Here is a 142,252-nt window from a genome sequence, read left to right as displayed (position 1 = left end):
GTCCTGTGCCCCCTGCCACACCCTGCACCCCAACCCCCTGCTGCACCTCTCACCTCTCCTGCACCCCAACTCCCTGCCTTGAGCCCCCTGCCGCACCCTGCACCCTGACCCCCTGCCGCACCCCACACCCCTCCTGCACCCCACACCCCAATTCCCTGCCCTGAGCCCCCTGCTGCACACCTCCTGCACCTCAACTCCCTGCCCTGAGCCCCCATCACACCCCGCACCCCTCCTGCACCGCCTGGGGGCAGAGAGGGGGCAGAGTTGGGGTGAGGACTTCAGGGAAGGGGTTGGAATGGGGGCAGGGAAGAGGTGGGGCCTCATGGAAGGGGTGGAGTGGGGGCGGGGCCGGGGGCAGCAAGGAGTGGGTGTCAGTGATGCAGCCCTCAGGCCAATGCACTAGTCCTCATGCAGCTCTCGTGGTCATTTGAGTTTGAGACCCCTGGTCTACATAATACTTAGTCCTGCCATGAGTGCAGGGGACTGGACTAGATGACCTCTCGAGGTCCCTTCCAGTCCTACGTTTCTATGAAATGACAGAGGGAGGAAGAAGGAAATTCTGGGAAGGTTGGGAGAAGTATCAGGTGAGCATCTAAACTCTCTTTTTTGGAGGGAGAGTTCTTCAGCTTGATGTGTGTGTGTCGATTCCCTGCCCGGCCATATTGGGGGTAACCTACAGCGAAGAGATACAAGGTCCCCAGCGAGTGCAGGCAGCACATGGAATAATGGGCAAATACAGAGAGGGACGGATCGAAGAGCCTTGAACCAACTTCACTTTCAAACATAATTTCTCCTTCTTGGCCATCGCTGCCGGATGCAAGACAATCTGTTGTAGTGTTTCATGAACAATCTATATGCAAACACCAAGGAAAATTCTGCTCTCAGTTAGCCAGGCAACTCCCCATTAGCTTCACTGGGGCTACACAGGTAGAAGCGAGAGCAGAATTCAGAGCGATGTTCGCGATATCAAGTAATGCTAAGGGATTTCTGGTCTCATTTACATGGACTCAATAGGGCTGCTCTGGATTTATATCTGTTTAAATGAGATCAGGTTCCAGCCCAAGAAATTCTCTTCCCCACACCAAGGAAAGGAGAACAGGCTGCCTAGACATAACAGTGAGTCAGAAACAGATGCTGTTCTAATCACTTAGCCCTGTGAAAGACCACTTTTCCTTTCAGCAAGTCTGGTTAATCTGTGTAGAAAATCCCATCTGTTGTTTACTTCCCTGACCTTTGTCTATCTGGCCAGCCTTAGCCTGTGAGCTCCTTGGGGCAGGGACCATCCCTTCTCTTGTGGCTGGAAAGCACCTTGCTCACTGCTGCAAACAAAGGAGGAATAACCAGAGCGATGAATAGAAGTGTGACTGATACACTCCCAGCCAAACTCTGCCCCCTGTCCCAACTCTGCAGTCTCAGGGAGTTGACCCTTGTTTAAAATATATGGGGGTCAAATCTTTCAGCCCTTACTCTGACGAGACTCTCAATGACTCCAGCTGACATCGGCAGGCATTTCCCCAGAGGGCTGCAAGTTTTAGACCCAATATTCAGCAAGGCCAATATCCTCAAAGGTATTTAGGCAGTTAACTCCCACTGAAGTCTATGGGAGTTAGGCACCTAAATAGCTCTGAGGATCCAGGCCCAAGGGCCTTCAGCTTGTAAGTCCTCACTTGAAGAGTGTAATTAGTCCCACAGGAGTCAATGGGAGTGCGAATGGACTTAATCAGGCCTGTGCAAGTGTACAAAGCAGAAAAAAAATTGCAACAAGGAAGTGTAAAAGATTAAAGTGTGGGGTTTTCTCCACACCAAATGGAAACCCTGAACGGTCTGAGGCTGTTATTCAGGGGCATGTAAGGGGGGTGCTCATCTCTTTATCGCCTCCTGCTGTTGTGTGGGACCAAAGTGTTTTCCCCACTCTTGGTGCCCCCTCTAGGTTGTCAACCTCAGTTGGCAGGTCTTCAGTGGCTCAACCCTCCGGGCAGGTCGCTCAGTCAAAATGGCAGAGTCCACCAAGAACTGTCTATCTGCCCTCATCAGGGTCTTCACCTCTGGGCCCTTTAAACTCAGCCCTTCTCTCAGGCTTCCAGATGAGCCTTGTCCATTTCTCAGGGCTTACACCACGTTGTCGGTGGCCGTGGGGGAACATGTTATCATGTCCCCTCTCAGTCTTCTCTTGTCCAGACTAAATAAACCCAATTTTTTAAATCTTCCCTCATAGGTCATGTTTTCTAGACCTTTAATCATTTTTGTTGCTTTTCTCTGGACTTTCTCCAAATCTTTCCTGAAATGTGGTGCCCAGAACTGGACGCAATACTCCAGTTGAGGCCTAATCAGCTCGGAGTAGAGCAGAATTACTTCTTGTGTCTTGCTTACAACACTCCTGCTAATACATCCCACTACTCTGGGTTCAAACCCAGGGAGCCTATCCGCAGCTGCCCCATACCTCTCACTTCAATTCATTGCTGCTAATTCCCTGGGCCTCTTCCCATCTGGCCCCTTTTTCGCCACCCCCGACTTTAGGGGTCACATTCTCAGGGTCTTTCTCTCCCAGCTTAAGAAATGCAGCTAGAGCCAAGCTCTGGTTGTCCCTTGAGCTCCTTTGGCCAGAGAGATGCTCCCTTCCTTATAACCTCTGGTCCCAGCCAGGAACTGACCTGCTAAGGTCCTGCCATGCCTTTTATCGGAGCCTGCTGGGCTCTGATTGGCTGCTTCCGTAAGGCCTCTCTAGGCAGGCCTGGAGAACTCACCTTCGCTGCTCCTTCCTGGGGGTAGGGGGGTATAGTAGGGCCCCGGGGCCTCCTGTAGGAAGCCACAAAGGCCTGGTAGACCTTGTCACAGGGCACATGTTAACAGGGTGTTTGTTCCTAGAGAACACTCCAGCATGGAAGGAAGACGGGGATAAACTCCTGTAGCATCTCACTGGGAAAAGGGACATTGGCCCAGAAGCTCCAAGGTGTTCAGGCTCCTAACTGCCATTGCAATCAATGGGATCGAAGGGCTGCCTAAGCTAGCCAATGGGAGATGATGACCAGTGGGGTGTGTGCTAAGTCCCACCCCTCTCATGGAGATCAGCACCTAAATCCAGCCTGCAGGGAGGCACCTGTGCTAGTGATTCCCCGCTGTGAACCCCCTCCTAGCGCACGGTTTGTGAATTGCAGTGATCTTCTAAGCACCTAAAAGGTAGGTGCTGGGACAGTCAGCGTCACAACGCCTAACTCGTCTTGTGGATCCGGGCCCTAGCCCATTATTATCTAAAGAACAAAGGTTTTTCACAAGCTCCCATACGTTTATTTTGTTGTCAGGAGTGTGACTGCTTGTTTCCCTGTGTTGGTTTCTGTTGACTGATTACTGAGCTGCAGGGGAAACGCTGTGAAACCGCAGTGCATAGGATGTGATTCCGCAGCGTTGCCAACTCTTGCGATTTGATTGCCAATCTCGTGATATTTTCCGAAAGGCCACTTCTATGATTTCGTAAAAGGTCATGATTTGCAAGCCACGCTCATGGTTTTTGAACTCATGGGGGTTGACAACCCCTGTTTTAAATAAGGGTCAATAAGATCTTTCTGAAAATACATGACAACACTTTGAGAGCCACAAACTACAGCAGCAGCAGCTGGGGACCCAGGTGAGTGCCCAGTGAGAAAGAAGACAGAGGGACAGACAGACAAAAGGAGGTGGACAGAGGGTGAAATTCAGAATGCAGAATGCCAGCATGAGGCCTAGGTACCATTTAATTCCCCAGGAGGCTGGGCAAATCACTTCATCGCTCTGTGCCTCAGTTTCCCCACGTATACATTGGGATTAGGAGACTGACCTCCTTTGTAAAGCACTGTGAGATCTACTAGGTATTATTATTACTTGAGCCAGGTCCTGGCTCTCAGTGGGGTTTAAACGCCTCGTAGGCAGGGGTGAATTAAACTCAGAGTCATTCCTGAGAGAAGGGGAAAGCAGGAGTAAAACCCAGGTAGAAGGGAGTTGAATGGTTAAGGCTCTGTCCCCTGCATATTTTGGGCTGGGCTCTTTCTGACCCTGTGCTGACCTGGCAGGTATCCTCCTAAGGAAGTGTCTACAGATCTGTATCTGTTCCCTGCTTTGTTTCAATCAGGACAGGGGATGAAACAATGGTGCTGTGTGCACATTCTCCCTGGCCCCTTCCTTTCCACACTGCATTTAAGGGTCAAGCAGCTCTCACCAAGGCAGAACACGTTTCCCTTGAATTCCTCCTTCCCTGTTTGCAGAATTAGGATGTTTCTTTTTTTCCCCCTGGTGCATGTGCACCGCAGAATTCTCCAGAGGTCCGTTCAGATGAAAAGGAAACCTCAGCTAGTGCAGGGACTTTCTCAAGCTTCTAGAGGTTAAAGGGTGCAAATAAACTCTCAGCTCCTGCCCCACCCCCCCAGTGAAGCATCTGTACGTTCTTGTGCAACCCAGGGAGAACAACGCTTATCCAGAGCTGCCAAGTTGCCTAGGGAGGTGGTGGAATCTCCATAATTGGTGGAGGAAGAGCTGCTAAAATCAAAAAGAGATTGTGCTCGTAGGCAGAAGGAGGCATTTCAAAGGCAGCATGCAGGTGACCACTGCTCTAGGACGTGTCCCCACAAACCCTACAATCAGCTCACCGTCGAGGAGTTCCTCTGCACCCCTCACCGAGGCGGAGTGCTTAGAGGGTCCAGTTCTATAACAAAGTGTCGCACCATCTCTGGGTGGCTAGGGGAGTGCATCCCATCCTGGCGAGAAGACCTGGCCTTCATCCCTTCCTCACTTCCTGTAGAATTGAGGGCCAAGTGTAGGGTCTCTGGCCCAGAGCTTCCAAGTTTTTTGGATTCCTAACAATACCTTTGAGGATCTGGGCTTCTGTCCTATTTCCAAAGCTCTGATTGGCTTGGGCCCAAGACCCCTGCAGGAACTCCTGATGCTGAGACCCTGATCACCCCCACAACTCCTCTCCTGAGGCTCAGTGGAGCTGCCCACAATAAGAGTGGTGGTCAGGTGTGCAGGAGACAGAGCTTTCTCAGGGGCCGGCCTGCAACTGTGGACCTCTCTCCTGTTGGAACGAAGACCCACCACAAACCTCCCCGCATCGCAGTGCAAATGCAAAGCGCACATCGGCAGCCTGGCCTTCCCGCATACCCTCACACAGGAAATCAGCTAAATCAACATTGATAACTCATTAAAAACATGTCTTTTGCCTTGTGGCAGGATGGTGCAGAGAGGCTCCCTCTTGAGAAGATATTATATATATATAGAGAGAGAGAGATATACCTATCTCATAGAGCTGGAAGGGACTCTGAAAGGTCATCAAGTCCAGCCCTCTGCCTTCACTAGCAGGACCAAGTACTGATTTTGCCGCAGATCCCTAAGTGGCCCCTTCAAGGATTGAACTCACAACCCTGGGTTTAGCAGGCCAATGCTCAAACCACTGAGCTATCCCTCCCCCCTCACTATGGTTGTGTGTTCAGATACCACGGTGATGGGCGCAGTGTAAGAACCTGAACAGTAATGCAGCAACTCTGGTTCCCCTTATTCAGGGGGCACTTGAGGATCCTAGTCTCTGAGTGTGTCCACTGCAGCACAGGAAAGGAGTGAGAACCCCTCGGCCCCACCCCCACCACATGAATTTTGTTATGTGCACCGATATAAAGGGGATGTGTCACACGTCACCTCCATGTTGGTGCACATAGAATCATAGAACTGGACGGGACCTCGAGAGGTCATCTAGTCCAGTCCCCTGCCTCATGGCAGGACTAAGTATTATCTAGACCATCCCTGACAGGTGTTTGTCTAACCTGCTCTTAAAAATCCCCAATGATGGAGATTCCACACCCTCCCTGGGCAATTTATTCCAGTGCTTAACCACCCTGACAATTGGGAAGTTTTTCCTAATGTCCAACCTAAACCGCCCTTGCTGCAATTTAAGCCCATTGCTTCTTGTCCTATCCTCACAGGTGAAGAAGAACAATTGTTCTCCCTCCTCCTTGTAACAACCTTTTATGTACTTGAAAACCAACTGTTATTGTGTCCCCTCTCAGTCTTCTCTTCTCCAGACTAAACAAACCCAATTTTTTTCAATCTTCCCTCAGAGGTCATGTTTTCTAGACGTTTAATCATTTTTGTTGCTCTTCTCTGGACTTTCTCCAATCTTTCCTGAAATGTGGCGCCCACAACTGGACAAAATTCTCCAGTTGAGGCCTAATCGGCGCGGAGTAGAGCAGAATTACTTCTCGTGACTTGCTTACAATATTCCTGCTAATACATCCCAGAAGGATGTTTGCTTTTTTTGCAACAGCATTACACTGTTGACTCATATTTAGCTTGTGATCCACTATGACCCCCAAATCCCTTTCCGCAGTACTCCTTCCTAGGCAGTCATTTCCCATTTGTATGTGTGCAACTGATGGCACACATAACAAAATTCAATCCGCACATGGTTGGGAAAAATTAGAGGGAACACTGCTCACAAGGCAGATTTTTACAATGATGTGTAGGGTGTGAATACAGGGGTGCATTTGGTCACACCTGGGATGCAGTGTTTCCTACAGGAGAGGGATCTGAACATCACCCTGAGCTGGCAAGGCATTCACAGAACTGGGCATAGTCTGTCACAGAGTAATGTAGTTAGTGTATGGAAGGATGGATTGGAAATCTCCCTGACAACCTGCACCAGGTTTCAGCCGGTGACTGACTGTAGCAGCGATTGCAGGTTGGGCAGCTGATATCCATCTTGAGCGCAAGTCCTAGAATAGACAGTCCCTAGAACAGCCTAGACTACACAGGCTCTTTCTCCTATGTTGACGTGGTCTTAGATGCAACCTTCATCCTCATATCCACCTCCTCTCTTATCTCCTGATAAATTTCACGGGCCACCTGCGATCTAACCCACACAGCCGGTCACACTCTGGCCCTTTGTCTTTGGACTAGATGTGGACATCACCACCCAGTCACAGTCTTGGACAAGCCATTATCTCATTCAGGCAGTGCTCAGAGCTCTCTGCATCTCCAGGTAATACGAAGGTCAGAATCCTGGCTTAAACCTACTAAATTCCAAACCATGCCCAAGGACAGCTGTAGCCACCGACATGACAAGGAGTTGTGAATCATTGTCATCAGACACTGGCCATTATCTTTGACACAAGGGTCTTGAATTAGCTTTTGCTCCTCATTGCCTGCACAGACCTTCCTTGTTTTCCAGGAAGAGAGGGGGATGGAAAACTGAGCATCGGTGTTGGACAGCTAGTCTGAAACAGTCAGACAGATACATAAATGATTTCTCCAAACTTATGCGGAGGCTATATTGCAGACTAAGAGATCACTCATCTCCACCTTGGTAGGCCCTACCAAAACATGCCTTAAAGAGCTGCTCAAGAAGGTGAACTTATTGTGTATAATATAATTATAGTAGGTGAACGTGCTTGACTTGAAAATATTAATTTAGGAATCAAATCCTCCTTTTTCATTTTATTTGATCTGATCAGTCGGGGTAGCAGTCTGATTCTTCCTGGGAGCAATGGTTGTGCTTATCCTGAATGAAATGAATATATCAGAGGGGTAACCGTGTTCGTCTGTATCCACAAAAACAACAAGAAGCCCGGTGGCACCTTAAAGACTGACAGGAACAGTATCCCTGATGAGGTCACGGCACACCTGGTGGCTGAGCTTTGTGACTTTGTCCTCACCCACAACTATTTCAGATTTGGGGACAACTTATACCTTCAAGTCAGCAGCACTGCTATGGGTACCCACGTGGCCCCACAGGATGCCAACATTTTCATGGCTGACTTGGAACAACGCTTCCTCAGCTCTCGTCCGCTAGCGCCCCTCCTCTACTTGCGCTACATTGATGACAACTTCACCATATGGAGCCACGGGAAGGAGGCCCTTGAAGAATTCCACTTGGATTTCAAGAATTTCCACCCCACCATCAACCTTAGCCTGGACCAGTCCACACAAGAGATCCACTTCCTGGACACTACAGTGCAAATAAGTGATGGTCACATACACACCACCCTATACCGGAAACTTACTGACCACTATTCTTACCTACATGCCTCCAGCTTCCATCCAGGACACATCACATGATCCCTTGTCTATAGCCAAGCCCTAAGATACAACTGTAGGGTTACCATATTTCAACAATCAAAAAAGAGGACGGTGGGAGCCCCGCCTTAGCCGCTCCCACTTCCCGCCCCCTGACTGCCCCCCTCAGAACCCCCAACCCCCTCCCCCCGCTCCTTGTCCCCTGACTGCCCCCTACTGGGACCCCTGCCCCTAACTGCCCCCCTAGGACGCTACCCCCTACCTGTCCCCTGACTGCCCAAAACCTTCTCCACACCCCCACCCCCTGACAGACCCCCGGGACTCCCACACCCCATCCAACCACTCCCCGCCCCCTGACAGACCCCCTCCCCAGAACTCCCAACCCATCTAAATCCCCCTGCTCCCTGACCCCGACTGATCCGATCCCTCTCCCCACCCCTGCCCTCTGACAGCCCCCCCCAGAACTCCCAACCGCCCTGCTCCTTGTCCCCTGACTGCCCCCTCCTGAGACCCCCCCCCATCCTAACTGCCCCCCTAGGACCCTACCCCCTACCTGTCCCCTGACTGCCCAAAACCTTATTCACACCCCAGCCCCCTGACAGCCCCCCCAGAACTCCTGACCCATCCAACCCTCCCCCTGCTCCCTGTCTCTTGACTGCCCCCTCCAGAACCCCCTGCCCCTTCTCCGACCCCCTGGCCCCCTTACCGTGCCGCTCAGAACAGCGTGTCGGGCTCCATGCGGTCCCCGACACGCTGCCGCGCTCCCCCACGGAGCGCATAGCCCGGTTCCCGCCCTCGCAGAGTGCCGCTGAGTGGCGTGCTGGGCAGCAGGGGAGGGGGAGCAGGGGGAGGAGCTCCAGACTGCCGGAGGCCCGATGCGAATGGTCGGCGATCTGTGAATGCAGGGAGGGGGGGGAGAGCGAGGAGGGGAGTGATCTGAAGCTGCAGGGGAGAGGAGGGGGGAAGCGGAGGAGGGGCTCTGGCTGCCGGAGCCTCGTGCGAGTGGCTCGATCCGGCTGGCTGCCCTGTCAGCCGTGCCGCGCTCTGCATGGGGGGGGGGGGGGGAAGAATCCGGACATTTACAAATTCCCCCCGAATGCTATTTTTAAACTCAAAAAGCTGGACATGTCCGGGAGAATCCGGACGAATGGTAACCCTATACAACTGTATTTGCTCAAATCCCTCAGACAGAGACAAACACCTACAAGATCTGTATTAAGGTTTCTTAAAACTACAATACCCACCTGGGGAAGTGAGGAAACAGATTGACAGAGCGAGACGGGTACCCAGAAGTCACCTACTACAGGACAGGCCCAACAAGAAAATAACAGAACACCATTGCCCATCATGTACAGCCCCCAGCTAAAACCTCTCCAGCAAATCATCAACCATCTCAACCTATCTGAAAAACGATCCCTCATTCTCACAGACCTTGGGAGGCAGGCCAATCCTCGCTTACAGACAGCCCCCCAACCTAAAGCAAATGCTCACCAGCAACTACACACCACACCACAGAAACACTAACCCAGGAACCAATCCCTGTAACAAACCCTGTTGCCTACTCTGTCCCCATATCTACTCTAGCGACACCATCATAGGACCCAGCCACACCATCAGGGGCTCATTCACCTGCATATCTACTAATGTGATATATGCCATCATGTGCCAGCAATGCCACTCTGCCATGTATATTGGCCAAACCGGACAGTCTCTACGTAAAAGAATAAATGGACACAAATCAGACATCAGGAATGGTAGCATACAAAAGCCAGTAGGAGACCACTTCAGTCTCCCTAGACATTCAATAACAGATTTAAAAGTAGCCATCCTTCAACAAAAAAACTTCAAAAACAGACTTCAAAGAGAAACTGCAGAGCTACAATTCATTTGCTAACTTAACACCATTCATTTGGGCTTGAATAGGGACTAGGAGTGGCTGGCTCACTACAAAAGCAATTTTCCCTCTCTTGGTATTGACACCTCCTCATCAGTTATTGGGAGTGGACCACATCCACCCTGACTGCACTGGCCTTGTCATCACTGGTTCTCCACTTGTAAGGTAACTCCCTTCACTTCGTGTGCCAGTATATTTATGCCTGTACCTGTAATTTTCACTCCATGCATCTGAAGGAGTGTTTTTTTTACCCATGAAATCTTATGCCCACATAAATCTTTGAGGTGACACCGGACTCCTCGAAATGAATATATATATATATATATATATGTGCTTTCTATTTGGTATGAATACTCATTACATTCTTATTATTCACATCAACTGTGAGTGCCTGCAATCCGCAGCAGAACCTAGGCCCAAGCTATCATCCTTCTTCTCTGGGAAGGTCACCTGCATTTGGGAAGGGTTCCCAGGACACATGGATCAGGTTCCCCTACAGAGGTCAACAACCAGGTCACCATCATCCACAACTTCATCTGCAGGACGCTTTAGAGACATGACTCACTGCCTGCAATTCAGACCCCGGCCCTTCCTGGATCATTAGGGAAAGCCAGGAGCAACAGGGTTCCTGTCTGGCAGAAACTGGGCTTCTTTGCCTTGGAAACCTTCCAAAAAGCATGCACAGCTCTGGCCAATGATGAAGTAACTGTATTTGGCTGCAATGTACCACCCGATATCAAATCTTCCATTCCTGAGCAAGCTCGCTGCAAAGTTAACAAAGAAACCTCTTCCAGCTCATCTCTCCACAGCTCCAGTACAGGAAGACAAACCTTTGCATGCTATTCGCTGGTTTAATTCAGGATTTGCTCCTGATTTCTATTTTGTCTTCAAGGTCCCCTGGCTCACACGACTTCACGGCTAGAAGAACTAGGAAGAAGCGGAGGCAGAGGAGAGGAAAGGCTGTGGTGCAGCAACGTCTGTAATCACAGGACTTGTGTTTGTATGGCCGGCTTAGGCAGAGCTAAGCACCACGGTTTTATTACACACACTAAGGGCTTATCTTCACATACAGCGCTTCTCCCGTCCGCGTAGTTAATCCACCTCCCCGAGAGGTGTCTGCCCCGGGCATTAGGTCGGGATAACTATGTTGCTCAGGAGGGTGGATTTTTCACCCCCCTGAGCGACGTACTGATACCGATATAGGTCTGTAGTGCAGACCTGGCCTAACTCTTAAACTCTTGTCCCAGCCACCACTGGGCTCCTCATAAAATCTGGGATGGATTCTCAGGACTGTCCTTTGATGGTTCCTAAATCCTGGTCCGGTATCTGGAGGGGATAACCCCTGGGCATTGCAAGGGTCCTTCCATAAGAGAGATCATCTCCCAGCCCACTCCCAGCCTCTTGCTTCCCTGGCCTTCCCCACTGCAGTTTATGTCCTGTTCTAATGACCTGATGACCTACCACAAAGTGTTTTTTGGATCACGGTGATATCCAGAGTTTGAAAAGCACTTGGATCAGACTGTTGAGCCGCTAAGCCTAGCATCTGCGGTGACACAAGAGAGGACCCAAATTATACTTGCTATCAGTCCTCATCCTCCAGGATATAAACTGATCATCAGCTGAGGTCAGAAAGACCCTTCTACCCATTGTATAGGTTTGCACAGTGAACGGAGATGCGAAATGTGATCAGCCCTGTTGCTGGTAGCAGGAGGTACAGATTTCATCTTGAACCAAGTCTAATTTAAGCTTTAGCACTAGAAAGCTTTTTATCTGTATTTCTCTTGTAACCATTTCTGGCTTCAATGCCTTGTACTTGCACTCACTTAAAATCTCTCTCTTTGGAGTTAAATAAACTGGTTTTATTCTTTAATCAAAACCAAACCAGCTATATGGTTAAACTGTGCTGGGTGGTAACTCCAGTTAAAGTAGCAGACTGCTCAATATGGTTTCCTTAAGGGGCGATGGAGCTAAAATAGCTGATCTGTCCAAAAAAGGGCTGGGCAGTGCAGAATACACTTTTCTGTGCGGGAAATCCAGGACTGGGAGTGTGTGGAGGTCACCCTCCAGGTGGTGGCCAAAGCTGTCAGAAGCCAGGCTGTCAGACCACTGGCTGTTTTACTCAGAATGCAGAAGTGATGTGTTCTGGTTTCCAGGGCTGTTCTCAGGGTTTCCTTTCTCAGGAGTTAAAATCAAACACAGTTTGTGGAAACTGGCCACACTTTCCGGGTTGGTTTTTCTCCTGAACTCTGCTGACACGTGGCTTGTGAAGGCAGCAAAGACAGAATAAATTGCCTGCCTTTGCCTCCAAGCTCTAACTTCACCGCTTCCTGGGGAAGAAAGGAACAGTTCTACACCAGAAGGAAACCCACTTCAAAGTCACCATGATCAGCCTGAGGACAGCTCTCCTGGCCGCCTTCCTCCTGGGGGCTTCTTATCAATATGCAACAGGTAAGTAGGAACCTTGGTACAGGAGCAGAAGCCAGATCCTGAGCTGGTGTAGACAGGAGTAGTTCCATTGAAATCGGTGGAGCTATATCGATTTACACCAGCCAAGGTTCTAGCCCCAAGTGTCTGGAATGAGGGAGCTGGTGGCCTGCAGCAGAGGTTTTTGGGAGGGTTCTAGAAACCACCTGAGAGAATAATAGTAGAGAAAAATAGACCAGACGTAATGCAACCCTGAACTGAGCAGGTCCAGCTCTCAATGGAGTCAATGGAAATTGCACCCACTTAAGGCATTAAGATTTTATTCCTTCCTCTTTTATTAATTAGATTTGCATGTAAATAGGATCTGTGTTTAAGGGTTCATCTCCTCTTGCTGCTAGTCCCCCATTTGATTGCCATAATCCTCTTGTGACCTTATGATCATTCCCAGGGCAAGTAATTGTGACACGACAGACACAGGATTCTGACTTCAGGTGGGGGTTACGTAGCAGCAGAGAGCAAGCTTTTAGGAAACAAAAATCTGTTTTCATGGAAGTGTCCTTAAATACTAGAGAATAAAGGGAGGGAAAGCCAGAATAATACATTTCAGCAAATTTGTTTCTAATTACTCTAATGTACTGGCTACTGTGTATTTGTACCATTGCCCCCTACAGGATGGAATTAGTGTTATTCAACTGTGTGTCATGTGTCCTATAGGGCTAACAGTTAATGGAGATTTCCCTTTAGTTTAAGTGGTAAAAGGCTGGGCTGTTTCGAATCAGGAGAATCTGACCCACATTTTCCAAAGTGACCAGTCAGTTTGGGTACCTGAAGTTCTGGGTACACAAAGGGAGACATTTTCAAGGGGCCTAGTTTTCAGATGGTGGATGCTCAGCGCTTTCTGAAAAGCAGCCTCGTGAAGGCATCTTGAGTTGTGCACCCAAAACTGGAGACACCTGAAATCATTAGCCCCTTTGGAGAACCATGGCCAGAGCTGAGCTCAAACCCAGTGTAGCTGTGAAATTCATTGTAACCATCGTGCGTCTCAGAATGATGCCAGTGAACTACCAGGTGGCCCAGGTGTGTTCCCATACGCAGCTTTGCCATCAACTTTAACATGTTCTTTCAGATTCAGGTCTCCAATACAGTAGCCAAAATGGACAGAGATTCTTAAACTTTAACTGCATCTTAGCTTGGGAATTCCCACTCCTGTGGAGACAATGTCAGACACACTTTTCACAGTTTTAATGGAGTTTTTCTGAGGTGACTAAAAGGGAGAACAGAGCCCCTGAGAAATCCCAATACCAGTCAGTTCTAATGCAATGGCTTTGGGATTAACGAACTCTCTCTTTCACAGCCATATCACCTACTCCCGTGGAATGTTGCTTTAATTACGTGACTGGAGCCATTCAGCTTGCTAAACTGGTGGATTTCTACTGGACCCCCCGCGAGTGTCACTTAGCAGCTGTTGTGTAAGTAGAGACTATTCCCTCCAGGGCTGATTGTCCTCCTACCCTGTTACAGTGCACCTCACTGGCAAGCCAGAGAAGGTGTCAGCCTGAGATACCAGCTGTCACATCAGGTTACAGAGACCACAGGGTCCCGTTAAACTCTTGTATATGGGCGGTTTTCTTTATAAAGAGAGTAACACTGGGTAATCTCCAGAAGTGAGAAGTATCGTTAATCTTGCTGCAGGGTATTATTGAAACAAATAGCCTAGCGACACTCACGAGCATGAGCTATCTATATGGATGGTATAGCACTTATTAATTATAATTTGTATTATAATTGCATGTAAAGTCCCCAGTCTTGATCAGGGCCCCGATGCGCCAGGTGCTGTAGATACGTATATAAAGTAAAGTCCCTGCTCCAAAGAGATTACAATCTAAATTGACAAGACAGACAAGGGCGTGGGAAACTGATGCAAGGAAAGGGAAGGGCAAGATGTTTGCAAATAAAAATACAAAGGTGGCCCTTTTTAATGAGCTCTCTTGCTTTTCCATTTGCAGGTTGGAGACGGTTGCTGGCCGCGAGGTCTGTGCTGACCCCTCAAAGCCTTGGGTGAAGAGGGCAATCAGGGTCTTGGAGGCAAAGAGGAAACAAACCTCACTTTCTGAGAACCACAGATAAACACTCCACTCCAGAGCCATGCCAGACCCTACTGCCTCCGGTTGTCTCTGCACATTTCCTGTCTTCATTCCACATACCTCACTGGACTGTTCTTGTTTCAGCACTGACAGACAGACAGCTCAGTCCTGAGAGAGTGAGCGAGCTCTGTGCACTTACAGAAGGACACACTGTGCACTACAGCCAAAGACATTGTGTTTCAGACTGTAAGTTTCCTTGCAAGAACACCCACAAGCTGTAACAGATGCACATATAATAAAGCTTCATTGCTACACTGCAAGCGTTTGTGATTGTTCCTGCTCCTCGCGGGTTGGCATTAACGGCTCGTCGGGCTACACTTTGCTGATTCATTGAAAGAGCCACAATCAGGAAGCCTCATTGTGAGTGGGCGAGGGGGCTCCTTTCTGTCGACCTCCCAGCTCCAGCTGTAGGGGGCAGTGCTGCACCGCATTGCACTCGTGTAGAACCAATGAGGCCAGTAGGGGGCAGTCCACCACCCAATCAAGGGCAATTCCTCATGGCACGACATGCATGTGCCCTGGGCAACTGGCTCCCCTACCAAAGAGGTGTTTGATGAATGGAAGCTACAGCTCAGTGAAATGCTGCCCGGCCTCCAACTTCTCATCTCTGGCATCTACCTTCAAACAGGGTGACGCAGAATGTAGCCCAGTGGTTCTCAAACGTTTGTACCGGTGACCCCTTCACACAGCAAGCCTCTGAGTGGCCCCCCCCCTTATAAATTAAAAACACTTTTTATATAGTTAACACCATTATAAATGCTGGCGGCAAAGTGGGGTTTGGGGTGGAGGCTGACAGCTCGTGACCCCCCCCCCACGTAATAACCTCGCGATCCCCTGAGGGGTCCTGACCCCCAGTTTGAGAACCCCGATTTAGTCCAATCCTTCAACAGAGCCAGGGATAAGTATTCCCCATCTGTGACTACTTCACTGCCATTGCCGCTCCATTTATTCCTTACGGGTCCATCCTGCGTGTAGTCACAGATTACCCCCACCCCCCATGGGAGTCACTCCTCTGCACTCATTTTGCACCCCACAATATCTCTCCACTGTTTTCTTCCACACACAAGGAGGGGCTGCCATTTCTCCACAGGAGCTGCCCACGGGATTAGGGGGCCGGCAAAGCAGGTGGAACCGCCAACAGTTTAAAGCAGAATGCCAGGTAGGGGTGCTTCACCGCTTCCTGGGGAAGAAAGGAACAGTTCTACACCAGAAGGAAACCCACTTCAAAGTCACCATGATCAGCCTGAGGACAGCTCTCCTGGCCGCCTTCCTCCTGGGGGTTTCTTATCAATATGCAACAGGTAAGTAGGAACCTTGGTACAGGAGCAGAGGCCAAATCCTCAGCTGGTGGAGGCAGGAGTAGTTCCATTGAAATCTGTGGAGCTATATCGATTTACATCAGCCAAGGGTCTAGCCCCAAGTGTCTGGAATGAGGGAGCTGGTGGCCTGCAGCAGCCTGGCCTCCCCACATACCCTCACACAGCACTCCAGCGAAATCAACATCAATAACTCATTAAAAACGTGTCTTTCCCCTTGTGGCAGGATGGTGCAGAGAGGCGCCCCCTTGGAAAGATATTAGTCACTATGTGTGTGTGTTCAGATACCACGGTGATGGGCGCAGTGTAAGAACCTGAACAGCAATGCAGCAACTTTGGTTCCCCTTATTCACCCCAGGATCCTCAAGTGCCCCTTATTCAGGGGGCACTTGAGGATCCTAATCTCTGAGTGTGTCCACTGCAGAAGGGAAGGGAGTGAGAGCGTTGAAACACAGCTCCCTTACAAAACTCAGCACACTGACTGGTAGTCAGCAAGTCCCACTCTCTGCACCTGTGGGTCACATGGGAAATTAGGAATTCCCCCAGCAGAACAAACCAGGGATCTCACTGCTCTGGTACCTCATCTTTATTACTGGCTGGTCAAGATCTCTTCCCAAAGTCAAATGGATGCTTCCTTCATCATCTTAGGTGAAAAAGAAAGAGAGATCGATAGGGAGCAATACCTTGGGGGGGGTTTGGCCCTCTTCTTCACCAAATAGTGGCCACTTGACAGGTGATTGGCCATCGTCTTTGATGACACCCGGCTAGAGGCGTCAGCTTGTCCTTTGTCTTTGAGACACAGGCTTGTTCACTCCCCACACTTGTCTAGTAACCACATTTCAGTCCTGATTTCAGCTTCTGTTCCTAACTTTACACACAATGGTGTTACACACATTTCACCATGATATCACTGAGCAGCGAGTTCTTCGTTTTCAAACGACACCTCACAAGCCAAGTTCCCTCTAAGCTGCACGGCCGCGCAGCCGCCTATTTAGCGCCGCAGTCCTGGAGCTGCCACAGCCGGGATAGAGGCACCTATCCCCCCCAGCCCAGGTGCTGCTGCAGGGAGAGAGAGCTGGGGGGCATCCTCTCTCCCTGATGTAGCCCCGGAGCACCCTCCTGCACCCTCATCCCCGGCCCCACCCCAGAGCCTGCACCCCCAGCCGGAGCCCTCACACCCCTGCACCCCAACCCTCTGCCCCAGCCCTGAGCCCCCTCCCCCACTCCAAACCCCTCAGCCCCACCCCCACCACATGAATTTTGTTATGTGCACCGATATAAAACTGATGTGTCACACATCACCTCCATGTTGGTGCACATAGAATCACAGAATCATAGAACTGGAAAGGACCTCAAGAGGTCATCTAGTCCAGTCCCCTGCCTCATGGCAGGACTAAGTATTATGTAGACCAGGGGTCTCAAACTCAAATGACCACGAGGGCCACATGAGGACTAGTTCATTGGTCCGAGGGCCGCATCACTGACACACATCCCCCTCCCCCGCTGCCCCCGGCCCTGCCCCCACTCCACCCCTTCCATGAGGTCCCGCCCCTGCCCCGTCTCTTCCCACCCCTTCCCTGCCCCCATTCCAACCCCTTCCCCAAAGTCCTCCTGAAGGAGCTGTGCTGCTGCTTCTGCCGCAGTGGGGAATTTCCCAGACACCCCAGCGTAGCTGCAGTCCTAGGCTCGCTCCTGCGATGGTAGCTCTACCTGAGACCACATACACCCAGGCTTAGCCTGGGTTACACGATTAGTACTGAAGAACTGTGTATAGGTGCAGTTTGCCAGCTGGCCACTAGGAGACGCCATTATGCAGCAAGGCAGCCTGGCTTCCAGCAAATTGGAAAGCCATTTCCAGTCACTAAAGCAATTAGCATGACAATTCAATAAGTGCCTAAACTGCAGTTAATTGACCATCCCTTGGTTCACAGTACGCACTTGTGTGTCCCGGTACACGGACAAGGAACAGGGCTAAGACAGCCCTGGCATCACTACGGCCTCCCGCCCGGCAACGGAGACCCCCCCGGAGGATGTGAATGGCGTCCAAAGCGGACAGCGATGACCTGAGGGAGGATCCGGGAGACCCTGGAGACCCAGGAGAGTTTGCTGGCCCTGATGTAGCAAGAGGGTCACAAAAGACTTGCTGCCCCTGGGTAGGGATCTCTGCTGGAGGCTTTCACGCAGGACCAATAGTAGTGTTCGGTCACGTCCACCTGAGGATTTAAACCTCCTGTCAGCCCAGTCCTTTCTCGGGGACTCTGGAGCTAGTGGGTGGCCTGGAAGATTCCCCAAGAGAGGAAGCGTGACCCTGGGGCCAGCGCTGGAGCAGGGCAAGTAGGGGCGGCGATGCACACTAGAGACTGCCGGGGGTAGAGGAGGAGGACAGGCGACAATGAGAGCGTTGTTCTGTTTTCGGGAGCTGCTTGGCTAATGAATGGAGCTACTGACCACTGCTGACGTGTGGTGTACTGTGTGTGTGTCACTGCTGTGAAGCGACGAGCCTATCTAAGCTCCTCACGATCGCGTGAGGGAGCACATCCTCCTCTCTTATATTCCACTGACGGCCTATGGTACAGTAAGGTCACAGGAACTTCCCCTGCAGATCAGACCAGGGAATCCCTCTAGCCCAGTAACCTGCCTTCAGCAGTGACCAGTACGCGCTGCTTCAGATTAAGGTGTAACACCCACAATGCACCTGGCCAGTGGTGCCATGCTGTGGGATTCTTTCCCAGACCCACAGAGTGAATCCAGAGGCCCAAACCTGAGAAGTAGTCGGGGCCTGCACCCCTACCGCCACCAATGAGAGCCCAGCATGCTCGGCAGTGCTCCGGCTTAGCATTACCCCCGAACAACCCAGCCATCGCTGGTTCACGCCTCTGTCCTGCCTTCAGCACCTAGCGTGACTGGGCCCCTATTGAGTTCTCTCTTGATCAGCTTTCTGCCTCTCCCCACCCACCTAGAATCTCCTATATTCCCACTCTCCCTTTGGCTGGACTCAGCTTGCATTCCTTAGCCCCCGGGGTCCCTCCTGAAGCCCTCTTGCTCCAGTTCCACTCATCATACAGCTGCTCTTTCTATCAAATGTACGGAGCTCTGGGAATTTCTTGGGCCTGCGGGACCTTAGTGAGTTTCCCTGCTTCCCCATCTCTCCCCTGCGATCAGCTTCCCAGCTCAAAGCTGTGCTGTAGCCTGGCAGGGCTGGCTGTGGCGTTCCTCTGCTGTGATATCTCCCCTCAGATCCTTCGCAGTGCTTTACTCCCCTGCTACACTAAAGGAATTCCCCGGCTTGCTTATCTTCCCCCACAGGTTTACCTTCACAGTCCTCCCAGCGCTGCCCTGCTTTCTCCTCGGCAGGTGGTGGGTGGGAAAAGCACACAAAGCTTCCAGCTCCAGCATCAAGGAAAGTAGATGGTGCTTTAATGTATAAATCAAAAGCCATGTTGGAAACCATGACAGAGCTCTGGCAGAGCCCAGTCAGGATATTACATAACTGGAAAGGCTTTGAGGAGCAAGAACAAAGGACCCAGACAACTTCCGGTGGCACACAAAGCCGTGGTCCCAGAAACCAGACCTCAACAGCTGAGCAATTTGTAAACACGTGTATGGTCAGCTCCAACTGCGCATTATGCAACGGCTCTGCATGTGTCCTCTCTCTCAGGCTCCCACTCAGCCAAGAGGTCCATTGGGACAGAGAGCACACCAGCACGGTCGGTTCTGGGACACTAGCAGAACAGGGGTGCAAGGACCTGACACTAGCTTTCAACACGTGTTCCTTCTGGGGCTCATCACAAGGTCGGCTTCCTCCTCGCGCTCCTTTCCTTTCCTTTCACAAACCAGAAAAACAAGGCCTCTCCGTCCCAATAAAAACCCTTCCCCACACAACAACCAAATCCTGAGTCCCAAACAGGACATCAGCTCCCCATGGGCAGAATCTGGTCTCGTTCCCTCCCGGAGTAGCTGTTACTTTCTTCTGGCCTTTCATGCTGAATCCAGTAGAGTTTAAGGTCCCAGCTGCATCTCCTGTCCAGCCACTTACCCCCTCCCTGTCCGATTGCAAACCCTCAGAGACTGGGTGAGAATACCAAGGTTTGGGGCTTTTTACTCAGACAGCCCCATCCCAACAGCCCAAGGGTTTTGTAGGACACAGATGGGAAGTCTAGCCCGTCACAGGGCTGTCTCAGTGGACCTGAGGTTCTCTCTGGCCTTGCCACGTGACAGGGCTAGGTTCTGTCTTTGGCTCCCTGAGCTGGTGGGGACAGGAAGTGCCGTGGAAGAAGAATGCTCGGCCCCTCGGGGGAGCAGCATTTCTCATGGCTCCAAAGCAGCTGTGCGCTCATCACCCTTTCCCCAAGGAAGGTCACGGCAAGGTGGGACCATGTGGGAGGAGGAGATCATTCTTCTCTGGAGGACAAAATCGGCATGAAAAAAGGAATGATTCTAGGCTGTTTAGTGAAGCCAGAGAACAAAAGGTCAAGGCACTGGGGATAACCCATAGAAAGGGGAAGTATCCCCCATGTCCTCCACTGCCGCCGGAAGAGAATGCACAGACATCCGTCCAGCTCGCAGGGGCAGTGTGAGTGTCACACGAGACGCCAAGGGAAGGACAGTAGGTTGGGTAGGAGCTTGGGAAGTTCTGCCAGGGGACCCCTGCAATCTATAGCGTATGGGCAGATCCCCTCTGTGTTCCCGGAACAAGCCGAATAAACCCAACTGCCACGAAGCTGGCCCAGGTTTCGCACAAGAGCGAGTGCAGGCCAGGGTAGGACGCTGGTCGGTTCTACGGGGGCAGCCAGCCCAATGTGAAGTGCTCGGTAAAAATGCTGGTTCCTTATTGCCACAGCCTTGTGGCTTAACAATAGAGTCCTCGTCGGGGGGAAACATTCACCCCACCCTTCACACCGAAGTGCAGACCGTGCCTGGCAAGCGGAGTTGCTGTTGGACACACTGGCGATACTGAAACACTCATTGAAACCCGATCCGCGGGGCATTTATTCTGAATGCCTTGAAAATGCTGTTCGGGGAAGTGGGCAGAGCCTGGCTAGACAAGAGAGACAGAGGGGCTAGTGGATTTCCAGGTTGGAACATGTGAAAGAAGAAAACGCCCCTCTGGGGCAGCATGAAGAAGAAGAAAGCAAGCAAAGGAAGCTTTTGTAACTAAGCAGGAAGGAGCTCTCCTGAGATACATAGACACAAATGTTCACAGTGAGCCTTCTGGCCCCAGTGAGGATGAGAGTGGTGAGGAAATGCCTGATCTTCCAGTTAGTCAGAGTGCAGGTGATCTGGCAGCTACTGCAGCATCCATATCTCCATCTCAAATGGATGTAACCATGTGCATTCCTGAAGAAAAGTGTCGATCAGAGAAGAGTGTGGTGGAGGTGCAAGAAACAGCTGCTGCTGAGTTTGGTTCCTTAAGTCTAGATGATCCAGGACTGTGGACAGTTTCCTGTAACAGTTGACAGTGGAGAACGCAGCTTCTCCAAGCTGAAGTCAATAAAAACACATCTACGCTCCACAATGACACAGGAGAGGCTGGTCGGCCTTGCAACCACCTCAATAGAGCATGAGCTGGCCCAGACTCTGGACCTTCAGCAGGAAGCAGTTCAAATCTTTGCAACCGAGAAGGCACGGAAAGCACCACTTTGATTACTCAAACAGATAAAAATGCCAGTGTTTACTATGCAGACAAGAAAAGTTACATTTGCTGTTCAGGCGTATGAAAGTTAAGTGTTACTAAAAGTTTTGGAACAAGGCATTTTAAGTTGTTAGATCTCCTTTATTGGGGTAGGTAGCAGAGCAGTACCATGAGAGGAGTAGAACAGGAAGAAGGCAGAATTGAGACCTTTCAAAGTTTTGGCCCACGCGAGGGGGCATGGCGGGGTCATTTGAGCTCCCCGCCTCAGGTGCCAAAAATGTTGGGGGCCGGCCCTGGCTTGGACACATGCAGGAGTTAGCTGCTGGGCCCACGTCTTTCAGTGCCCTGACCCCGGTGCAGTCCTGTTAACTCCAAAAGGTCATTTCAGACAGGCCGAGCTTTGTCCTGGATGAATGAGACATTGTAAAGGACAGACGTAAAGTGTGTGTGAGCACACACAGTGTGCGTGCGTCCCCCGGCCATCTGCACTGAGCTGCATGCGAAGTAGCTGCCCCTCTCTGGAAACAGCAGAGTCCTTAGAGATTTAAAGGGGCAGCACACCGCAAACAAAGCCATTGCAGTCACTTAGGCCTGGTCTACACTACGACTTTAATTCGGATTTAGCTGCTTCAATTCGAATTAACGCTTGACCCGTCCACACAACGAAGCCATTTAATTCGAATTAAAGAGCCCTTTAATTCGATTTCTGTACTCCTCCTCGACGAGAGGAGTAGCGTCAAAATCGGTATTGTTAATCCGAATTAAGGTTAGTGTGGCCGCAATTCGATGTTATTGGCAATTAGATGTTATTGGCTACCCACAATGCAACGCTCTGGAAATCGATGCTACTACGGTAGCTTGGACGCACACCACCGAATTAATGGTGCCTAGTGTGGCCGAATACATTCGAATTTATAAAATCGGTTTCCTAAATTCGAATGATATAAATTCGGATTAATCCTGTAGTGTAGACATACCCTAAGCAAAATACATTGACGTTCCCAATGTAGAGCACTATATAAGTGCTAACTGTTATGAGTTGGATTATTTTATTTTTATGGAGTGTTCCCCTCCCTCCTCTGCCCCTTCCCTAATAGCATGTGCAGGTACAGTATGCAAGTGACTTCCTCTTCCAAGTCTGACTCTTCTCCACAGACTAACCTGGCTTGTCTGCTGAGGGATACCAGGAGAGCTTGCTTAGGCCTCCCATTCTTCCCATCTTCCCAGGCCACCATTCCAGAGGACATGACTCCATGCTGATGACGCTTGTTAAAAAAATGTGTTAATTAAATTTGTGACTCACCTCCTTGGGGGACAATTGTATGTCTCCTGCTCTGATTTACCTGCATTCTGCCATATATTTCATGTTATGGCAGTCTCAGATAACGACCCAGGACATGTTGTTTGATTTAAGAGCACTTTCACTGCAGATTTGACAAAACGCAAAGAAGGTACCAATGTGAGATTCCTAAAGACAGCTACAGCACTCGACCCAAGGTTTAAGAATCTGAAGTGCCTTCCAAAATCTGAGATGGACGAGGTGCGGCGCATGCTTTCAGAAGAGCAACACTCCAATGTGGAAACTACAGACCCCAAACCACCAAAAAAGAAAATCAACCTTCTGCTGGTGGCATCTGACTCAGATGATGAAAATGAACATGCGTCGGTCCGCTCTGCTTTGGATTGTTATCGAGCAGAACCCGTCATCAGCATGGACGCATGTCCCCTGGAATGGTGGTTGAAGAATGAAGGGACATACGAATCTTTAGCGCATCTAGCACGTAAATATCTTGCGACGCCAGCTTAGGGTGACAAGACGTCCCAATGTTATCGGGACAGACCCGATTTTAACACGTTTGTCCTGCGTCCCGACCACACATCGGTCGGGATGCCCTTTGTTCCGATATCGGGGACCGCTCACCATCACTGCCAAAGTCCTGGGGCTGGCGTGGTGGCGCTTCCTTGGACAGCTCCCGGGGCCCGCCTACCGGCAGAAGCCTGCAGTGCTGGCGACCCCTAGGCACAGAGGCGGAGGGGGTCTCCGCGTGCTGCACCGGCTCCCTCCTGCCCAATCAGAACTGTGGGGGCAGGGCTTGCAGGCGCCGGCAGTGGGCAGAGAGCCCTCCACCCCCCCAACCCACCCACCCGACCCGACCCTAGGAGCCAGAGGGACCTGCTGGATGCTTCCCGGGAGCCACCCCAGATAAGCACCGCCAGGACTCCCCACCTTGCCCCCCGGCAGGTCCCTCTGGCTCTTAGGGTTGGGGCCCCATGCACGGCACAGAGCGGCGGAGACCGCCGCCCCGGGGTCTTGCCATCCCAGGAAGTGCAGCGAGCCAGTGCGGCTGCGAGCTGGGGGAGAAGCCCACCCCAAAGTGGCGGCGCAGTGCTACTGGGGGAGCGGCTGCCGCCTGGCTCCAGGCAGCTGGAGAGGGCCTCGGCACCGCCCTGCCCCGCAGACCGCGTAGCTCCGCTCCCCATTCACTGTGCAGACAGCTCCCTGAGGCACGCGGGTTCTGTTCAGTGTTGGGCGCCACATGCGCCAACAGGGTAAATAGCTCCCCAGCCCCCGCCACACTGCCCGCACGCGGTTGCCCCACCCGACGCAGCCGTGACCCAACGAGGGCATTTGGCCGGTGATTGCAACCTGCAGCGGCCGGAGGCGGGGAGGGCACCGAGGGGTCCGCGGCCGAGAGCAGGGGCGGGTGGTGCCTCGATGTGGGGCAGTTTCCCATGTGCCTCCCCCAACTATCTCCCATGGTGGGGGTGGTTATAAAGCCAGGCGGGAGAGTCAGTGGCCACTTTGGGTGAGTCTGCGCCGCAGTTTAAGCGCAGGGTTAGTGGGACTTGAGTCAGCTGAGCTGTGTTAGGGAGCCCTGGGCTTAGGGTGACCAAAGGTCCCAATATTAGAGGCTTTGTCTTATATAGACAATTATTCCCCCCCCACACACCCCCGCCGCCCCAAAAAAAAAGGTGTCCCGATTTTTTTACACTTGCTATCTGGTCACCCTACACCAGCCATGCGAACGCCTGTTCTCACTTTCAGGTGAGATTGTAAACAAGAAGCGGGCAGCATTATCGCCTGCAAATATAAACAAACTTCTTTGTCCTAGCAATCGGCTGAACAAGAAGTAGGACTGAGTGGCCTTGTAGGCTCTAAAGTTTTACATTGTTTTATTTTTGAATGCAGTTATTTTTTGCACATAATTCTACATTTGTAAGTTCAACTTCCATGATAAAGAGATTGCACTACAGTACTTGTATTAAGTGAATTGAAAAGTACCATTTCTTTTTTCTTTTTTACAGTGCAAATATTTGTAATCAAAAATAAATATAAAGTGAGCACTGTACACTTTGTAATCTGTGTTGTATTTGAAATCAATATATTTGAAAATGTAGAAAATATCCAAAAATATTTAAATAAATGGTATTCTATTATTGTTTAATAGAATGATTAATCACGATTAATTTTTTAATCACTTGACAGCCCTAATGCTTATACATTTGCAGTACTGTGGAAACAGTGCTTCCAAGGTACTGAAAATGGGTCCAAGATCTCTTTCTTGATGAGTAACAGCTAATTTAGGCACCATCATTTTGTATGTATAGTTGGGATTATATTTTGCCACGTGCAGTACTTTGCATGTAACATTGAATGTCATCTGCCATTTCCTTGCCAAGTCACCCAGTTTTGTGGGATCCTTTTGTAACCCTTTGCTCTCTGGTTTTGACTTAGCTAACTATCTTGAGTAATCTTATATCATCTGCAAACTTTGCCACCTCACTGTTTACCCCTTTTTGCAGATCATTTATGAATACGTTGAACAGCATTGATCCCAGACCAGTACAGACTCCTGGGGACACGGCTATTTACTTCTCTCCATTCTCAAAATGGGCCATTTATTCCTACCCTTTGTTTTCTGTCTTTTAACTGGAGTGCCTGGGAATGCTAATGATCCTTAATTTAATGACAAGCCTTTTGTTATCTTAATCACCCTATCTCTGTTCATAAAAAAACTTCCTGCACCGAGGGGCAGAGTCATTAGCAGCGCCCTTGCCCCCCCCCCCCCCGCCCCAGGCGATTGGGGAGGGGCATGTGACCCGTCCCCACACACGCGCATTTCCCCTGCAGGCAGCCGTGCAGCCCTTCCCTTGAGCTCAAAGGTGCCGGCCATGTTTGTAGTCCTTGCCCAGGAATTACAATCACTGGTGAGGCAGGGGAATGCTTGTCTACACTCTCCTAGCACCACATTCTTCTGAAGGAGAAGTGAACCTCGAAAGGTTCAGATGAGCGCCCACCCTTCTGGAAGCCAAAGCTTTGCGGCATAATCCACCTTCAGGCGAGTGCAAACTCATGCTAAATGAGTCCTTGGTGATATTAATGTGACACCGAAGTAGAGGTCCAGGGCCTGCCTGGCTGTAGAATAGGGACTGGGCAACCAGTCTGGGTAAATGAAAATTTCCTTGGACTGTTACCCGTTTCTGGAACTGAATGGGGCCAGAACCTTTTTCTGAGGGAAGAAATGGTTCGTCGACCTTCAGTTCTGCCTTGCCAGAAGCAGAAATGCTGGTGTCTCACAAGAAAGCACGTTCTGTGCAAAGATCTTGGGCAGCATGTGGTCCATAAAGTGCAAACACATGGGGTGCAACCATAGCCCCATTGAAATCAATGGGTGCTTTGCCATTAACAGCAATGGGACACCATTTCACCCATGTTATCTAAGTCCAACTCACTTCTCCTTAGTTCTGGCATTTGCTTCGAGACCTTGATATGAATTATTCATCTGACTACAGCCTTTGATGAAGACATTGACTTTTGTCATAGAATTTTATTGTTTTTTTTTATGAAAATACAAAACAGAATACCATACATTTACCAGGTATACTACTACATCTTAGCACGCGCCAATCCTTTTCGCCTTGTGCTTTAAATTAAATAACACTTTAAAGAGCAAGCAATTGAAATCCACTGTTTCCAGCCACATCACCCCAATATAACAAAGGTCCACCCTGGACAGTCAGTCCTCCTGCACTCTGCCAACATGACCATAGTGTAGGATTTTTTAAAGAAATAATAAGCCCAAACCTGCACCAGTAAAAATCAATGGCAAAATTCGCCTCTGATTTCAGTGGCGGCGGATTGGGCCCAACGTGAGCTTGCATTTGCTAAGAAACTGCAACTGTTTAAAAAAATTACTGGCCCCTGATTAGCTGAAAGTAATTCCAAAGTTCCACCAACACACTGGCCAGTCAGCTGTCCCAAGAACTCCCTAGCTGCCTTATCCTACATAATATGGATGCTTGCAGCCCTGAGCGTAAAAATGACACTGATTACAGCCAGGGGCAATCAACTCTGTTTGGGTGAGTGTGGACTGGATAAGGGGGCAGGGCCAAGTGGCTGGAGCACGGTGCTGGAGGGCATCCATGCCCCACCTGCTCCACAAGTACCCTACTGCTTGAGGCATTAGGGTTGCTCCTGCCCTGTGCAGACCACATCTAAGGGTCACTGCACCCACGCCAGCTTTTCGCCACCCACCGCAAGGCACCATAACAGTTTCAATCAAGCAAGGAGGAATAGCCATTCGAGCAGAAGAATGCCGTCTATAAACAACCGCAGGAGGAATGTAGGGGGCAGACTCTAACTATCTGAGATGGCATTGGGCCAGGACACTGGAACTAAAGCCCCTTCTCTCACAAAAAGTGTCATGGGATCTTTCAGTGGCCCAGACTTCAGTTTTAGGTCTGCAGGTCTAACATCAAAGTGCCCCTTAACGGCCTCCTGGGTCATTAGTCCAGAACTGGCTTAGTGGGAAGAGGGAAGACAATAGCTGCTCAGTCACCAGTCCTCCTTCCTGCAGCATTGAACTCCAGCTATTCTGTGATGAAGTCCATGATCATTGCTAGAACCCTCCTTGCTAGAACACCAAGAGGACACAGTTTTGTACTGAAGACATCAATCAGTCCCAGGCATTGCTAACGTTCACTAACAAGGGACGGGTTAGGAGATCAGTCGCCTGCACTCTGCATTTGCATTACATTTCTAAAGATATGTACTATAAAAATAATAGGCTAAATTTTGTATTTAAAGGACTATCCTTTGTACATCATTCTGACAAGCTATGGGTTACTATTCCCATAGGGCTAAATTCACCCCCGTGCATGAAGGCCTATGTACTTCCAAATAGGCTAACATAATGCATTAGTCATTGGGTGCCGGCCCTCTGCACAGGGCTGAATTTCACACAGAAAACTCAAGTATACACCATATCTGATCACACTCTGAATCCCTCGTACCAAGTTACCTCCAGCCCCCTCTACAAAACCAACACCCAAGGGGAAGGGAACTGGATCTCAATCAAAAACAAATATTGTTGGGATGAAACCCATCAGCCCAGCTTCTGGATCAGAGTTCCCATACAGGTTTCAGAGTAGTAGTTCCCATACAGTGTATCTGCTGGTTCCTAATTGGGGTAACCTCAGCACCTATGCCTTGTCTATCTTTTCTTTCCCAGAAGTTGAGTCCAGAATCAGCAGTGGTTAGCTTGTTCTACGGTTTGTATGTACTTAGTGTATTAGTCAGATAAAGCAACTGCATTTTATGTGTCTTAGGTTTTGTTATACATGTTTTCCTTTTTTTTTTCCATGCACACCTTTATATTTTGGAGGTCCAATCCTGTTCACATTGAAGCCAATAAGCGCAGCACTGGATTAGTGATATATATGTGTGTGTTGCTACAGTGGCCCATATCCTGACGATTTCTTACCCAGGCAAAAGTCCTACTGGGGTCAATGGAAATTTGTCCTGAGTGAGGACAATAAAAATTTAGTAAGGGACCTTCAGGATTTGGCCCACAGGACTTAGATTCTGTAATGTCTAGCTGTATAAAATCAATAACCATTTGCATAAAAATCTGTTGCCTAGTAGCTTTACAGTGCATTAATACCATGGTGATAGATGCTATATATAAGCCTGCGAGGGAGGGATAGCTCAGTGGTTTGAGCATTGGCCTGCTAAACCCAGGGTTGTGAGTTCAATCCTTGAGGGGGCCACTTAGGGATCTGGGGCAAAAATCTGTCTGGGGATTGGTCCTGCTTTGAGCAGGGGGTTGGACTAGATGACCTCCTGAGGTCCCTTCCAACCATGACATTCTATGATTGTATGGACAGATAGATACAGAGGTGCATTAGTGTAGGAGTGTTACACCTTCCTCTGAATCAGCCAGTGTTGGCCACTGCCAGAGACAAAATACTAGACTAGATGGACCGTTGGTCTGTTCCAGCAGAGTAGTTTCTATCCTCCTAAGTCCAAATGTATTACTGGTAGTTACTCAGTGCTCTAAAAGTAAACTACCCATTCATTGTCTTTTGTAACTGTCAAACAGAACGGCTCACCAATCAGACTCCACGTTGGTCCCACATGAAAAGAAAAATCACTAGATGTTTGGTGTCTGGTGGCTTCTTCCGTTTCCAGGTATCACAATGGCTCTTTTTTATATATACAACAGTATGTCTTTGTTCTGTAACATCACATCTGTGCTAGGAACTGGTTAGGTCCAGGGACCACAGCTGGAGGAGAGATTTGATTAGCAATGAGTCCAGTTTTTCAATGTGGGTGATTAAAGTTAGTCCCCTGAATCCATAGTTAGACACCTTAATTCTTGTTTTAGCCAACCATTGTCTGATTTTTCACAGGTGTCAAGTTGCAGGTGCTCAACATTCTGTGAAAATTAGGTCACTAAGTGCTAGAGTGACCAGACAGCAAGTGTGAAAAATCGGGACGGGGGTGGGGGATAATAGGCACCTATATAAGATAAAGTCCCAAATATTGGGACTGTCCCTGTAAAATCGGGACATCTGGTCACCCTACTAAGTGCTGATTCTTAGTTGCCTAAGGTGGGGGTTTAGCTGCCTAAATCTGGATCCAGAGGCCTAACTTTAGGCAGCCACATTGGAAAACTGGACTCCAAGTGGTTAGGTCTGGTAACAGTTAGTGGCATGGTTGGCCCTTGAAGCCTGGAACAACCAGCAACCAGTTGAGTGACAACTCAGGTATCACTCAAACAGAATCGGAACAGAATGGCACCACATGGGGACCCAAAGTGCAGGGAGTGAAGCAGCAGAGGGGTAAACAAATGCAAAGTTTGGGACCACACTCTTCAGGCAGGGAGAGGATCGAGGGGGCGTCACATTCAGCTTGAGAGCAGCTTGGTTGGGTTTTTAGCTGGATCGTGCCCGAATGGAACTATTCCAATACCCGTTCAAAAACATGCCTTTGGCACCGAATGGCAACCAGCAGCTGAGCTGCTCTGTAACGGCTGTTACCTTTGCATATAATGATGCAAGATAAAAGACAAGGAACTCGTTCCTAAAACGTCACCCTTGGCTCCCTGGGTGTTTTTTGGCATTCCACTCAGAAGCTGTGAGTTTCCTTAGTGTCCTTGGCCCATTTGCCTTGCACTGTTTTTTGGCTTAGTCCAGTATAAATCTGATTAGTGCCAGGTTTAGCCTCCCTGCTCCCAGTTAGAGTAATGTCCTAGAGTCCACCTACTAGCGGTAGGAACCCAAGTCCGTGCCATGAAGGATTCAGATGACTTCCATAGCGTATTCATTAGTTCGAGAGCCCTGCTGATTAAAGAGCAAGCCTTGTACCATTTCTTTAGCTGAGTCTCCAGGGCAGCCTTTGGCCTTTACATACATATACATCCATACGGCGGCACTGCAAATACCCAGAATGCTCGCCAGCAAAGCAAGTCTGAGGATGTGGGTTCGGGATGCAGGCAAAATGCTGGACACCAAGGGACCATCTGAAGGCCCCTGTGCTCTGTTCTGAAGTGGGAAGCTTTTGAAGGAAAGGACTGACGTTTCTGTAGGTGAAACGTATTCAGGAAAAGAGCGAGGAGGATCTTTCTTTCCTAAAGGAGATAAGTAGCTACCTGTGCGAGCATCAGCCGTAGAGTCACTAACAGCATCTCTTTCATCATCACTGTTGGGACTGACAGAACTACTTTTTCCTCCAGGAGATGTGGGGTGTGGAGTGGATCCCTGGGTGGCATCACTTCCTTTTAGAACAGCTGTGGGTTTCATGAAGCTTTTGAAGGAAAGGACTGACATTTCTGTAGGTGAAACGGATTCAGGAAAAGAGCGAGGAGGATCTTTCTTTCCTAAAGGAGATAAGTAGCTACCTGTGCGAGCATCAGCCGTAGAGTCACTAACAGCATCTCTTTCATCACCGCCGTTGGGACTGACAGAACTACTTTTTCCTCCAGGAGATGTGGGGTGTGGAGTGGATCCCTGGGTGGCATCACTTCCTTTTAGAACAGCTGTGGGTTTCATGGTAGAGTTCTCAATCACTTGCCCCATAGATGCAAGGCCTATAACAGGCTTGCTGGGAACAGATTCTAGAAGAGAAGGTGTTGTCAGGAACGTAGGTGATAACTTGGCAATCACAGGGCCATTTACAATGGATGGAGCATCTGAAATAAGTCTACTGGGAGCACTGGCAAGTCCATCAGCTGTTTGATTTCTAGTAGAGCCTACAGAATTGTATGTAGGTCGTATGGGACTCTCAAACCCTTTGATGACAGGGGTGGGATCTGAATTAAATCTGCTGGGAGCTGTGCCAGGTATATCATTTGTTGGACTGATAGATCCTGTGGACTTGTTTCTAGATTCTACGAAACTCTCAGAGCTTTTCATGACAGGGGTGGGAACTGAATGAAATCTGCTGGAAGTGCTGTCTGGTACGTCAGCTGCTGGCTTTGTAATAGATCTTATGGAAACTTCGCTGCCATTGGCAACAGGCTCAGGGTGGATAGTAGATGGAGTAACAGTCTCTTGTAATGCAGAGGAGGATTTTGTAGAAGACCTCTTGGCCTCTTGCACAGTCAATATGGATACGTTGGGCTCCTCCGTCCTCACAACAGAAACATGTACTGCTTGTGAACCTGGTGTGCCAGCCCCGTGAATGGGATTGGCCGGAACACTGGGCTGTGTTGGTGTAGAGACAGCATCGCCAACGAATCTGTGAAAAACGCCTGCCCCTTCTTCCACAACTGCAGAAGTGACGGTGCTTGAAAGTGGCGGATTCAGAGGGGCACTTGCTTGGTTTAGCTGTCGGACTGCTTCCTTCACCCAGCTCGCCTCTCGATCTGCACAGAACTCTTTATTCTTCTGAGTGACAAATCTGAGGAGAGACCAGAAACAGCAACAATCACAAGAAACAGAAAGGAAGAGATATGCAAAGCCTGGATAAAAGCAGCCGTGAGGAAGCTCATGCTAGTTTGGCAGAAGCTAGAGACATTCTATTTTCCCAATGACTTCTGGAAGTTAAATATAGCTATGTTCTGGTGTGCAGGAGATAGAAATCTAATCAGTTGATGTTTGAGACATGATTTGATGTGATGAATAATTTCCTGAGGATAGACTTTCTTTTTCCTGTTCATTGTTAAAGTAACTATTTTGAAATGGGGCAGTTGACCCGATTTTCACCTGAGGATGCTGTAATGAAGTTAAGAGGGGCTGACTGTGTAATCACATATAGGGTCGGATCCCGTTCCCATAGAAACCGAAGGGAATTTTGCCACCCACTGCAATGGGAGCAGGGCCAGACTAACACTGAAAGTACAATTCTGCTCTGTAAAGTGGCTGCAAATATGGCATCATGGGGCTCCATGTTTGTGCCTCACTGACGCCAGATTGTTATTTATTATTTAGCACCTACAGGCCACTACTGAGCTCAGGCCTCTGTTGTGCTACGTGTACATAACTAGAGACAGCCCCTGGCGCAGAACGTTTACAGTCTAACAGACAGAGCAGATAAACAGTGAGAGGGGAAAGAGGCAGGTCACTGGCCAGACAGGGAACAGAACTCAGCTTTCCTGACTAGAGCTGGTAGGTTTTTGACTCAATGCACTTTTTAAGAAAAAGTGTCCGCTTTCCTGGGAAATGTTTGACTTTTCGTCCAGAAAAAAAAAAAAAAAAAAAACGAATGCCCAAATTTTTCAGCTGGAAACCAAAATGGAAAAGCTGTGATTTGGAAATTCTGCCATGGTGCCTCATGGGAGTTGTATCCTGACTGCTTCATTCCCCTTCCCTCCACCTCCTGGGGCTGGGTTCCCCAGCTAGACTACATCTCCCATGAGGCACTACAACCAGGGACTTCTATGACGTGTTGCATCAAGAGGGGGAGACCATAGTGCAACATGGGAGATGTAGTCCATCCAGGGAGCCCAGGTCATTGAGGAAAATGGGACCTTGACAGGGCCGCCCAGAGGGGGGGGGCAATTGGGGCAATTTGCCCCAGGCCCCGGGCCCCACAGGGCCCCCACGAGAATATAGTATTCTATAGTATTGCACCTTTTTTTTATTGAAGGGGCCCCCGAAATTGCTTTGCCCCAGGCCCCCTGAATCCTCTGGGTGGCTCTGGAGCTTGAAGCACCCAAACTACAGTTACCATGAGGCACCAAGGTATCATTTTTAAATCAAGAATTTCATATTTTCAGCTGAAAGGCTTTTGCCAAAAATTTCTGATTTCCAATTTTTCATCCAAAAAATCCACATTTTCCCTGGGGGGCGGGGAAGAGAGCCAAAATACTTTCTGAGCAGCTCTACTCATAACTCCCAGCCTAGTTCCCGATCCACTCGATCATGCTCTAGTCTCGCTCATGTCAGTAGAGCTATGCCAGTTTACATCAGCTGAGGATCTGGCCCCAAATCTGTAACAAATTTGGAGAGTTGCACCTACTTAAAACCAGGGCTGAATTTGGCCCAGGCTAAGTAAACTATTCAAAAGGTGTGAAATATTTCCCCAGCCTTTTCTCCAGGGCTGAATTTCTGGTAACTGTGTAAAGTGCTTATAAATTAAAACTACATGTAGCAATTGTCAGGTTTGTTTAAAATGAATTAATGAGTTCCCCGGGGGCTCCCAGAGTGGAAGGCTGGACTTGTGCTTAAGGCAGAGGTCTACTCTTCAGGTCCTGATTCTGCCACAGGCTTCCTGTAGAACCTGGGCCAAAACCCTTAGGCTTGGTCTACACACTACCCATTCATGTCAGTGTAACTACATTGCCCAGGGAAAATCCACACCCCTGAGCGACGCAGTGATACCAACATAACTGCTGGTGTAGACAGCACTGTCGACGGGAGGGCTTCTCGTTTCAACATAGCTACCACCTCTCCGGGAAGGGGAGGAGCTCTCCTGTCGACGTAGGCAGCGTCTTCACTAAGCGCTCCAGTGGTGCTGCAACAGCACTGTAAGTGTGGACAAGGCCTTAATGTCCCTTGGTCCCCATCTGTAAAACAGTCCTCACAATCTTTCCTTTCTTCTGCCCTTTGTCTGTCTTGTGTATTTAGCCTGTGAACTGTTTCAGGGAAGGGCCTGCCTCACTATGTGTGTGTACAGCACCTAGCACAACGGGGCCCTGAGTCCAGCTGGGGCCTGTGGGCAGTTTCCAGAATGCGTTTTGCACCAAAATGAGGCCCTTTGCAGGATTTTGGCCCATTTATTTTCAGGGTTGCACATTAAATTAATCGATTCTGAAGAGGACCACATGGTAGAAAAGTACTTACATGATAGCGGCTTTAGGACATGATGGTTCTGTCTCCCTATAGGTCTTCAATAGCTTCTGGGGTATTCTTTTTTGTGAAAATTCAGTGCATAATTTTTTGCACTTCACAGATGCTTTGGGTTGTCCTAAGGCAAAAAAAAAAAAAAAGAAATTCAACATAAGTATCAGCTTGTGCTCTGGATGCAACAAAAGGAGCTCTCCTGCATGGAGAAAGGAAAAGCCTGCTTTCAAATTTGGCAACCTTAAAAGGAAGTGCCCTGCATCAGTGAAAACAATTCCAAGCATGTTCTCATCAGGGCTAAGTGAGTGCTGTAAGAATGTAGGGGCAGACCCTAGCAGCAAAAGCATGTGAAAACAAACGATTCTTGAGACATCCTTAAAGAAAAGCCCCCAGTGGGCTCGGGATGGATGGCAAATGCACAGAGACTCTTGCTTGTGGAGCCGCAGTTCAAATCTGAACAGCATCGTCGCTAAATGCCCCAATAGCAACTATGTGGGTAAAACCAGACAATCACCACGCTCCCAAATGAACTCACACAGGAAAATGATAAAGGACAAAAACACCCCATCACCTGTGTGTGAACACTTCTCACAATGAGGTCAGACATAGCGTGTCCTCAGCCTAAAAGGAAACCTGCACAGCACTTTCAAAAGATTAGCCTGGGAGCTTAAATTCAGAACTAAATGAGACACTAAAACTCTTGGCCTAAATAGAGCAGGGGTGGGCGAACTTTTTGGCCTGAGGGCCACATCTGGGTATGGAAATTTTATGGCGGGCCATGAATGCTCACGAAATTAACACGCCATGTTCCAACAGGGACAACACAAGTTTGTTTCAAAATCAAATTGCTGTTTTACAAGATTGCATGCACTGTGAAAAAACTGGGCCCTCTCTCTAGCCTGGATTTGTCGGGCATCAGCTTCCAGTCATAAGAACTCACTGAGATTCACCAGCCCCCTGGTCTCAGAAATCTCCTCCCAGGTAGGTCCCGACAGCCCACAATCGAGTCGCCTATGGGTGGCAGGAAAGTCACCTAAGCCAATAAGTAGCTGGCACCTGGGCTTGCACCTTCCAGGCACTGATGGTGCATGAGGCCTGTTTGGGTTGGACAGCTGGAGTAACGCAAGTGTCCTCACGCGCATCATGCAGGAGAGCTGGGCGGACGGAGCGGGACAAGCCCCTGACCCCACTCCCTGGCTGGAGCGCCGAAGCGGGGCAAGCCCCCGCTCCCGCTCCCAGACAGGAGTGCCAGAGCGGGATAGTGAAGCTTGAGGGGTTGGATTAAAAGGTCCGACGGGCCAGACGCAGCCCCCGGGCCATAGTTTTCCCACCCCTGGCATAGAGACACTGGATTTATGGATTATTACAACAATCTATAGCTCACTAACAAGCCTCTCCCCCTCCCCCTTTTCCTCCCTCTGACTGGAGTAGTGTTAACGGGCCACTTCACCTTGAATGATCCCCTGAGATATGCGGTAACTACTTACGCTAAACACTCTGTTCCGCCTTGTATTTAGCTGTGACACTTTCCCAGCCCTGCAGAAGAGCTCTGTGTAAGCTCCAAAGCTTGTCTCTCGCACCAACAGAAGCTGGTCCAATAAAAGCTATCACCGCCCCCACTGCGTCTGTTTGGTGGCATTTGTGAAACAAATCAGTGGGTCTCAGTCCAGTTCCTAGTGGCTCGAGTCTTTGTCACAAAAGCAACTGCTGCCGCGGTCGTTCATTGGCCCCTTTGTTGGCACTCTCAGCACAAAGGTCGCGGAGGACGAGCGGCTCTACAGGTCAGGGCTGAGGCACTATCATTGATGGGGCAGGATGAGGTAAGCTTGCTCTATTGCGGCCCATCCTGTACATAGCCTTTTCCCCAGCAATGGCTCCCATACAAATAAAGTCCACCCACTTGTCTCTTAACGTAGGGTTTTTACATAGGTGCCTGTCGCCATAGAGCGTATGTCTGCGGTGCTTCCCCGAGGGGGTAGCTGTCCAGGCGCTGGCTCCGCTCCAGGTAGCGTGCTAAAAATAGCCGTGTGGCTGCGGCGGCCGAGTACATATCCCCGGGGTTGGGCAGACTTGTACTCGGGTGGCTCGCCTGAGAAGGTGTTCGTGCCACTCTGACTACACGCCTACCCGAGCGAGCACCTCCTGGAAGCTGGGGAAAGGTGCAAAGGAAACACCTTTGGAGACCTTCTATGAGTTTTCTCATAACTATTGCCCGTGCTTAGATAGTAACATGATAGCCATAGACACCTCACGGGTAGCCTTTCTAAAACATGGTTACTGAAAACATCATTCTGCAAAAATAGCATCTTGCTCGATACGGTGGTGCAGTCCTTCCGCACATTGGGTAGACTTTATTCCTGCAAGCGAGCCCATTGACATCACGGAGGCTACTTGCCGTCCAACATAAACAGGGGTTGCACAATCAAACATTACATTCTTTCCTGTGTGCCTTGGAGTTGGAGCTTGTTTGGACTGGCACGGCTTCCGTGCTCCTTTTAGATCAATTTAAATCATTGCTTCCACCCCATAACTTCCTTATGGTATTTTTTTCCTGAGTTCTCTGTTCGTTCCTGTGAATTAGTTAATGAATTACAGACTAGGCCAAATAGTCTTCCTTCATGAGCAGCACTAAGCGGACTAGGCTGGGGTGTCTGGTTTTTTTCCATTTCAAGGAAGTTATACAAATATTTGCTGTAGTAAGTGCAATAGAGTCATCAGACCTTCAACATCAAGGACCACATTCTGCGACCTCAGCGAGTGACCTTTGGCAAGCGAGAGGATTACTCACTGAGCAAGGTGGGCGGAGGGCAGAGTCTGACCCGTAGCCAATGAGGTATGTCTGCAGTGGAATGAAAGACCCTGTGGCTGGCCTGGATCAGCCGACTGAGGCTCGGGCTGCAGGGCTAAAAATTGGCTTGGACTGGAGCTGAGGCCCTTGGACCCTTCCCCTGGTGGGGTCCCAGAGCTCGGACTCCATCCTGAGCCTGGACATCTACACAGCAATTTTACAGCCCCACAGCCTGAGCCAGCTGTTTAATTGCTCTGCATACATACCCTGAGTGCATGCCCAGAGAGTAAAGTATGCATTGCGAGAGGCGAGGGGATTCGAATTGGGACATGACTCTAAGGGGTTGGGCTGTTTACTCTCAACAGAGTATACCTGGTTGGTTGAGCTTTGCTCCGTAAGCACTCTGCAGCCTATATACCCCAGCGTTTAGCTCTAGGGGTGATGGTGTACGAGCAAAGATGACCATTTGTATCATTATTGCTACTACGGTTATACAGTTGTGACAAATCTTGTGCAAAATATGTCATGTAAGGTGTCAATGGAAATGTTATGATTTGCTAAGTATGAGGATCCTGTTTAAATCCATGTATCAGCTTTATAGCTAAAGTTCTGAATGTATTTGTATCTCAGATGTGTTTGGTCCTGGGTGACACCTCTCAAATAGATATACATCAAGGCTAGACAGCTCCATGTTGATGGCCCATCAAGGACACTCAGCTCTCACAACGGGCTATAAAAGAAACTCATCCTGTCCAGACAGCTCTCCTGAGGATGCCTCAGACACCAAGGGGGCCAATGGCCAAGCCCTGAGTCAGCCAGCCATGTAAGGACATGTGATATGCTCATGTGACCCTGGACTCCATCTTGGGCCAGTACCTTTCCACAAACAGGGGCTTTGTTTGGGACAGTAATTTTCCATGCACATGGCAGAGGATATGAAAAGACACCCGAGACATCTCTATTTTGTTTTCATTTCCCGCTTCATTTCTCTGGACTGGATGTCTAACAAGGACTGATGACCCCCAATCTGTGTGAATGATTCCAGAGAGACTTTTGCAAACTAGCAGTTTATTCCATCATGGCTACAAACCTGAAATAAGGCCTTTGCAATCACATGCATGTATATGTTTCCTTTAACCATTCAATAAGTCTCTGTTTTTCTTTCTTTCTTTATATTATGAACGCTTTAGTTTTTGGTTACTAAAGGATTGGCATCCGCGTGATTATTGGGTAAGATCTGTTATACATTGACCTGGCTAGGTCCTGATCCCTTGGGATTGGAAGGACCCGATATCTGATTAAATTGGTTTTCAGTAACCACTCATCATAAAGTCCAGTGGCTGGGTGGCGAGCTGGGGACTGGAATGCCAAAAGAGACTGCATGGTTGATGTTTTGATGTACTGGGGTGTGAGAGAGACGTTCCCTTTGGCTACTGGCTTGGTGTAATTTAATGCTAGAATAACCAACGGTCTGGGGTGAGTCTGTCCTATTGCTCAGCAGTCTGTCCTGAATCTGGTATTCTCAGCTGGGTCCCACTGAGGCACGGGGACACTAGAGTATAGATTAATCTGTCCCCCCTCTTCCCAGCCAGCAGGTCATTACCGGGGCTGTTCTGAAACTTGTGTTGATACTCAGTTACTCCCACTGAGCTGGGGTCTGTGCAGGGCCTCGCAGGAGCTGCTGTGCCGACAGAAGCGAAAGAAAGGTGGCTTTAAGCTAAACTGCCTGGATAATGCCTGCTCCAGGGGTTAGTACCCAGTGGGCTGCTCCAGGACCCCCACAATTCCAAGTGCTACAACCCCACCCCTTCCCAACCCCTCCTGGGCCGGCTCCTGGCAGGTCCCTCCGCTGGGGTCTGTAAGTGGCCAGCAGCAGGTCCGGCTCCTAGGCGGGGAGGCCACTGGGAGCTGGGGGACAGAGCACGCGGGTGAGACCCACGGAGAGCCACTTGCGCACCTCCGCCTAGGAGCTGGACCTGCTGCTGGCCGCTTCCGGGGCGCAGCGCAGTCAGCGGTGCCAGAACTGGCAGGAAGCCTGCCTCTGCACCCCGGCTGCACCGCTGACCGGGAGCCACCCGAGGAAAGTCTGCGCCCTGACCCCCTGCCCCAGCCCTGGAGCCCCTTCCTGCATCCCTACCCCCCTCATCCCCAGCTCCACCCCAGAGCTTGCACCCCCAGCCCAGAACCCTGACCCTCTCCAGCACCCCAACCCCTACCCCAGTCCTGAGCCCCCCAACCCAGAGCCCCCTCCTGCACCCCAAGCCCCTCATCCCCAGCCCCACCCCTGACCCCCTCCCATACCCCAACCCCCTACCCCAGCCCTGAGCCCCCTCCTGCACCCCAAACCCCTCATCCGCAGCCCCACTCCAGAGCCTGCACCTCCAGCCCAGAGCCCTGACCCCCTCCCGTATCCCCTGTGCCAATGGAATCCTCTCTGGGGCCACTGTAGCCTTTCACGGCCCTTATACACCCCCTGAGCAATGGGGGACCAGAATCTGAGCCATTCTTTTATCATAAGTAGAAACAGGCCTGACCCACCCCCCAGATCTGAACCTTCCCCTTCTGTGAACTTTGGGGAAAGTGCGGATCTGATTCTATACTGGCCCGTCTCTGCAACGGGCCAAGCAAAAACCCTGGCTCTGACATCTCCCAGCTTTGGACAAGTTCTTACCCTGGCCCACATCCCTACTTGGCAGCTTGCTCCTCTCTCTGATTATAAACATCTTGACTGGAGACTTCACAAGGGAAGTCAGACACAGTACAGTCTTCTACCACTGCCAGCTGGCCCTGGGCAGCACAATTATGGCCAAGAAGGAAGCAAGAAGGACAGAAGTTGCATCGTGAGAAAAGAGGGAGATCAAGACGATGGAAGGTTTAAAAATAATTAAAGCAAGACAAAACTCAAAGCACATCCACCTGAACTGGATAAAGCCTTATGGAACAGTTCTGCAGAATTCAATAGAACATGAGAACCTTTCTATAGGATTTTTGAACTGTCTTATTGATTGAGTAGAGAAATCTACCCCTGCTATAGAACGCCGTAGAGTGGTTCAGACTATAGGTTCCCAACCTGGAGGTCATGACCACCTTGCCTTGGGCAGGCCCTATTGCTAGCTGGGGTCCCAATTAGTTGGGTCGGGGGGTCTTGGGATGGAAAAGAGAATAGCTCAGAATCACTGGTTTAGATAAACCTCCCTGTTAAATCCTAGCTAGAGCCCATAAAATTACCCTTTATTGAAATGCCTCTATGAGGAGTATCACAGAGATCCCTGCTACTTCTAGCAGGACACAGATTTTGCCATCCTAAGAAGAACAGCGAAAGTAATAGTCTAGTATGTATCATTATATGCAGCCAAGGATTCTGAGGGTCCTGTTATTTCTCAGTCTCTATACCAGCTCTTCTGTGGGGGCCACCGGTAAAAGCTTAGGCTCCATTCCTGTTGAGTTAGGACTGTCTCTGATGACCCTTGTTGTGTGATACGTAGCAACGCACTTCTTCAAGAAGGTTCCTCAAGGAAACCAGCCTTGAACCCAGCGGAGAACTCTGCCTCTTCAAACCTATTACATTTCTATAGATCGCTATTGGCTTCAGCCTGATTCATTTCTAACGGAGTTTCCCACCATGGAGAGAGGCAGGCAGTTATAGGACTGTGTGTGCACATTCAATCCATGTTAATGTTTGTATGTTAGATAGATTCGACTCATACCCACATTCAGATGTCACCAGCCTCCATGTCACATATCACCTTACTGTCCTGTAATATTCTTATGCAGATAATGGGCCACATTTTCAGCCCCTGGGATGCACAAGTACAAGCCTTTACCATGAGCCTGTGCACATGCACCATGGCTGTGCCCACCACTGTGCCAACTGAATGCCCAGAGGACCAGTTATCCCTAATTACGTGTGTGCCTAGGTGCGTGCTATCTAGGCACCCAGAGGCACACCCATTCTTGCCTAGGGTAGATCTGCATATCTAGCCCAGTGGTGTTCAAACTGCGGGTCGTGACCCAGGACTGGGTCGTGGAATGTCAGGCACTGGGTTGCGGCGGGGCTGGTCAGCACTGCTCACCGAGCCGTTAAAAGTCCCGTCAGCGGGGCTGCCAAGCTAAGGCAGGCTAGTCCCTACCTGTTCTGACACCGTGCTGCGCCCCGGAAGCGGCCAGCAGCAGGTCCGACTCCTAGGCGGGGGGGCCACTGGGAGCTGGGGGGCAGCGCACGCGGGCGAGACCCACACAGAGCCGCTTGTACGCCTCCACCTAGGAGATGGACCTTCTGCTGGCCGCTTCTGGTGCTCAGCGCGGTCTGCGGTGCCAGAACTGGCAGGAAGCCTGCCTTAGCACTCCCGCTGCACCGCTGACCGGGAGCCACCCGAGGTAAGTCCACGTCCCAACCCCCTGCCCCAGCCCTGAGCCCCCACCAAAACTGGAGCCCCCTCCTGCACCCCAAATCCCTCATCCTTGGCCCCACTCCAGAGCCCTGACCCCCTCCCATACCCCAACCCCCTACCCCAGTCCTGAGCCCCTCCTGCACCCCAACCCCCTACCCCAGCCCTGAGCCCCCAACCCAGAGCCACCTCCTGCACCCCAAACCCCTCATCCCCAGCCCCATCCAAGAGCCTGCACCCCCTCCCATACCCCAACCCCAGCCCTGAGCCCCCTCCTGCACTCCAAACCCCTCATCCCCAGCTCCGTTGGGTCGTGGGCATCAACAATTTTCTTCAACTGGGTCGCCAGAAAAAAAGTTTGAAAGCCACTGCTCTAGCCAATCTATCAGCTACTTTTTTTTAAAGTTTCTGTTTAACATTACAAGCCTTGTCTAAACATTTTTTTTGTCTGCCTCTGGGTGTAGATCTGATACACTGTGTGTCTGACTCTGCGTGTAGCTCTGACGCTCGGTGTTTGTGTATCTGACTAATCCTGAGACTTTCTCTTTCCTTCACCTGACTCAGAAAACAAACTGTAGCCCGGGCTTGTTTGGCTTTCTTTGCTGGGCAGGTTATGCCTCATACCCAGGACACGGGACCTGTTCCTTCCTTGAAGGAATCTTTGCTTTCTGAAATAACACCGCAGAGCAGTACCATTAATCAACTTCAACTGCAGTTCCTTCCCACCATCCCAGGAAACCCAGCCTTTCCTTCAGCTCTTTCTACTTCAAAGCAGCTCACCTTCGACTCGGTTTTCCACATTCCAGGGCACCGCCAGTGCCAGCAGCAAGAAAGAAGCGATAGACGTGCCCTTCATCTTCCAGCGATCAGGGGCCGGTGGCAGCAAGAGGGCGGCTGTTAAGCAGGCAGGGATTTCCCAGTATTAGGCTTGGCTCCCTCTTAGATCTGGACACAGCAGCAGCAGTGTTCCAAGGACTAGAGGCATGGTGCGGCGCCCAGCCTTTATTGAATATGTGGTTTCAATTTTGATTTTATGTGTGTGTGCAGGCTGGATTTACCACCCCCACTCCTGTCCCGTGACAAAGGAGGAGGGGAAAACCAGTGCTGGGAATGTGGGTCGGTTCCGGGAATTTCCCAGTGTGTCAATTACGTAAAAACCTTTTCCTTATACAGAAGGTAGCACAGCACTATCAAAACAGGAGCTGGTGAACGACGCAGGTAGAAATAGTTGGTATAAACGGACAGGGCTCCACTGCAGCCGAGTTAATTTACAAGTGACCCCGTGGCCCAGTGTCATTAATCTGAAGCAGACCGGCTCTTCCTTGCTCTCTGCTCGCTATCCTCATTTCAAATGTCAGAGGAAAGCGGAGTGTTGTGGGTGGAATCCCCGTCATTGGAGGTTGGACAAACATCTGTCAGGGATGGGCTAGGTCAGGTTTACCTGGTCCCGCCTCAGCCTGCGCGGATGGATTTGCTGCTCTCTCCAGGGCCCTGCCCAGCCCTACCCTGCTGTGATTCCAGGGTCACGTCAGATAAATGACAAACTGAGCGGCACCGTTCTAATGAGGCTCAAATGGAATGTTTAGATCTGAGCAAAACGCTTCCCCTCCCCCCGCCCCCCTCCTCTCCCAATTCTCTCGCCATGATTCTCCCCTCTCCGGTTCCCATGTCCTTATTCCATTCCCTCCCTGAAGGCCAGCAAAGAAAGGGCAGCTTTGATGCAGATTCTGAGGGGTTTTTTTGGTCAGACTAAGCACTGAAACCTTGCCACGTGGCAGTGGAAACCTCAGCACCACTGCTGCTGTGGTTTGTTACTCCGGCAAGCTGGAAACCTTAACCTCTGCTGTGGGGTCGAGTAACCCACTCACACAGTGGTTATCACTGAGGCTGGTGGGGGAGCGGAGCACTTTAGGTTTACAAAAGCTCAACTGCCATCTAATATCTGCTATAGAACTCAACCTTCTCTGATGCACCGCAACCTTGTGGTGGTGGAGAGGCTTGCATGGGCCAAAGACCCTCAGAGCTACATTGGCCGGAGCTTTTATACTCCTGGTAGCGTCCCCCTTGGCGAGCAGGCCTGAGGCGAGGCTCCTGACTAACCGTAGTCCAAACTTCACAAGATCCCCAACGGTGGATCGGGCGCACATAGAGGACCTTCTAGTACTCTGCGGCAGTGAAGGCGGATGAAGGCTGCGGCAGGAAGGAGGCCCCTGGTTGTCTTGGATCTCCTTGCCACTGGGTCAGGGTTTTCCTCCTGTCAAGTTTCGTGTGGTTACTGCTTGCGCACCGGTTTCCCTGTGTTAAAAAATTTCACACACAGGCCTCTGCCAAAGGGCTCAGACCCACACAAAGCCTTGTGGCAATGGATGAGTGGCGGGGAAGACAGGAGCAGTGATCTGGGTGTCTTTAGTCCAGGGGTGAAAGTAACTTAAAGGACTTGCCAGTACTCCGGAGTCCTGAGGAGGGGCGTGGCCTCCACCGGAAGAGGTGGGGCCTTTAAATCCCCAGGCCCTTTAAATCAGGATTTAAAGGGCCCGGGGCTAGGGCTGTGGTAGCAGCAGCTGGGAGCCCCAAGCCCTTTAAATCACCCCCTGAGCTCCCAGCTGCAGAGGTGTCTGGGAGCCCTGGGGTTCGGGGGCGATTTAAAGGGGGCAATTTAAAGGGCCCGGGGCTCCGGCTGCCGCTACCCTCCAGGGCCCTTTAAATCGTCTCCGGAGCCCTGCTGCTGGAGCCCTGGGGGCGGCAGGTCTCCGGTGGCTATTTAAAGGGCCCAGGGTGGTAGAGGCAGCGGGAGCCCCGAACCCTTTCAATAGCCACCATAGCCCTGCCGCTGCTACCCGAGGGCTCCGGCAGGCTCTGGGGGCTATTTAAAGGGCCCGGGCCCTTTAAATTGTCCCCGGAGCCCTGAGATAGCGGCAGTGGGGCTCCAGCGGCGATTTAAAGGGCCCGGGGCGGTAGTGGCAGCAGGAGCCCTGGGCCCTTTAAATCACCACCCGAGCCCCGCCGCCGCTACCCCAGGGCTCTGGCAGCAGTTTAAAGGAAGCCGGTCCACCCCAGTATGGCGCACCGGCTCTTGCCGGCAGGGGTGGCAGGTTTGTAGAAATTTTGGTGGTGCCCAGAACCTGCCCCTGCCCAAACTCTGCCCCCCCACCTGCCCAAGGCTCTGGGAGGGAGTTTGGGTGGGGGAGGTGGTCTGGGGTGCAGGCCTTGGGCTGGGGCAGGGGATTGGGGTGCAGGAGGGGTGCAGGGTGTAGGCTCTGGGAGGGAGTTTGGGGATGGGAGGGAGTGCGGAGGGAGGGGGTGCAGTTTCTGGGAGGGAGTTTGGGGTGCAGGGGTGAGGGCTGTGGGGTGAGGCTGGGGGTGGATTTGGGGTGTGGCTGGGGATGAGGGGTTTGGGGTGTGGGAGGGGACTCAGGGCTGAGGCAGAGGGTTAGGGTGCATGGGGATGAGGGCTCTGGCTGGGGTTGGAGATGAGGGGTTTGGGGTGTTGGAGAGGCTCAGGGCTAGGACAGAGGGTTGGGGTGCGGGGGGATGAGGGCTCTGGCTGGGGGTGTGGGCTCTGGGGTGGGGCAGGGCTGGGGATGAGTTTGGGGTGCAGGCAGGCTGCCCTGGGACTGGAGCCAGAGAGGAGGACTCCTCCCAGCCCTCTCCCTGCCGGCAGCAGCGAGCTCTGGCGTAGGGACCCCCTTCTCCCCCACCCGGCAGCACACTCACCCCCCCACTGTCACTGCACGTGCTCCTAGGGCGCCTCTCAGGTCCAGGAATTCCCCTCGCCTCCCCTGTGGTGGGTGCCATGCTGGGGGGCTGCCATCACATGTGCACCTCCTCCCCTGCTGCTGTCCCTCACTGTAGCCTCATTGGGGATGGGGGATGGGGCTGTGCCTTGCCCAGCGTGGGGCAAGAGCGGTGACTGCGGGCAGGGGGGGCGGCTGTACTGGTGGAGGGTCCCACCAGAAAATGAAAGGGTCTGGGGGGGGAAGGGCAGCCTGCCCTGGCAGTAGTGAAGGGGGGCACTAGGACCCTGCGGCGGCAGTTAATGCAGGCAGGCAGCATGGAGCTTCAGGGGAGAGATGCACGGGGGCAGCAAAGGGGGGCCAGCCCACACTCAGGGGAGGCATGGGGGGGGCAGCAGGTGGGGCCAGGGGGGACAACGCTGACATTGCAGCTCTTAGTGAAACCCGCCGGACGGATGAGGGCAAAGTAAAAGCGGATGGAGGTGGCTACACCTTCTTTTGGACAGGAAAGTCACTGAAGAGAGACACAGTCGCGGGATTGGCTTTTCCATCAACAATAAGATCGCCAGTCAGCGTTTGGAGCTTCCCGTGGGGATCGAGGAGCGTCTCATGACTCTTCAACTCAAGCTCAGCAACCACCAATAAGCCACGGTCATCAGCGCATATGGCCCAACATTCGATGATGAAGAGGACAATCAGGAGCAGTTTTATAGAACTCTCAATGCGGTCCTCACAACCACGCCTAAGGCAGAACAAACTCATCCCCCTAGGAGATTTCAGTGCCAGAGTCGGACGGGATTTCCAACTCTGGAGAGGCACAATAGGCCAAGAAAGGGTGGGGAATGTAAACCCCAATGGTATTCTCCTCCTCAGCAAATGTGTGGAGCATGACCTGCTCATCACAAATACCATCTTTAGGCAGAGTCACAGATTTAAGATCACCTGGAAACATCCTTGGTCCAAACACTGGCACCTCCTTGACTATGTTATAGTCAGAGCCCGAGACTACACCGACGTCCGTATAACATGAGCTATGAGAGGTACCGACCACTGTTGGACAGACCATCGATTAGTAAGGTCAGTCATGTACCTGGCAGCTTGCTCCACCACACCACAAACACCCAAAGACTAAGCAAAAGCGGTACAACGTCAAAGCACTTCAAGATCAAGCCAGCTGTGAGACATTCCAGCAACATCTGCCTGAGAAACTCTCTAATCTGCCTGAAAACATCATTGACATTTAAGAGCACTGGGATCAACTTAAAAACACCATTCACAATGAATGTGCTGAAACCACAGGGTATTCCACTCATCGGCACTAAGACTGGTTTGATGAAAACAATGAGGAAATCCTATCATTAATTCAACACAAAAGAAATGCATTTTGTAACTGGCAAAATTATTCCTCTAACAAACAAAAACTGATGCCTATCACCTGCTTAAAGCCAAAGTCGGCCACGTGACATCAAAAACAAGTGGTGGCAAGAGAAGACTTCTGAGGTCCAGGGTTTCGTAGACCAGGATGACACGAGAAGCTTCTTTAAAGCAACAGAAGCTATATATGGACCAAGCTCCAAAGGCCCAACCCCTTTACGTTCTCAGGATGGCTACACCCTCCTCAAGGACAATGCAGCCATTAAACAATGCTGGAAGGAGCACTTTGAGAGCCTACTAAACCGCGAATCCACGATCTCTGAAGACACCATCAAGTTTATTCCACAACGCTCAGCTATGGAACACCTTGCTGATCCCCCCATCTTCTGAGAAAATCTGGCATGCCATCACCCAGACAAAACATCACAAGGCTCCAGGCCCAGACGGCATCCCAGCTGAGGTTTTTAAAGCTGGTGGAACAATGTTCCAGCACAAACTTTGCCAACTCCTCGACAAAATTTGGACCTGTGAAGAAATTCCACCTGACTTTAAGAACGCCAACATTGTTACAATATTCAAGAAAGGGGATAAATCTTTGTGCAGGAAATACAGAAGTATTGCTCTCCTCTCCATCGCAGGGATATCCGTGCCTGGATCCTACTAAACCGCCTCCTCCCCCTTGCCGAGGAACTCCTCCCCGAATCACAGTGTGGCTTCAGGCCATCCCGAGGCACAACCAACATGATCTTCGTGGCACGACAGATTCAGGAGAAGCGCAGAGAGCAACACCAGGAACTGTTCATGGCATTCATTGACCTAACCAAGGCGTTTGACTCTATCAATCGTGATGCCCTATGGAAGGTGCTGTGTAGGTTTGGCTGTCCACAGAAATTCATTTCCATCATCAGACTATTCTATGATGGGATGACTGCCACCATTCTGTGCAACAGCTCAGAGACTGAACCATTCACCATTCGCACAGGTGTCAAGCAGGGCTGTCATTGCTCCAACACTCTTCTCCATTTACATTGCCGTGATCCTGATTCTCATCCGTGACCACCTTCCTGACGGAATCAGGATTGAGTATCGTATGGATGGTCAACTCCTCAATCTCCGATGTCTCCAAACAAACTCTAAGATCATGAGAATTGGCATCACTTCTGAATTGGGTCCTTCAGTATGGCATCCCATACTGAATTGGGTCCTTCAGTATGCAGATGACTGGGTCATTCTTGCACACACACAAGTCAAGCTGCAAAGCACCCTAAATCTTTTTGCAGATGCCTATCGCAGCCTGAGTCTCTCTCTCAACATCGGGAAAACCAAGGTACTCTACCAGCCCTCACATGAACAAACTACTCTTTGTACTCCACAAATCACCGTTAGTGGAGAACCCCTGGAAAATGTGGACCATTTTCTGTACCTTGGCAGCCACCTCTCCCAAGCAGCCAGCATTGACACAGAAATTGAATACAGGATTCGCTGTGCCAGCACATCTTTTGGAAGACTACTCAAACAAGTCTTCAGTGATAGGGATCTACAAACAGGTACCAAGATCTTGGTTTACAAGGCAGTTGTCATCCCCACCCTTCCCTATGAGTGTGAGATCTGGGTAACCTACAGACGACATCTCAAGCAGCTGGAGTGGTTCCAGCAGCGCTGCCTCTGGAGGATTCTCGGGATCAGCTGGGAAGACCGACACACTAACATCAGCTTTCTCTCTGCAGCCAACACCAGCAATATGGAAGCGCAGGTCATGAAACACCAACTCTGCTGGGCTGACCACTGTGTACGTATGCCTGACACTCGCCTCCCGAAGCAAGTACTTTTCTCTCAGTTAAGTCAGGGAAAAAGGGCTCGCGGAGGGCAGCGGAAGCATTTCAGAGACATACTGAAAGTACATCTTAAAAAGGGAGGCATGAACCCACAAACTGGGAGGTCTCGGAGCGGAACAGAACGCAGTGGCACCACACCATACACCAAGCCACAGCCCACTTTGAGGAGAACAGACGTGCTCAGGAGACAGAGAAGCGACAAAGGAGGAAAGAAAGGGCACAACACTCCAGCCAACAACGATATCTCCTCCAAGATTACACCTGTCACTTCTGTGGGGAAATCTGCAGGGCACGAATTGGGCTCCTCAGCCACTGAAAAACCCACCAATGAACCCCCTTGGCAGACGTCATCCTCGCATCGAGGGATAGCTGAAGAAGAAGATAGAAATCAACATCTCACAGCTCCCTAGTACCAACCCAGTGACCACGCACTCAACAGACCAAGCCATGCATGCCAGGAGGTATCCCTGGGCTCCAGTGAAAGCCCCAAACTCCCATCTGCCAGCTGGCTACTCTATCAGCTCTCCCTACAGCACAGCCTGGTGGCGTACATCCCCTCGGGTCTATCTTGTTGTCCTAATTTAGACTCTTAGAACCTAGGTGTTCTGAGGCCCCCATGACCCATTCAGCAATGAGACATGTGCTCTATTGAAGTGAGAAGCTGGGTCTTAACCAAACTCCTGGATATGAACCCAGGGTTCAGATGTAAGTTTGCTGCTTTATTCGTACGCTCAGTCTCAGCTGAACACCCCTGCCAAGCACCAGGAATTCTGGGTACACTTGGTTTGGCTCCTGATTTCAGGCACCAGCATTCGGGAGTGTTCAGATCCAGCGTTCTAAGAGCCAGGAAGACCAGATCCAGATGCCGGTCATATGATCCTGTGTCCGTGTCACTACACAGCTGGAACCAGTTATCCTCCCCACTGGCAGCCTCAGCGGAAAAGCCATGGATCTGCTGATGCAAGAGGACTAACCAACCCTCTGCCCCCTAGCGATGGGCCTTCCAGGTCTGCCAGGCTGGAGCTTGGGTTGCTGCCAGGCATGCTGTACCTGTGTGGTTGCCAGAAAACCGAACTAGTTGATTAGTAATCGCAGTTGGAGCCGATGGAGCGGACATTTCTCCCCACCTTTGTCTAGCTACGTTATCAACTCTTTGTTGCAGACTCTCTCTGTTTCTGTGTATGTCCAGCACCCACCACCCTGGAGCCCCGATCTGAGTTGGGGTCTCTAGGCACTAAACAATTGTAATAATAAATAATGGGGTAGTATGTGTGTCAGTGCATGCTAGATGTGTACACGTGAATACCCGTGTGTATCTGCATGTAGGTGTGGGAGTCAGTTACTACAGATTTAATTATATAGGGATATGGACAGGTGCATTTCTGTGATGGTGCTCTCTGGATTGGTATTTGACCTTCAGGAGTGGGCCTTTAATGGACCCATTGCAGCTGTGATAATGTGTGGTCCTAACGGAGGGAGGGGCGATGGAGTGAGCGAGGGCGGGGCCTCAGAAAGGGGTGGGGCCTCGGGGCAGGAGTAGGTGTGGGGGGCAGGACGGGATGGGACGGGGAGGGATGCAGTGAGGGAGATGGGGGAGCAGGGGGGTTAGGATGGGGAGAGAGTAGTTGGGAGGGCGGGGGGACAAGGAGGGATGCAGTGACGGGGGATGGGGGCAGGATGGGATGGGATGGGATGGGGGAGGGATGCAGTGAGGGGGATTGGGGTGCGGGGGGGTTGGGACAGGGAGGGATGCAGTGAGGGGGATGGGGGTGCGGGGGGGGTTGGGACGGGGAGGGAGGCAGTGCGGGGGAGGGGGGTGCAGCCCCATTCCCAGCACGCAGAGACGGGGATACACACCCCTCCAACCCCTGGGTGCCGGCGATGGGGTGACAGACAGATGGCGGTTGGCCGCAGGGCACACGCTCAGCTGGAGCCCAGGCCCAGGCGCAGCGCGAGGAGACGGGGCCGGGCAGCAGCAGGAGAGGCGCGAGCCACGTGACCCCTCAACAGCCGCCTGCTGAGCGCTCGCGAGTGGCGGTTGCGCTAGTTCCTCCCCTCCCCTGACCCAGCCAATGGGAGCTGCGGCTGCAGGCAGGGGGCGGGGCAGCACGCGGACCCCTCCGCGGCAGCCCCTAAGGCTAGGAGCCGGACATGCCGGCTGCCTCCCGACCCGGGAGCCACGTGGCGGCTGGCAGGGAGCCTGCTGTGCGGCGCGGCGAACCGGACAGTCAAGGGCCCGGTCAGTGGTGCTGACCAGAACCGCCAAGATCCCTTTTCGACCGGGTGTTCCGGTCCAAACCCGGTCCCCTGGTCACCCTGTGTACGTGTCCTGTAGAGACTGCCGCTCCGTCTCCAGGGCTGGGGACCCAGCAGTTCGCACCAGGACTAAGGGGCAACTGAACATGTCCTCTCAATGTCTTACAGACCCCAGAGGTCACATGACCCACCCAATTGTAACAATCCCTCAGTGAGGACAAACCTGGGGCTGAAAACTATTGGTCAGCGCTCTCCGTACGCAGAGACACACAACAACACATGACACAACTGGTTCCAAAAAAATAAAGATTTAATAAATTTAACGGTCACGGGTATTTTACATAAATAGAGCAGGGCCAGCAGGCCCCTGGGAGGACAGCCCTGCTAAGGGCAGCTGTGCTAAGTTACTTCTTTTTCCTCAGGCGCTGGATTGCAGCTTGTACCCACTTGGCCTCTGGAGCAGCACAGACTTCCCTGTTTTGGACAGTCACAAACCTGCAATGCGGAAACATTAGGGAGCTCGGTTATTAACTGGTGAGCGAGATCGGACAGTGTCATACCCTGGAGTCAGCTTTAGAAAGGGTTGTGCAGACGACAGGGGTGTGACTCCCCAGAAATTCAATGAATACCCCAGAAAGCAAACCAAGGGCTGAATAAATCGGTTTTACTGCTTTGCTGCCAGCCTCTGCTGTAGTATTGGTGCTGCTCCTGGCATACTGATATGAGGCAGCCCGGGAGGTGTCTTTTGCCTCATGTACCTGGTGCACTAAACTGCTGTGAGCTGGCTAGTGTCTGCAGAGGACTGAAGGAGGGGAATTTCCCTGGCTGCTAGGCGGTAACATTAAAATACTTTGTATTTCTATAACTCCTTTCACCCAAATATCTCAAAGCAGACTTCATGCTACCCCTGTGAAGTACTGTAGTTACAGATGGGTAAACTGAGGCAGAGAAAGGTTACGGGACCTGCCCACAGCTAATGCAGCGTTTCTTCATCCCAAACCAGCAGGCAATGCTTTGACAACTTCTTAGTTATAACAGGCTCTAGCTCATGCAGCACCTACTATCCCAACATGCTTCATCACATACAAATACGCTCCCACCACTGGATTGCAGCAGCAGTGTTCAGCACACGGCTGTTCAGGAAAGGAAGAAAAGCACCATCTTAGGGGCTGAGTCTCCTCTCACAGACACTGGTGTAAATCAAGAGTAACTCCATTGAAATCGGGGGGTCATGTGTATGTAAAAGGAGAATCGGGTCCTTTATGGCTGAGTGAAATTACCCGGTTGGTTTAGGCAGGCTGAACGGAATAAGTCAGATTGAAGCCTGTCTGGGGTGCAGTGGTTAACACCCTTATCTTGCAAAAAGTGCCATGTGATCTCCAATGACCATAAGGGGTCAGCACCTCAGTTTTACTCCTCAAGCCCTTCAGTCTGATCTGACATGTCCCCCTTATCAGGAAGCCAGAATAAAGAAGAATCTATAGCTACTTATGGAAATGCTGCTGCTGTTGAATTGGGCCCAGCTATGATGAGCATGCCCCCTTTTTGTTTACTCTGTGCTGGTTCGGTCGGGAGTGTCTCCGCTGTGCCTTTTAACACCTCTGAAGAGCCTCAGGGCAAAAGCATGTCACATCCCCTACTGCACAGCCCCGTGTACTGAGATGGTGCCTTAAAAACAGACACGGAGGATGGGGCGGCGATTCGGGAGTTAGCCTGGCTTGAATTCCCTGCTCTGTTTTATGTAAAGCTTTCATGTAACTGTCCTTAGTGCATTGCTAGTTAAACAGTGTCTTTCTGATAGAGGAAGGGAAGATAAAGCCAGGGGTGGGCATATCAGATGCCTCCAGGGCTCAGCGTATATCACAATGCATGAGGCACCCAGCTGAGAAGCACAAGTGTCTACAGCACTGCACTGCCTGGAAAGTAATGTCATTCCCATCAAGTCCCGTTTCCTTCTGGGAACTAGTGAGTCTTGACCTGAGCAGTTACCCTGCTTAGCCACATGGTCAGAATGGTCATCAGCCAATCAGCTCCCTCCTTTTTTCTGTCGTGTAAGAATGAATCAATACCAGCCCTGGCAATATGTTCCATATGTTTGCATTTTTTGATAGTACAATCAATAAGATAATTATTTGATTTACACTTGGGGCCTGATTCTCCTCTCAGCCACCCCAGTGTCAAGTCAGAACGACTCTGCTGAAATTAATCAATGTAAATGAGGAGCAACTCCATTGGAGCCATACGGCTGCAAAACCAGTGTGAGATCAGACTCAGGCTCCTCCTTACTTAGTGAATAGGGCAGTTTCCTGGCTAAGTGACCACAGTATGGGATCCTTCCCCCTAACACTGGCACGAGCTGCATGTCCCTGACACACACCTATCCTAGCCTCTGTTCACCCTAAAGCGAGGCCTGACTGACTGAAGGCTACTTACACCACAGCAGGTCTCCTACACCCCGGAGAGGTCCTGTAGAAACTCCTCAGGTTAGCAAAACGAATGGGTCTCTTAGTGACGCCAGTGCAGCAGGTTGTGTCTTCCAGGATACCTTGTGGAGCTTTTGGGAGAAAGGAAACCAAATGAGAAACAATTTCACAAACGTTACATCTCTCTAGTATCCCCACCTTGATGTAGACGGAAAACAGCCCGTACTACGAATTCCGTTCAAAGACCATAATGATGACTTGCAACTACACAGCATCTTCCTAGACCAAAGGAGCCCCAAAACAGCTGGTGAGGGAGTGCCAAAGTCAACTTCCCTGGTAGAAGGTGTTTACCCAGCATGTTTCACTACCCATGATGCTGAATGCCCCGACACGCCCCTCCTTCGTCCCTACACTGGGGCTGCAGGAAGGGTGGCATAAGAGGCCTGTAGGCCATTACAACACCACTGGGGAGATCTGGCCGTTTTCTGGGCTCTTTGCATCACAAAGCAGACAGAACGGGCTATCGAATCTGGCCCTCCTCTCTCACCACGACCCCAACGGCACCTCCCCCCACTCCTCACAGCTCTTTGCTGAAAAGGCCCGGCAATGTCGTAGGTTCCCACTGACCTGCATGGATGCACTGAAGGGAAAGCCCTAGAAGGAAAATCACCAGAAGAGCTGTCGTCAGGCTGTTCATGATTCTGGGAGGTTTCTCCTCGGCTGAAGAGCTCTGGACCTGGACTGTTTCCCTGGATGGCTGGAATGAACTGGCAGCCTTGGACAGAGCTGCGGAATTTAAACCTGCCCATGAAGATGTGGAATTCACCCTTTCCCTGGAGTTTGGAGAACTCTGACTGCCGTTCTGCAGAAAGCTGAGCTTGGTCATTCTTAGAACCAAACCTTGTTTCCCTTTTTCATGCTGCCTGGAGTGAATCATGACCATGACCTCAGGGAAAATTGTCAAAAAGCAGAGCCGACACTCCAACTGGTGGTACTATAGTGGTATAATTAGATTTCACCAACCCAGTATTAAAGGGGAACTCCCAAAGTACTACAATAGCCTCACCTACGGTTAGAGCAGACTCTGGCACTGCAGAAAAATCCAAAATTCCTCCTCAGAAGCCAAGCTACCGCTCTCAACAGACAAAGGGTTGAAGCCATTCCCCTTCCCCCTCCCACCCCCCCTTTGCAGCTTTCCCTGCTGTCCACAGCCAAAGCAGGTGCATCAGAGCCATACTCTCTCTGGTCGCGTGTTATGATATTAGGCTGCTTAGACCTGGCTAAAATGTTATTACCGATTAAAATATCAGTGGGCAGCAAATTTCTGATGCCTACGATTAACAGCCCCTTAAAATCCGCCCACTCCGGGTAGACTTTAGCCAGGGGCACGGTCACAGAAAATTCATCCAAAGCTAGAATATTTAGACTTTTGCCAGGAAGTCTGTCCTCTTCCCTTCCCAAACTTTCCTTAACCAAAGCGACTTGCGATGCCACATCGCTCCAGCCTGTACATTCAGTGCTAGTCACTCAAGCACTCTTCAATCCTTCACTACCTTCCCAAGACTCAGTCCTAATATTGTGTATGAGGCCATTCTCCTCTACAATTTCCTCTGGGATCAGTGGTAGCATTGGCACTCATGGGGGGGGGGGTACAGATTGTGGGGTGACCTTAAGTTTGGAGCAATTTGGTTTGATATGGCTAGGAGCTCAACAGTGAGGGCAGACTGCCTGCCTTCCCTTAGGGCAAGGGGCTTTAAAATCCAGGCTCCCTTGCGGTTAAGAAAGTTGAGATTAGGTTTATTCCTAGACCCCCTCCTTCTTCCTAACCTGGGGAACAAGAGGATTTCCCTCCCCCTGGGGTCTGTGCCCCCCATGAGCCCTTGACTCATCAGCAATTTCTGCGGCCTCCAAAACTGGGGAAGGTGTTTGCTCACAGAGGGCCACTTTTACCTCATCAGTGACTGTCCACAACAACGGTGCATGTGCCAACAGATCAAACCGTTTTTCATCGTTACGTTCAGCCCCTGCCCCTCTTAGCCATGTTTTCATAGCATTACACATTTCATGCACATATTTGACACGAGGGACGTTGTCAAACCTTTTAAGATTTCTGTATTTCAGTTGACGGGACTCAGGTAATCTTAATCCTTTTCACTACCATCGGCGCCAACTCCGTGGGTGATCCGGGGCTGGATCACCCATGGGGGGGAAATGGTGGGTGCTGAGCACCCACCGGCAGCCCCCACATCAGTTCTCCCGCACACCTCCCCCCAGCACCTCCTGCCTGCCAGTGGTCCCCGCAGATCAGCGCCTCCCCGTCCCTCCCTGTGCCTCCCGCCCACCACAATCAGCTGTTTCACGGCATGCAGGAGGCTGGGAGGGATGGGGGAGGAGAGAGGACGTGGCATGCTCTGGAGAAGGGGTGGAGCGGGGGCAGGAAGAGGCAGGGTGGGGTTGAGCATGGCGGGAAGAGGTGGGGCATGGGTGGAGTGTGGATGGGGCCTTGGAGGAAGGGGCGGGACGGGAAGAGGCGGGGCCTGGGTGAGGCATTGGAGGAAGGGGCGGAGCAGGGTCAGGAAGAGGCGGGGTGGGGTGGGGCAGGAATGGGAAGAGGTGGGCCTGGGTGGGGCATTGGAGGAAGGGGCGGGACGGGAAGAGGCAGGATGGGGTGGGGCAGGAATGGGAAGAGGTGGGGCCTGGATGGGGCATGGGAGGAAGTGGCGGAGCAGGAAGAGGCGGGGTGGGGTGGGGCAGGAATGGGAAGAGGTGGGCCTGGGTGGGGCATTGGAGGAATGGGCGGAGCAGGGGCAGGAAGAGGTGGGGTGGGGTGGGGCAGGAATGGGAAGAGGTGGGCCTGGGTGGGGCATTGGAGGAAGGGGCGGGACGGGAAGAGGCAGGATGGGGTGGGCAGGAATGGGAAGAGGTGGGGCCTGGATGGGGCATGGGAGGAAGGGGCGGAGCAGGAAGAGGCGGGGTGGGGTGGGGCAGGAATGGGAAGAGGTGGGCCTGGGTGGGGCATTGGAGGAATGGGCGGAGCAGGGGCAGGAAGAGGTGGGGTGGGGCAGGGACGGGAAGAGGTGGGGCCTGGGTGGGGCATTGGAGGAAGGGTGCAGTGGGGACAAGGCCTGGGGCAGAGCGAGGGGTCGAGCACCCTCTGGCACTTTGAAAAGTCGGTGCCTGTGTTCAGTACATTTTCTTTAAACTTCTTATACACCTTGGCATCACCCTCCTCCATAACATTAAAAACTTGTCTCACGTTCCCAGTTAATCTGGTCAGGAGGCTAGACATCCACTTCTCCTCTGGATCCTACATAGGCTCTCAAAGGTGGACAGAAACATTTCTATGCAGTCAGTCTCTTGATAAACTCCCTGGTGCCTTGGGGAGTTGGACTCAGTGACTAAGGCTGCTGCTTTTGCTGCTCCAGTACTCTGAGCTACAATGGGTGAGTTCTCTCCTTGGCTACTAGTTGTTCCATGCATCTGTGGAGAGCTTCGGCCTCAATTTCAGCATTGGCTTTGCGTCTCTGGTAGGCTCTCTCGTTTTCTTTCTTCTCCTTCAACTGGAGTTCCACTATCAGTATCTGGGGCTCACATTCTTCCTGGGCTATCCGGAGTGTCAGCCGAACCGGTTCCGCTGCAGAGGTGTCTGTGGCATTGGGTGCTCAGACCCTGCTCCTGGGGCAAAGTCTGTTGATTTAAGGCTCTCTTTTTGATGGAATATTCCCCTATTTGTGCATAATTTCTCAAGGCCTTTTGTGTCAAGACCCTCATATGAACACACACATCTCTGCCTGGCTGCTGCCGGCTGTGGAGCAGTGACATGCATCCCCAGGGCTTGGGGGGGGAGTGGGCTCCCGCCTCCTCCCATCTGTCAGTTTTGCTCCCTGCTCTGGGCAAGCTCCACGCAGCAGCGAGGAAGAGCCGGAGCAGGAGCTGCCAGCGCCGCAAGAGGAACAGGAACAGAAACAGGAAGCGCTCTCAGCCAGGTAATAATGGCACCTCCAGCCGTTGCCTTCAGTGCTGCGCCTCTGTCGCCAGGAACTCTGGGATACATCCAGAGGACTTCTGGGACCAGAGTCAAGCTGGGGCCATGTGCACACAGAAAAGCAATAGGGCTTGGACCCCACGTCCCAGCTTAACATGGGTTCAGACCGGCAGCCCTGCAGGGTCCTGGGACCCTAGGTCCAATCCCTAGGTTAGCACAATTGGTGTGTGGACGCAAGGTGGGTTAGGCTTGAGCCAGGCTCTCATTGCTGTGTAGACAAGCCCTGAGACTCTCCAGTCTGTCCTACCACCCAGGCAAGCTGGACTGAGTAATACATGGTGACACACACCCAAAGTTGTACCATATTCAGGTTGTTTCCAGTCCCAAGAGACCAGTCATTTACCCCAGATCAATTTGTACCTTAGATCTCACACCAAAGACAACGCCTGTAGCCCGTCCTGTAATAAACTAGGAAAAAGACAGGAGAGTTATTTACAGGTTAAAGCAAGCAAACATATACACACAAATGAATTTCAATCTGAATCCTAAGAGTGACAGAGTTGTAGTGATCTGTCAATTCAAAGTGTCGTTCAGGACAGACCCAGAAGGTAACCACTGGAGATCGCTGGCTTCAGTTTGGTGTCTCTGGCCCTGGGAGAGTTCAAACAGCAAAGAGGTGGAAAATTTTCCTGTGTCTTTTATTTCCTTCATTCAGCTTCCAAGTCCCAAGAACAAACTTCCTTGCAGGTAGCATTTCCAAGGTGCAATAGGGCCAATAACCAATCCTTTGTAGTGCGATGTTCCTTGATGGCCAATCTGATTTTGATAGTCCTCCTGGCCAGGCAGGGGGAAACACTCTTCCCATCTGAGTTCACAAGTTTAGAGCAAACATTTTCAAAGTTATAAAGCAAACTTTACATATTGCCGTGTAGCATGGAATACAGACATTACACGTGAGATTAATCCATGCAGCAACTTGCAAGCATTTCACAGACTCTGCACTCTAAATACCTTCTTAGAAGACTGATACCTGTTTTGAGCAACCCCACCACATAAGTGAACTGGTCTGATCTCCAGCTAGAGTTTGTCAGTTCTTAGCTAATGCCTGCAGCCTGGGCTAGAGGTGGCACCTGGCCTGCCAGGGTCACACGGTGGCCTTCGTTTGTTATACATGTGTAACGCACTTAGCACAACGGGGCCTTGATCTTTGAGTGGCACCTCTGGGAGCTACTGCAATATAAATAATAATTTATGAAGCGAGGAGAGCTCTATAGCCTTTTCTTGTCATGTCCCTAAGGTCAGTCTGAAGCACCAGAGTGCATTCATTACGAGACTCTGCTACATATAATTTGGAGTATGTTCCGTTTCGATAACTCTGTGACAAATGTTAGCTTGTTTGGGGCTTTCTCTGAAATAGCATGATTCTTGTTTTTATCCAAGTTGACATGTCAAGCCCATGCCCTGAAGCATGTTTTTAATAGGCATAAATTCCTTTGGAAACCACTTGCATAGGTGTTAGAATGACCAGGTCATCGGCATCTGGGAGCAGCAAGCATTTTATCTGGGAATTCTTTACTTGAACTCAGGAGCTAGGTGTGATGGGTCTGCCACAAAGTGGTCAGAGATCGGGGGATGGGGAGGGTTTGATGGATCCAATATCTTCCACCCAGAAAATAATCTCCTGTTGGATTTGATTTCATAAGAGACGAATGCTGACTTGTAGTCCAGGTGCATCAAACTAGCAAGATAGCACATGTCCCTTCTGTAATAATATAGAAAGAAGTTCATGTCATTTACTTCTTAGGATACTTGCTTGTTTGTACATGTTCCTTTCTGTGTATTCGCACTTAAACCACTAAATAACCCTTAAAATCAGAGGCCCCTTTACTGCAAAATCAGGAAGCACTGATCTCAGCACTTTTCTGCAGCTGCTTCTAGAGATGAATTTTACAAAAGTGGAACAACAGTGCGCGAGCTAATCATTCTGCGAAACTCCCACACCCCACCCTTCATTTCTGTTGTATTTAAACCAATTGACTTTTCAAGGGAAAAGGAGGGACGAAATTCTGCGAAGGATCCCACAGAAACAGAATTTTCTTCTTTCATTCCGCACGGGTGCAAAGCCTCAATCTGAGAAAGAGGCAGGAAATGAGCGACAGCTGAGATCAGTCTCCCCTCTAAGTATTGTGCAAGTCCCTCTTCTGGGTTTTCTAAAAGTGGGATCCTTTTTCTCAAAAGGAAATTATTGCACTTAGCTGAAAATGCCAAAAAAACATCACACATGTGCAGCTTGCAGTAATTGTAGCTTCTCTGCAGAGTTACTGCCTTTAATTAATAATGAATTTTGTGCTGGTGAAAGGTGCCAGACAGAAAGTACTAAATACTGAGATCCTGTTTTCCCACACAATGAGGATGCCGTGGGCAGCAGCAGTGCAAGATTCCCCACACATGCTGCCCAGCCAATGTCCATCAAAGAGGCCACCTCAGAGCTGGAGGGGAGAAGCTCAATTTCTTGTCTATGCTGAGGTTGGTGGCCAGCAACTGCTGCAGCTGCTCTAATGCAAACCCTTAGAGCAGACAAGCAAAGTGGCCGATCTCAGCAGTGCAGCTTCTCCGGTTCCAAGCAGAGGTAAGCTGCACCCGTGCAAATCATAGTTTTCCAGAGCTACGGGTTTGCATCTTTGCAGCTACACCAGTGGCTGGAATCGAGGCAAATCCCCAGTGTAAACAAGGCCTTCATCTCTATGACCCTTCAAATCCTTAGAGAAACAATTGGGTGAGGCGATATCTTTTCTTGGAGGACTCTAGCTGATGAGAGAGACAGGCTTTTGAGCCACACAAAACTCTTCCTCAGGTCTGGGAAAGGTACTCTGAGTGTCACAGCTAAAGGTGGAACAGATTGTTTGGCATAAGTAGTTAGCACATATGATAAGGCACCATTCAAGGTAGAGTGGCCAGTTAATACCTCTGCAGTCATAGGATAAAAGAGGGGGTTAGTGGGTTACAGATTGTTGTAATAAACCATATATCCAGTGTCTCTGTTCAGTCCATGATTTTTAGTGGTTTGCAAAGTTATGAATTTAAACTCCCAGGCTGGTCCTACCTTCATAGATCCAGTAACTACCCCAAACACACCAAGAAAACTGTTATCTACAGCCAGGCACTCAGATACCACAGAATATACTCTGAGGAGAAAGTCCTGGATATACACCTTAACACACTCAAAATCGCCTTCACCAAACAAGGATGCTCTACCAGACAAGTAGATCCCATCATGGAACGGGCTACCCAAAGACCCCAAGAGAACTTGCTTCAATACAGAAATATAAATATTTTAAATAAATAAATGGAGATATACCTATCTCATGGAACTGGAAGGGACCCTGAAAGGTCATCAAGTCCAGCCCCCTGCCTTCACTAGCAGGACCAAGTACTGATTTTGCCCCAGATCCCTAGATGGCCCCCCTCAAGGATTGAACTCACAACTCTGGGTTTAGCATGCCAATGCTCAAACCACTGAGCTATCCCTCCCCCCAATAAATAAATAAACCCCCCTCTGACCACACACCCCGAGTTGTCACTGTGACGTAGCACTCCATATGTTTTATGGAAATATGTTTGTAAGTATGAATATGATGTAACTGGAATATGCTTTATGCAAAAGGTCTCTTGTAATGTATCATTACAAAGCTTATAATCTACTGAATATATTCATCCTATTTGTATGAATGTATCATTCTTGTATCTGAAACTAGAAATATGAAGTATAACTCTGAGGTCCTATTGTAATTATGCAAAGTGTGGGCCATTAATGGTGGTTTAGGATCTTGATGGCTCTGTTTACTTTCAAGGACAATCCGTTGTAAATGGCTCTGTTTACTTGCAAGCCTTCCTGTGTAGGTGTAGCCCAGCCTGTGGGTAATGAAGAATGAGGTCTTACAGTGACATGTGACCATGTCACCTGATACTGGAATCTATCTTAAACCTGGTGCTTTTCCATTTTGAAGGTTGGGTGGGGACCCAGAGAGACAAAGGATTCCCGCCTTATGCCAAAGAGATAAAAGGGGGTGGAGCAGGACAAGAGTGCGGCCAGTCATGACAACGCCCCTGCTTTTCACCTAAGATGTTGGCTGGAACTAACAAGGACTGTACCAGGGAAAGGATTGGGCCCAGACGAGGAAGGAGTCTACTCTGTGAAAGAAGCTTATTGGAACATCTCTGGAGGTGATATTACCAGTAATCAGTTTCTTAATGTATTAGGCTTAGACTTGCATGTTTTGTTTTATTTTGCTTGGTGATTTACTTTGTTCTGTCTGTTATTACTTGAAACCACTAAAATCCTACTTTTTGTACTTAATAAAATTACTTTTGTTTATTAATGAACCCAGAATAAGTGATTAATACCTTGGGGGGGGTGTGAACAGCTGTGCATGTCTCTCTATCAGTGTTATAGAGGGAGGACAATTTATGAGTTTACCCTGTATAAGCTTTACACAGAGTAAAACAGATTTATTTGGGGTTTGGATCCCATTGGGAGCTGGGTGTCTGGGTGCTGGAGATAGGTGACCTCCTGAGCAGTTTTTGGTTAAAGTCTGCAGCTTTGGGGGCGTGGACCAGACTTGGGTCTGTGTTGCAGCAGGCTAGCGTGTCTGGCTCAACAAGGCAGGGTTCTGGAGTCCCAAGCTGGCAGGGAAAATGGGCTCAGGGGTAATTTCAGCACGTCATGTGACAGTCCCAAGGGGGTCTCTGTGACCGAACCCCTCACAGTCACCTACCACCCCACAATGAAACCCATTCGGGGTATCATCAAACAATTATGACCCATACTCGCTGGGGACCCCATCCTGAAAGAAATCTTTCCTGAACCCCACTTCTGGCCTTCGAACAACCCCCCAACCTCTCTGAGCTCATCATCAGAAGCAAGCTCCCCACAGACCAGGACACACCAACTCAAAGCGGCATCAGACCCTCCCAGAGCAACCAAAACCATTAAAACCAAAGTCTTGAAGCATTTCAGCCCGTTCAAAAGGACGACACTCACTGATTACTTCACACTGGGCCAGAATCTCAGCTGGCATAAACTGGCATATTTCCATGACTTCACTGAGAGCCCAGGCAGCCCTTTGCATGCAGCACCCTTCTCCAGGTGGCCGGTGAATTGGGAGGGCCCCTAGACGAGGGGTTTTCCATGTAGACTAGCGAAGGGATTATGGGAAAACCCCTGTGGGACTGGAAGCTCAGCACTCCCCACAAAACTGCCCTCTTCAGTGCCAGAAACCTTCACTAACCAGGACGCTCTCCAGGCAGCCCACGTTCTGCTAAGCCCCCTCTCTGATCCCCAGCATACAGTCCCCATTTGGGGGGGGTGGGGAAGATGGACGGGCGGACATACACACACAATGTATCCCACGAATTAAAATTACATTTCATACATGGAATAGTCCCTACGCTGCTGCTGATCTTTTAAAGAAACAAAAGCTCAATAAATGAGCAGACACCGTTCTATTCCGTGGGGAAATGAAGCTAAAGACTCATGCGCTAAAAATAGACTCCTGTTTCATAAGGGTGAACAGCAGATCCTCTTTGCTGCTCCGGCTAATGGTGCCATCATGTGGCCAGTTCTGTTTACTAATGGAAAGCTTCCATACATTAAACATCTTTTCTGTGTAATTCACCCTTGCTCTCTTTGCTACAGTATTAGCCAAAGCTTTGCCCAGATCTCTGCTCCTGAGGAATGGACCCCAAACACACTCTATTAACCTGAAACTGGAAAACTGGTAAAATAGTGTCGCTAGCACAGAAATCCTAAATTCCAAGCTACCCAAGTCAGCCTCAGACATCCCTAAAATCCGCTACCCTGTGTGGGAATTCCCCAAAGATTTTTGTCTGCGGGAATCTCCCACAGTCCCCCTGGGTCCCACCATGTGAGCAATTCAAACACGCTTCTCAGCTGGTGTACATATCCAATTATGTCAATTCGTGAGAGATGAGAGTCTGACCGCAGTTTTCAAAACATCCTGCGTAACAAGGAACAAGGACTTCTAAATAGTACTGGGGGGACAGAGTTTGAAAGCATGAGTTTCCTCTCACAAAAACAAGGGGAATAACCAGACTCGGGGACTCTCCATGGTCACCCCCTTAGTTCCCCAGAGCGTGGAACCCACTCATGTCCACACCCTGCCTTCCTTCCTTCCTGATAATCCAGTCAAAGGTAGCCTGCCAACTAAGCTGCGCATATCTCCCCAGTGCTACGGATGGGAGCCGAATGCCCCTTGTGACGCTGGCAGACCAGGAGCCAACTCGTGCCAAGGTCCTCATGACTCAACCCAACACTGACCGACACCCATCCGCACCCAGCCCAGTTCCCCGGCGCGTTAGTATCGTTAAAACAGAGTTAGAAGAATGGATTTAGTGTTTAGACTCTATTGAACACATGGGAGTTGCTGCCTGCATGGATCTCACTCATAATGTCTATGTCCCAGGGATTCGAGCATTTGTACTGTGAGTCCCTGTGACCGTGTAACTCACCAGACAGGAGAGACACTGCCTAGTGTGAAGTGCTGGTCTCCAACCGAAGGTGTTAGGTTCTGCCCCACAGGGCTAATTGTGGGACATAAAAGAGGACAAAAGACCATTGTTCTGCTATTCCCCCCTCTCCCTCATGAAGATGAGTCGTGCAAGCGGATTTCTCCTGTCAGCTGAATTTGCAGCTCTGAGTAGAAGAGGGATTAAAAAACCCCGAACCCCCTAACAAGAAGAAACTGCCTCTCTATGGTGCTTGGACTCAGGGGTGGGGCGGCAGACAAGGTTTTCTAGGCTGAAGCAAGAGTCCTCAGCTGTTTAGCCTGGGTTAGCCCTAAAGGACATACAGAACTTGCTTATTAAAGCTTCTATTACCTTTTGAAACTGAAGATTAGAACTCATTTGTGTGTGTATGTTTACTTGCTTCAGCTCTCGTTTCCTTTTCCGAGTATTTAATAAATCTGTACATCAGGGCCTGATGAAATACATCCTAGAGTACTCTAGGAGCTGACTGAGGAGCTATCTGAGCCATTAGCAATTACCTTTGAAAAGTCATGGAAGACGAGAGAGATTCCAGAGGCCTGGAAAAGGGCAAATCTAGTGCCGATCTATGAAAAGGGAAATAAGGACAACCCAGGGAATTACAGACCAGTCCTCTTAACTTCTGTACCCAGAAAGATAATGGAGCAAATAATTAAGCAATCAATTTGCAAACATCTAGAAGATAATAAGGTGATAAGTAACAGTCAGCATGGATTTGTCAAGAACAAATCGCATCAAACCAACCTGATCGCTTTCTTTGACAGGGTAACAGGCCTTGTGGATGGGGGAAAGCGGTAGACGTGGTATATCTTGACTTTAGTAAGGCTTTTGATACTGTCTCGCATGACCTTCTCATAAACAAACTAGGGAAATACAACCTAGATGGAGCAAAACTGGAATGGGTTACCTAGGGAGGTGGTGGAATCTCCTTCCTTAGAGGTTTTTAAGGTCAGGCTTGACAAAGCCCTGGCTGGGATGATTTAGTTGGGAATTGGTCCTGCTTTGAGCAGGGGGTTGGACTAGATGACCTCCTGAGGTCCCTTCCAACCCTGATATTCTATGATTCTATGGTGGGTGCAAAACTGGTTGGAAAACCGTTCCCAGAGAGTAGTTATCAGTGGCTCACATCCATGCTGGAAGGACATAACGAGTGGGGTCCTGCAGGGTCCGGTTCTGTTCAATATCTTCATCAATGATTTAGATAATGGCATAGAGAAGTTTGCGGACGATACCAAGGGAGGGGCTGCAAGTGCTCTGGAGGATAGGAGTAACATTCAAAATGATCTGGACAAACTGGAGGAATGGTCTGAAGTAAATAGGATGAAATTCAATAAGGACAAATGCAAAGTACTCCAGGAACAATCAGTTGCACACATACAAAATGGGAAATGACTGTCTAGGAAGGAGTACTGCGGAAAGGAATCTGGGGGTCATAGTGGACCACAAGCTAAATATGAGTCAACAGTGTAACACTATTGCAGAAAAAGCAAACATCATTCTGGGATGTATTAGCAGGAGTGCTGTAAGCAAGACACAAGAAGTAATTTTCCACTCTACTCCACGCTGATTAGACCTCAACTGGAGTATTGTGTCCAGTTCTGGGCGCCACATTTCAGGAAAGATGTGGACAAATTGGAGAGTCTAGAGAAGAGCAACAAAAATGATTAAAGGTCTAGAAAACATGACCTCTGAGGTAAGATTGAAAAAACTGGGTTTGTTTAATCTGGAAAAGAGAAGACTGAGAGGGGACATGATAACCATTTTCAAGTACGTATAAGGTTGTCACAAGGAGGAGGAAGAAAAAAACATTTCTTAACCTCTGAGGATAGGACAAGAAGCAATGGGCTTAAACTGCAGCAAGGGAGGTTTAGGTTGGACATTAGGAAAAACTTCCTAACTGTCAGGGTGGTTAAACACTGGACTAAATTGCCCAGGGAGGTTGTGGAATCTCCATCATTGGAGGTTTTTAAGAGCAGGTTAGTCAAACACCTGTCAGGGATGGTCTAGATAATACTTAGTCCTGCCCTAACTCATTAATAGGCCCCGTCTTCAAATCTGGCTGGTAGAATATACGCTAACCATGTGCTGACTCCCCCTCTCAGCCTTGCTACTGGGAGCATGCACATCTTACTACCTCCAGGGAACTGATCGGCAATGGCCAAAAGTGGGCTTGGGTTTGCAAAAATCCCCGTCATGGATTTTATCAAAGCAGATCCAGGAGGGATTTGGATCCAGGTCCCATTTTATCTGAACCCCCAAAGTGTGTGAGGATGGTGGCATTTCAGGTAAGACTTTCCGGTCCTGGGCCCTCTTACCTAATGACCCATTCCCTAACAGCTTTCCTAGGACACCGGATGGTCATACACTGGAGGGCAAAGGGAGAGGGTTTGGGTTACTTATATTTTCGGTTGGAACTTGTATATAAACACTGAGCTTCAGTGGTTTGCAAAGAAATGGACCCCCAATGCTCTTGCCATGCACTGGGAAAGTCTGATGTGCTGATAGTACGTGCACTGAAATGTGTATCACTCCAGGAGCATTTCTATTAACCACGTCACTTCTGACGGAAGGCAGCCAGTCTGTCCAGAGGAGATCTCTGAATGAGCACGGCCAGCCTTCACAGAGCACCGAGTGACTCCTCTGATTAGTAACAAAGGGAGTCGGGGGGAAGCAAATGAAATAGTAAATGGAAGAACCCAGCAAAGCCGCCTTTATAAGGACAGCCGCCATTCCAACAGCTAACGGGCAAATCTAGCGCTGCGCACAGGCGCCAACTTTCCTTGGCGCAGGTGGGTGCTCGCCCCCCCCACCCACCCCGGGCCTGCCCCCTGGCCACAGCCCCAACTCTGCCCCCTCCCTGCCCCTATTGGACCCCTGCCCAAATCCCCGCCCCGGCCCCGCCTTTTCCCTGAGCGCGCCGTGTTCCTCCTCCTCCCCCCTCCCTCCCAGCGCTTGCCGCACTAAACAACTGTTTTGCAGCACAAGCGCTGGGCGGGGGGGAAGCAGGATGCGGTGGCGCGCTCAGGGGAGGAGGGGAGCTGGAGCGGGTTGGGTTGGGGAGCTGCCGGTGGGTGCAGAGCACCCACCAATTTTTCCCCGTGGGTGCTCCAGCCCCAGAGCACCCACGGAGTTGGCGCCTATGGCGCTGCGCCCTCCATGCCCACAGCGGACCTGGAATGCTGTGAAACTGACAAGGTGAGAGAGAAAGCCATGCTCTGCCTTTCATCCGTTCCAGAGAGTGAAAATGGGTTAAGGCGGACCCTAGGGTGATGATCTTTGTTGGATGGAAATAAGGGAAAAAACCACATGGAAAATAAGGAGCAATGTCTCATTTTAAGGGACATTTTGGGGAGACCCCATTTCCTTTAGCATATCAGGCATTTTTCTCTCAACTATACATTTCTACTGCCCTCAAGGTTACAATGCAATTATCATCAGCTTAATTGTACTGTTTAAAATGGTACTTATGATCAATTTTAATACAGTTCACGACATCTTCAAATAAGGGACAGACGGTCACCCTAAAGAACAAAACTGGATCCTGTGCCTGGTATGCATTACTATCTTCATCCGTGGAACAATAGCCTCTTAGAAGACAACAGATCTAGTGGATGGCGCATGGGATTACAAACAAAAGGATCCCGAGTTCGTATCCCAACTCAGCCACAATGACTTGCTGCACAGCTCACTTAACGTCCGTATGCCTCTGCTTCTCCACCCGTTAAAAAGGGGATGGTGTTGACCTACTCACTGGTGTTGGGAGTGTGACAGACCCAGACCAGTGGGGTACAGGAGTCTGGTAGAGGGCAAATATACCGGTCACTGGATGAGTAGTTTTCGGTTCCCTGAGTGACCAGAGCAGGGGCTGCACTAGAGTAATCAGGAACCTGCTAGAACCAGTTAAGGCAGGCAGGCTAATTAGGACACCTGAAGCCAATTAAGAAGAAGCTGCTAGAATCAATTAAGGCAGGCTAATCAGGGCACCTGGGTTTTAAAAGGAGCTCACTTCAGTTTGTGGTGGGAGTGTGAGGAGCTGGGAGCAAGAGGCACAAGGAGCTGAGAGTGAGAGCTGCTGGAGGACTGAGGAGCACAAGCGTTATCAGACACCAGGAGGAAGGTCCTGTGGTGAGAATAAGGAAGGTGTTTGGAGGAGGCCATGGGGAAGTAGCCCAGGGAGTTGTAGCTGTCATGCAGCTGTTACAGGAGGCACTATAGACAGCTGCAGTCCACAGGGCCCTGGGCTGGAACCCGGAGTAGAGTGCGGGCCCGGGTTCCCCCCAAACCTCCCAATTGACCTGGACTGTGGGTTCTTCCAGAGGGGAAGGTCTCTGGGCTGTTCCCCAACCCACATGGTGAATCTCTGAGGCAAGAAAATCCGCCAATAAGCGCAGGACCCACCAAGATAGAGGAGGAACTTTGTCACAGAAGCGATTCCCTTTCTGAATCCAAACGTCTCACTTCCAAAGGGGATGAGAGCACCAAAAAGAGCAAGAGCTTTCACGTCTAAATCACCCCCTGCAGCGAGGAGTCTAATTATTAACGAGCTTGGTTTCCAAACTATTTGAACCGTCTGTCACTGCCATCTCACACCGGTTTGCACCCTACCACTGAACTTTTATACACAGCACCATCAAATCTTTCAGCCTTAGAGCATCATCCCTGAGCCACCCCTCTATCCCCACCTGTCTCAATTTGGCATCCCCAAAACATTTTATATCCTATCCCTCTTGGGCCTCACAAGATCCCTTAGAATAGACAAACCGGGGTTGAGACTGTGCATCAGGGCAGGTGGCGGGGGTGGGCAGTAACCGAATCCATTCTAAGGTGCATTGTGAATGTGCAGTGGACTCTGGAGCGTGGTGACTCATATTTCCATCCATGGCATGCTTTGGAACAGATCCTATTGCACTCATTTCCTCTCTCCGGCTGCTGCTGTCAGGCGATACAAGGCTCGTTTTACTCCCACACCCCCACCCACACCCCGAGAGGAGAGCACAAGTTTTGGAACTTCCCAAGACATCCAGAGAATTTCCAAAGAGTATTTTGCATGACTAGTTCAGGGGACACCATCAGGTCAAAGTAGGTCCCAAATTTAGACTTGGCAAAAACAAGCATCTATAGCAGGGGTGGCCAAACCGCGGCTCGCATGCGGCTCTTATACAGTTAAAGTGCAGCTCACGGAGGCTCCCCTCCATTCTCCACCTACCAGCGTGGGGGAGGGACCTGGGGCTTCTGCCCTGCGGCAGACTGATGGGGCTAGGGGCTTCTGCAAGGGCAGCTTGGGGAATACTGTGAGTGTCTTGTGGCTCTCAAACTTCTGAAGATTATTGTATGTGGCTCGGAGGGTCGGTAAGTTTGGCCACCCCCCGGTCTATAGAACCTAACAGCTATCGAAATGAGTCCCGGATTTAACCACCACCCCGCCTAAATTCTGGTGGAAGCTGGGGGATTTTTCCTTTGGTTCTACACAATCTTCTGAAATGCTGGCAACACAGACGCCCCATTGTGGGACCCAAAAGTGAAACTGATTCATTTAGTGACATCATCCAAGCTAGCAGCCAGGCACGAAACAACCAACTAGTGAAAAATAAATTAGGTTGGAAAAGTTCGCTGATGTCAAAGAGCGTTAACAACAAAGGAAGAACATTTCTCTTCTAAGCCATCGGTTTTCAAACTGTGGGGAGACACCTCCCACCCCCACCCCTATGGCTGCTGCCCTGCCCTGGCCCAAACACAGAGCAGGCCACAGCCCCATGTAATTTAAACCCCTAGAGCCTGTGGAAGCAAGAGGCTCGGGGGGAGGGGGCGGGAAGGCCTGGTCCACTCACGCCACACGGTGGGGATGGAGCCAGCCAGGTCCTGCCACCACCAGGGACGTGAGCTGCCCACTCCCTTCAGTGAGGCACTTTCTGGCTGGGGGGCAGCCCTCCTATGTGACTCCCATGGAGGAGGGGGCTATGATAGACGGTACCCGTGTCCACACCCTATCCGATTGTAATGATCTTTGTATAGAGCATGCCTTGTAAGGTATCCGCTGAAAACTCATCATTCAACTGGTCAACTTTGTCCTGATAAAATATGTGAAGCAATAGGATTCCACTGTCAGGTGCTCTTAACACACGTTCCAAACTGAGCTTGGCAAACAGGTCTGGCTCAACCAAAGGAACGCTGGCTCCATGGACGGCGTGTGAACCGCCGGCTGGGGGAGGCTAGTCCCCAGCCCTGCCCCTTCAGCCCGAGGCCCCAGCCTCCCCCGCCAGAGCCCAGAGGCCACCCACCGTGGCTGCCAGCCCCAGCGCGCCAGAAGGGTGGGCTGCGCGGCCCCAGCTCCCCCAGCCCCAGAGCATCGGGAGGCCGAGTTGTGTGGCCCCAGGCCGAGCCAGGGCCACCACAAAGGGGAGCCGTAGAGGAGGGCCTAGGGGTGGAGCGAGTGCGGGGCCACACCTGGTTATTTGGGGAGGCACAGCCTCCCCCAGCCTACGATACCAGCCACCCACGGTGGGCTCTGCTTAATTTGCATTTAAGCAGCAAACAATGTCATCAAGCAGGAAGGGAAACAAAAGAAGGTCCTACAAGTGAGGAAGAGCAGCAGGAGACTCTCTGTCTCCTGAATCTCAGCTGGACATGTTTTCCCAGGGGGGAAATGAGGACACTATAAAAAGGGGGACAAATACCCCCAGGCACTCCCTTCTCTCTGTCTGCCCATCAATTCATTGCACGAGAAGGGACAAAGGAAGCAGCCATTAAACAGAAGAAGGGGTCCTGAGCTAAGAAGTTTGGGAAGACTGTTCAGAGCATGTGGTGAGAAAAACTTTGCTTTGAATTTAAGTTTAAATTAGGCACTAGTTCTATTTCATCTTTATTTTTCCTGTACCATTTCTGACTTTTATACCTCATTACTTGTACTCACTTAAAATCTCTTTGTAGTTAATAAACTTGGTTTATTGTTTTATCTAATCCAGTGTGTTTAAATCCAAGAGTCTGGGAAACTCCATTTGGGTTACAAAATGTGGATATTATTTCCATGAAAGAAGCAGAGACTTTAGATGAATTTGTATTGTCCAGGAGAGGGCTGGGCAGTACAGGACACACATTTCTGGGGGGGAATCTAGGACTGGGGGTGCGTTGGGGTCACCCTGCCGTATAACCAACGCTGGTAAGAGAACAAGGTATGGCTGGCTGCAGCTCACACAGACGTGACTGGGAGTGACTTGCATGTCACACTTCCAGCAGGATCTGGCCTTCGAACCAGCTGAGAGAGGTTTACCCCAGTGTATGGTGATCCCTTCGGGGCATAGAGCTGGCGTAATGTTCTTTGGCCACTGCCCAGCCCTGCTGGCTGTATGCCACTTGGGGATTCCAGCACTAGCCAGGAAAGCCACTTTAGCAATGCAGACTAGTCATGCTGGGGCCAAGAATATGACCCCATGTGTCTCGCTAGTGCTTCTGCTACTAAAGATGCAAGCAGGCTGTTATGACAGCTGTGGAGGGGAGAGGTACCACAGAGGCAGAGCTGTGGGCGACTAGGCCAGCTGCAGTGGGGAGCATGGCATGGTTAGGTGGCTGAGGGTAATACCTGCTGGGGGGGGGGCACATATCTTGGCTCTCTGACGATCTAAGCTTTACCTGCTCCAGACACATGGGATTGGCCCCCAATCCCAGTAATATGTCACTTCCTGTCCTGTAAGAAAAATAATCGGCTCTTAAAATGAATTCTGACCTCTGCCTGCCCCACCTGTGCAACCTAGACAGGTGAGCTGCCAGCTCCCTGCATTAGCATGGAGACAGGCGTGACAATGGATCTGTTCACCCGACAGCTAGGAAAAAACAGCCCAGGGAGGGGAAATTCCAGCGAGGCTGTTACTCATCCCTCAGCCCTGAGGACCTGACAAGGGCGTGTCCTAAAATGTTGCTAATTTTGGTCCTCTGAAATACTTTGAGCTGCTCCAACACGGGTGTGACGTTATTGACAGAATCTGTAACCGTATAGATCATTGTTGCAACCAAGGTCCTGTAGTGGCACCAAATCTTGTATAAGGGGTCAAATAAGGTGTCTAAGACAAGGTTATGGTTTGCTGGTTACGATTATGCTATCTGTATGCATGTATCATTTTTGTATTTAAAGTTATAAGTATTGGCTCTATACTGTCTGTAGTTCAAACTTGTGCTATGCTTCTGGGTGACACCCCAAACAAGTTGGTGTCAGCTCTGCCTAGCCTGCTTGATGGCCCGTTAAGGACCATCAGCTATAGAACTGACCCATTGAGAGAAGGCAGACACACCTTGTGAATCAGCAAGGCATGCAGGGACATGCCTATGGTCAGAACTCTGAGGCTTTTCCATGCCATGTGATGGACAGCTTGTCTTTGAAACAAAGAAAGAAAGACCACATGGCAAGAGAATATAAAAAGCTGCTGTAGCTCTTCCATCCTATCTTCAATCCTGCTTCATACCTCTGGAGGGACTTCGCTACAAACTGAAGCTTTACACAAAGGACTGATGACCCATCCCAGCTGGGGATGTATTCCAGAGACTCGATTTAAACCTGCAGTTTATTTCATCACTGCTACAAGCCTGAACCAAGAACTTTGCCATTACTGTATGTAATTGACTCCATTTAACCAATTCTAGCTCTCATCTATATCTTTTTCCTTTTATGAATAAACCTTTGAGATTTTAGATTCTAAAGGATTGGCAACAGCGTGATTTGTGGGTAAGATCTAATTTGTATATTGACCTGGGTCTGGGGCTTGGTCCTTTGGGATCGAGAGAACCTTTTTTCTTTTACTGAGGTATTGGTTTTCATAACCATTCGTCCCCATAACGAGTGGCACTGGTGGTGATACTGGGAAACTGGAGTGTCTAAGGGAATTGCTTGTGTGACTTGTGGTTAGCCAGTGGGGCAAAACCAAAGTCCTCTCTGTCTGGCTGGTTTGGTTTGCCTTAGAGGTGGAAAAACCCCAGCCTTGGGCTGTAACTGCCCTGCTTTAAGCAATTTGTCCTGAGTTGGCACTCTCAGTTGGGTCCCGCCAAAACCAGTCCACTGTAACGATGCTGGTTCTGGCAGAGCTGACATGCATACAGATAGCATAATCATAACCAGCAAATCATAACCTTGTCTTAGACACCTTATTTGACCCCCTTTATACAAGATTTGGTGCCACTACGGGACCTTGGTTGCAACGATGATCTATACGGTTACAGATTCTGTCAATAATGTCACAACGGGACACCCTCCTGCTGAGGCTGAGATACTCAGAGAGGGCCAGGCCAAGGGGTACTCTGAAAACCTTTTTGTCTCAGGATCCCCTTTCAAAAGCTGCAGCTACTTCTGCATGTTACCTATCATACTCTTCAAATCATTGGGAAGGGCAGGGGATGGGTGGGCTCCAGGTATGAACCTAGCCAAGAAGCTACTCAAGGATTGCCAATCAGCCTTCCTGCTCCCAACCTGAGCTCTGTGGCCTGTCTCCTGCTGGCCACAGCAGCTCCATTGCAATTCCACTCCTTGTCTACCAGCAGTACAACCCTGGCCCCACTCTCAGGAGAGCTACTCCTCGATATTTGCTGGCTGCTCTGTGTTGGGTCTCACTATTTTGTCTCTGGCCTGCAGAGCAGCAGCCGTGGGCTGTGACAGGGAGTCGCGGGGCCAACCTGACTCATCACACTGGATCTTTTGCTTGAATGTTGAGCCAAAAAAAGGACAGATTCAGCTTTTGCAACAACAGAACTTCACTGGGCCCCATGTGCGTTGTATGAGGCTCCAAGGGAAAACCAGGCAATGGGCTCAGCTCAGCGATTACCAGGCTACATGGTCAAAGGTATGCTAAGCCCAGCTCCACCCCTCTCAGAATAAGTCTGAGGAGACTCCTTCTGTGGCTCGGAGTTCTCAGGGAATCTAAATGAGTTCTCAGGGGAGCAAACCCACAGACAGTGGCCGTGCTGGTAAGATGGGTCATTGCTCGTTCTCTCTCCACCAGCTGGTGGCCGCTCTCACATTTTTTCCTAAAATACTTAATTAGCTTTAGGAAAAAATAAATATGCACATACCCATCTCCGAATCATTGTAATTTATTTATCACTAGCTAGTAAGCCTGTTGTGAAAAGTGATATTAACAAACATACAAGTATCACTTTTCACAGCAGACTTACTCAGCCCTGGAGGGAGGGGTCAGGGGAGGCAGTGGGGGTCAGGGGAGATGGGGGTGGAGGGCTGGGGGAGGCAGCGAGGCCTGGAGCCTGAAGCCCTGCTGCCAGAGCCCGAAGCCTTGCAACTGGAGGACGGGACCCAGGGACGGAGCCCGAAGCCGTGTGGCCGGAGCCTTGGGCCTGCCACCACGCAGCCAGAGCATGGGGCTGGAGCCTGAAGCCCCGTGTCTGAAGCCTGCCACCCCACCACCCCAGGGCTGAAGCCCAAAGTCTGAACCCCCTCGCCCCAGGGAAAGTGGGGAACCCTCTGGCTGCCTGCTCCTACAGCGTTGTGCCCCAAATGACTCCAGAGGGGGGCAGGGCCCAATCCCTGCTGGTGACCCTAGTAATCAACACCAAGGCGGTGCACCCAGGAGCAACAGGGAAGGGGAGGGAGAGCTACTTTACCCTCCCCGCCCCATCACAGGCCAGGAGGCTGTGACCGCAAGAAAAGCCCCCTGGTGGCCGCATTTGAGAAACGCTGCGTACTATATATGGTATGTAAAGTGCTTTGGGATTCTTCCGATGAAAGATGCTGTGTAAATGCAATATACCATTAGTTGTTATTCATAACAGGCGCTCTAGTATACAACAGAGGAGACATACACACATGGGAGGCACCTAAGGATTTAACCGTACAGCTCTTCAAACACCATCCAGTTTAGTTATATTTACATGCAGCTGTAAAACGTGCATTATGAAATCTAGTGAGCGGCAACTGGCACAATACAGTTTATACTTATGCTTGGTTCTTCATTACAGCCTAAATGACTCCAGCATCTCTTCCTCCCAGTACATTACAATCTAAGACACTTTCATACCCACCCGCTCCCTAAAACCCAAGTCTTGGGGCCTGATCCTGTGCTCCTTACTCCCCTCAACATCCTTGCTGACTTCAGTAGGGTTACTTATGTGGGCAAGAGCTTCAGAATTGGATCCTTTACCTTTTTCACCTTATACGCTCTAGGTTAAATGTTCAAAGGCAGGTGCAAAAGGTGCAGCCTCAAAACCACAGTTATACATGCAGAGCATTTGTACGCACCAGCCGAATCGCTCACTCATGCTTGCAATTACTCCAACTGTGTGTGCAAATGTAGGTTTTTGCAATCACAAAGACTAGAAGCCAAATCCTGGATCCCCTGTGCTAGAGCAACTCTGAAGTCATCAGATTCAGTGGACATGCCCAGCCGGATGAGAATTCTGAGCCAAGGCATGCTGTCAAGTTGCTGGAGAGGCAATGCCTTGGTCCTATAGCTGGGTTTCCCAGTGGATGATTTCCCCACTTAGCACATCAGTTCACATGACACCCTTATCGCAGAACTGCTGGCAGGCGATCGCTGTCCAACTGCCTGTGGTTGAACCTCCCCACACAAGCTTCATGGCTCAGTAACATGGGAAAGTTAACACAACAAAATCTGATGCCGCAGTGCAAACAAAAGGCAGACAAAGCCCTTACCGTACAGCTGCTCTTTACTGAGCTGCAGACAGAGACTACTTACCACCAGCAATCAAGCCCAAGCACCTCCATTCTGATTTTGACTCCTAAGGGTGAACAGAGACAGAATAATTTGTGCCACAGAGGGACACTGAGACCTTGTCTTCATAGCAGAAAGGGTTTGCAACTATAGCTTAAAGCATATACCAGTTCCCCAAAAGAAATAAGCTATACTGTACTGGCAGAAGGACTTTTTTCCCCAGTATAACTACACTAGGTCTCCTGCCGGCATAGGCATAGCTATGTCAGTTACGGGTGTGATTTCTTCCAAATTACTAACCGACATAGCTATGCCAGCAAAACTTTTAAGTGTAGACCAGACCATAGGAAGGTTGCCCACAAAAATACAGAACATTTAGATGCTCCCATAAATCTCTGGAAGCTTGACACACTATACAACTGCTAATAAATATTCCAGAGGCCGCGAACAACACAGAGACAGCGTAAGAATGATCAACAGTCTGGCACAGTTAACAGATCCGAGCTCCTTTCTCAGCTCTGTGTGATTAACTTCTCTATACTTCATTTTCCCCAGCTATAAAAATAGGGATAATCTTAATTAAGTAATTAATATTTCTACAGCATGTCTGATGCTATCTAAGTATAATACATTTGCAGTGTTGATCCCAGGATATGAGAGACAAAGTGGCCAAGGCAATATCTTTTATTGAACCAACTTCTGTTGGGGGAAGAGACAAGCTTTCGAGCGTCACAGAGCTCTCATTGTGTCTCTCACAATTTTACATGTCTTTTTGGCCAAAAACTGCCAAACAAGAGGACTGATTGTACTGTATATCATGTTCCCACTGGGTACGTTAGCCCCACTGCAGCGCAGAAATGTAACACTCTCCTGAGTCTTGTTCCAGCATGTTGCTCGTGTTTGAATACAAAAATGCCTTAAAATAAACAGCGGATAAAAAAGGACACGCACAAGTGATTATGAGGCTAATGAAAGTGTAACTGAATATTCCAGCCATATTAGCATCAGTGGAATGTGAGGGAAGAAGCAGGAAGACAAACTTTTGAAAGGGGACAGGCAGGTTAAACAAGAAAACTATAGATCCAAGGTGTTCATGCAACAAATAATACCTTCAGCAAGGAAAGATACTGATCTGTAAGAGGAAATGGATGCCTGGCCTGGAAAACAGCCTCCTGAAACAGAAAAGGATAGCTTTAAAGACTGTGGGCTAGTTTACACTACACATGCTCTTCTGCTACAGCTATAGCAGTACACCTATACAGGTAGAGTCACCTAGTGTAGACACAGCCTGTGCCCACAGAGGGGGTTCTTGTGATGGTATAACACCACCACCTCCCCGAATGATGTTAACTGCCCACAGAAGCTCTCTTCTGCCTGCATAGCTGCGTCTACACTGGGGGTGTTACTGGCCTAGCAATGTTGGCTGGAGGGATGTGTTTTTTTCACACCCCTGACCGACATAGCTCTGCCAACAAAATGTCCTAGTGTGGACCTGGCTTGGCGTTTTCATCACTTTGCAGTGTGGTAGGTGGTGAGGGGTAATGCAGTGAGGCCTGCTCAACACACAGATTTGGTACCAATACGACTATGTTGGTTAGGGAGGTGATTTTTACTGATCTACTGATACTGATACCAATACAGCCCCTAGCGTGAACACAGTAATATTGGGATAAAGGTGCCTTAGGCCCCGTCTATGCTATGCGCCTCACACCTGCGCAGTTCGTCGCCCGGGCTGGGGCAGCCACGTGCTAATAACGCAGCGACACCCACAAACCACATCACACCTGGGCTAGACCCGACCACTACACCCCCACCCTAACCCCACGCTGCAGCTGGCTCATGATGACAAGCTGGGGGGAGGGGGGGGCGCACGGGTCCAGGCCATGGTGGGGGCAGCTGGGGGACTGAAGGGAGCTGGGGGGGGGGGGGGGAGGTTTCCGGCCACAGGGAGGAAAGGAGCCGGGGGGGGGGGGTCCTAGCCGGAGGAGAAGAGAAGCCAGGGGGAGTCCAGGCTGGAGGGGAGGGAAAGGAGCCGGAGGGAGGAAGGAGGAGAGCCGGGCGGGGCTGGCCGGTGGAGTGGGAGGGATGGGGGGGGGGGTCCCTGCTGAACAGGGGCGAAGGGAGCCCGGGGGGGGGCTGGGCCGGAGGGGGGCGGAGGGAGCCCGGGGGGGGGACTGGGCCGGAGGGGGGACGAAGGGTGCCCGGGGGGGGGGCTGGGCCGGAGGGGGGCGGAGGGAGCCCGGGAGGGGGGCTGGGCCGGAGGGGGGCGGAGGGAGCCGGGGGGGCGGACGGAGCCCGGGGGGGGGCTGGGCCGGAGGGGGGCGGAGGGAGCCCGGGGGGGGGCTGGGCCGGAGGGGGGACGAAGGGTGCCCCGGGGGGGGCGGGACAGAGGGGGGCGGAGGGAGCACGGGAGGGGGGCGGAGAGAGCCGGGGGGGCGGAGGGAGCCCGGGGGGGGGCTGGGCCGGAGGTGGGCGGAGGGAGCCCGGGGGGGGGGCTGGGCCGGAGGGGGGACGAAGGGTGCCCGGGGGGGGCGGGACGGAGGGGGGCGGAGGGAGCCGGGGGGTGGGGGGGGGCGGAGGGAGCCCGGGGTGGGGCTGGGCCGGGCCGGAGGGGGGCGGGGGGAGGCGGAGGGAGCCCGGGGGGGCGGGGCCGGAGGGGGGCGGAGGGAGCCGGGGGGGGGCTGGGCCGGAGGGGGGACGAAGGGTGCCCGGGGGGGGCGGGACGGAGGGAGCCGGGGGGGGCGGAGGGAGCCCGGGGGGGGGGCTGGGCCGGAGGGGGGCGGAGGGACCCGGGGAGGCGGGGGGGGTCTGGGCCGGAGGGAGCTGGGGGGGGCGGGACGGAGGGGGGGTGAAGGGAGCCGGGGGGGAGGCCGGACCGGGGAAGGGGGGAGCCCGTGGCAGGGGCCGGTCAGACCCAACCGGTCTCGCCCCCACCGGGCCTGCGAGGACCCCGGGCCAAGGGCGACCCGCGCTCGCGGGAAGGGATTCGAAGTGCGGCTGCGCGGAGTCCGGGCTCGGGCGGAGTGCGGCTGCGCTCAGTTTCCCTGGGGGATGAAGTCAAAGTGCGGCTGCGCGGAGACTAAGACGCTTATCTACCCACGGGCGGGCGCTGACGCTCACGGCTGTCAGGATGGCCGAGCGGTCTAAGGCGCTGCGTTCAGGTCGCAGTCTCCCCTGGAGGCGTGGGTTCGAATCCCACTTCTGACAAAGCTCAACCTTTTGGATTTCACGCTGCGGTGCCCCCGGCTCCCAGAGCGCCTAAAACCGGGTGTGAAATCGTTGTTTTGTTTGTGCCCGTGCTGCCCGGTTACCCCGCAGCGGAGCCCGGGAAGGGCACATTTGAAATATAAAGGGCTTCAAAGGGGTCACAGAAAGGAAAAAAAAAAAAAAAAGCTTTGTCAGAAGTGGGATTCGAACCCACGCCTCCAGGGGAGACTGCGACCTGAACGCAGCGCCTTAGACCGCTCGGCCATCCTGACTTCGCTGGCAGAAGGGGCTCTACCTTCTGTCACATTCATACGCCACTGGCGTCTGCCCAGCTCATGGGTGCATAGTTTGCAGTTACAGCCTGTTCATGCGCCTGGTTATTTCCCATGGCCACTGAGAGCCTGCAGCTTCCTTCTCCTCTGAGCTGGGGGACGTGACCCTGCCAGAGGGGTCCTTCCTGGGCATTCCTCTTTCTATGGTGTTGCTAGATGTGCTGACACCATTGGTATTTCAGCCTGGTGTGTATGGGCTTATCACTAAGGCTACGTTTCAGTCACGGGTATTTTTTAGCTAAAGTCACCGGCGGGAAACAAAAATTCACGGCCTGTGACCTGTCCGTGACTTTTACTATATACCCCGAACTGAACCTTGGGTAGGGGTCTGTGTGTTCTGGGGGGGGGCGGTCAGGGGGCACTGCAGGTGCTGGGGGGGAGGGTTGGCGGGGCTGGCTCCATGTGTCCCTGCAGCTCCTAGGCGGCGGAGATGCCAGGGGGCTCTGCGCGCTGCTCCCACCACAAGCGCCGGCTGCGCAGCTCCCATTGGCCGGGAACCGCAGCTAATGGGAGCTGCAGGGGCGGGGCCTGTGGGCGCAGGAAGCGCGCGGAGCCCCCTGGCCCCTCCACCTAGGAGCTGCAGGGCCATGCCAGTGGGAGCCGGGGAGCCCCCCACCCCAAGGTAAGCACCCTCCCACACACCCTCCAACCCCCTGCCCCTAGCCCTGAGCCCTCTCCCACACACCCAAACTGCTGCTGCTGGCCCAGGGGCTGCCTGGCTCGGGCAACCCCTGAGCCAGCACCTGCCACTGCAGAAGTCACGGAAAGTCACAGAATCTGTGGCTTCCGTGACAGACTCGCAGCCTTAATGATCATTAATGTTTAATCAGCACTAATTCTTATTCTTGTACTGATCTTGCACTAATTGTGTTCAGTATTAATTTATATTCATTTCTTTACCATCAATAATTTTAAGAGTATTGCTCTTTATTAATTTCTCAGTAATTTTTAACAAATATTGATTTTTATTAAATTCATCAAGACCCTCATCTTGCAATAAACCCCACGCAGGTGACCCCCTTTGCATTCTGACGCATTCCCATGGCTCAGGGGCTGTGCTCATTTGAAGTGCATTACAGGACTGGAGCCTTGCTTTTTATTAAACATAAGAACAGCCATACTGGGTCAGGCTAATGGTCCTAGTCCAATGTCCTCTCTTCCAATAGTGGTCAGTGCCACCTGCTTCAGAGGGACCGAACAGAACAGGGTAATTATCAAATGATCCATCTCCTGTCATCCAGTCCCAGCTTCTGCCAGTCGGAGCTTTAGGGACAACTGGCGCATAGGGTCAATGCTCCCAATCTGTCTTGGCTAATAGCCATTAATGGACCTATCCTCCATGAACTGATCTAGTTCTTTTTTGAACCCTGTTATACTTTTGGCCTTCACAACATCCCCTGGCAAGGAGTTCCACAGATTGTGCATTGCATGGAGTGTTCACTTATTTATTCAGTATTTAATAGTCCTCTTCAATCAACATTGATATGTATTAATTCATTTATTTGGCAGCGACTTTTATTTAGTATTGATTCTTGTTCATTAAGGCCCTGAGCCAAACATGCACATGCCTGACTTATCCATATGTGGATGCTCATTGGCAGGGCCGGCTTTAGGCCAATTCCCCCGATTCCCCGGAATCGGGCCCCGCACCGAAGAGGGCCCCGCGCCTTACTCACCCGGCAGCGGTCCACTCTGGGTCTTCGGCGGTATTTCAGCGGCGGGGGGTCCTTCGGTGCTGCGGAAGATGCGGAGCGGACCCCCCGCCACCGAAGAGCCGCCAAAGACCCGGACCGCCGCCGGGTATTTGAATTGGGCCCCGCAGGTCCTAAAGCCGGCCCTGCTCATTGGTTATTGTTTGCAGCATAGGGGCTTATGGCCACGTATTCCCAGATGTAGGGTTTACTATTGTGCCTATTCCCATTGACCTCAATAGTGGTACAGCCTGGTAGTGTTTTTGGTATTAAAATAATATTTTCCCTGCCACTGCATCATGGGCAACTATAAATATTCTTAATAACAATGATCTTAATATACCAGGCTGCACAGCGTGTATGCAACAGGTTGGCTATCTATGTATCGGAGAGGACAAAGAAGATCAGACAACAAAGAATATATGGGAGAGGGTCAGATGTGCAGATGCTGAATGGAAGAGCACAGACATTTGGGACGGAATGGAGAGGTATGGCCATCTCGTACCACTTGAATGTAACGAGGCCCTGATTCAGAACAAGCGCAGGACTGAGTGATCCTACTGAAGTTAATGGGACTACTCATCTGCTTAACGTTATGTACTTGCTAAAGTCTCTTGTTGCACCCGGGCCATAATGCGCAATTTCAGCAAATCCAAACCAGCTGACAATCATTTATGCGTACAGGACTTTGCTTATGAGGATCAGCTGACTGTGGATGGCAGTATTGTGCTAACTCATAGGAGCACTCGTCACAGACCAGGCACGGACTGAGCACTGTACAAACACAGAACAAAAAGCCAGTTCCTGCCCTAAAGAGCTTGCAGTCTGAGACCGGGGGTTGCCCCCGCACCCATTGTGGTTGAAAGAACAAATGGTGGGAAAGTGTTTGTTGACAATGAGGTGTTGTCTCGCCTTTTGGACTGTGTTGATGAGCAATTAGAAATAGGCCATGTGTGACCCAGCACTCATGTGTTCCCTCTCATTTTTTACATCCATGTGTGGAATGAATTTTGGGATGTGCACCAATATGGAGGTGATGTGTGGTGGGGGTGGGGCTGAGGGGTTTGAAGTGTGGGAGGGGGGCTCAGGGCTGGGGCAGAGGGTGGAGGTGCGGAGGGGTGAGGGTGAGGGCTCTGCCTGGGGGTGCGGGCTCTGGAGTGGGGCTGGGGATGAGGGGTTCGGAGTGTGGGAGGGGGCTCAGGGCTAGGGCAGGGGGTTGGGATGTGGGGGGTGCAGGTTCTGGGGTGGGGCCAGGGATGAGGGGCTTGGGGTGCAGGCTGCCCTGGGGCTGTGGTGGGGAGAGAGGACTCCCCCCAGCCCTCTCTCACTGCAGCAGCTCAGGGCTGGGTGAGAGGCCCCAGCTCCGGCGTGGCTGGGTTGGGTTGGGTTGGGTCAGGCAGGGGCGCCTCTCAACTGTCTCAAACGATGGAACACGGAGCTGAAAATGTGCCCTTGTGAGGGATAAAACGCAGACAATTGTGGCACAGCCCCGAGCCCAGCGCATGATGTAAGCATTGAAAAGACCCTGGGTCACATCCTCGACTGGCGTCAGTCAGCCCCACTGAAGTCAATCGAGTTACAGCAGCTGAGGATCTGGCCTTCTGAGCTTAAAGGCGAGTGAGGCAAAGAACTTGCGTGATACTCACGCTACACTGGATGTTGTTGCTCGGTGGGCTAATAGCCTGGAGGCAGTTCACAGGATTGCCAGGCTCTGGGGGGCTGGGTCACAGTGGGCCATCGTTAACCGTTCCCAGACGTCTGGATGCTTGGAGGTGATCATTTTGGGAACGTGAGGGAGGAGGAGGGAATTCCTCCCCCCTCAGGATCAGAGTTTGACCTGCATCAGAGTGGATTTGGGAAGGAACTCTACTCTTGGATTCTCTCGCCACGCTAAGCATAGGCGTGCGCAGCACATTTCATTAGGGTGTGCACCCAGGGAGCCCCGCCCTAGCCCCGCCCCCACCCTGCCTGAGCCCCGCCCCCATCCACTCCCTCCTACTTCCTGCCCCCTGACTGTCCCCCTCAGAATCCCCAACCCCCCCTGCTCCTTGTCCCCTGACTACCACCTCCTGGGACCCCTGCCCCTAACTGCCCCCCCAGGACTCCACCCCCTAGCTAAGCCTCCCTGCTCCTTGTCTCCTGACTGCCCCCTTAGGACCCTACCCCCTACCTGTCCCCTGACTGCCTCCCTAGGATTCTTATCCACACCCCCGCCCCCTGACAGGACCCCCAGAACTTCCGACCCATACAACCCCCCCCTGCTCCCTGCCTGCTCCAACCCCTCTCCACACCCCTGCCTCCTGACAGGCCCCCCCCCCAGAACTCCCGACTCATCCAACCCCCCCCCAGCTCCTTGTCCCCTGACCACCCCCTCCAGAGACCCCCCACCCTAACTCCCCCCCCAGGACTCTCCTTGCTCCCTGTCCCCTGACTCCCCTGATCCCTATCCATCCCCCGCCCCCGATAGACCCTGGGACTCCCATGCCCCATCCAACCCCCCCTGCTCCCTGACTGCCCCCTCCAGAGACCCCCCACCCCTAACCACCCCCCTGGTATTCCACCCCCTATCCACCCACCTGCTCCGTCCCCTGACTGCCCCCACCCCTTATCCAACCCCACCGGCCCTGGCCCCCTTACCACGAAGCTCCTAGCAGCATGTTTTGCTCTGCGCAGAACCAGACACACTGCCCCACGCATGGGTGGCAGGTTTGTAGAAATTTTGGCGGTGCCCAGAACCCGCCCCCCCCCCAACTCCGCCCCCCACCTGCCTAAGGCTCTGGGATGGAGTTTGGGTGGGGGAGGGGGTCTGGGGTGCAGGCTCTGGGATGGAGTTTGGGTGCTGGGTGCAGGCTCCGGGCTGGGGCAAGGGGTGGGTGTGCAGGAGGGGGTGAGGGGTGCAGGCTCTGAAACGGAGTTTAGGTGCAGGCTCTGGGCTGGGGGTGGGGGCGTAGGAGGGGGTGAGGGGTGCAGGCTCTGGGAGGGAGTTTGGGAGTGGGAGGGGGTGCAGAGGGAGGGGGTGCAGGCTCTGGGAGGGAGTTTGGGAGTGGGAGGGGGTGCAGAGGGAGGGGGTGCAGGCTCTGGGAGGGAGTTTGGGGGCAGGAGGGGCTGTGTGGGAAGGGGAAGGGGGTGCATGCTCTGGGAGGGAGTTTGGGGATAGGAGGGGGTGCAGGGGTGAGGGCTGTGGGGCTGAGGATGAGGGGTTCATGATGCAGGAGGGGGCTCAGGGCTGGAGCAGAGGATTAGGTGCGGGGGGATGAGGGTTCTGGCTGAGGATGCAGGGCCGCCCGGGGGGGGGGCAAGTGGGGCAATTTGCCCCAGGCCCCGGGCCCCGCAGGGGCCCCCACAAGAATGTCGGAGGCTCCCCCCCACCTCCGCCTTCCCCTGGCGCCTCAGCACGCCGCATCCAGGAGCGGCCCTGGGCAGCGCAGCCGCGCCGTGGTGGCTCCAGCAGGGCCTGAGCTCCTCCTGCTCAGAGCCGCGTGGTAAGGGGGCGGGGCTGTGAGCTGCGGCCGAGCAGGAGGAGCTCAGGTCCCGCCGGCAGGGCCACCCAGAGAATTCAGGGGGCCTGGGGCAAAGCAATTTCGGGGGCTCCTTCCCTAAAAAAAAGTTGCAATACTCTAGTAACATGTATTTGGAAATGTAAAAAATAACCAGTGAAATACATTCAAAAATTAATTTTTAATAATTTGAAAATACACGCAATACATTATTTAAAAACATGAAATGCTTTAATGGTATGTATACATTTGCAATTACATAATGGGCTGTCGCTGGGTGATGGTGATGGTTGGTGCCAATGGGCTATCACTGCCTGGGGGTGGCGTTGCTGTTGCCCAGGGCTGGGTGGGGAGCTGGGCTCTGGATCGGGGGGTGCCCAGCTCACAGGGGCTGGGCTTGGAGCTGGGGGTCAAGGCAGCAGGGGATGGGGTCAGGGGGTGCCCGGCTCACAGGGGCTGGGCTCGGAGCTAGGGGTCAGGGCTGTGGGGGGATGGGGTCGGGGGGTGCCCAGCTCATAGGGGCTGGGCTCGGCGCTGGGGGTTAGGGCTGCGGGGGATGGGGTTGGGGGGTGCCCGGCTCAGAGGGGCTGGGCTTGGAGCTAGGGGTCAGGGCTGTGGGGGGATGGGGTCGGAGGGTGCCCAGCTCATAGGGGCTGGGCTCGGCGCTGGGGTCAGGGCTGTGGGGGGATGGGGTCGGGGGGTGCCGGCTCAGAGGGGCTGGGCTTGGCGCTGGGGTCAGGGCTGTGGGGGGATGGGGTTGGGGGGTGCCCGGCTCATAGAGGCTGGGCTCGGAGCTGGGGGTCGGGGCTGTGGGGGGATGGGGTCAGGGGGTGCCCGGCTCAGAGGGGCTGGGCTTGGAGCTGGGGGTCAGGGCTGTGGGGGGATGGGGTCGGAGGGTGCCCAGCTCATAGGGGCTGGACTCAGAGCTGGGGGTTAGGGCTGCGGGGGATGGGGTCGGGGGTGCCCGGCTCAGAGGGGCTGGGCTTGGAGCTAGGGGTCAGGGCTGTGGGGGGATGGGGTCGGGGGGTGCCCAGCTCATAGGGGCTGGGCTCGGTGCTGGGGTCAGGGCTGTGGGGGGATGGGGTCGGGGGGTGCCTGGCTCAGAGGGGCTGGGCTCGGAGCTGGGGGTTAGGGCTGTGGGGGGATGGGGTCGGGGGGTGCCCGGCTCATAGAGGCTGGGCTCGGAGCTGGGGGTCAGGGCTGTGGGGGGATGGGGTCAGGGGGTGCCCGGCTCAGAGGGGCTGGACTCAGAGCTGGGGGTTAGGGCTGCGGGGGATGGGGTCGAGGGGTGCCCGGCTCAGAGGGGCTGGGCTTGGAGCTAGGGGTCAGGGCTGTGGGGGGGATGGGGTCAGGGGGTGCCTGGCTCAGAGGGGCTGGGCTCGGAGCTGGGGGTTAGGGCTGCGGGGGATGGGGTCAGGGGGTGCCCGGCTCAGAGGGGCTGGGCTTGGAGCTAGGGGTCAGGGCTGTGGGGGGGATGGGGTCAGGGGGTGCCTGGCTCAGAGGGGCTGGGCTCGGAGCTGGGGGTCAGAGCCAGAGGGCGATGGGGTCGGGGGTGCCCAGCTGGCCAGCTCAGAGGGGCTGGGCTCGGAGCTGGGGGTCAGGGCTGTGGGGGGGGGTCAGGGGGTGCCCCGGCTCAGAGGGGCTGGGCTCAGAGCTGGGGGGGGGATGGGGTCCAGGGGTGCCCGGCTCAGAGAGGATTACCATGCTACTTACTCCCGCCTCCCCCCTCTCCCGGAGCCCAGCGAGCCGCATCCAGGGAGCGGCCCTGGGCAGCGCTGCAGCAGTGTGGCTTTGATGAGGGGTTCATGATGCAGGAGGGGGCTCAGGGCTGGGGCAGAGGATTAGGGTGTGGGGGGATGAGGGTTGGGGCTGAGGATGAGGGGTTCATGATGCAGGAGGGGGCTCAGGGCTGGGGCAGAGGATTAGGGTGCAGGGGGATGAGGGTTGGGGCTGAGGATGAGGGGTTCATGATGCAGGAGGGGGCTCAGGGCTGGGGCAGAGGATTAGGGTGTGGGGGGATGAGGGCTGGGGCTGGGGTTGAGGGGTTTGGGGCATTGGAGAGGCTCAGGGCTAGGGCGGAAGGGCAGGGTAAGGGAAGCCTGCCCTGCCAATTAGGGATGGGGGGCGCTAGGACCCTGGGGCAGCAGACAGCCGTTGAGCAGGAATGTGCTGCTACACCAGCAGCAAAAGCAGGCATGGGATGGGAGAGGCCCACGCCGCTTTCTTTCAGGCAGAGACGCTCTGGGGCAGGGGGGGCGAGACCCACGGGGGGGTGGCAGGCAGGGCAGGGAGACCTGCGTGGGTGTGTGGCAGGCGGGGGCTGGCCCGGGAAGGCAGGGGAGGGGCCCGGGCTTGCTGCACCGGGAGAGTGGAGCCATTTGCCCACCCCTGCATTAGGGTGTGCCCGTGCACACCCGGCACTCCCCGTGCGCACGACTATGATGCTAAGTATGTCTCAGACCCCCAGTTTGCGGCTGGGGAGCATGCGGGGCTGCTACGAAAGGGGCCACACACCATTTTCTCTGACACCTTTGCAGGTCCCTGATTGTGGGACACCCGACAGCTGCTCTAATCTTTGCCAGCTGCCAACAGCCCCCAGCAGCCACCCTAATGCCGCGAGATCAATGGGCATAAGGGAGTCCCAGCCACACTGCTTTTTCTCAGCCACCTGCCGAATGGCAAAGGAGCTAAACCACCAGTGAATCCTATTAGACTGGTGTGATGGGTTCCCCCCCACCTTTGGAGTGCCGCCTGGAACTGGGGCACCACCAGGCCCTTTAAGTCCCCACCGGAGCTCAGGCAGCTGGGCTCGGGTAGGGATTTAAAGGGCCCGGAGCTCTGCGGCGGCCGGAGCCCCGGGCCCTTTCATTCGCCCCTGAGCCCCGGGGCTCCCAGCTGCCTCTGCAGCTGGTAGCTTGGGGTGATTTAAAGGCCCTGGGGCTCCCAGACACAGCCGGAGCCCCAGGGCCTTTAAATCTTGAAAGGCCACGCCTCTTCCGGCGGAGGCCATGCCTCTTCTGGTTGAGGCCACGCCCCCGCTCAGGACTCCGGCGTACCGGTAAGTCCTTTAACTTACTTTCACCCCTGGGCACCACTTTCACCCCTGGGCACCACTGAGCCCACCTGACCGGGTTCCCCTTCAGCCTGTAATGCTGTGACAAGCTGTAGACACGCTCCCAGTCTCATACTTTCACCAGCACACAGGTAGGGACACACAGACACTGAAATCAGCTCTGCATGGCGAGGCTGTCAAGGCTGTATCCCCACTTTGAACTTTAGGGTACAAATGTAGGGGCCTGCATGAGGACTTCTAAGCTTAACTATCAGCTTAGTTCTGGTCCCTCTGCCACCATTCCCTACCCTGGGAAGCTTTTAGAAACCTCTCACCAATTCCCTGGTGAATACAGATCCAAACTCCTTGGATCTTAAACAAGGAGAAATTGACCCTTCCCCCCTCCTTCCTTTCACCAACTCCTGGTGAATACAGATCCAAACCCCCTTGGATCTTAAAACAAGGAGAAATCAATCAGGTTCTTAAAAAGAAGGCTTTTAATTAAAGAAAAAGGTAAAAATCATCTCTGTAAAATCAGGATGGAAAATAACTTTACAGGGTAATCAAACTTAAAGAGCTCAGAGGACCCCCCTCTGTCTTAGGGCAGGTCCACACTGGGGCGGGGGATCGATCTAGGAAACGCAACTTCAGCTACGAGAATAGCGTAGCTGAAGTCGACGTTTCCTAGATCGAACTAAATTTACTTACTTCGGGTCCACGCGGCGCAGGCAGGCTCCCCCGTCGACAGCGCTTCCTCCTCTCGGCGAGCAGGAGTTCCGCAGTCGACGGGGGAGCGCTTCTGGGATCGATCTATCGCGTCCAGATGAGACGCGATAAATCGATCCCAGAAGATCGATCTCTACCCACCGAATCAGGCGGGTAGTGTGGACCAGCCCTTCGGTTCAAAGTACAGCAAACAAAGATAAACACTCTAGTAAAAGGTACATTTACAAGTTGAGAAAACAAAGTAAAACTAAGACGCCTTGCCTGGCTTTTTTACTTACAAGTTTGAAATAAGAGAGACTTGTTTAGAAAGATGGGGAGAACCTGGATTGATGTCTGGTCCCTCTCAGTCCCAAGAGTGAACAACCCCTTAAAACAAAGAGCACACACAAAAGCCTTTCCCCCCCCCCCCAAGATTTGAAAGTATCTTGTCCCCTTATTGGTCCTTTGGGTCAGGTGTCAGCCAGGTTACCTGAGCTTCTTAACCCTTTACAGGTAAAAGGATTTTGGAGTCTCTGGCCAGGAGGGATTTTAGTACTGTACACAGGAAAGCTGTTACTCTTCCCTTTATAGTTATGACAGAGGCTCAGCTAAGGAATTGCTTAGCTCTCAAGTGCACACTGCCCTCTAGAGGGTAAACCCAAAATTGTACCATCTTGCGCTGTACAGCGCAAGCTCATGAAATTCACCCCCTCCCTCAATGTGGAGAGGGATATACACAGCTTTCTGCCCCAGGTTATGATTTTCACATGCACTGGTTTTAGATGAAACAAAACAAGTTTATTAACTACAAATGATAGATTTAAAGTGATTATAAGGGATAGCAAACAGATCAAAGCAGATTACCTAGCAAATAAACAAACATGCAATCTAAACTTAATATACTAAAGAAACTGGTTATAAGTAGCAAATTCTCACCCTAAATGTTGTTTTAGACAGATTGCAGAGATTCTTGAAGGCAGGCTGCACTTGCTTGCAGCTTAAAACTCCAGATATTTCTTTGACAGGCCAGACAACCCTCCAGCCTGGGTTCAGCCCTTCCCCCTAGTCCTGTCTTTTTTGTTCCCAGGTGTTTCCAGCAGTCCTTGGGCTCGGAGTCAATGAAGAACGAACCACAACAATGTCACTCCCCTGCCTTAAATAGTCTTTGCCTATGGCTGGAATCCTTTGCCTCTCAGTTTGATTCCCGCCCCCGGTCAGTGGAAAAACACTAGTATTATCATGGAGTCCAGTACCATGTGACTTGGTCACATGTCTCTGCAGCCATAACACAAAGCCTGTTTGCAGAGTCCCCAGGAAGGCTTCCTGGTGGGAGATTAGCCTCTTCTAAGACCTATTGTTCTCCTTAATGACCCTTCCCAACGAGCCATCTAGACTAATTGCATTCTTCTAGTTGGCGTTCCCCAGGTGTAAACACATTTGTAATAGATACATAGACAATATTCCTAACTTCAGATACCAAAATGATACATGCCTACAAACTGGATACTCATATTCTGTAAATCATAACCTTTCCAATGACCTCTCACATGCCTTATCTTGCATAAAACACATCTTTGTTATGCCACAATCATACCATAACAATATCTCTATGGAGAATTTGAGGACACAGTGCCACAAGTAGGTCACCAACAGGCTGGCTTTGTGGTCTGGGGTTCAGCGGGACCTGGCTCCTGGAGCCCTGTACAAATGGTGAGCCTGGGTCTGAGCTCACTTCATGCTGGTGGGACTTCATCAGGCCTGATTCTGCTGTCAGGGCCAGTGGGTTAAACCAGGAGTAACTCCACTGCAATGTGTGCAGAGCTGAGAGTGGAGACTGTAGAAACAAGAGAGCCAGGCTACCCACTCCTAACACAAGCCAATTGGCTCTGGATTATCATAGAATATCAGGGTTGGAAGGGACCTCAGGAGGTCATCTAGTCCAACCCCCTACTCAAAGCAGGACTAATCCCCAGACAGATTTTTGCCTCAAATCCCTAAATGGCCCCCTCAAGGATTGAACTCACAACCCTGGGTTTAATAGGCCAATGTGCAAACCACTGAGCTATCCCTGCCCCCACATCACTCAGCCCCAAGCAGTCATTTATTTGTTGAGGGGAAGTTAGCAGGGACAATCCCATCCATCCCACTCTCCACTGTCTGATCCCCGACTCTAAACATTCAGCAATACCCCAGCCATGGGCTATTTTTCCCCCTCCTCCTCTAAGATACGTTCCTGCGCTTTGCAATAACATTTGCTAACTCGAATACCACATGCTCTTTAGCTGCAGCAGCAAGACCTTTGTGTGGCTTCTCTCTTCCTCTAGGGCTTTTACAAGTAAATGCCTCTCTCCAAAGGGTGGAAGGAACCTTTTGGGGTGCTCAGTGATTCTGAGACAGTTCTAAAGAGGAGGGGAAAACGTGATCTAAAATGTCCAGAATGTGCCGTCCGTCAGTCTGTTAAAGGGCTGCAGTTCCACAGAGGGGTCCTGTGGCCAGCATGTCCCCTCCAGAGTGACACGCAAGCCCCCAGCACCCCAAGGTGAATTTTAGGGTGCAATCCCATGTGTTGCCTGGGTGAGTTGGAAGGGGAAGAGGGTGAGGGATACTTCTCTCTTCACACAGCAGTAGGACAGCTCCCTGGAGGGCACTAGAGAAGGGGAACGGCTTCGTCCATGCTGGCTAGTGCATCATGGCTACAGTGGAGCATGGTCTGCTGGCTAGGGACATGGCCAGCCTGCTCCTCCCAATACAAACACTTCTGCGTGCTGTACCTCCAGCCGCCACCTGAACTCCTGCCCCGGGTGACGGGATCTTGGGAACACAAGACACGTGACACTCCCACAGGACAGAATTTGGCCATTTGCCATAGTTTTGTATAATATTTACTTAAAGCCCATTCAAGCATCAAACTGACCTGGTGCTTTTTAGGCCTCCTGGTGACCATGGATATTAGAAACACCATTATCTCACGTACAGTGAAGATTTGCTTGTATCTCCACCAGCTTTATCATGTGGGAGAAAATCTAATTAACCAGAAATATTTTTTTAGGAGTGAATTTAAGAGGGTGAGATTGACTAAGACCATGTCTATACTACCGGTGTTACAGTGGCACAGCTACAACGCTGCAGCTATCTATTGACTTCCTACAGTGATGGAAGGGGTTTTTCCGTCACTGTAGATAATCCACCTCCCTGAGCAACGTTAGCGAGGCCGACAGCAGAATTCTTCCACAGACCCAGCCACGTTTACACTGGGGGTGAGGTCAGCATAACTACGGTGCTCAGCGGTGTGAATTTTTCACACCCCGAGTGGCATAGCTACGTCAACCGAACTTTTAAGCCACAAACCAGGCCTGAGTAAAAGACTGATCCAAAGCCCACTGGTATCTCTGGGAGTCTTTCCATTGACTTCAATATGGTTCAGACTAAGCCCTAAGCATATGTGTGAAGAGCTACTTAGGGAAAGCTATGTTGAAAGTGGGGAAAGGGCTTGCAATTTGTTCTGAAAATGGTCAAGCCTGTGGTCATAGTCCTCTCTCACAGGAAGGAATTTCCACAGTCTGGCACACTCATGAGCCTTCGGCTACTGGCTGATACTTTGATTGTTCCAGTAGAATGGAGCTACTGAAGGAGGTCATGGCTGTGGAGGGGGAGGTGATCTCACAGGCTTCTGGGGTCAATCCAATGGAAGGTTTTGAATATCAGGATAGAGACCTTGAATTGGGCTCGATACTTAATGGGGAGCCAGCCAGGAGCTGCCGTCACAGATTGATTGGATTTAAGGCCAGAAGCGACCTTTAGACCATCTAGTCTGAGCTCCCGTCTATCACCGGCCATTAACTTTCACCCACTTGCACCTACATTGAACTCAGTAACCTGTCTTTAGCTAAAGCAGGTCTTCCAGAAAGGCACCATTCTAGCTCTGAGGTCATCAAGTGCTGGAGAATCCACCACTTCCCGAGGTAGTGTGTTCCAATGGTTAATCAGACTCCCTGTTCAAAATGCATGTCTAAATTCTCATTTTAATTTGGCTGGTTTCGTGGCACGAACAGTCCTACTCATGTGAGTATCATTTGCAAGATAAGATCCTCTATTTACAAGTTGCCAGACTGAAGCACTTAGTTGCTCTTTGGACAGTTACACCCTATAGTCTAGGAGTTTCGTGGGTGTGGATATTCATTATCTTCATCTGAAAATGTGTAATCAAAGAAGAAAACAACCATAGCTACAGTTGCCTTGAGGCCTGGGGCCCAATCCTAAGGTCCTTCTTCAGGCGAACCTCCCCTTGAAGTCATTGGGATGTTTACCTAAGAAAGGACTTAGGAGTGTGTCGTGTCATTTTATTTCTGTGAATGAAGAGGCCCCTTTATTTGCACAATCACTATTAAAGATCCCATCCAATTTCGCATCGGTGGTGCTTGTCACATGGGTGCTTCTGCAGCTACCCACTGAGCAGCGCTGCCTAGCCTGTTTATATGGTCTCCTACTCACAAACACACACCGTCTCTTTCTTTTTCACCACAGGTACCTTTCATCCTCAGTATCCAAGCAGGGCAGGACACAACGCAGGTACACAGCAGGAGGAGGTGCCTTTCCCAGATTTCTCTCCTCCCTTTGCTTCCTGTTCCTAGTCCCAATGACATATCCTCCCAGTTACTGAGCCAATTGTCTCATGAGCCCAGACGTGGGTTCTAGCCCACAAAAGCTTATGCCCAAATAAATGTGTTAGTCTCTAAGGTGTCTCTTGATGTCCTTGTTGTTTTTACTGATACAGACTAACACGGCTACCACGCTGAAACCTGTCATCCAGGTCTCAGTAATCCCTCCACAGAAACAGATTAATTAACTTCACTCAAACTTGCAGTCTTCCGGCAGCAACTTCATTGACCTGTGCCCTACAACTAGCTCTCTATCACAGTGACAATTAACAATGCAGAGCCCCATGACCACTCGCCTCGCCCTTCCGTGAGAAAAGAACTGAGTTAGGAACGTAAACACATGAATACCAGGGAGCCAGTGTCAATCTTTCAGCTGGGGGATGGGGAGGGAACCTCACCCAATAAAGCCAGGCTCAGAACAAACAAGAAAACATGATTCTGGGATGTATTAACAGGTGTGTTGTGAGCAAGACACGAGAAGTCATTCTTCCGCTCTACTCTGCTCTGGTTAGGCCTCAGCTGGAGTATTGTGTCCAGTTCTGGGCACCGCATTTCAAGAAAGAGGTGGAGAAATTGGAAAGGGTCCAGAGAAGAGCAACAAGAATGATTAAAGGTCTTGAGAACATGACCTATGAAGGAAGGCTGAAAGAATTGGGTTTGTTTAGTTTGGAAAAGAGAAGACTGAGAGGGGACATGATAGCAGTTTTCAGGTATCTAAAAGGGTGTCATAAGGAGGAGGGAGAAAACTTGTTCACCTTAGCCTCTAAGGATAGAACAAGAAGCAATGGGCTTAAACTGCAGCAAGGGAGGTCTAGGTTGGACATTAGGAAAAAGTTCCTAACTGTCAGGGTGGTTAAATACTGGAATAAATTGCCTAGGGAGGTTGTGGAATCTCCATCTCTGGAGATATTTAAGAGTAGGTTAGATAAATGTCTATCAGGGATGGTCTAGACAGTATTTGGTCCTGCCATGCGGGCAGGGGACTGGATTCGATGACCTCTTGAGGTCCCTTCCAGTCCTAGAATCTATGAATCTATGAAACGGGTATAAATAACAGGAGTACTTGTGGAACCTTACAGACTAACAAATTTATTTCAGCATAAGCTTTCGTGGGCTGCAGCTCACTTCTTCGGATGCATAGAATGGAACACACCTACAGAAGATATTTATACATACAGAGAACATGAAAAGGTGGAAGTACGCATACCAACTGTCAGAGGCCAATCAATTGAGATGAGCTATCAGCAGCAGAATTAAAAAAACCTTTGAAGTGATAATCGAGATGACCCATAGAAGGTGTGAGGAGAACTTAACATGGGGAAAAAGATTCAATTAGTGTAATGACCCAGCCATTCCCAGTCTGTGTTTAAACCTAAGTTAATTGTATCTAATTTGCATATTAATTCGAGTTCAGCAGTCTCTCTTTGGAGTCTGTTTTTGAAGGTTTTTTGTTGCAAAATTGTCACCTTCAAGTCTGTCACTGAGTGGTTAGAGAGGTTGAAGTGTTCTCCCACTGGTTTTTGAATGTTATAATTCCTGATGTCAGATTTGTGTCCATTTATTCTTTTGCGTAGAGACTGTCCGGTTTGGCCAATGTACATGGCAGAGGGGCATTGCTGGCACATGATGGCATATATCACGTTGGTAGATGTGCAGGTAATGCCCCTCTGCCAGGTACATTGGCCAAACCGGACAGTCTCTACGCACTTCAAAGGTTTTTTTTCTTCTGCTGCTGATAGCTCATCTCAGTTGATTGGCCTCTTACAGTTGGTCTGCGTACTTCCACCTTTTCATGTTCTCTGTATGTGTAAATATCTTCTGTCTGTGTGTTCCATTCTATGCATCCGAAGAAGTGAGCTGCAGCCCACGAAAGCTTATGCTGAAATAAATTTGTTAGTCTCTAAGGTGCCACAAGTACTCCTGTTCTTTTTGCGGATACAGACTAACACGGCTGCTACTCTGAAACTGGGTATAAATAGTGATAGGTTTGAACAAGAATCCCAGATCAAAATCCCTCCGACTTGGATACAGAGCTGAACTTTGCAGCGAGGGTGCAAGTCTCTATGATTGGAATGCAGGTGTCTGACTCTGAACTCACTTGCACTTGTCCGTCAGTGACTTCAACGGAGTTATTCCTGATTTACCAACTTGTACGTGGCAGGGGGGCCTGGCTCCATGTTTCTATCTGCGAGCAGGCCTACCACTGCCATGTTCGATTTACCCCATCAGATCCCTAGGCGTGGCCACGGAAAGACAATGGACCCGATTGTGCTGTCACTTGGTGTTAAGGAGTAATGTCTCTGCAGCCCATGGAATTACAAAGCACCGTGAGAGCAGAATCAGACCCAGTGACTTTATTAGGCAGAGAACAGAGAATCATTAATCAGAAAACCCCTTCATGGGCAGAAAGGCAGAGGAATCCATTACCTCTGGCCTCCTGGAAGCTCATCAGCAAGAGAAACAACAGAGCCATCAGGAAGCTTGATGAAGATAATGCCTTTGCATACAAGCCACATCTTGGCCTACAATGTCCTATGCATTTGGCTTTAGGGAAGTTTTCTCTTTTCTAGATTGGGATCTAAGAATCCTCCGTGGGGAGGGGAAGGGGAGAAGAGCCCTGGGGAGGGAGAGGTTGGGGCCAGGCCTGTGAGGAGAATGCTACAGCAAAGGGCACCTGCTCTTCCCCATGCAGCAAAGGTTTCTGCTACCCTGGGTTTGTAAGGGCTTGTCTTCACATATAGCGCTACAGCTTTACCCCCAGTGCAGACACCACCATATCGGCAGGAGAGTTTCCTGTGCTCTCCCATCAGCACAGAAGCATCTTCACTAACAATACAGTTACTGTAGGTTTCTCCATGGCTGACTTCAACCGGAGTTCTGGCTGAGTAAGGCCTTCGGGAGCTGTCTCTCCAGGGTGAGATCACCAAGGGAAAATAGAGACCTTGGGCATTGGGGCTTGAAACCGGAGTTGGAGATGCAGGTGTGTCCTCCTAAGGAGTGCCCCTGAGGAATCTAAAGGCATGACGATAACTATGGACCAAACCCCATTGCATTGATTCTGTTCTTAATCAAACAATACTCCCGTAGGAGTTAGTAGAAGCGTTGATCGCCTACGGGTTGTGTAAAGAGAGCTGGATTTGGGTCCCAATAATGATAACAAATAGTAGTAATAATAACGATAATATTTTGCACGTCTATAACATATAACACCCTTCTGGCCACAGTAGTTAAAAAGGCTGTAAGGCCTTAGGGTGCCTTGTGGACTCCTACCCTGTTGAGATAAGCAACTGGAAGGACAGAAGGATACTGCGAACAGTGATAACCCCAACCCGCTGACCTTTCTGTTGTGAGTCTGTGGCATAGCCTGGCACCAAAGATACTGTCAGCTGCAATTATATCTGCAGAAACGACAGATGGTGATTTGTCTTACGCAGATACTAGGACTGTGTACATTAGAGACAGAGGCAGCTAACTAGCTAGCTATAGGTAAGCAATTCAAATATTTCCATATAGAAGCAACATGAAGACTTGTAATGATCTTGCCACTCTGAAGTCCCACTGGGCCAGCTGGTGTATATTGTTATCATTGATTTACAGGGAGCTACATGGTTTTACACCAACTGAGCATCAGGTATGATGATTTCAATGGGAGACAAACGACTGGCAATTGGTGGGTTGTTCTATACTTTGTAGCACACTTTGGACACCGCATAACTAATTAACTAACTAACAAGGACTGAATTTTTTAACACCATGTGCTCTGTAACTTTGTAGCAATTGCCTCTCAATGTTGCCATTGGTAGCTGGCATCAGCAAACTGCTAATTTGGAGCAAAGCTTTCCACACTTTTATAGCAGTCCTGGCAGTAACCAGGGAGGCCGGTGGGAATTTTGCCATTGACTTTAGTGGAAGCAGTATGGGGCCCTTCAAGAACATCTTGATGACACAGTCCCCGTACATGCTTTGACTTCCCAGTGCTCCCGGGAAAACGTTTGGAATGAGATGTTTAAATGTACCTGTGCCTCGGGAGCAGAAGGCAAAATGATTTCTTCCTCTCCGATCCGTACTATCCGTCTCTCCTGCAGTGCACAGCTCTACTGCACCCTGCTTAGATATGGTGCCAGCGGGCTTTAGACAAACACCCTCATTCCGATCTTGCTTAAAAGCCAGTTGGACACTGGTGTGACTCCACTGATTTACCCCAGTGATTCCTGATTTACACCAGTGTGCCTGAAATCAGAAGCAGACCCCCCCCCCCATATCTGAAAATTGTGATTTCACATTGACCAGAGAAGGATTTTGATACCCAGGAAAACTTTGTAAATATGGTGTAAACCTCAACCGCCTTGCAGATGCTTTTTTGTTCTTCACGCCACTTGTTAGTTACACTATAGGGCCAAGTATTTATGGGCCTCATCCTGCGCCCATTGAAGTCAATGAAAAGACTGCCAGCCACTTCAGTGTCCGCAGCTCTGGGCTTTAATAAGGATTCCTGCTTTCTCACGGGCTTTTTACTCCTCCTCTAAGTCAGACACTGGTTCTCAACCAGAGGTAGGTGTACCCCTGGGGGTACGCAGAGATCTTGCAGGGCATACGTCAACTCATCTAGAGATTGGCCTAGCTTTACAACAGGCTACATAAAAAGCACTAGCGAAGTCAGTACAAACTAAAATTTCATACAGACAGTGACTTGTTTATACTGCTCTATATACTATACACTGAAATGTAAGTACAATAGTTGTATTCCAATTGATTTATTTTACCATTATACGGTGTCAAGGCTGATTCCCCACTCTGGCACTTCGAGTGCAGAAGGTGGGGGCCCGCAAGGATTCTAAAAAAATTAATACTGGCCACTCCAGGCTTGTATTAAACTCCCAAGGTTACAGCTTTTCTCTGACCTTGGCTTGGTAAACGCTGCCACCACCCAAATGCAAAACCCCCTTGGAATCCAGGAAGGTGCACTTGGGAATTCCTCCCTGTGGGGTACCCACAAGCCCTTTCACCCCCCCCCTCCGGGGAAGAGCTGAGAAAGAAAACAAAAGGAAATTAGCGGTTGCCACCAGCTAATGAAACAACATGTGCACAAACCTCTTAGGACACCAAAAATTCAATCCTGTTATTAAAAAGGGTACATTTTATTAAAAACAAATAGAAAGAAAATACATCTGGAACTTAGGCTTTTTGCTAGATCGTAAAAGAAACAATTACAAAAATTAAGCATCAAGAATAGCTCTCTTGAGGTTCTGCTTAAAGGTTACCAGCAAAACAAAAACATCTGGGGTTAGCACAGAGGAGTTCACAAGCCTTACAGAAAATAAAAGAAATAACCTAATTGCAGCTTTCTAGACATTTCCTGATCTACTGACATATTTGGGTAGTTCTTAATTGGATGATTTCCATACCTGGCAAAAAGCTTTTTACAGCATAGTCCTGACTTTGCTCTGTTCCTCTCTCCGGAGAACAACCCCAGAACACACAGGGAAAGCTTTTTGCACCATTTTAAAAAGTTTCAGCCTTCCCATTGGCTCTTTTGGTCAGGTGCCCACTCCCTTTCCTTTACCTGGGGGATTTTTAAACCCTTTACAGGTAAAGCAAGCGCCACCAAGAGGAACTTTATAGCTAAGTGGCTGGCTGAGTGTCCATAAAAGGGAGGTCCCCCTCCCCACCATTTATCACATATGGTAACAATGAGAAAGTCAGCAATTTGTCAGTAACAGTGTGTTGTGACACTTCTGTATTTTATGTCTGATTTTGTAAGCAAGTAGTTTTGAAATGAGGTGAAACTTGGGGGTACGTAAGACAAAGCAGACTCCGGAAAGGGGCACAGTGGTCTGGAAAGGTTGAGAGCCACGGCTCTAAGTCACCCCAGACAGAACAAGAGACACTGACAAAAACAATCGCCATGACCAGGGATTGGAATAAAACAGGGGATTTGGATGCAATAGGAGAGAATGGCTGGGAGGGAGGGATCGATAGAGGGTGTGTGTGGGGATAGATAGATAGATAGATAGATAGATAGATAGATAGAAGAGGTGTGGGGAATGGCGATAGAGAGAGAGGATCCATGTAGAGAGTCCGAGAGACAGCAGGTAACTGGAGGGAGACGCTTGACTAGCTATCGCGGTTACCTTCTTTCCAACACAAACCCACCCGGCCGCCCGAAGTCCCGGCTCGGGGCCGCCCCACGGCCCGGCCCGGCCCGCCCACGCGAGCTCTGGCTGCGAAAGCTCCGGGCAGCCGGCTGCGGCGGCAGCGGAGGGGTTAATCTCCCGGCCGGCAGGCGGGAGGGAGGGAGAATCATTGACTGAACTCCGGGCCCGCGGCGAGGCGAGGCGGCTCCTGTCACTGGGTAACCGGGTCCCCTCCCCGCTGGTGCCTGCCCGAGGCCGGCGAGGGAGCGCAGCGAGCAGGGTGCGCCCCGCACCATGGAGAGAGCCTGAGCCCGCGGCTGCAGGATCGGGGCCGCCCCTCCGCGCCATGGCCGAGTTCCCAGCCAAAGTCCGCACCCAGACCAGCACCCCGGCCGGGGCGCACGGCCCGCTCCCCGCGCTGCGCTCCCTCGCCCTGGACCTCGGCTTCCTCCGCTCCTGCCTCGGGCTGCTCATGATCGTGGAGCTGGTGAGTACGAGCTCCCGGCAGGGGGGGCTGGCACGGGGGCTGCTCCCCCAGGAGGGAGACGGGGGGGGGGGCTCAGCTCTGAGCCCCCCGCGACAGACACAGGTAAGAGGCACCTGGTGTGGGGGGGGGGCAAACCCCACCTTCTTCCCTCCAACCCTTTGTGCAAACGCCCTGAGCCGCCTTCCAGCCCGACGTGTTGTGCGAGTAGCCGGGGCTGTAAACAGATCCCAGTCACCTGTGCCTGGGAGTCTCTAGCTCCCCGCCGGACGAGACACCGCGCACACGGGCGCCTGGCCCACGCGTTTCTCTCAGCCCCCTGCCCGCTTGTCTGGTCACTTTCACCGCCTCCTCTCCCTTTGCCAGCAGCCTGGGTTTCGATGGTGAAATTCACCAGCAAGCCTCTGTGCCTCCCCGGGGTAGGAGCAGGAGCAGAGTGGCTGCTGGCAGAGACAGGCCCCGAGCCTGGGGCTGCAGCCTTTGTGCTTCCAGGGGGCACCCAACCACCCTTGTGTCACTTTACTCAGATTCCCCTTTTCTGGCGAGAATTCTTGACGTGCTAAAAATTGGGCCATTTCTGCCCTAATTTCAAAGCAAAGTGTGAACAAACGCCTAGAGGTGAGGGCACAAAGCCTGAGCACTTTTACAGCGCTCCATGATTGCATTAGGGGAATGAGCAAAGTCAGTGGCCCCAACCACGACCAGTTACACTCCAGCAAGCTAAATGCACAGGCTGGGCCATTGAACTGTTGTTTGTTTGTTTTTTAAATAGGTAATAGCTAGTTAGAGGGCAGTGTCATAGGGACAGAATTAGATGTATGGTTTGACATGTAATGAGGGGAGAAAAGTCTATACAAGTATTAATGGCTTGATTCTCCGCTCATGGTGTGAATCCGGAGTAAGTCCAGTGAGGTCAGTGGCATTGCACTGTAGTGAAATCAAAGTGAGAACAGCTGAATGCCATAGAAAAATTGTGGGCCTGATGCTGATCTAATCTGTGCTTGTTTAGACTAATGTAACTCCACTGACTTCAGCAAGTTACTGCTGGTTTACACCAGTGCAAGTGAAAACAGAACCAAGATTCCACTGCTCCAGGCTGGAGTTGCAACAGTGTAACAGAGGAAAACTTGGGCCCAGCACATTAGCATTGTGTTACATAGTGATCCACTGTGCTATGAACTGGTTATTTTCATGCACTGCATTCTGATTGTAAAGTATGAAAGGTTGTTTAGTCAATCAGGTCACTTGATTAACCAAAATTAACCACACATGGTGGGTTGCAAAGCAGTGGAACAACTACCCTAGTAACACATTCTGCGATCTTTGGAGTGGAGGAGGAGTTAAGGGTAACAGCACCTCCATCCAGACTTTCAACTGTCTCGTGCTTTAAACACATTTCAGTGCTCAGAGTCTCTTCGTGGGGAGAGCTGTAGCCAGAATATGGTGGTAGCTGGAGAACCTTGAAACAGGGAATTGCTCCGGTTGGCTTCCCATGGAAAATAGACACTGGAGTCTTTGTAAAGTACGAGCCACTGTGACCAAATTAGAGACAAACAAGAAGGACCCTTTTTTTTAAAGGGTCCAGTCTCATAATATGACAAGACAAAAGAGCTTGTTTGCTCCCTACATCATCACCCAATCACACGGACATTTTGTACTGAAAGCTCAGTAGCCAGAAGAAAAGCATATCATGAGGAATAAGAGGTAAAGCTTTAAAGAGATTTCATGCTGAGAATATTCACCTCCTGTAGTAATGAAGATCACTCTAAACGGCATAAGAAACTCCATTAAACAGGTACTAAATTACACTCAACCCCTTGACAATCTGACATGGAGTTAGATCAAGAAACACCTTTGGAAGATCTTTGCGAGAGGAAGTCTGAGCTTCTCTTAATTTGAACGAGGGCTGTAATGTTTAGAGATCACATCACCCCCCCCCTTCATTCTAATACCTCTGCCAGTGCCCCTTCCTCCCAGTCTTTCTACCCACTCAGATATGTGAATCGGTTCCCTTTCCTAGGATCTGGGAGCCTAGGACTCTTTAAATGCCAGGGGAAATTGTCAGGATAAAAACCCATCCATTAAAATGATTCCTTGGCCCTGTGACCACCTCAGATGATTTTCTTATTACTTGCTCATCCACGGGGTCTATTCCACCATGCACCCCCCAGCCCCAAATGTAACTAGATTAGTTACTTTTACTTCCCAGTTCCCTGGCACTAGTAGACGCGGCTGGTTTTTATTTGACTAAGCTGGACCCTAGACCATTCAGGGCTTGGAAGATCAAAACCAGCACCTTGCTCGGCCCCCAGGTAGCCAGTGTGGAATGTTGAGCGGAGTATCAGTGTAACGAAGTATCCACGTATACCTTCAACAGCAACTTCTGAATGCTCTTCAAAGGTAACACCAAATAGAGGGCGTGGCAATACTCCAGTGAGGCGGGGTAGAGGCCAGGACCGCTGTGACAAGATCATTCCTTGCCCAGGCCTGGGAGTGTCTGAGCAATGACGGACTGAGTAAGTGCCTTGGCTGGGGGCTGTATCGGAAAAGGGAAGGCAATAGACTTCCAATAGCGGGTGCAGGCTCAGCCCGCCCACGTTCCCCGCAGTGCTTGCCCCTGCCAATCAGCATCACTTCCATCCTGAGTTGATTGAGCTGCAGCCACTTTGCTCTCATCCTCACCCCCACCCTGGGGAAAACAGAGTGCTGCGATTCCGTGAAAAGGGATCCCCCGCTCCCTGCCCTCCCAGGGGCTGTACGTACACATGGAACGGGACTGGGGACAGAGTGGAGTGACAGAGAGGACAGTGCAAGCCCTTTGTAAGGCCATTGCTCTCAGACCATGCTGGTGCCAGAGGGGAGGCAACAAAAGGTCATGGTCCAGGGCATTGCAGGTGCTGATAGACCTGAGATACCAAGCCTGGACTCCTTACCTGTACCCATAGCTAGGAGATCCTCTCTCACAGTCAGCCATAATCATACCGTCTGTGTCATATCCCCATAAGAACGGCCATCCTGGGTCAGGCCAAAGGTCCATTTAGCCCAGTATCCTGTCTTCCGATAGTGGCCAATGCCAGGTGCCCCAGAGGGAATGAACAGAACAGGTAATCATCAAGTGATCCATCCCCTGTCGCCCACTCCCAGCTTCTGGCAAACAGAGGCTAGGGACACCATCCCTGCCCAGCCTGGCTAATAGCCATTGATGGACCTGTCCTCCAGGAACTTACCTAGTTCTTTTTTTAACCCTCTTATGGTCTTGGCCTTCACAACATCCTGTGGCAAACAATTCCACTGTGCATTGTGTGAAGAAATACTTCCTTTTGTTTGTTTTAAACCTGCTGCCTATCAATTTCATTTGACAACCCCTAGTTCTTATGTTATGAGAAGGAGTAAATAACACTTCCTGATTTACTTTCTCCACACCAGCCATGATTTTATAGACCTCTATCCTCTTCCCCCATTAGTTATCTCTTTTCCAAGCTGAAAAGTCCCAGTCTTATTAATCTCTCCTCATATGGAAGCCATTCATAAGAACATAAGAATAGCCGTACTGGGTCAGACCAAAGGTCCATCTAGCCCAGTATCCTGTTTACCAACAGTGGCCAATGCCAGGTGCCCCAGAGGGAGTGAACCTAACAGGTAATGATCAAGTGATCTCTCTCCTGCCATCCATCTCCACCCTCTGACAAACAGAGGCTAGGGCCACCATTCCTTACCCATCCTGGCTAATAGCCATACCCCTAACCATTTTCGTTGCCCTTTTCTGAACCTTTTCCAATTCCAGTATATCTTTTTTGAGTTGAGGTGACCATACCTGCATGCAGTATTCAAGATGTGGGTGTACCATGGATTTATATAGAGGCAATATGATAAGATAAAAAATATCTATCCCTTCCCTAATGATTCCCAACATGCTGTTTGCTTTTTTGATTGCCTTTGCACATTGAGTGGATGTTTTCAGAGAACTATCCACAATACTTTCTTGAGTGATACCAACCAAACCAGATTGTGAGGAGGTCGGGAATACAGAGCGAACTGGAGCGGCCCTGCTTTCTCAGGAACTTGTCAAACAGGAAGATTCCAAAGTGCTTTGCAGGCCCCAGACAAGAACTATTTACTCACCAACAAAATGCAACCACCTCTACAGTGGAATGTGGCAGCTGTGTAATAGCGTGCAGTAATTCTACACAATAGTTGAGGATAGGAAGTAAAGAAGCAGTAGTTATCCAATTGATAGGAGAAGGGCAATTTTAAGTAGGCAAAATGAAATTAGGTAAACTGGAAGTTGGCTAGGACTTTAATCAAATCTAGGTGTTTGTCATTAGCCCCATTATAGTAACAAAAATGCCACGAGATCTTTAATCTGCACGAGCGGTCAGGGCCTCAGTCTTCTATCTCATTCACAAAACAGCACCTTCAGCAACACACAACCCTTCACACCAGTTGGGGCATTGCTCCAGTGCTGCGTTAGCGGGGAAGAGATTTGCCTCCCTATTAACACCTCTCCCTAGTTTCCTTGTCAGCCTCCTATCAAACCACTCACCCGGCCCCATGCCACTTAGTTTATGATCCCAGCCCAAGGTGGAGGAGTGACCGGTGTAAGACACAAGCCCTTTAGCCAAGGAAAACATTCAAGGGAGGCCCAACCAAAGCCAGAACCGAGATACACAGATTGTACGAAGCACCAACACCCCGAGCAGCTTGTGATTAAGAAACAAAGGCCAGATCCTGCCCCAGTGAAGTCAGCGGGAGCATGACTGGGCCATAAGGACCACGAGGCTTAAATTCAGGAGTATTTTATTTGATTGTATCCATGGGGGATTTGTTCTGCTCACCCCTGATCTCAAAGTGAAGCTTGGTCAAAAGGTTTGAACATTGGCCTGCTAAACCCAGCGTTGTGAGTTCAACCCTTGAGGGGGCCACTTAGGGATCTGGGGCAAAAAAATCTGTCTGGGGATTGGTCCTGCTCCGAGCAGGGGATTGGACTAGATGACCTCCTGAGGTCCCTTCCAACCCTGATATTCTATGATTCAAAATCAGCAAGGATCACACGCAAACCGCAGGTTACTCCCAGGTCTAACGTAAACCGTAGAACAGCTCCAAGAAAACCTTAAGACCTGGAGGGAGCCTTCAGTAAATTGGAACCGAGTTTGGATTTTGTGATGAAACGCCGTGCAGTTCAAACAATGGGAGTAGCAGGAAGAGAAGCTCCCTAGGGCAGCAGTCCAGCACGTATGGCAGATGCCCTGAATCTAGGCTTCCAGAAGCATAAAGGGCCTGATTTTCTAACATGTGTCCACAGAATTGTGCATGCAAAAGTGCGCATGCAATGCCAGGCCTGATTTGTGTGTGCAATTGCTGAAACTGTGCATGCCAATGCTCAGTGTGCATGCCCAGTCCTGGGGCTTCTCTGTTAAATCAGGCGCTTGCTTCATGCCCTTCTTTTTCCATGCCAATTGCACCAACATGTTTTAGAACTCAGGTCCCCAAACCATTCTTGGTGCCCACAGAACATCATCCTGCGGTGACCTCACACTGGCACCGTGTCAAGATGCTGCAACACAAATGTGCCCATCTGGCATTGCGGCTTGGTCCTCGTGGCCAGTGTTTTAAAGGCAGCAGCCATAGGTAGGGGCCACAGCTCTGAGCTGTTGTGAAGAAGGTAGGCTAGAGGTGGAGCTCACATGAAGCAAGGCAACTGTTCTGTAGCATCTCCTGCTCCCTGAGCTCCTTGTTAGGGATTTTTTTCTAATGCGTATTTTGCAATCACGAGTGTTGGAAATTGATGGGGGAAAAAAGAAGGCATTGTCCAGACTGAGGCGAGAGCAGGGCCTCTGGGAACCAGGGCCTTTGTACTCCAGAAGGACAATGACTTTTGTGTTCTAGTGTTTCTTGACAATAAGCAATGAAGACTTACGTAGAGTCCCTGGTGGTAAATCAAGGCACCAGCCAACTGCTTTCAAAGAATCATTCTTCTCTATGTCAATGGAGGCTTAATGGATGTAGAGTCGTCTGTCAGACCCATTTATCTCAGAACCAGAGACGAGTCGGAATCAGGACCCTGCTGGGCCTAACGCAGGGAAAGTTCCCATCTGGATCCATACTGCGCAGCTGACCCTTATCTCGGATATGGGCTGATCCAATACCCAGGATCCAAACGTGCCCGAACTTTGGGAATAGTCTGGTCCAAACTTTGCTGCTCAGGCCTGTCTCCGGAATGAAAAATGCAGCCCCAGAATGATGTAATAGTCACTGACTTGAATAATCAACAGTGGATCATGCAATTAAATATCGTTATCACTCCGCAAAGATGGGGCCGTGCAAAGGGATCTGGTGCGGGAAATATCCCCGCTGGGCATTAGGATCCACCCGATTAAATCAGTCAACTTAAGCGAGAATGTTGAGCCCTCAAATAGTTTGATATTAGGGCCTGTTTTGTGCTGGATGCCATCTCTGAAAGCCAACCTCCTCCCGCCAGCCCAAGATAACCATTTAACTCACAGCCCGGCACCTAGCATTGCTCTTTGGTTTGGCAGAGCAGGGATTCTATGTAGGCTGTTAGCATCGTGCCTGGCACTCCCAGCTCCATGGAAATAATCTGTTCCTTCCAGCCATTCTTCGCTAGATGGATCTGCTGGGCTCACTAAGCCAGTCCTCCAAACGCAACGGACACATGGCCAAGTTCAGATCTTGTGTTCGCAGGTGCAGTGGCCGGGAGGCCAGTACTGACCATGCGTTGATACCAAGGTCTGCATTTGGGTCAAGGTGCTTTGCCAAATTCTTCTTGGATGCCATGAACAGCTTTATTAAGAGCTTTCAGCAGCCCTTCAACCTCAGTGCAAAGGGATGAAATCGTGAACAGGAAAATTTAGGCTGACTATTTGGCATAATGTCTGAACAGAGAGCCTCCCAAGGAAGAAATGGAAGCCCCTATTCATCTGGAACATTTAAGACCAAGCTGGACAAGGCTCTGGAAGTTAGGAACAACCCTGCACTGGCAGGGAGATGGATTGGAGGACCTTTTCCACCTCGAATTTTAGGGCCCAATCCTAAAGACAGACTGCGTGAAAAGTTGAATAAGGATCTCACGATTTGGCATTAGAAAGTTATTATATCATTCTTCTTGATTGTTCTCCAGCAGCACCGAACCCTATCAAGATCAGAACTCAATTGTGTTAGGCGCTGTACAGACACACAGTGAGCGAGAGTTCCTGTCCCAAAGACCTAGACAAGTGGGGGGTGGGATGGGGTTGACCAAAGATGCAAAGTGACTTGCCCAACGTCACAGAGTAGGTCAGTGGCAGAGTCAGGAACAGAACCCAGGCCTCCCAATTCCAAGGCCAAGCTCTTACCCACTGGACAACCCTTCCTCAATGAGGGCCTCTTCATTCTAGGTGCTAAAAACAAACTGGGTGAGCAAAGGCACTTCCGTTTGCCTCACGTCTGTTAGTTCTGAGATTGCACTGACTGCCTGGCAGCAGCACAGGCCTGGGTGGAGCGTCTGATCGCTTTCTGTGGAAAGGCCTAATCAGCTGCTTTATCAGTAGTTTGCTAGGCGCTGCCCGAGGCAAAGCAGGTGTTAAATCATCATGAACTTTCTGGTGTGACTGGGGTGGAGTAATTACTGTGAGGAACCAGGGCTCTGAATGTCAGATAACAGAGTGGGTGGGTGACGTCATATCTTTTAGTGGACCAGCTTCTGGGGGTGGAAAAGATAAGCCCTCACCCACCTTGTCTCTCATATCCTGGGACCGGGACGCTGCAGATAACGCAGTAGCATAAGGAGGTCAAAAGCCTCTGCCGAAGCTCAGGTGTAAGAACTCGCAGCTGGAAGAAGAGTTAATCCATTATTTTCTGACGGGGGGTGGGGGAACAAACCCTGGTATTGGCAAAGGGGTGCGTGGGGGATGGGAAACTGTGCCTTTAAGCACTGAGCCCGGGTGGGGGAGGGAGGGTTATTAAATCAGCCGGAACAAACTCCCCGGGAGTTTGTCTATAAACACCTCCCAGCTGAGCCTTGTTGCTGCCGGCCTGCAGCGCTCAGGGCCCTTCCAGACCAGGGTGCTCACAAGATGCGTTTGTTCTCTGGTAACTGGCTGGCAGACGGGACTCGCACAGCTCCTGAGCGTCCGGGGTACCAAAGGGGAGGAAAGCGCGCTGCGGAGGCTGGGGCTGCGAGTCCAATAAGGCAGCAGGCCACGCAGGGAGCCCATCCCCACGTGCAGTGGGGGGCTAAGGAACATTGCTCCTCGGAGGGGCAGCCTGGGCGTGCGGCACTCCCTGGGGGGTCCCCAAGAGGAGGAAGTTCAGCTGGCGTCACCACCCGCCTCTGAGGCAGAGGAGAAGAATCGGCTGCCCTGACAAGTTTGCCAGGGAGCCACAGCCAGTAATAGAAGATAATGAGATGGGGCAGGTGCTGCACTGAGGGTTGCCAGTTTTGGTTGGACGTATTCCTGGAGGTTTCATCGCATGATGTGACCTTCAAAATTAATCTTTAATTCCTGGAGCCTCCCGGGCAATCCTAGAGGCTCAAGGACAATCCTGGAGGGTTGGCAACCGTAGCTGCCACCAGCGGGGCCAGGGGCCAGGTTGGACGCCCAGTGGCCCGACCACCGCCTGGAGCGGAGAGCAGGGGCCGTGCTGGAAATTCTACCGCTTTGCTCTGCGGCACCAGCTACAGGATTAGCCTCTGGCTCGCAGGGGTCAGATAAACGGGATGCTCCGCTCCCACCTCTAGCTGCTGGAAGGGAGGAGAAGCTGCTTGTCCCTTCTTCCCCCCGACCACCTCCTGGTCTCTGCTACGCGACATCTCCCCGAGAGCCTCCTGCAAGGAGGAGGGGGGGGAGAAAAGAGGGCCCCGCTACTGTACTGCCCCCCAGCCTCAGCTTTTTGGGTCCTCTGCCCTCAAAAATAGCTCCAGCGCCTGCCGAGCTGTGAGTGGGTGTGGATGCGTGTGAACATATATCTGTAGGAGTGCCTGCCTGTTGTATGCACTTATGCACATGTATGTGGACAGGTTTCAGAGTAGCAGCCGTGTTCGTCTGTATCCGCAAGAAGAACAGGAGGACTTGTGGCACCTTAGAGACTAACACATTTATTTGGGCATAAGCTTTCGCTCTGCTGCTTCTCCAGTTGTGGAGGAGGGGGCAGAGGAAGACAATGGGACCTGAGTCCCCAGAGAGGGCTTGTGTTTCCTGGCGGGGGAGGGGCAGAGCGAGCTGGCGCAGGGATAACCATGGAAACAGCTGGGAAGAGGCTGCAGGTCCCCAGGTGGAGGGTGGGGTATTGCTCAGTCTGGACGGTGCCCAGGCCAGAGCCCAGCAGGGCAATAAGGACAGAAATCGCTGAGGCTGGGGCTGATGCACTGAGACGCCCCCCAGTGACGAGGCAGATACTGGGGCGTGGCAAACGTCACTATTGGAACAGAGTCGCAGGCCAGATGCAGATGAAGGGGGGAGGGAGGGATTCTTTAGGCAGATGCCTGGGGCTGTAACGAGGGCGAGCAATGGGATGAAATCGTGAAAAGGAAAATTTAGGCGGACTATTCAGCACAATGTCTGAACAGCGAGCCGCCCAGGGAAGGCCAGAGCCAGCCTAAAGTTTCGGAGAGTTCAGCTCTGCGGTTTGGGCTCATCTGTCAGGTCTCATAGCAAAGAGCTATAGGGCCTGATTTGTCTCCCACCTGCCACACCCCATTGACATCAGCGGTGCAGAATAGCTCACCAGCACGTTGGGGACGTACTGGGTCATTAGCTTATCAGTAGCATTTCCTTCAAACATAGTCCTTCGGTCTCTATAGTGCCCATCCTCCTGAAGGAATCCCATGAGCTTTACAGATGGCGCAAGTAAGAAATGCAGCTACTTCTGGGGTGGAAAGACAGCAGCTGTTTTGAGTCAGCGACAATGGGTTTTTATAAGTTTAAAGGAAGGAGAAGGGCTAAATAATATCTCTCTGTGAAACAGCGGGAGTAGGGGAGAGCTGGAATTTAGAAAGAGGGAACATCATTGATTTACTCACCCTGTGACGTAGCTAGGGCACATGATTGGCACCCCCAACTCTTGCAAAAAGCTTGTGGGCTGCTTGTGCTCACTGAAGAACCAGAACCTTGGTTTGGCATTTCCCCTAAAGACTGGTTGGTACGGAACCAGTGCCCCAGCACGGTGGGTAGTGCATGCCAGCAGCAGTGCCCTCGCGCCCCATGCTGGGGCATTGGTTCAGTCCTGGCTCCGAGGGAAACATGCCATCTCTAGGACGGTCTCCGCATCCCCCAGGAGGTCTCCTGGCCAAGTACTGGGCTGGCACAACCCCGTTTGGTTTTACAAATGTGGAGTTTTAATTAAGAAATTGAGTTAAAAAAAATCAACCAGAATTTCCTCTGTCAACACAAAGCCTGATTCTCCTGTCTCCCGCGCTGGTGTAAACCGAGAGTAACTCCGCTGAAGCTGAATGGTGTAAAACTGGTGTAAGAGAAGAGAATCAGGTCTCCAATGCTCTTACTACTTCGATTTAGACTGAGCTGCTCAGTAAGGCCAGAAAGCAAATGTCCAGAGTGACTCCCTTTCATCCTTGAGAGCTGGGGTTGCCCACACTACAGAGGGGGCTGAGCAGGGCTGGCTCGAGGGTTTTTGCCGCCCCAAGCTCAGGTGGGGCTGGAAGTGATGTCACTTCTCCCAGCGCCTGCAGGGGCTTTCCCCCCTCCCCCACCCGGCCGCGCGGAGAGACCCCGATATAAGGGGTGGCACAAGGCGGCGCAGCCCCGGCTCTCCGGCAGGACTCGCCCTCTCCTCCCCAGGTAGCGGCTGGGCCCTGGCAGCTCAGCGTCGCGGGGCTGGGACTTCCACTTCCCGCTGCGGCCGGGGGCGCGGCGCCTTTGCCCCGTCTAAGTGGCGCAGCTCCAAGAGTGCAACTGCCCTGAAAAAAAAGCCTGGCCGGAATGCAGCCCCTGGAAATGGGCCGCTCCAAGCCCCGTGCTTGCTTTGCTGGTGCCTAGAGCCGGCCCTGGGGCTGAGAGCAGAGGGAGTGAGTACAAACTCACAGCTTCTCCGAGGAAGGCCGTGCACAGAGAGGCCATGATCAATAAACCAATTAGGAGACTGTCATCACCCTGCCCAACAGGCAGCAGCGCTCAGCTATGTAGAGTACGTGAGGGAGATCAAGGACAGCTCGCCGAAGCATGGCAAAGGTGGATAAGTAGAAACCATTATTTGTGTTACGGTAATGCCTAGAGAAGCCATTGTTTTTTGTTCTGTTTGTACAGCACCTCGCACAATGGGATCTTGGTCCATGATTAGGGCTCTTAGGCACTGTGGTAATACAGATCATAATAATAGTGCAAGGCAAGGCGCTGTACATGCGTAAGAGACAGTCCCTGTCCCAAAGAGGTTGCCATCTAAATAAAAAAAAGTGGAAGGGGAAACTGAGGCACAGAAAGGCAAAGTGACTCACCCAAGCTCCCTCAGCAGGTCGGTGGCAGAGCCAGGAATAGAACCCAGGAAGTACAGCGACTGCAACCATAACTCACTGGAAAGTAGCTACAAAATCTTGCATGAAAGCTTGGCTCAGGCCCGTCAGTGAAACAGCTGGTCAGGCAGGTGTGTCTAGGTTACAAGCTAATGAAGAGCTCTTAATTGTGCTCCTCTACAGGGTATGTTTTACTCACCCCTTCTTCACTTCTTCTACCCAGCTTTTATTTCGCCCCCACTTCTGTTCCTCCTTCTTTATTTGCTTTATTATTCAGTGGGTAACGAGCATGACTAATATTTGACTGAGTATTATAGCTCCTGTGTGTTCTACCTGCCTTTCATTGCTTCATGACTGAGGTCTCAAGAGTGTCATTTAAACAAAAATGGTGCAAGGTGTAGTATAGTTTAGTGTATAAAGCCCTAAATAAAACTGAGCCGGCTGAGCGGGGGGAACCAGCTTCTGCCCTGTGTCCTGTCACTGAGCTCAGCTGGAGCAGAGCTGCTGCCTTCCCCGAGATAGAAAAGCTCAGTTGGGGGGAAGGCAGGGCCTTTGGAATTCTCCCCCCGTGGCTATAATGAAATCAAAACTATTCTGAGCACTCGGCACCCAGAGATCTCAGCGTGGCCAAGCCCTACTAGCTCCATTTTACAGGGGGGGAGATTGAGGCACAGAGAAGTGAAGTGACTGACTTGTTAGGGTCCCATTGAGTCAGTGGCAGAGATGGGAGAAGAACTCTAGTCTCCTGAGGCCTAGTCTGATGCCCTAACCACTAGACAACACTATCTCCCTATCCTGGGCACACTCTCCAGCCCCGCCCTCTGTTACACCCCTGGCTTCCAACAGGCTGTTTTATTGTCGTGGGCTTTGCTGTATGTATTGTTCATTCCTGCTGTGGTTACTCATCAAGGCAGGTCTGGGTCGAGTGCAGCCTGCAGTGTCTATTACGTGGAGGGTGACCGGGTGTCTGGTTTTTGACTGGGAAGGGACCCTGGTGGCTCCAGTCAGCACTGCCAACTGGGCCATTAAAAGTCCAGTCGGCCGTGCGGCAGAGCTAAGGCAGGCTAGTTCCTACCTGTTCTGGCTCTGCGCTGCTCCCTAGAAGTGGCCAGCAGGTCCAGTTCCTAGGCAGGGGGTGGGGAGGGCCCCACAGGTCTCTGTGCGCTGCCCCCGCCCTGAGCACCGGCTCCACACTCCCATTGGCAGGGAACCGCGGTCAATGGGAGCTGCAGGGGCGGTGGCTGTGGGTGAGAGCAGCACACAGAGCTGCCTGCTGGACCTGCTGCTGGCCACTTCCGGGGTACAGCGCAGAGTCAGGACAGGCAGGAAGCCTGCCTTATCCCCCCCGCTGCACCCGGGAGCCACCGGAGGTAAGCCTGCACCCCAAGCCCCAACCCTGAGCCCCCTCATCCCCAGCCCCACCCCAGAGCCCTCACCCCCTCCCACACCCCAACCCCCTACCCCAGCGCCCCCTGCCGCACCCTGAACCTCTCATCCCCAGCCCCACCCCAGAGCCCTCACCCTCCTGCCCCAGCCCAGAGCACCCTCCCGTACCCTGAACCCCTCATTTCTGACCCCACCCCAGAGCCCACACTCCCAGTTAGAGCCCTCACCCCTCTTCCACACCCCAACCCGCCGCCCCTGCCCAGTGAAAGTGAGTGTGGGTGGGGGAGAGGGAGCCACCGAGGGAGGGGGAATGTAGTGAGCGGGGGGCAGGGCCTCAGGGAGGGGCCGGAGTAGGGGGTGTGGCCTCAGCGAAGGGGCAGGGCCTCAGGGAAGGGGCCAGGCTAGGGTGTTCGGTTTTGTGCGATTAGAAAGTTGGCAACTCTAATTACATGGCCCCTGCAGGGTGTCTTTCGGGCCCCTGCAGGGTGTCGAGTGCTGACACACTCAGCCAAGCAGTGATTTCCATTAGGTAGACGCTCGGGTGTTCATTATTTGGGCTAAACTGGTGTCATCTGAACTGCACACTGGGCCAAACCCGTGTCTTGTTGAAATTAGTAAGAGAGGGGAGGCCCTCAGACTTCTGGCAAATCAATTGCTTAACTCCCAGTGACACAAAGTTTTAGCTGCTCATTCCTAATATTTCACGGAGGCCTGGAGTGACTATTAATGGTAATTAATCACCAGGCATTTGGGGGTTAAGAGAACAACCCCCCCTGCCCCCCCCCCAGCATTTTTCCATCAGCCAGGCTGCAACAGATGCATTTTTGTCCCTCCTATGACCCCTCTACCCAACCTTCCCCATGGGGTTCCACCTTTGAGGTTGAGAGATGTGTTTGCAAAGGCCCTGGCAGACTCATCCTTTCATCCCCCCTTCCAAATGCATCTGTAACCTGATTCTGGTACATCTCCAGCTTCCCCCCCAACCAAAGGGCGGCAAAGGATCTGTAGGGACCTTGGGGGCGGGGCCCTGGCAAAGGGAAAGCAGCCGCCATGAAGAGAGAAAACATCTAGAAGGAAACCAGGCTGCAGTAAGCGAAGACTACAGGAACAGACAAAAATGACAAATACAATGTTCCCAATGGTGTGATGGAAACCCCTAGGGCCCAGCTGTATGAACACAGTGATGCTGCACCAATGGCACCTGCCACGGGGCTGCGGCATCACTAGGTAAGGAAAGAGTGGGTTTCTCCCAAGACGTAACTACAGACGGGTGTTTTCTCAGCCAGCGTCACCCTCAGCCCCTCACCCCACCCCCAGGTTTTCTGCCAAGGACCCACGATTCCTTCCCTTCTTCTGCATTTCTAACGCGCCTTTCGCCGCGGCGTCTAGGCAGAGACATCGCTCTGGGAATAAAGGCTGAGCTGAGATCGCCCGGCCCCTTCCTCATTTTAGGCCAATTCCCAAGCAGAGCCAGCCTCAGAAAAAGTTGCACCAGTTTTAACTAAATTGAGTTGAAAAGCAGCTCTAGTTAGACAGGTGTAGCCCTGGCCATAGACACATTTAAGCCAATTCACCCTTTGCTTATAAACAATGCAGATTCAGTCAGTAAATTACTGCCTGGCATAGGTAAGGTCTCAGCCCTCTCCGCCCCCAGGGGAATGCTCCTGGCCTGCTCTCTCACTGTGGGGAGGCAGGGTGTGGGGAAGCCCATGTAAAGTGTGATTTGTCTGAGGGCCTGCTCCACTCACTGCTGGTCTGGCGCCTCCTCCTGGTCACTCAGGGGATTAGTTCTCAAGGTAGACGCCCCCTTCTGCGGTTTGCATGCCACCCCTCTGGTCTGTAGCTCCTCTCTCACTCCATGACTTAGCCCTCCAGCCAGGTCACTCAGTTTGCCCCCTTCCGGGGTACAGTCCATCAGCAGTCCTAGGCAGTCTTCTCATTTGCTGCCTCCGGTCTAGGCCATGCCCTCGGTAGCTGGTAGGGGAAACCGGGTCCACCCTCTTCTCCAGGTTCCAGTCCAGGGACCCTCAGCTCAGCGGTTCTGGGCTTTCCTCTCTCTGCCCTCACGGCCCCATCTCTGCGCTGCGTCCTACACTCTGGTTCCCCTTCTCTCTCTGGGGTGCACCAGCTCCTCCTCCCAGGGAGGCGCTGCAGACTAGCTCCCTGCAGCCCCCAAACACCCTCCCTCTTCCCAGGGAGCAACTGCCCTTTCTCAGCGGCCCTGTCTGGGGCCTGTTACCTGGCTTTATAGGCCCAGCCTATTCCTGCACAGGTGAGCCTCTCTCCAACCAGCTACCTCTGGTCTAAAGCTCCCCTGTTTGCAGCCTATTTAGCTGATTGGGCCCACCCAGCCCTTGCATGGCTAGTGGGAGGCGCTCACCCCACCACAGGGCCCTTTCCTTATACAGCCCGTGTTTTCATAATCTTCCGAGCCTTTTTTCCCTCTTACCGAGCTCCACACCATTTACTGTGCAAGACTCTCAGACAAGCTCCTGCCTGCCTCCTGGCACTTCAGAGGGGATTCCTGCAGTGCCTTAGGTTCACCCTTCCCCTCCCCAGAGCCAATGCACCCTGTGTTTACACGGTGCGTTCCTGTAAGATACACCCACTGCCCCAAGGAACTGCCAAGCCAAGTCAGACAAGCCACATGCACAAGACAGCAGGTCAAGGAGAGGGAGGAGGTGAAGATTCCTCATGCTGAGATAAAAGCAGGATGGGAGATGGAGAAGAAGCTGGTGTTAAGGAGGAATTTGGAGGAAGAGAGAGAGGGTTGTTGAGGGGAGAGGGACTGTTCCAGGCCGGGGTGAAGTTGAGACTGGGGAACAGAGCCAGGACAGAGGATGGGGAAGGGTAGAGGAATTGAGAGGGGAAAATGAGAGCAGGTGGGGCATGATTACATGGGACCAGCTTGGTGAGTGTAGGTTGAGATCACTGGCTATGAAGTGTTATGTCAATATCAGCCGTTATGACTAGTCATTATTCTGATGAGTAACACTGATCAATAACACACACCAGGGAATCTCAAGGTCATAGACAGAAAAAAAGCAAGGAGGTCAGCCCTACAGGGGTGGAGGGAACTCCTTTCATTAAAGAACCCAGCCAACCCCCGCAGGTTTAAAGTAATCACTGTCACTGTTTATAAATAGTGATGAGAAACCCAAGTGGGGAAGAGACCGTGGGAAAATGCCCTGCCCACTGCAGGACTTGATTTCACACAATGATCATGCCACCTGCCTTCCCTGGGGTCAGATCAACCCAATGCATGTCACTGGAGAGTCCATCCTCTCTAAAACGAGCAACAGGACTGACCACAGATTCCATCCACCTGAAAGAAATGTTAACAGTAACCTGGAAAGGAGGATAAATTGTGAGTTTTGTGCCATTTTAGCTTCATTGTGATATTTGAATAAGGGCTCAAATGGTTTTCTTTCATGCTTGATTTTTACATTAGATATTGAGGTTGTCAAGGCTGCTTCCCCACTCTGAACTTTAGGGTACAGATGTGGGGGCCTGCATGAAAACTTCTAAGCTTAATTACCAGCTTAGATCTGGTCTGCTGCCACCACTCTCGATGCTAATTCCCTTCCCTGGGTAGCCTTGAGAGACTCTTCACCAATTCCCTGGTGAATACAGATCCAAACCCCTTGGATCTTAAAACAAGGAGAAATTAACCATCCCCCCTCCTTCCTCCCACCAACTCCTGGTGGATCAAGATCCAACCCCCTTAGATCTAAAAACAAGGAAAAAATCAATCGGGTTCTTAAAAAGAAGGCTTTTAATTAAAGAAAAAGGTAAAAATCATCTCTGTAAAATCAGGATGGAAAATAACTTTACAGGGTAATCAAACTTAAAGAGCTCAGAGGACCACCCTCTAGCCTTAGGTTCAAAGTACAGCAAACAGAGATAAACACCCTAGCAAAAGGTACATTTACAAGCTGAGAAAACAAAGGTAAACTAACACGCCTTGCCTGGCTGTTTACTTACAAGTTTGAAATATGAGAGACTTGTTCAGAAAGATGTGGAGAGCCTGGATTGATGTCTGGTCCCTCTTAGTCCCAAGAGCGAACAACCCCCAAAACAAAGAGCACAAACAAAAGCCTTCCTCCCCCCAAGTTTTGAAAGTATCTTGTCCCCTTATTGGTCCTTTTGGTCAGGTGTCAGCCAGGTTACCTGAGCTTCTTAACCCTTTACAGGTAAAAGGATTTTGGAGTCTCTGGCCAGGAGGGATTTTATAGTATTGTACACAGGAGAACTGTTACCCTTCCCTTTATAGTTATGACAGAGGTCTTCCCGAAAAACTCTATGGACAACTTGTAGGATTATGATATCACAGTTACCAGGCAATTAAACCTGATTAATCAAGAGGGGAAGGGATTTACGTTCAGACTGCTGAAAGCCATTTGTCTCATTTGTTTTTTTGTTAACACGTCATTTAACTCAAATGCTTAAACAAACAGTTGGGAGAAAAGATCTCTTTGTTAAAGAGTCGACATCCCCATCCCATCAAATAAACCACATCTGAGATCTCGAAAGAGTTTTCCAGCAAAGCCAGGGAAAGTGTAGGCTTGACATTCCAGATATATATCTACAAAACTTAAGCAGGAAGCACTTGCAAACAATGAATGACAGAGCTCATTAACTGAGGGCTGGATCCTGCTCCCATTGACATCAATGGCAAATCTCCCTGAAAGAAGAATTATAAAGATTGGTTTCCTTCCTATTAACCACTTTTTCCTTTCTGTTCCACAGGTGCTCGGCTTGCTGGTGTGGGCTCTCATTGCCAGTACATTTTACCAACCCATTCCCGCATATGGCTGGGTGCTGTTTGTAGCCATCTTTTTCTGGCTGGTAACAGTCATTCTGTTTGTGATGTATCTACTACAGCTTCAGATGAAGCTCTACATGATCCCCTGGCCTGTTGTGGTAAGCCCCTGTAGCTGTAGATAAATGGTGTATTTCATAGGGGAAATCATTCCACGTTAAATGGTTTCATGGGGCTGACGATTAGATGTACCCTAAGATTGATTCCGACAGAATCTGCATCCAGCATACCTGTATCTTGTCATGTTATTTGATTTTTAACTCGACCCATCAATTACGGAGACATTGCTTTTAAAAAGCCATATGAAAAGTGCCACTCTAGCCCTTCACTATAGAGATGGGAGGAGTTCTCCCATCTGTGTAATTAATAATCCAGCTCCCCAAGAGGTGGTAGCTAGGTTGATGGAAGACTTCTTCTGTCAACCTATGGCTGCCTACCCTGAGAGTCAGCTTAACTACATCGCTCACCATGTGGATTTTTCACACCCCGGAGCGACATAACTGGGTTGACTTAAATTCTGAGTATAAACCTGGCCTCCGTGCACTCTAACTTGCATGGAAATTAACGCTAAATTCAGCTTCCTTCAAAACACAATGGGCTTCACTGTCCTCTCCCGGGCCAGTTTCACACTTGTGTAATGCCATTCATACAAATCAGGTGCAACTGCACTGAAGTCATACCTGCTTTATATCCCTGTATCCCACTGGGGGGGGATACAGCACAAAGTTACCAAACAGGGGCTTGTGTATATTAGAAAACTTGCACAAGTTAATCAATTGAGTCACACCGATCCCACCTCTAATGGAGCTGCACTTACAAAGGTTTAAGTCACATGTGTAGCAGTTTAGCATAAACTAAACTCACAGAAATGCATCTTTATTAATGGTTTGTACTGGTGAAACTATAGCAACTGAATTACACCACTGCAAATTTTCTAGTTTTAAACCAGGCCTAGGAAAGGATAAAGTTTTGCAGGGAATAGACACATTTCACTATGCTTCTAAAAAGCCTTTTACAGTGGAAAGTAAAGGGCACATTGTGATTGGTGATGCTTCAATAAACATTAAAGAACTCAGCTGGTTTTAATGGGATGACTCTGGGTTTACACCAGCGTTACTGTAGTTCTTTGAATTTTGGCCCAAACAGGCAGTGGGTTATTAGGGATTAACCTTCAACCAACACTGCATCCAGCTTTCGTGTCAGGAATCTAGTAGGCGTACTGGAACAATTTGTACAGTGGGGGTGCTGAGAGTCATTGACCCAAACTGTAAACCCTGCATATGATGGAGACCCCTTCAAGCCAGGGGGTGCAGCAGCCCCCCCCAGCACCCCATGCCCCAGCACCTCTGGAATCTAGACAAAAGCCCATATTGGACTGGCCCATATCAGGCATGGAGCGAGTGTTCCTCTCTGCAGAACGCCAGGCGGCTTCCCTGGGCAATGCTAGGGGGTTTTATGTCCAGTACAATTCCGTCTCTTTAACAACCCCCCCATTTTAGTGCACCCATTCCATAAGCGAAGTGGGAAAGATATGCTGTCCTGTTAATTACCTGCATAGTCGCTACTTACTCCAGAGTGATTCTGCTAGTACCAGTGATGCGGTGTCTTCGTCACGTTCGCCAACCTCATGCATAAATCTCTCTTCACTAGCTGTTTAGTTTTCTTCTGTCCGTGTCACTGAGTCATGGGGTTTTTAAGGACTCCCCCAAAGCTGCAATATGTCTATGGGATTCCACAGATCACACTGCAAAAGTCCAGACGCAATTATATTACTTTAACCCTACAACCAGATTTTTCAAACACTTTCGGCATGATTTAGTGCAGGGGTTCTCAACCTTTTTCTTTCTGAGGCCCCCACAACATGCTATAAAAACTCCCACCTGTGTCACAACTGTTTTTCTGCATATAAAAGCCAGGGCCTGTATTGGGGGGTAGCAAGCAGGGCAATTGCCCAGGGCCCCACCCCACAGGAAGCCCCATGAAGCTAAGCTGCTCGGGCTTTGGCTTCAGCTCCAGGTGGCGGCGCTCGGGGTGGCAGGGCTTCGGCTTTCTGCCCTGGGCCCCGGTGACTCTAATGCCGGCCCTGCTTGGCGGACCCCCTGAAACCTGCTCTTGGCCCCCCCAGGGGGCCTCGGACCCCTGGTTGAGAACTGCTGATGTAGTGCATGCTTTATTTGCTGTTGCAAATCAGCAGGGTGAGCACAAGTGTGGATGCATTTGCAGTAATCTGAGTTGTGCATACAACCAACCTGACACCTACTGTTCAAAGAAAACAGCACACTTCAGATAGTTGTATCATCAGGAGAACATCTAATGCATATTCTATGGGCCTACCCAAAACGGAATGCTTCTTCCTCACCCTTTCAAAGGAATGGCAGCATGTGCAGGAGGTTTTTGGTATGGCCATCAGAAGTGAAGCAGTCAGCGGTGCTCACTTTTAAGTGGTGTTAATTAAGTCAGAGGCAGCCAACTGGGCTATAACACAATGCTTCTTGCACTGGGCATTTCTGATACCATTTGCAAATTCATAGGAGAGCGCAGTGGGGAAACCAGGTCTTGCCTGTCTGCACGAGAATGGGTTTGTCCAACCCAGAGATCTTTGCTAAACTCCTCTCTACCAGGGGGTACTGCTAGGGGTGGAGCCAGATGAATTAATATATTTTGTGTGTGTGTGTGTCTGTCTGTCTGTCTGACATTTTCAAAAGGGACCAGTCATTTTGGGTGCCCCATTTGAGACATCTGAAAGGGGCCTGGTTTTCAGCCAGGTCTGAGCAAATCAGAGTGACAGATAAACAAGTGACAGGAAGAAAAGGAAAGAGATTGGTCCCTTTGTCATAAAACAGCCTTTTCTTTCCCTAGTTAGTGATATTCAACGCGGCTGCGACTGTCCTGTACGTGACTGCGTTTATTACGTGCTCCGCCGCCGTTCAGTCTCTATTCAGGCTGCCTGGGGACTACAATAAAAGAGCAGCTGCATCAGTAAGTATAGAATGCGGCCCCTGCTTTTCCTATGTGCCTCTGCTATGGGACCCTTCTGGACTGTGCTGTGTTCACGTAGGCCTTGTCTACGCTACGCTATTAAGTCGTCCTACATTAGGGTCGACTTGCAGCCACCGCGGTAATGACTGTTTTTTCATGTCCATCCTGCCCTCCCTCTGCCAGTGGAGCGTATCCTCACCCGGAGCGCTCCCGACTGAACAGGGGCATTATGGGGGAGCTCCCACAGGGAGCCCGACTGCCCGGTGCTGGGGAAACTACGTCGCCCTAACTACATTGACCTAAGCGCTAGGTGTCCCTAGCCTCTGTTTGCCAGAAGCTGGGAATGGGCGACAGGGGATGGATCACTGGATGAGTCCCTGTTCTGTTCATTCCTGCTGGGGCACCTGGCATTGGCCACTGTCGGCAGACAGGACACTGGGCTAGATGGACCCTTGGTCTGACCCAGTAGGGCCATTCGTATGTACGCCTCTCGTGGAGGTGGAGTCATTAGGTCGGGGTAGGGTGCGACTGACATCGGCAGGAACAACCCTGCAATGTAGACACACAGTTAGGTGGATGTGAGCTGCCTTTCGTAGACCCAACTCTGGCCCTAGAGCCCAAATGACTTTTACCTGCCCGAGATCCAAACCGAGCAGGAAAAAGGAGCGAGCCTTTTCGGAAGAGGAGTGGAAGTGACCCAGCTGGACAGGGACTGTTGGTTCAGCGACTGGTGCGTTCCCTCCACGGTCTGTTGCCAGCCCGCTCGGCACTCCTGGTGAGAGGCTCGGCTTTCGAGGTACAGAGCCTAGGCAAAGGAGAGCAGTCCGTGTAATCCCCTCTAGGCAAGCCAGGGAAACTGCTAGCACCTTTCTAGCAAGACCTGCTTCCTCAGAGCGATTTTAGTGTCAACACAGGGTCTGTGCCGTGCGGGCGGGCACATGAGGTCCCACCCTTACTGCTGGTGTCACCGATAAGTTAATGAACCCGGTGAAACCTTTAGTTCCATTTTAGTGGCGTCTCAGAATCAGCTGAAAGAACAACGGCTTTCAGTTTCCCCCGAGCACACAGAGATGACCCTCTACCCTAGGGTTACCATATTTTGAGTGTCCAAAAAGAGGACATTCCACGGGGCCCCGGCCCTGCCCCGCCCACGCCCCAACTCCACCCCTTCCCCAAAGTCCCTGCCCCAACTCCGCCCCCTCTCCTGCTTCCCGCGAACATTTGATTCGTGGGAAGCCTGAAGCAGGAAGCAGGCAGCAGGTAAGCTGGAGGGGGTGGGGGGAGGAGGCGCGGCTCAGTCTGGTCCCCTCCGGCGGCCGGCCCCGGCCCCGGCCCCGGCGTCTCCAGCCTGGCTCGGCTCGGGCCCTGGGGTGCCGGCCCCAGGCCAGCACCGCCGGCCCCCGGCCCAGCACCGCCAGCCCCCGGCCCAGCGCACCCCCGGCCCCGGCCCCCGGCCCAGCGCACCCCCGGCCCGGCCCCCCGGCACCGCCAGCCGCCCGGCACCCCCAGCGCCGGATTTTCCCGGACATGTTTGGCTTTTTGGGATTTCCCCCCGGACGGGGATTTGAGTCCCAAAAAGCCGGACATGTCCGGGAAAATCCGGACGTATGGTAACCCTACTCTACCCCAGCTCTGCAGCATCTCCTCTGCTGGCAAAACACAGCTTCCTCCTACTGCACTATTCCCCACCCACTCCCCTGCAAAATGCCAGCCTTCTTGCTCTGTCCGATTCTCCCACGGCTCTCTGTGCTGTCCTGCATTCTGCTGCCTACCCACAGCCCCCTCTCCCCGGGCTGATACACCAGGTCACTAGCCTCTCCTGCAAATTCCTGCTCAAGCCCAACTTCCACTGTGATGCCTACCAGAAATCGGTCAGCTAATATTGGTTCACTAGGAGAGCAGCTGGGGAAGAGTTCATGGAAAAACTATAATAAAATAAATCCAAACAAGGCCATCCCACCCCCCAATCATGCTGCGATGGGTTTTCCTTTCCCCCACGCTTCATCTGTTGTCTTAAAGACTAAGCTCTTCAGGGCAATGAGCAGGTTGTCTCATGTGCTTGGACCATGCCTAGCTCACCAGGTAGGCACTACTGCTACATAAATAACAATGAGGCATGCCTGTCAGGCCCCTGCCTCTTTGGCTGGGTCACCCAGCTGCAGCCGTGCAGCGCAGCTGGCCTCTCGCTCCTCTGCGTCCTCCTGCACCAGCTCTCCTCTCCCAAGGCTCAGCCTCACGTCCTCCTGCTTCTCCCACAGCTGCCACTTTCTCCTTCCCCATTTTACCCTTGGGAAAAAATGGGTTGCTCAGCATGCGGGGGCCAAAACATGATCAAAAAATCATGCTGCAGCCTAGCTAAGAGCCTAGGCAACACTATCATCTAGCTTAGGTCCCCACCTTGAGAAAGACCATCCTCCTCCTAACTCTGATAGGTCTCATTGCCTTGGCCAGCCAAGCGCTGGTAGAACCCTGCTTGGCCATCGTGCATGAGATTATTAAAGGCTTTAAACCACTTTGCTATAGCCGGTTAGATGGGCATCCTGAGGAACTCTTCAGAAGGGCCTTTCAGCTCCACCCAGCTAGAAATCTCAGCTCCGGGAATGGCCATGTCTCAAGGGGTCTCACTTATGTTTGAGAACTTTGGCCCAGACCCTCAAAGGTATTTCAGGTGCCTAATTCTCATTGATGGGCCCTATGTGGATCCAGTATCAAAATAAGCAGCTTTCAGTCACGCTCAGTGGCTCCCGTTTCTTACCCGTGCCACGCACGTAGGCGGTACCACTAGATGAAGTCTGGTAGAGGGACACAGGTTCCTGCTCTTTAAAAGGATCTTTGCATCGTAAGACTGACTTTTAAAAATTCTTTCCATTTTAAACTGGATGGTATCCCTGCATTTTATGGATAGGAATGGATGGAGCCTCATCGCCTCCTTTAGGTGACATATTGAAACACACGATCCCCCTTTCACAGCGGGGGGGGGGGGGGGGGGAGGAGTTGACACAGTGTTAAGTAACTTGCCTGGGCTCCTACAGTGAGTCAGTGGCAGAGGGAGGAATAGGACCCATTGGTAGAGCCCATCCCTGCCTTTTGTGCCGAGGCAAGATGCCTGACTGGATTTGCAGTAATCCAAGCATCCGTCAGACCAGGCATTTATTGGGCAGCTGCTGCTCTGCTAGCTAAATGAGTGCCACAGATTCTAAGCCCTGTGCGGGGCAGCGTTAGCGTCAAGGGTTAATAATACTCTGCTGCAGAGAAACTAACAGAGCTTTGTTGTGTTGCTGTCTTTCAGTTCTTTGCCTGCGTTGTGATGATAGCCTATGGGGCGAGCACTTTCTTCAGCTTCCAGGCATGGAAAGGATTTGGCAGCAATGCAGCAACCAGTCAAGTGACTAACTAACCCCCCCTAAGGACTGGGTCTCTTGAAGGCAGTTTACAGTTGATGGGGTAGGGGTGGGAGGGCTCACTGGATTTGCATTGAGTGAGGGAGCCTCTCATCACTAGGTCTCTCATTCAGATCGACCTAGGTCAGTAGTGGCTGAAAGTCATAACCGGCCAATAGCTGTTTGGTGGCCTACGTCTGACACGTGGTCTTTTAATGCAGCTTACAGTGGATAAGTGTCCACAGCACAAAACCCACCACAATTGGCATCCCTGTATAGTGAAAGACAGACTTGGGAGACTGAAGTCCCTGGAATTGGTCTCTTCATGTCAAAGTAGCTTAGGGCGGGGGTCCTCAATGTCTTTCTGAGCCCCCCCCCCCCCCCAACATACTATAAAAACTCCACAGCCCACCAATGCCCCAACAACTGTTTTTCTACATATAAAAGCCAGGGCTGGCATTAGAAGGCAGCAAACAGGGCAATTGCCCAGGGCCCCACGCCAGGAGGGCCCCACAAAGCTAAGCTGCTCAGGCTTTGGCTTCAGCCCCAGATGGGCCCCGGGGTTCAGCCCTTCACAGCAGGGCTTCGGCTTTCTGCCCTGGACCCCAGTGAGTCTAACATTGGCCCTGCTTGGCAGAGCGAGTGAAATCTGCTCACATCCCCCCAGGGGGCTGCGGACCCCTGGTTGAGAACCACTGGCTTACAGAAAGTGTATCCGTGGCCTGCCTATCGTGCAGCAGTTCTGCCATCCAGAAGACTTCAGTCACCCAGGCTGGCCAATCCAGCACATTTCACTGGCACTAAATTCACTAAAAAACAAACCAAGACTCCTCCCCCAGCCACTTGCAGCTCTAATGTAAATAATGTAAAATTAACTCTTCTGTCAGAGCAATGGCGGAGTTGTGGGAATGGAAGCTAGGCACTGGTACGAGATTGCAACCGTTATTTTATTGATTTCTAAAATTTGAAGTACGAGTTGTATGTTATAAATAAAAATCTTTCTAAATCCAACAGTTGGTCAAGGAAGTTTTTAGTAGAAACTTGCTTCCCTCCTGAAAAGAAACACTGTAAGGTAAAACTTTGTGCCAAATGAAAAGCAGAGAGATTCACTTGCCCAGTAAAGTAGTACTCACCATGAGTAAGGGTATCATAGAGTTTAAGGCCAGAGGGGCCCACTAGAACATCTTGTTGACCTCCTGTATATCGCAGGCCACCAAGACCACCCCACACCCGCAGAATCTGGTCCCAAGTGTATAGCTATCAAATCTATTGGGTTTGCCCAATGCTGCTTTAATATTTAAATTTAGAGTTAAGTCACAGGTTTGTCATGCTTTCTACCTTGGACAGAGAAGGTGAAATCCTGGCCCCATGGAAGTCAGTGGGAGTTTTGCCACTGACTTCAATATTTTGGGTGAAATCCGGGTCCCACGGAACTGGGGAGAAGAGTCAAATCATTAAGCCCCCCCCCCCAAGCTGCAGGTGATCTCCAAAAAAGATAACATTGTGGGTGATCTAGCAATGAAGACATAAGACCAGAGCGCCAGTTGGGGAAACTGCAGTAGTTCCATTGACTTAAATGGAGCTATGCCAATTCCCACCAGCAGGGGATGTGGCCAGTCAAGTCCAATTTATGAACTTTAAGGGATTTGTGGAAGTGGGAGAGAAGGAAATCCTGAAAATGGCATTGGTACCCAATCAGATACAGACATCATCCTGGCTTTCCTTTGATATACTTTGCTTGCTCAGGGTTTTTTAAAGGCTTAAATATAGTTTGGGCAACTTTTTCACTTACAGGGAAAATAGCTAAACATTCTTTTCCTACCTGTTTAGGCCAAGCTCTGTCATTCTTCTATATGCAGTTGACTCCAGCTCTAAACGGATTCCAAGTTTTAGGATAAAAATACCAAAAAAAACCCCTCAAAAAAAGTTAAGATAAAATCTCTTTGGAGACAAATAACGCTACACATTTGTTTGAGGAAAGAAATACTAAACTCTGAAAAGTAAATCAGACTTACACAGAGATATTGCATTTGTATGTAGAAATTTAATTCAATTGTATTTAAAAAAACTCTGCATGAGAGATAAAATCAGAGACTCTAGTTACATGAATGTTGTAGAGATGGACAATAATGAAGATACTAGAGTGTAGGAAACATGCAGGGCAGAAACGGGCAAACACACTGGGCAGAAATTGTACTCATGGCAACGGGGAGTAAAAATAAAAAGTATTAGGTCCCAGTGGTGCCCGCACTGAAGTCTGTGGGGTTTTCCCATTGAAATACATGACAACAGGATTGGGAATTTAACAGCTGAACTATTAAAAAAAAGGTTTGGATCACAAACATGCTAAACTTTAACATAGGTTTAGCTCAGCATTTATATGTGACGAGTACCACGTGAAGACTGTTTAAATCAACAGATGTATACCTTGCACACATGTAATATGTATAGACTAATTAGCTCTCCTAACTACAACCATAGTTCTCTGCATACAACCAAACCAGCAACCTGCAGTTATAAACACTAGTTAGTTTTCTATTGCCCTTTTACACAATACACTAATTACAAAGGCTAGCTGAAAAATGGATTGGTGAGATTAGAGTGTAAAGTTCACAGTAGATATACCAGAAAGGAGGAGGGAAAGTTGTGTTACAGACAGTGAATTTAGCTACTCTGGCATTCAGTGAACACTTTATAAAATTCCACATCCAGATAAGAACCACCCTAAGCTGTACCTTATAGGCTCTGACATTACAAGTTACCAAGCTATAAAATCACTATTTTTGGAAGAGAATTGTTTTGAGATGCTCATTTCCATCATTGCAAATGAGGAATAATCTGAGCAGTGGTAACAATAAAGGAATACATACTTTTCCCCTCATCCCCAGTTCAACTACAAGAGCATTCACATTTGTAACTTTAATCAATTATTTCAATTCAACACTGAACAATGAATTGTTAAAAAAAATTTCAGTAGGATTTTCTTTTAAAATCTGACAATCTATTGCCAGTACAAAAACAATTTCAATATAATACACGTGTAAAAAGATGATACTGACAAAAGAATTCTAGCCCATACACTGAAATGAAAAGAATAGCCCAATTCAAATTTTCTACAAGCACTGTCTTTAAACCATGAGTATTTTCTTAGAGACTGTACAAGCTTTCCCAGCAGTTCCTCCAATAGATTCTTAGAACAGCTGGAGGAACTGCATTCAGCCTGGACCAGACATTTAACCTAAAAGAATCTCTCTCATCTCCTCATCCCAAAGTATCTGTGTGGTCTTGAGCGGCGGATTACGTACCCCTGGGAAATACTGATCTTTATGGCAGAGATGGTAGGCAAAGCCTTGTAGCAAAATGGGAAACGCAGACATCTTCTGGGGGCAGAGCATAGGCTGGTGTAAACTGTCATTGTTATCAATGGAGCTATGACATTTTACACCAGATGATGCTCTGCCCTCACATCTTTAGACTCTGATCCTGCAATTGGATCTGTGTGGGCAGACAAGCCTACACGCAGTCCCACTGACTTCATTATATTGAGCTTCACCACAGGGCTCTGTCTGCAGGATTAGGAATTTATCTTTCAAACTATTATACTGTAACTAATATCTTTAACAAATGTCCACGTTACACTAGCACAGTATTAAAAAGTGATTCAGTTTAGCCTTTCATTGCAAAGAGAATTAAGTTTAGCTTGTTTGATGTTCAATAAAGTAGAAAGCCAAGAGAATTACTTTTAATCAAAAAGCATTCAAACAAAGCATTTGGGATAATGCAGTTCCTTCTCTACAGCACATTCATAGAGATTTCTAAGTAAAAACTACTGGCTTGTGAAAACAACAAAGGATTCCTCTTGTGATTTTAAGATTGCTTCAGGATGTAGATTTTCCAAATCAAATCTGAGATCAGTAAATAGTTTATTGGAAGAGTTACAAAACCCTGAAGGGGAAGGTTTTTAAAAAGTGAATGTGTGGGAGGCTTCTAACAGAAATACTAGGACACCTCCAACAGCTGAACTGCAGAGTTATAACACTACACTGGAAATTTAAGCTCAATGAAGTTCTTTGCTACTTTATTTTTAGGGATAGGCAGGCTAAGAAACTACAGTTGTTCCATAATACTGAAAGTCAGTGTCTACTCTACAAAAGTAGAGGAGTTTGAAAAGGTTTGTGGCCAGACCATATTATAATATAAACATGGTTTATGCTTGCCTGTGTGGATAGGAATTTTTTTGTAACCATGTTAGAAAACTGCATTTTAACTTCAGGGTGAAATCCCAGCCCTTTTGTAATTAATGGCAAAGCTCCCATTCACTTTAATACAGCCAGGATTTCACATGTAAACAGATGAACAAGTTTTCCATCTGCACAGCCAAAACACTAGCATGTTATAACAACATTGATTTGCCGTGGCTTTGGTCTGTCTACACTAGGCTCTTGTTAGAAGTCTCCTAGTGGTTTGGCTGCACTGGTGCCAACAATGGGATTTTTCCTGCTGCTCACAGAAGATAGATTACATGGTGCTAAGAACACCAGGACCTCAGCTCTGTCTACATTAACACTCCCCTTGTCACTACTGGCTGGTGTAGCAGCGCCCAGAGTGTTGCAGCAGTGGGAGGTTTCATAAAGAAGTCTATTGCAGACAGTTGTTGAGTACATCTCAACTAGCAAATTTCTAATGTGTTTTTCAGTATCAGTGCAGCTGCTAGCAATGGTAATAGCTCTAGTGTACACTGGGCAGAAGCACTTTAATCAGCATATCACCTAAGGAGTTAGATGATGTGGTGGTAAAAATGCCTGTGCTTGATCTACACAATACCTTCTACCCCGGTAGCACCCATGCTCCATCGCTGTGGAAAAACAAGGTAAGAAAGTTCCTAATGTAGGCAAAGCTTATGTTTTACAGACATATTTGACCTGGTTAGTTCTCTAGTTTAGTTGGCGCCTACATGCAAAGCTGAACATTAGAGCTCTGCAAGTTCATCAGAGTGAGACTGGGTATCTGCCCATTGGTGGATCCTCTCCTGTCCCCCCAACAATTACCACAGAACTGAGAGAGAAATTCTCAAGCTAAAATATGTGCAAAATATATTCTGCATGTGTCACAACATATTCTTCCCCATAGACAAGCTGCAGCACTTCCAATCATACTGAAAAGATATTTTTCAAAAAATGAAAGGTATTATGAGCGTGGGAAGTCAGAGGTGGTGGAGCTGTAACCATCCTACCCAGAAAAGGTTAAATGATCATCCATGTTATTACAGTCTTGTGGTTTTTTTTCTTTGAGTTTACATTTCTGGAGAGTGACATATCTGGGTTGTAATTTTAACCAATAGGAAACACATATACAGTCCCATTTAGTGAACTCCTTAGTCCAGAGTCCAAATTGGTTGGTGCGTATATCTTATCAGTGTATTGAAATCAGTTATTCTGGAAGGGCTGGAGTTATTTTCTTTTATGATCACTCAATGCGAACAGTAATTCACAAGAGCAGTTTAGAGGATCAGGCCTAGTGAGATGTAGTGAGGCAATCAGCTTCCATTACCACTGTAATCCTCCACTGCCCATAGTGTTTGGAATGTCCAAATGAAAGAAGCAGCACTCAGCGGCAGCTGTGAACTAGCGTCGTAAACTGTTCTGAGAAGAAGATATTGAGGACTTGCTTAAAGATGTCACCACTAACCCGCTGCTTAAATCCAGACCTCGACCTTCTTTTTCCTAAAAAGGGGGGGGAAACAATACTCAGCTCAGTAAGGTTTCGAAACAAGCGGGTTTTCAATTTTAACAGATTAAGTAGGCACATTATAATTGGTATTATTAGCATTCTGCTTACTAAACCAAATACAGTACCGCACCTTGCAGCATAACTCCACAAGTGCACATAATTGGCTTCTGGGATGTGTAAAATCTACAGCTGAGCCTCCTCTTTCTCCCACTCTTATTTGTGGATGAATCCAGAAACTAACAAGGGAATGTGGGGGCTGCTGCTGTGTAAGTACCTTGGCTGATGTTTTCCCAGCTGTGGGTAGACTTAGGCACAGCTAAAAATCAGTGTGCTCTCTGCTGGACTGGCCTAGGAAAGAAACCCTGTCTGGATTCCTTCTTCCTCCTAGTTACCAATTTGGGGATGGGAAGGTGGGTAGGAATGTAGAAAAGGGTAAGAAAACCCCCAGACCCAGCCAGCCCGGAGAGAAAGGGAAACTGCAGTACAACCACTGCAAGAAGCAATGGATGGGACTTTAAAAAACCTCAACCAATGAAAGGGTACTGGAAAGATTCTGGATTCAACGATGCAGAAATGTGCATCACTGAGGAATTTCACCAGGTAGTCGCTTTGTGCAGGTTTTCTACAAGAGTTATCAGATCTGCTTTTCAAGCCTATTAAACAGCTACACCATGAAGGCTATTTGCCTTTTGATCCTATATCTCTTGAATGAATGCTGTCACCCAACACTGCCTTCAATGCTATAATGCAGGAGCCATACAAAAGCAGCTACCACTGTGCTAATTAAAACAGAACAATCCAAAATACTTACAGCTCTGTAATCCAAGAACATTTCTTTGAATGCCAGAAAATCAGTAAATGTGAGAAGCATGTCAAATATATCACCTGCCATCTCGTCTTTGTGCTGTCTGTAAAGTGGGAGATTTATAGGTTTAATATAATTGTAAGACATGACATCAGATTTTAAAGGCACTCAGAGGTCAAATTTAGTACATAATTTAGGTTGTGCAAAAATCAAGATTTAAACAAGACCAATAGGAAGGTATTTAAAATTCTAACGTAAAACAGCTTTATTAAACAAATAAACAATCCCCTGTAGTGTCTGCAATCCAAACATCTGCAATCGCAACGTTCTATCTACCTAAGGTTTTTATATAGTTATGTCTATCCCCATGATACCTAAATCTAGAGATCTGAGTATTGCACCAGTTGACAGAAACCAGAAAGTGAAAGATCGGTAACTTAAGAGGAGTAAAACTTGGCTAGTCCACATTTTCATTGCCTGAAATAAGAGAAATGCTAAAAGAAAACCAAGTGAAAAATCTTAAAGAGTTTTAGTCCTTTTGCTTTTAATTATTTCAGACATCACTAGCAACAAAGGAGTTATTCACTTTAATTGAACTTTAAGTAGATTGTCAGTACACATCCACTTTCACAGGACTTATTCTAAGCAATTCAGATTTTCCTAATATTATTGAAAAGCCCTGTACCTTACACCGATGGATAGTCTAACCATACTACTGTACTTTCATGCAAATTTCTTGACGCTTTATTCAAATATCTGAAGCAGTTTTATTCTTTTTTACGAGAGTCCATTTCTAATAGCACTGATTTTCTTATTCAGCAGAAGAAAATATGTTCCTTTAACAACTTCATTCTCCACATAATTAATTATGCTAAATCTGAACAGCAGAAATTACTTTAAATTGAGAGTAACCCTCCAACAATGTCAAACAGAGACTTTTCACCAAAACTGAATTACTCTTTACATTCTTTTATAAAATAGGGATTGGGGTAAAGCCATTTATTTAGGCGGTTTCTGAAAGCCTAAGTACAGAAAACCTACTGGGCTTAATGCAAGTGGCCTTTTCACCCCAGGCTTCGAGTCCTGAATTGGGGAATAAGAGAAAGCATGTTTAATGGTCTCATTCTGGTCTCCATTTCTGCCTACCACAAACCTTCCATACATTCTGGCACAACATTTCAAGTCAGAGGCCTAGAATAGCAGGGGATTGTGGACGTGAGGATGGAGGTGAATTACCAGAGTTGTATAGACAAACTCACATTTCCTTTTTTTAAACAAGAATCCCTTCCACAAAGGGAAAAAAAATATCAAATCCTAGTTTGGTCCCAGGTACAAAATGGTTAATACAGAGAAAAGCACAAGAAAAATACCCCAAACCAAAGCCTTACTGTAATGACACGGTGAAAGCAGCCATATTAAAACCAGGAATCCTGTCAAGTAGTTTTTCTTCTATGTATTTCTCTACTAAGCAGATCTAAAAGAGAGGACATAATCATAAATTCCACATACTGACTTTATAAAGGAGTGTGGTGTTCTCACATTCCTACATCTTATTCTCCATAGGCTTGTCTTCATTAGGCAAAATGCATCACAAATCCCATTGGATGGAACTTTCTGCACTTTCAATGATAGGCCAGTGCTTTGCAATACCACCAAAGAGCCATCCTTAAGCATGTTTGCAAGCACAGGTTGTAGCAGTAAACACCCTCTACTTGAAACTAATTTTAATTAATTTTAAGGAACTGACAACTGAGCTCCTCCAAACAATTTTTGTGGTCTTACAATCACTTTTTCTGACCCTTTTATACATGTTTTCTTTCTCCTGTTTGTACAAAACCCATACAGTGAGGAAACTAACTATACAGAGGAAATCGAGAAACTGATTTTACATTGTGCTGTCAAATATATTAAGCAAACAGAAAAAACCCAGAAGCATTATTTTCCTTTAAGCTCAGTTATAGTAATCTTGTCTGTTATTTACAATAGTAGGTAAAAAAATTACAGACAGAAGTGTGATTTTCAACTTGATAGCATCCCTTTAATGATGATTGGTTCGGATTATACCATATAGTAGCAGAAAAAAATACTACACAAGTCTATTAATTTTGTATAGTGTTTTGTCCCACTTCCTTTACTGGCCTCTATGCAATGGAACTTCTACCAATTCACTAGAGAAGAACACAGAACGTATCAAATAATTTCCCCCTTAATTGCTAGCTAATGTATCAGCAGGGCCGTCCCTAGACGCTGTGGTGCCCTATGAACCCCCCCGGGGGGGGGAGGGGGAAGAGGGGCAGAGGCTGGCCCCAGGCCTCTGTGGGGGGGGAGGGGAGAAGAGGTCTGCACCCAAGGTCTGTGGGGGGCAGGAGCAGGCTTGGGGGGCAGGGGGGAAACTGCCCCCCAGCACAACCCAGCGGAGCAGAGCAGGTTGGGGCCGGGTCGTGCCACTTCCTGCTGCCCGGTGATTGCAGGGCAGGCCTAACCCTGCACTCACAGGGCGGCGGGAAGTGGAGCGACCCGGCCCCAACCCGCTCCACTGCCGTGGGACTTTGGGGGCAGGAGGGAACCGCCCCCCAGCACTCACCAGCAGCGTGGCGGAGCGGGCTGGGGCCGGGTCACTCCACTTCCCGCCGCCTGGTGAGTGCAGGGTGCTCCCGACCCCTGCTGCAGTCCCCCAGGATGTAGCTCAGGGGAAGGGGTGGAGTGGGGATGGGGCTGGGGCGGAGCAGGGCCGGAAACTTTGGGGAAGAGGCGGGTGGGGGTGGTGCAGGGTCAGCTTTCCTGGCCTCAGCCGGCCGTGCGATCGGGCTGGCCGCTGGAGCAGCACACAACTAAGTAGTTTGCGTATGGGTAAAGACGACCCTGTGTATCAGTCTAACTACAACCAGATCCTAAATGAGGGGGATAATAAGTCTCATGCTTCAGAGTCACTATTAGAGGTTAGGATGAGACCTTCATGGGGGACAGATATTCTCAAATCTGCTTACTGGTGGGCTTCTTGCACTTTCCTCTGAAGCATCTATGGCTGGGCACTGCCAGAGACACGAGACAGGCCTAGATGTTGAATCCAGTAGGACAATTCCTATGTTCCTAGTGTACTAATCTAAATACAACTATACCCCACACAGTGGCTGCCTAAACCAACCTTCCATTCAAAAGGCTTAAGCAGTTCTCAAACACTTGTAGAAGATTCCTTGGCAAAACAGAAAAAAGTAATTTGGAACTCCAGAATATTTTTTGTTGCTTGCAAGCTACTGCTATACTTCAAAGACACCATAGCTAATAATTTAGATTTACTTGATTCTGATTGAACTTGTATTTTAACAACAGAGGGGAAAAAAGAACCCAACAATGACTTTAAAAGAAAAGCTAAGTACTCTGAGGAAAACCACCCAAAAAAAAAAAAAAAATCTTACATATTCATTAAAAATAGAAGTGTAGATGAGCTTGTTTTCTTCTGTATCTTCAAATTCCCGGTAGTGTTTATCCATAAAGCTTCTTTGTATTAACTGGAAATCGTCATCTGAGCCACAATAAGTAAATTGCATATAGTTACATTCAATTTATCCACACATTGCAAGACAGTAACCACATTCACTAATGTTCTGTTCTAATAGCTCCTACTGCTGTAGCATGGAACCCCGCACATATGCACTTAGTCACAATAACAGCACAGCTGTTGTTAGCTGGGCCAGCTTTAATTTCTGACCAATCTATGAGACTATATGGAGGCTGCTAGCAGAGTAGGTGTTGGTGCAGCAAAGAATGCTGCAGATTCAAATTCTGCTTCAGCCAAGTCAGCTGGGATGACCAGGATAGCAGCATGTTGATCTATGTTGCGAGTGTGGTACATTTAATGATGGAAAGAGACAGAATTTGCAAAAGGCAGCAAAACTGCTAGGGCACCTACTTGAACAATCCACTTTTCTAGTAAAGATTTTCACATGTTCTCAATATTAAGGTAGTTCTTTAAAATTTACTTTTAATAAAGAGGCTGTTAGTTTTCAAACAATCAGGTTTTTTGTTCACGTATGTGAGTTATTAGTGAACAAAAACTTTTTTTTTTTTTTTTAAAAGACAAAGTATATTTTTCTTCCCTCCATTAGTTTTAAAAAAAAGACAATGGATTTTTCTTCAATTCAGGAAGAATATCGTCTCTGAAAATGAGTGCAGAAAGCTACAACCCTTAGAGGCCAATTTTTCAGTTATCAATGAGTGAAACTGGAGGAAGACAAAAGGGCAGGGAGTGGCACTTAATATATCATAACAGGTGCAAATATATATTACAAACTTACACATGGTGTTAAAATAAATCTGCACAACTCTCTAATCTCTTTTACAAATTAACCCACTCAAAACTGGTGAATTTGTTACCATTTCTCCAGATTCAGCTACACCTATCACAAGGAGAGCAGCTGAGAGTGAAGAAAATAAAAAACTTTATGATTTCTTAGAAAGGTGTGTGAATAAGGAGGAAGATGTTAACTTGAAGAGGTTGATGACTGGTTAACACAATGAGCTCTCTCTTTCTCTTGGCATCTTGTAAATCCTCTTTATTCAACCTTAACCTCTTACTTCAAATTTCTGATTTGAGGATCTAGAATCTTTTATCCTCCCAAACCCACAGGGCAAAATGGCTGACTGCTCGTGGCATTCTTTGCACCAATAGATCCTAACACCTGAGGTTGTATGTGTGTAAGTTACTTACAACACAAAAAGCAAAATCAATTCATTTACCCAGAAGATAACTGGGATGTCATATGACACTGAGGGACAGACAGAGAGGATGGAAAGCCTTGGTTTTCACGTGAGAATTTATCAGGATTTTTATTTACCACAACTTTATCAATGAAGAGAGGGTTTCTAGTCTCCTCCACACACCTCTGTCAGTGAAGTTCAATCCTTATTTTGCCTCTCAATATTTTTACTGCTCATTTTTAGGCATATCTAAATGCAGGAGCTTACCCATTATAATATCTTCTAAATACCCAACAACCGCATCAAATTCTGCATCTGAAGGAGAGGAGCTGAAAACAAAGAAAGGAAAGATTAATTTTTTAATGAAAGCCTAAAGACAAATTAGCACAATAACCCAGCCTGCAGATCAGAGAAGGGAATTATCTCCCAACTTCACATTATAAAAAAGCTCATTGCACAGAAAACTTTACTTAATAATAAAAAGTTTATTCCTGTAACAGACGTTAATCTCACTAGGTCTCCACTGTATACTAAAGGGGGTAGTTACTTATTGGAAAGAATTGTTTTACTGGGTATTTTTGTTAGTGTAATTAATCTCTTGGTGCAGAAGATGTTTAAAAGGTTTGTTCAGAGCAATGGTTCTCCATCTTTTCCATACCGTGACCCTGTGTCACAACGAAGTTTCAGTACCCACCTCACAAAGGTGGTTGTAACTCTCCTGGAACTGTTCAAGACCCATCCGCAGAGGACCCTTTGGAGCACTCAGTCATATATTACCAGACTGCGTATATTTTTCATAGTGTAGCAAAGGTAAATGATGTAATTTATAGGAATTGTTAAACATTTCTCTAATGCAGTACACCACACTGGGGGTTTAGAACTAAATTTCGTAATCCCTTAATCTAAAAACATGTTGCTGCTGTCATTTTATAACAAAAACATATGCTCGCTTTCAAATGGACTCCTTTAAATGGAGAAGCACATTAGCAGCACTTCAAAAGTCTGGGTCCCTCTGGCAATGTTATATTGTGCAATTTGTTCATAGATACCAAACTCTCCCTGACCATGGCATTTTAGGGATGAACTTTACTTAAATAAATTCTCTAATGTATTAAGTGCACAACAGGCTTTTCTCCCATATTGGGAATGCAAGCCTTGTTGCACATTTTTCTTGAACATATTTATCTTCAGCCATTCAATGAAGGCCCCACTTAATTAATATACAAATTCCTCTCTCTCTCTCCTCTTTCTCTCATGGGATGAAGGATATTGCTTTAGACTGTCTATTTACAAAAAATCCTTTAAAATGATATTGCTGTTATCACCATTAGACCATCCATTATGCCTTTGCAGCTCAGACAAAGATAACACAAATGAATGGCAGAGTACATGATACAACACCAGAGGGCAGAGTGCCACAACAAGAGTAGCTTATAAACACCGTAGCTAAAGCATTAGCATCACATTTATGGTTCAAGACAATGGGGTAATTGTTTCTCACTTATGCACAAAAGCAGGAGACATTCATACCTAACTCCCAGCCTTTTCTTTAACGAGAGTGATGGGCTACACCGATGAAAGAAGAAATATCTCTGTCATTTTTGTATAGCTTGTTCTAACATAGTTTAAACATTAGTTTTAGATTTGGTGTGGCAGTGAGTAGGGGAATTCTAATAATATTTTGACTAGAAAAAAAATCTCTATTTTCTACTCATTCCAACCACAGCACTCATCAATTAATAATACCAGAGCCCATAGTGCTGTGTAAGAATACATCTCTACATGCATCACGCTCTGCAAGGAACACATTCAAATACAACTTCCAACAACCGTAAACAGGGTAATAGAGAAAGTGAGAAATTATATGGTGGCAGGGGAGAGAAATTTTGAAGATACAGACATCCCTATAACTAAAGGGTCAGATCCTCAAAGTTATTAGGCTTCTAACTTCCACTGAAATCAATGGTGAGTTAGGTACCTAAATGCCTTTATGGATCTGGGTCACAATGCTTATTTTGGTCCTTCAGTGAGAGGAATGTCTGAGAGAACAGCATGATCAAGGAGGGGTTATCATCCTTCTGGATATCAAGGGAAGGTTCATGCAATTTTGAGTTCAATATTGCCTAAACTCTCACTTGTTATTATTACCTCTCTGGTGCATCACATTGTTCTGAAGTTCTTATATGAGTCTCTGTCTTCTCATCTATATCATCTAACATCATTCTTGGTTTTTAACCTTTTCTATTTTTATTTATTTATTTAGGAAGAGTTTACAAGTTTACAAATCCTTACCATGTAAATATCAGAAACAAAACAATCATTACACAACAGTTAGCTTTTGTTTAAAAAAGATTATACAGGAATTTAGTCACCAGATCTTTCTATTTAACAAGGTGGTACAAGATTACAAAGTGAGAATCCTTACAACCCCTCTGTCGTTTCTAGTGATTTTATTAAACTGAATGAAATCTTTATGTACACAAGTTTCGCTCACCAGGCTTGTCTATCACATTTTAATATTAAAAAAACGGAACAAGTATGCGGCTGGGTTTTTTTTGCAGGTGAACACACTTTGAATTTTGAATAAAAGGTAACCAAATATATAAGTATTTGTCCTCTGTCTATTTTGCCAGGTATATAATTGGCGTGTTAATTTTTCCATAATCACAACCTCCCATGTTTTTTTGAACCATTCCTCTAAAGTTGGGCTGTTATTCTTTGTCCAAAAAGAGGCTACAGTGGAGCTATTTTTAACAAATAAAAATGCTGATATGGAATCTGGATTATACTTACATGGACACACCGAAGTTTTCTTCTTCTAAAGTCTCCATCATTTCTGCATCACCTGTTGCACCAAACAAATTTTTAGATAAGAATTAAAATGTTTTCTATATCAGCAATGTGTTTATTTTTTAAACAATATATTACTTTTAGCACACATACAGCTTAAATCTTCAAAGTTATCTACGAACATTGCCTAGTTAGCCATAAGACATTCATTAAATACAAGACCTGCATCTTGTAGGATTTTGTGATCTCATTTAGGCATATTCTTCCATGACTACTGAGTTCTCTGCTTCTCCTCTAATACTCTGAATCCTTTAGTTACCTTCACTGACTATAGGAGAACAGGCCTACAGAAATTTGCTTAACCCACGAAAATGGTTTCAGTTGATACCTGGCACCAAAGCATATACCACTGGCCACTGTCAGAGCCAGGATATGGGAACTAGATGGATCTTCAGTATGATCCAGTCGGGAAATGTCAATGTTCTCATGTATCACGTATTCGGTTCAATAAATCCAGTGCACTGAGGTCTGGGCAGACACCCCAGGCCTAGTGTATCCCAGAGCACACAGCGAGCCCTACCCTGGGCCATCACCTGGGTGCTGAATGGACGAGGTCTTTTCAAACCAATTACTGACCCTTGCCGGCATGGCAAGCAGAGGGGGACCCAGCCCTTCCAGGTTCGCTGTGCTGGGGGTCCTGGAGTTGTGCAGGGCAGGGGCCGAGCCTGGGCTCGCTGTGCTGGGGTCTCTCAGAGCTGTGCGGGCCGGGGGGACGAGCCCAGGCTCGCTGAGGGCTCGGCTCTGTGCACCCAGGACAGGCTGAAGCACAGTCTCCTCAGCGCTGCACGAACCAGACAGGCAGGGGAACGGGGAGCTCCCCCGGGGGCCAGGCAGGGCCCATGGTCCTCCCCTCCCCCCCCCCGTTAGAGACACTCCCACTGCTGTCAATCCGGGGGGAGGGGCAGGACCAGGCCCCATCCTACTCTGCTTGTACTGTGCCCTGAGATCCCGCTGGCTCCCTCCCCACCGCCCACCACTTGCTCCTCTCGGCCTGCCCGCTGGTCGGCCGAGGGCTCCGCTCCACCTCCTGGCCTCACCCTCCAGCTTCTCTCTTCCTCCTGGACGGACCCCAGTGCACCTCTGGCTCCGGGCAGTCTCTGCTTCCCACCACCTGTGGGGGCCTGTCTGTCTCCCTGGAGCTGAGCCACCTGGCACTGGGGCAGGTTTGGGGGAGACAGTGTGGGGAGCTTGGCTGGGCCCCTCCAGGCAAGTGGGTTCTGAGGGAGCCCGGCTGGGGCAGGCCCTGGCCTGGCTGATCGCTCCACTCCCGAGGGGCCAGAGCGATTCCCAGCCCCCGGGATCTGTGTGTTGGGGCACTAGGGAGTGGGGGTTCTGTGGGGGGTGCTGGGCTGTGAGGGGGCAGGGAAGATCTGTGTGTGTTGGGGCACTAGGCAGTGGGGGTTCTGTGGGGGGTGCTGGGCTGTGAGGGGGCTGTGGGCAGCGGGGGTGTTGTGCAGGGCGCTGTGCATTTGTAGGTGGGTCCGGGGGGCCCTGGGCACAGTGGGTCTGGGGGGGATCTGGCCATAGGGATTTGGGGGGTGTTGGGTGAGGTGAGGGGCTGTGTGTTGTGCCACAGGCCCACCCCTGAGGGGAAGGGGCACGCTGGCAGCACAGGGCCGGGCGGACCATGGTGCGTCTGGCACTGCCGGTTTGTAACTAGTGCCCTCGCGCTGGGCTGGGCGCCCCTGCCCTGCCCCATTGCCCCTGGCCGCCCCCTTGCTCTCGGGACCGACCCCCCTGCTCCATTGCCCCCCCGAGGGCACACAAAAGGTTCACGCGGCCCTGGCCAGAGGTATCAGTCCCTCCCCCATGGGGGCCCCGCCCCTCGGGACATGCGGTGCCCCGGGGCCCTCCCCCCCGTACCTGGCTGCCGGGGGCCGCCGCGCTCGCTCGAGCTGGGGAGGCCTCCCCATAGAGTCCGTTACACACGCCCCGCCCTTGCGTCGCCTAGGCAACACTCCCTTCCGCCACGCGCCACCCCGGAGGCGATGCGGCAGCAGAGCCAATGAGAGCGCGAGGCTGGGGCTGCGCAGCGCGCGACGCCCGGCCCGGCCGGGGAGGGGGCGCGCGCGCCTGCAGCGAGCGGAGCTGGGAGGCTGGGCTCGTTGCCGCCGTCGAGACGCAGCGGTGCGGGACCCCGCCGTGGAGCTGCAGCTACAGCAGCCACCCAGCCCGCCCCGTTCGGCGCTGGGGAGCAGGGTCTCGGGGAGAACGAGCACGTGCGGGGCGGGGCTGGGCTCCCGGCGCCACCTCCTTTCCCTTCCACCCGGGCCCACGCCGCACCCCACGCCGCTGCACCAACTCCCAGGCCACGAGCAAGAAAAGGGAGCGGATGGGATAGCCCCGTGGAAGCAAAGGGGGCTAGCTGATCTGCTGCTACTTCCCCCAGCCTTTCAAAAGTCCCGAATCAGCTCTTCCCAAAATCCGACAAAAGTCATGTTTTAAAAGAATAAAGAAGGTGCTGTTTGTACTTTCCGGTGCCAGGAAGGGGACTACTAACTTAAAAAAAAAATCCGATTCTCCCCTACTCCCATTACACCAGGAGCTCAGGCTTTAAGGAAAAACACACAAGACTCAGTAAAATCGCACTGCTGCTGGCACCATAGCTATTTCCTCTCAGGCCTGGTCTATAGCCGGGGGAATCGATTTAAGAGACACAACTTCAGCTACAAGAATAGCGTAGCTGAAGTCGACATATCTTAGATCGACTTAGAATCACTTACTTTGCATCCTCACAGCGCAGGATCGACGGCCACGGCTGCCCCATCGACTTTGCTTCCGCCTCTCCCCTCGCTGGTGTTCAGCAGGCGACGGGAGAGCGATCGATTTATCGCGTCTACATTACATGCGATAAATCGGTCCCCAATAGATCAATCACAATCCGGTGGGTAGTGTAGACGTACCCTCAGGGAGTTGGATTTATTATGCTGCCCTGAGAGTTGTACCAATGTAACACTTCTCGTGGAGACTAGCCCTTAGCAACACTGGTGATGACAGGGACATATTGTTAGTAGGTTTTTTGCAAACCCAAGACAAGCAGTGTGCCATAGCAGGATACAAAGGAAAAATCAAAATAGATACTTTTAAAAATAATCTATTTTTTAAGCAGAACACAAAGTATCCTGCTATTCACATGATTTAACATAAGATACAATTCTCAAGATGTCCCTTTTTCTCGGAAGCACAGTTTCAGCCATCATTAGGAAGCAGTTTAAGTATCTTTACCGTGGTGAACCAGTACTAAATAAGTACATGTAAAAGGTAATTAAACAAGTTGAACAGATGAAATATCACACAGTTAGGTGTAATCATTTTAGAATGAATCTTTCCTACTAGTTCTGCCAAGTGGGTCCCAGAATCCTAATCAGTATTTTAATTAGCAGATAATATCAATTGACACTTGAAATTCCTCTTGTACAGAGGAGATATGGGAGGGTTGGTTCCTGTTCAAAAATGGAATGCAGGGTAATTAGCACTCCCCAAAAGTTTTAATAAAGCCAGGAGCTGCAATTCCATTAACATACTGCCAGGATGCTTTCAGGAGGGACTAGGCCAGGGCTGGCCAATCTGAGCCTGAGAAGGAGCCAGAATTTACCAATATACATTGCTAAAGAGCCACAGTAATACATCAGCAGCCCCCCCATCAGCTCCCCCACCCCGCTCCCAGCACCTCCCACCCACTGGCAGCCCCACCAATCAGTGCCTCCCCCTCCCTCCCCGCACCTCCCGATCAGTTGTTTCAGGGTGTGCAGGGGAAGAGGAGCAAGCGCACGGCCGGCTCAGCTGAGGGTGTGGGAAGGGGTGGAGTGGGGGTAGGGCCAGTGGCAGAGCAATGAGCACCCCCCGGCACATTGGAAAGTTGGCGCCTGTAGCTCCAGCCCCGAGTTGGTGCCTCTACAAGGAGCTGCATGTGGCTCCAGCGCCACAGGTTGGCCACCCCTGCACTAGGCAATAGAACTGGTGCAGTGGACAACACTCCCACTCGCCACATCTCACATTCAAGGCTGTGAAACTTGTAGATAAATAGATAATGTTGCATATTGTCAGCATTTAGTGGAATACGTTGTTGAATAATTTGAAAAAAAAATCCATTTTCTGATAGAGAATCCTTTCAATACTATGTCCCAATTTAAAAAAAAAAAAAAAATACAAATTTTCTGTTCCCCTGTTAATGTTTATAAAGAAAAATTAACTATGGGGAAAATAATAAAACGAACTGTACTAAGTGCTGTCAGATGCACAACATGAATGAGAAAAAAATCTAATTTCTTACTGCTACAGTGATCGTAGAAGGGTACCTAACTATGAAGTAACAATGTCAAATCTGATTTTCAATAGATATGGTCTAATTAACCAATTAAGATTAACCATGACTGCTGAATTTGCCTGTAGTTGTTTCACAGTATAAACTTGCTGGTCTGTAAAATCAAATCCCATTCCATTTATTTTGGCTATTGAACTCCAAGCCTGGCCACTGTTCCACACATTAGTGATCTCCGGCCTCACTTGCTGAGCTTTACCTAGAAATGAACGAAACCACTAAAAGAAGCTTGAGATGGTGCAGAACGTGGCAGCCTACCTGCTATATAACCAATTGATGCAAATGCAGCATGCTGGTGCTGGACAAACTTCCCAGAGAATTCTGGATGGAATTCAAAATCTTGATCCTGCTCTTCAAAGCCTTCTACAGACTGGGGCTAAGATCCCCTTGGAGCTGCCTTTTCCTCATCCCTCCAGGTGAAAATCAGCAGGATTTTAGCCAAAAGCTGCTCCATGACAAGAAAGGTTTTCACTTTGTATTTCATTTGGAAGGCAAAACCAGAAATACACAAGGTCAGCTGTTCAAAAACACTATTAACTGAACAGACTTTGCTGCTGGATCAAATTTCATAGAAACCTTACAGCATTGTGCACACTTGAGTGAACAGCCCTGTAAACATCTTTTCATAATTGTTAAAAAAAAAAAAAAAAAAAGACAATAGTACGTGCTAGATTATCCAAATAACTCAAAGGCCACTCTATTTTTTGTATATTTAAAGCTTAACCACCTTCCCCGCCATGGAACTCCCATTCTACTTGATGCAACATGGCCCTATAGACCTATCCAGTAATTGGTTCTCTTCTCTCCACCCCCACCTGTAAGAGAAAGATCCTTCACCCCAATCATCTCACTGCCTTAATACTCAAATATTTCATCTACAGACAAGAGAAAGGGCTCTGTCGATCACTGGAGACCCATGAATATCGTAATGATGTGCAGAGGATAGGTTAAGAACAACTGTCCAAGCCAGACTGGACCAGCTCTTTAGTGGGATAAGTCTGGTTAAGATGAGCAGGGAAATAATTAACTCTTAGCAAAAGGA

The 142,252-nt window shown here is 50.2% G+C and overlaps 4 protein-coding genes and 2 non-coding genes across 6 annotated transcripts; 3 read left to right on the top strand and 3 right to left on the bottom strand.

Moving 5' to 3' along the window:
- The first annotated feature begins 12,306 nt into the window (after nucleotides 1–12,306).
- On the top strand, nucleotides 12,307–14,476 carry LOC135888620 (C-C motif chemokine 17-like). The gene is made up of 3 exons (XM_065416346.1): nucleotides 12,307–12,373; nucleotides 13,704–13,818; nucleotides 14,356–14,476. Exons 1-3 carry the CDS (start codon nucleotides 12,307–12,309, stop codon nucleotides 14,474–14,476), a joined length of 303 nt encoding a protein of 100 aa, XP_065272418.1.
- Nucleotides 14,477–50,787: 36,311 nt separating this feature from the next.
- Nucleotides 50,788–53,503, bottom strand: LOC135888641 (C-C motif chemokine 17-like). Its single transcript, XM_065416375.1, has 3 exons — nucleotides 53,434–53,503; nucleotides 52,817–52,937; nucleotides 50,788–50,878 (listed from the first exon to the last, which is right to left on the bottom strand). Exons 1-3 carry the CDS (start codon nucleotides 53,501–53,503, stop codon nucleotides 50,788–50,790), a joined length of 282 nt encoding a protein of 93 aa, XP_065272447.1.
- Nucleotides 53,504–78,142: 24,639 nt separating this feature from the next.
- TRNAL-CAG (transfer RNA leucine (anticodon CAG)) lies at nucleotides 78,143–78,225 on the top strand. The gene has a single exon. It is a non-coding gene; the product is annotated as a tRNA-Leu (tRNA).
- Nucleotides 78,226–78,414: 189 nt separating this feature from the next.
- TRNAL-CAG (transfer RNA leucine (anticodon CAG)) lies at nucleotides 78,415–78,497 on the bottom strand. The gene has a single exon. It is a non-coding gene; the product is annotated as a tRNA-Leu (tRNA).
- A 20,143-nt stretch (nucleotides 78,498–98,640) lies between these two features.
- PLLP (plasmolipin) lies at nucleotides 98,641–122,823 on the top strand. Its single transcript, XM_065416846.1, has 4 exons — nucleotides 98,641–98,781; nucleotides 116,375–116,548; nucleotides 119,307–119,426; nucleotides 122,716–122,823. Exons 1-4 carry the CDS (start codon nucleotides 98,641–98,643, stop codon nucleotides 122,821–122,823), a joined length of 543 nt encoding a protein of 180 aa, XP_065272918.1.
- Nucleotides 122,824–128,009: 5,186 nt separating this feature from the next.
- ARL2BP (ADP ribosylation factor like GTPase 2 binding protein) lies at nucleotides 128,010–138,820 on the bottom strand. Its single transcript, XM_065416690.1, has 7 exons — nucleotides 138,753–138,820; nucleotides 136,833–136,884; nucleotides 134,307–134,368; nucleotides 132,758–132,864; nucleotides 130,730–130,815; nucleotides 129,348–129,444; nucleotides 128,010–128,529 (listed from the first exon to the last, which is right to left on the bottom strand). The coding sequence occupies exons 2-7, from the start codon at nucleotides 136,871–136,873 to the stop codon at nucleotides 128,431–128,433; spliced, it is 492 nt and encodes a 163-aa protein (XP_065272762.1). The 5' UTR covers nucleotides 136,874–136,884; nucleotides 138,753–138,820; the 3' UTR covers nucleotides 128,010–128,430.
- Between the last annotated feature and the right edge of the window lie 3,432 nt (nucleotides 138,821–142,252).

The sequence above is a fragment of the Emys orbicularis genome, chromosome 14 (assembly GCF_028017835.1).
Source record: "Emys orbicularis isolate rEmyOrb1 chromosome 14, rEmyOrb1.hap1, whole genome shotgun sequence".
In the NCBI taxonomy this organism is placed as follows: domain Eukaryota; kingdom Metazoa; phylum Chordata; order Testudines; family Emydidae; genus Emys; species Emys orbicularis.
This window is presented reverse-complemented; position numbering and strand designations above follow the sequence as displayed.

Bases quoted from the DNA above. Each gene is read 5' to 3' on its own strand.
- LOC135888620 (XM_065416346.1), top strand. From the start codon at position 12,307: ATGATCAGCCTGAGGACAGCTCTCCTGGCCGCCTTCCTCCTGGGGGCT. The intron at 12,374-13,703 runs GTAAGTAGGAAC...TCTCTTTCACAG, and splicing joins TTCTTATCAATATGCAACAG to CCATATCACCTACTCCCGTG. The intron at 13,819-14,355 runs GTAAGTAGAGAC...TTCCATTTGCAG, and splicing joins TGTCACTTAGCAGCTGTTGT to GTTGGAGACGGTTGCTGGCC.
- LOC135888641 (XM_065416375.1), bottom strand. From the start codon at position 53,503: ATGAACAGCCTGACGACAGCTCTTCTGGTGATTTTCCTTCTAGGGCTT. The intron at 52,938-53,433 runs GTCAGTGGGAAC...TTCTCCCAAAAG, and splicing joins CCTTCAGTGCATCCATGCAG to CTCCACAAGGTATCCTGGAA. The intron at 50,879-52,816 runs GTAAGTAGCCTT...TCCGCATTGCAG, and splicing joins TGTAGGAGACCTGCTGTGGT to GTTTGTGACTGTCCAAAACA.
- PLLP (XM_065416846.1), top strand. From the start codon at position 98,641: ATGGCCGAGTTCCCAGCCAAAGTCCGCACCCAGACCAGCACCCCGGCC. The intron at 98,782-116,374 runs GTGAGTACGAGC...TCTGTTCCACAG, and splicing joins TGCTCATGATCGTGGAGCTG to GTGCTCGGCTTGCTGGTGTG. The intron at 116,549-119,306 runs GTAAGCCCCTGT...TTCTTTCCCTAG, and splicing joins TGATCCCCTGGCCTGTTGTG to TTAGTGATATTCAACGCGGC.
- ARL2BP (XM_065416690.1), bottom strand. From the start codon at position 136,873: ATGATGGAGACTTTAGAAGAAGAAAACTTCGGTGTGTCCAT. The intron at 134,369-136,832 runs GTAAGTATAATC...CTTTGTTTTCAG, and splicing joins GAAAACTTCGGTGTGTCCAT to CTCCTCTCCTTCAGATGCAG. The intron at 132,865-134,306 runs GTAAGCTCCTGC...ATTGTGGCTCAG, and splicing joins TTTAGAAGATATTATAATGG to ATGACGATTTCCAGTTAATA.